Here is a 143,144-nt window from a genome sequence, read left to right on the forward strand (position 1 = left end):
AGCTGTCTGCCCTGGCCCTGGGTCGGGCTCTGGTGCCAGAAGTTTGGGCTAAGTCCTGCATTCACTATTCTCTTGAGTTGGACCAGATTTTGCATCTTGGTCTTCTGTACTTTAAAACAGGGTGACTAACCTCTCCAGGTCACTTGTCTGTGTGTCCTCTGCCTGTCCTTGGCCATCCCTTTGCTTTTCTTGCCAGGGACGGAGTCTGGGCTCCTTGGGGAGATACAGAGCCTTCCAAAGCCTGGTGGCCACAGCCCAACCCAGCAGCCCTCAGTCCAGGGATGCCAGTGCTTGTCCTGTCTGAGCCTTGCCCAGTCGGGCCTGCAGCTATGCCTTGTGTGTTGTGGTGGCTGCTGGCTATTGCGTGTCACTTTATACCTCAGGTTCTTCTTTCAGGAAGGCCCCCTGAGATCTGGGCTGGGTCACGTGTCCATTCCTCAGTGCAAAGGAAGCAGGATGTGGGGACATTCGGTTAGGCATGGTATTTATGTTGATTCTCAGTCTACAATAATTAAAGCTAATTTATTTTATTCAGTGTGTCTTGGAAATTAGCATGGTCTAGAAGTCTAATTCTGTGAAGGTTAAGCACTCCCTCTGCTGTAATCAACACGTGGAAATGTGGCCACAGTAATTCCCATTTCCATGATGCTTACAGAGCTTGTTCACCATGATGTGCCCGTATTAATTCCTCCACTCCTGACAACACCCTCTGCAGTGGACCTCTGGTCATTCCCACTTGGCAAAGGAGGAGACAAGGCACAGAGGACATCCACGTGTGGATTGAGTTCCGCAGCCACAAGATCACAAGCCTGGATGGAGTACTGTGAAAATTCTACAGGAAAGATACAATCTGTCAAGCCACATCAACCGGGACCTCAGACCAGGCCCCTGGCCTCCCACCTCAAGTACCTGGCATTTCACAGACATAGTCCTGTGAGGACTCAGGCCCCACATCTGCACTGGAGGAGTCTGGGTCACGGGCTGGACAGCTTAGTACATCTGGAGGAGAAGCCTCCAACCTGAGAACGAACAGGCCTGGGGATGAGCTATGCAGAGCCATCCAAGCACCATCAAGGAGCACGTGTTGGGGTCCCGACGTTGGAGTAGGGAACAGTATGGTCAGCAGAGAAGCCTGGCTTGAGGTCAGTGGCACCCATCTGAGTCCGGGGTGGCGATGCTCATTGTCCTCTCTGTGCCTTGGTCTCCTCACCTATCAACACACAAGCTTCCTTCAAGGAGTGGGTATTGAACATCTTCCCAGATCCATCTCACTAAGAGTTTGAACTCTTTGGAAACCCTTCAGAGATGACTTTTCGGTTATAAATGGGATAAAACTCACTTTGGTCGACTGCTGCCCCTATAGATGTCCCCAGATACGCTTCATTTGCCCAGGCCGATGTGGTTACACTCCCGGGATGTGTAAGCACATTTCCGACCCACATCTGAATGCAGCCACAGAACTTCCCAGATGAACAAACCCCATAAACTCTGACCCCCAGGCACTTGCTTAGGAAGAGATTCTGGGATGTCCAAGGCAATCCAAGGGGTTCTAGAAGCAGGGGGTCAATGTGTCAGATGCTTTGAGAGTGATGCCATCCCCGACAGTGCCCCCCAGTGTCCTTGGGGTGTCCTCTCAAGCTTTTTTCTGTTATGATGACATGCACCGAATCACATTTTATGTTTCTTAAAGAATTGTGAGACCGTCAGAGTGACTGGAAGAGAGGTCAGGTCAGCTTCCTAATCACCCACTCCCTTGAACATCAGAAGGGTTTGGGTCTGCTCCCTTGTCCCTTCATCCTATGTGGGACATCTGAGCCTGGGAAGCTTTGGGAGTATGGTGTGGAGCCTGGTGTGGACCCTGGTGTGGACCCAGGTGTGACTCCAGTGTGGACTGGGATGTGGAGCCAGTTGTGGACCCTGGTGTGGAGCTTGGTGTGACCCCAGTGTGGATGAAGTGTAGACACAGGTGTGGAGCCTGGTGTGGACCCTGGTGTGGTCCCATTGTGAACCCAAGTGTGGGCCCAGGTGAGGACCCAGATGTGTACCCTGGTGTGAACCCAAGTGTGGACCCTGGTGTGGAACCAGGTGTGGAGCCTGGTGAGGACCCAGGTGCAGAGCCAGATGTGTACCCTGGTGCGGACCCAGGTGTGGACCCTCATGTGGTGCCTGGTGTGATTCCAGTGTGTACTGAGGTGTGGACCCATTGTGAACCCAAGTATAGAGCCTAGTGTGGACTCAGGTATGGATCCCAGTGTAGACTGAGTTGTGGACCCATTGTGAGCCCAAATGTGGACCCAGGCGTGGAGCCTGGTGTGACCTCAGTGTGGACCCAGGTGCAGACCCTGGTGTGGACCCTAGTGTGGACCTTGGTGTGGACCCTAGTGTGGACCCTGTTCTGGAACCTGGTGTGTAACCCAATGTGAACCCAAACATGGAGCCAGGTTTGCATCCAGGTGTGGACTCCAGTGTGGACTGAGGTGTGGCCTCGATGTAGACTCTGGTGTGGACCCAGGTGTGGACCCAGGCTTGGAGCCCAGTGTGAACTCTAATGTGGATCTAGGTATAAAACCAGGTGTGGACTGAAGTGTGGAGCCAAGTGTGGACCCTGGCGTGAACCCTGGTGTGGACCCAGGTGTAGACCCCAATGTGGAGCCCAGTGTGGAGCCAGGTGTCTTGTCTCAGTGTTACCAACTCCTTGCCACACCCCTCTACCAGCTTGTGTTTCAAGTTCAGTTGATCCCCCACTTTAATGCCGAAGTTGATCATGGTCTCTACACCCAAACCCTCGCGGGATCTGATGTTCATTGTGGAGAACTCATTTTGGTGGAACTGTGTTAATGGACAAAAGCTTCACTTGTTAAAACCAAAGATGCAAACTGCTGTGAGCATCCTGTGGCCTTCCAGTGATGGCAACACTTGTGAGCTCATGAGTAACTCCCTGTGGCTGAGCTGACAACAGAGGAGGCTGAGGGAATCCTTGGTACTCAGCCTGAACACAGACATTCTGGCCCATGTCCACAGGGAGGCTCGGGCTTCAGGCGGTGCTTTGGTTGAAAGGATAAGAACAGTTGGCTTCCTGTCCCAATGGCGTCAAGCGCGCTCTGAGTGTCCGTGATTCGCTTGTGGCATTTGTGGTCACCTTTTAGAGAAGAAAGTAACTCACAGGGCACCTTTGGGTCTTGATCCTTTCATTTGAAACAAACTGATGAAGGTTTAATCTCCTAGCAGCTTTCATCAACCCAGGTCTGATCTTCCTAATGCTTTCTTTCACTGTTTAGTAAGACTGGTACTGGGTCTCAGGGTGGTTTAAAGCATTTTGGATGTCCCCTAAAATCTCTGGTAGTGCATGTAATCAGGCGGTCTTACCATTTGACATAAATAAAGACAAAGCTGTCAGACCACATCTGGTGAACCGACATATGCTAGCTGGTGAGGTGATGGTGCTGGATACTCCACTGTTGCCCTTCCCCGCCCGTATTGTTACGATGGTGCCCATGTTTTATGATTTTGAGGGGTATGGGGTGCTGTTATTTGAGAAACCCTGATTTTCTAAGTCCAAGGTGTAGTGCCCATCAACAGGCTCATTAGCAGTGAGGCAGCACCTTAGCTCCTGAGCAGTTTCGCTCATCTGACTGTCACCAACTCATTCTTTCCCCTTCCTGTAGTTTTTGCCCACAGGGGGTCTTTCTGGTGGGTCTACTGTTCCAGGTCCCCTAAGAGTAATGGGTTGCACCCTCCTCCAGCCTGCCAATCCTCTGATTTCTTCCTTGAGTGACTTAGATCCCTACACACCACCGATGTAGCCTGCTCTTTAGAAGACAGAGATTCCGATTCTGTGATGTGTCACTAAGACTCTTCCTGTACCCAGAAGTTTGTGGGAAGCTGTGACTGACTGTCCTTGGCAAGATCTCACTTTTACAAGGAAGCCACTGTAAGATCATACATGTGTTCTTGCTGGAATGGCCCAGGTTCCCAGACTGAATTGTCCTTTCTGGCACCCGCTGTGGCTCAGCGCCTGCTGTGGCTCAGCCCCCTGGCTTCTGAGGTCCTTCTTGAGGGGGTTGCTTGGAGGTGGGAAGAGAGTTTGCCTCAGCCTTCTCCTTGAAGTTTTCCTGGAGTGTGGCCCTCGATGTAGACTCATTGCTGTTCTGGGCAGGTGGTCCCGTCTTCCCCCCAGCAGGTCCAGCATGGTCAGGACCCTGTCTCTCTGGTGTTGAAGCTTCAGCCCTCTCATGGACTTCTGTCCAATGCTTTCCAAGGGTGGATTAGATGAAGGACACAGAGACACCTGCCTTGAGTGTTCTCAACTGTGTCACTGCAGGTCTTTCAGAGAAGCTCAGGGAGGAAGAGTGGACAGTGAATTTGGAGGACTTAGGGGAAAAGAACCTTGGGTGTAAGAGTCTCTCTTTTACTGGGGGACCTCCCTGTAGGAGACAGCTTCGTTTCAGGCACTGTCAGTGCATCCTGCTGACTCTTAGGTAAAGTTGTGATTCAGCAAGAGCCCAAGACAGATGCTCCCTTGGGAAAGTGTCAAGTGGACAACCAGATGGCAAGAAATGATGTTCCTATAGCTTCTAAGGTTCTAGTAACCTCCATGAAGGTTGAGTTGGCATCTGCTGACCCTCTTGTGTTCTAGCATATATGGGGTGTGTTCCCCAAGAAGGTGCAGGAAAAGGCAGTTCTGCAGAGTGGCCTGAGAGGTTACTAAAAGTCATCAACTTTCCTATTTTCAATGAATACATGTGGATACTTGGAGGAATTTGATATCAGAAGTGGAGGAATGGGGATGTGAGGAGAAATACATCCCCCGAAGCAAGGCATGCATGAGGCACTAAAATGAGAGGTTGGATGTGGAAGAAGGAAGATCCAGGTGCCACTGGCGATCCTGTGCTGATATGAGCTCGTCCTGAAGGTTGCCTCCTTTTTACACCTCTGGAGTCCTCTTGGAGACTCCGGGCAGTCCTGGCAGAGCCCAGGCCTGTTGCTCAGTGTCATCTTGAGGGGGTTGCTTGGAGGTGGGAAGAGGGTTTCCCGCAGACACCAGCTAAAACAGAGGTGGGGTGGGATCTGCATTAGATGACTCTACCAGTAGATTTTAAAATCTTCGTGCACTTTGCTGACAGCTTTGGGGTCCTCTGATGCTTTCATGACAGTAACTGATGATGACACTGTGCCTTTGCAATCTTTCAGGGCAGCTTGACCAGTGCAGATTCTGGGTGTATTGTGTCTATTGTGAGGGCACAGACAAGTTTTTCAAGAAGGAAAAATCATTTTGGGATCATCAGCAAGTGGTTGGTTCAGATATAATTCATTTCATAACTACCCAAGTAGGCTTTTCCTGTTGTTTTTCACCTATCTTCTGCAATTGAGGCTCAGAAAACAGAACGCCAGATATAACTATTGTGGTGTTTCCATCAAGCCACAAACAGGCAGCCCTGAAAGCATCGTGTACCTCTCAGCCTTTAGAAACATTTCTCACTGGACGCATTAAGTAGCACTGTTTTGAAGGGTTCTTGATTTCTCTCTAGATCACACTAGTTACTTTTATCCTACGATCGCAGAAACAAATCCCTCTGGAACAAGTAAAGAAAACCATTTGGGAGAATACATATACTGCCTATTCCAAGTGAGACAGGATGTACTGAAGAACCTCGAGCCAAGGTGCTCTGTGAACCACCTCTCCGACTGTTGCCTGGCCCCCAGGTGCCCGAGGCACCAGGCTGGGAAGGGCCTGAGACTCCACAGCGGCAGGTCAGCCCTGCCCCAGGAAGGGGCCTCCTTCCTCCTGGGAGAGTCCCAGAAACTGAGGTTACTGAGTTGTCCCCACTTAGCAAGAAAGGGAACCCACTGCTTTGCATTTCTTGCAGCTTCATGTAGCCTGTCACTTTTTGCCCAGGCATCAACATGTTATTTTTTATTTTCTGCAAAAGAATGAATTTCCCCATTTGTTTATATATGAGGGGGGACACAACACACAAAAAAACCAGAATTAGGAATAACCCACTCCAGGCCCCCTCTTGTTTTCTAGAAAGCTTTGTGCTTACTTAATAAACTCCTCCTTTCACTCATCCAAAAACCAAAACAAAACAAGATAGAATTACCTTTTAGAGGGTTGGCCTCTTGTACTGGCTTCCCCTGCTAGGTAAGTGTTCTAGGAACCTGTCGGCATCAGGTTACCAGTTAGTGTCGTGAGAGGCTGTGTTCAGCTTCAGTGAATTTTTTTTTTTTGAGAGGCTTTCAACACATTTACCCATTTCATGCTGGGTGATTTATGAGCACACCTGCCCACACTGCGCTGAGTGTTCAGCAGTTTTTGATCAAAAAGGGCATGACCCCTATGCCCCACCCCGCTATTTACCCATCTCACCCCAAGCAACTTTTTATTTGTTTCCCAGTATGAAAAAACTCCCCAAAGGGAAACATTTTGCTGATGTGGAAGAGGTGAAACAAAAAATGGCAGAAGCACTAAAAGGCACCAAAATTGACGAGTTAAAAAATTGTTTTGTGCAGTGAAAAAAGCATCTCTATAGGTGTATTACATCAGAGAGTACATTGAAGGGACTGAAGTGTAAACTTGTAATAAATACATAGCTTTTTATAAGTAAACTGCAGGTTTTTTGGGTCCCCCCTCGTATTCTTCACTATGTAAAAAATAGGCCTCGGTCCTGCAGCTGTTTTCGGTCATCTTTTTTTTGTTGTTAACTCTGGCAAGATGCTGTCCATCACACGGAAGCCCCAGGTGACAGGAGAGCAAACCTGAGGGCTTTTTGTTTTTCCACAAATTTCTGGGTTCCTCATAAAGAGATTTCCTCTAATAGCCAAGATTGAGATGTAACACAAGGACACAAAGTTCTGTTCTGAAGAGCCATTAGCTGAAGAAAAAACATTTGCAGGAATTGTTAAGACGTGTGAATCACTTGGGCTGTTCATGGCCGGGTGATCGTACTGCTCTGTGACCTTCCAAAACGGCATCTTCCTTGCCAGGAGAGTCTCCGTGCAAATGAAGCGTTCTCCGAAAGCCTGGCAAAAAGTCAGATGCCCAGGGTGCTCTGGGTGCAGTGAGGCGCTGCCCTGAGCCTGGCCCAGCTTCTCAACCCCATCCAGGGAGTTGCTTCGGTGGGTTGTGACTGGGGAGGGGTAAGCAACACGGGGGTGGCCTTCAGGAGGCAGGGCTGCATCTCAGGCCTGCAGGGCCAGTGGACAGGGAGGTCACTCCAAGCTGACCCCCTGCTCCTCTCAGTCCTAGTGAGCTTCCAGAAGGCTCCAGAAGAAAGCATATTTGTCATAGTAGTTGTGCAAACACGTTGTCTGGGCTTTCTGCATTGGTCCCAGAGGATGAAATCTCCAAAGCCCTAGCTCCATGCAGGGCGCACCTGCGACGTGTTTATTTCCATGGCAGCCAAGGCAGGGGTGTGAGAAGGACGTGGGCGAGGGAGAGGGGCCAAAGTCAGACTCATCCTAGACGCGCGGTTTCCCCCAGATGTTTCAGTTGGGCCAAGGAATGGGGAGCTGTGCAGTGGGACCGGAAACCCTCGCTGCTCCTCTAGCATTCCTTCTGGAAGAGGGAGCTCTACCCTGTCTGGCATCGGCTCTGAGGCCAGATATGGGTAGTGGTGTCCCTGGGGCCAGGGACTCTGGTGAGGGGATAGGCTCGGCGAGCTGCACCACACAGGTCCTGTCATGGATGGGATCTCCACGCTGGCTGCAGGTGTCAGGAGCTCTGCGGATGCTGAACTCAGTGGGAGTACAACAGATAACCAATCAGCATGGCCAAAGTGAGATGGAATCCCCCGCTTGCGACGAAGGGGAACGTACATGCACACAGAGCGGAAGAAACTCACATTTTTAGCTGAGCTGTCTTTCTGAGTTTGTGTAGTCTCTTTGCCTGTTGACCAAGGATTAGGTTCCTTTTGATATTCCTAGCATGGGTTATTCTTATTTGGATTTTTCTTAAATTCATTGCAGTATCTGTTATGAGAAAATATTTACTATATAGTAATAAAAATAGCAAAAAAAACTGCAAATCCATCCACATGTCTGAGGAAGCACCAAGGATCATGTTTGTTTTTAAAAATAATGGGTGTATTTCATGAGTAATTTCCCTGTAATAAAAGTAACTCCAGGAAGCGCTGAGGCTTGTACTCGGCACCGTTTCTTGGCTGAACTAGGACCCTCTTGCTGGATCCGTCTCAGCACTGGATGAAGTGAGAGGCCAGAAGCACAGTGCCCTGTAGTGTCTGCATTGTGGGGGACACATGAGAGCCCCACAGTGACCGCAGCAGGGAAGGGAGGTGTGAGGTAAGGACACAGCCAATCTCCCTGGAGTTCTGGAAGCATGTGGTCTAAACTGCTTGCAGGCCTTTCTGGTTAGTGATTTTCAAACGTTTGGAGCCAAGGACCCCTCCATTCAAAATGTGTAGATGCTGCTTAGGAAAAGCCTATAACCCTCCCCGACAGCCTTCTCCTCCCCCATGGGCATGGAGCACTGTTTAAAAATTATTATCAGCTGGGGTGGTGGCACGTGCCTGTAGTCCCAGAGCTTTGGAAGGCTGAGGTAGAAGGACTGCTTGAGGCCAGAAGTTTGAAGCTGCAGTGAGGTATGATTGTGCCAGTGCCCTCTAACCTGGTTGACAAAGCGAGACCCTCTTTCTAGAAAGAGAGAGAGAGAAAGAAAGGAAGGAAGGAAGGAAGGAAGGAAGGAAGGAAGGAAGGAAGGAAGGAAGGAAGGAAGGAAGGAAGGAAGGGGCAGGGAGGGAAGAAATTCACTGTTGATCTTGATAATGACATCTGTATCATGCAAAGCTCACCCTACCTCTCTCCATCGTGTCTCTAGTTTAACACATTAAGCAGCTCTGCTGACAATTCTCCTTTCTTTTGGTCTTGAGAGAATGACAGCAGCAGTGGAACCACAACCCTTAGGTCGTGCAAGCCAGTGCTTTTTGGGAGAGTGATGTTGGCCATGGAAGGCAGGATTGGCTGACCTCAGCTGATGGGTCTCCTGGCGTTTCTCTTGCTGTAACTTCCTCATGTTCCTGCTTCTCATGGATCAGACTGGAGGGGCCGGAGCGGCCAACACTGCCCTTCTGTTCGTAGTCTCAAAGGCGCTAACTGTCCCTGCCCTGGCTGGGATCTGGTTCTCTTCAGGTCCCTGGCTGGTAAAAGGAATCTTTATCCAACGATAAGAGCCCCCTTCCAGGGTCTCCCGAAGAAAGTACAGTCAGCGTGCCAGGGAGGAGGTGATCTCGGCGGAGTCCAGCCTCCCCGGGCTTGGGTTCTCTGGGCAGCTTCCCACTGAGCAGAGCTTTTGCCAGGGAGGAGGGCTTGGCAGAACTGACGTCAGGGGCAGGCTTTGCTAGGGGTCATTTTGTGTGTTTTATAAACAGATATGGGTTCACTAGTTTATATAAACATGGAGACTTGGCTAGTGGAATTTAGGGGATCCATAGAATTCAAGGGCCAGGGTTTGAATACAGAAGCGATTTTCTAAATCTTTTTGTTTGTAAACAGTGTCCTGAAATCAATAAACATAAGCGGTTCAAGTCATCATGCAAATTCAGGCCTGTGCTGAAAGCCAAATCCCAAGTCGTCGTGGTCAAAACTAGGAGAACATTTGTCCTGGAGAGCGTCTGGTCAGGGCAGATGACATTTGCAAAGATGAAAAGTGCTGGCCCCCAGGATGAGCCAAGACGCCTGACGTGCAGTCTCATTAGGAACGTGCACTTGTCTCTTTGAGAATATTGGGTGGAAATTTCCAGCTCATTCGGTGAGATTGTGCACATGTCTCCTCCCTTGTCTTTGGACTGGAGGACTAAATTAGAAACAATAATTTTCTCCAAGCTTGAGCTGCTCATACAAAATATATATGAAATTTAAAATGTATCCACTTTCCCCAAATTGGCCTTGGTAAGTGGCTGCATGATTTAGGGCAGAATTTCTCCTGGTGTGAGCCAAGGTTATGCTCCATCAGAATCCAGCACACTGTGTGTCCCTGCGTCAGAATCTGTAGGATGGAGCCATGTGTGTGTGTTCTGGAATGGGCCTTTCTGGGGACAATTCTGAGCCCCGAAGTTTCTGAGTCCTAGTGTCAACCCCAGTGTTTCCACAGTGAGTGCTTTCAGAATTGTCTCCTTTCTTTCCCTTATAAGGCGTCTTTACTTTTTCACGAAAATGACCTGTCAGCGAAGCTATTTTGGGATACGTGTATAATTTATTATATTTAAAAAAAACCAAATTTTAAACTGGATCTCTTGTGATATAACTTTGTTCTATGTTTGAGCAAGGATAACCACATTTTAAAAAAGGATTTCTATCCCAGGATTCCCTAACTTTTTTTCCTGATGTTTTCTTTCTTAATAAAGTCATTTTAGATACATCTAAAGCCACAATTGTCAAACACTGCAAGCCAGAGGCATGGATTCTGCCCACGGTCACCTGAAGCTGCCAGTATAATTTTTGCTCACACATGAAACAAATGAGAAATATCAAATGGAGATGTTGAGAGCTTATCAAATGTAAATTCTATTTTAGCTACCAAATGTTGCAACACTGTGATTTTCACATATACAAGTCACGTATTCAAGATTCTTATTCTTAAACTTGAGGTGAAATATGCATACAATGTGGCATTTTTACATTGTCAGCATGTGTAGGCATACAGTTTGTGAAGTATATCCACACTGTTGAGTAGCCGCACGTTCAGAGCGGGAGCTACATCCATTTCCCAGCCCCAACCCCAGGAGCCAGCCTTCCCCTCCTGCCCCTGGGAACTGGTGGCTCTCAGGTCCTTGTGGGAGAACCAAGCAAGATTGATCTTTTTGTGCCTGGCTTGTTTCTCTTGGCATAGGGTCTTCAAGGTCCATGCATTTGTAGCACGTGTCAGACGTCCCTGCCTTTTAAGGCTGAATACCATTCCGTCGCATGCATGCACCACGTTTTGCTTGTGTTCATCTGTCTGTGGACACTTGGGTGGTAGCCACTGTGAGTAATGCTGCTGTGCATATATGCAGCGCTTCAAAACACTGCTTTCAGTTCCCTTGGGCATGTGTCTGGAAGTTGAATTGCTGGATTATTTGGTTATTTGTAACGTTTAAAGGAACCACCATATTATTCCCCCATAGGGCCTATGCCATTTTACATTGCAACCAGAATGCACAAAGTTCCAGTGTCCTCACATCCTTGCCAGCACTTGTTATTTCTGTCTTTCTTTCCTTCTCTTTCTCCCTCCATTCATTTCTCCTTCCCTCCTTCTCTCCCTGCCTTTGTTTTTTCTTTTCTTTTGATAGTAACCATCCTAATGGGTTGGGTGTGAGATCCCATCTCAAGGTTTTGATTTGTATGCCCCCAGTAATTAATGATAGTGAACATCTGTTCATGTGCTTGCTGGACATTTGTGTATTATCTTTGGAGAAATGTCTATTAAACTCCTTTGCCCATTTTTTTTACTTGGGTTATTTTTATTCTTGTTGACTTACAGGAGTTATTTATATATTCTAGATAGTAACCCCTTTCCACATATACAATTTGCAAATATCTTTTCCCATTCTGTGGGCTGTTTTTCACTCTGCTGATTGTGTCATTTGATGCCCAGAAGTGTTACATTTTGCTGTAGTCCAATTTGCCTGTTTCTACTTTTGTTGCCTGTGCTTTTGTGTCACATCCAAGAGGTCATTGTCAAAGCCAATGTGGTGAAGTTTTTCATCCATGTTTTCTTCTTGGCATTTTATAGTATTGGACCTTATGTTTAGGTCATTGATCCATTTGAGTTAATTTTTGTATATGGTGTTAGGTAAGGGCCCAGCTTCATTTTTTGCATGTGGATATTCAGTTTTCCAAATATCAGTTGTTGAGAAGATTGCTCTTTCCCCCATTAAATAGTCTTGCATCCTTGTTGAAAATCATTTGGCCACAGATGTAAGCATTTATTTCTGGGGTCTCTGGTGTATTCCATTGGTCTATATGTCAGTTTTTATGCCTGTACTAGCATTAAAAAAATTGCATTCCTTTAAAAGAAGAAGAAAACGTTTTAAAGGATTGTTTTTAAAAGTATTGGAGACTGTGGAGATTGTGGGATGGGTAATAGACTCTCGTCTCTGAATTGCAGGTGTGGCGCTGACAGTAACACTGTCTCATGTTTATGCAGATAGCACTTTCCACGTTGCTGCAGTATTATACTGTTGTCTTTGAGCATCTCGATTTTTCAGGGAAAGTATCATCCTTCATGCAAATGAAAGGGAATATGGCATTTTTCCCTCTAAGACATCAAATGGGCTTCACTTCAGGAGAAGGTCTGTTTTTTTGGAATACAAATATTTTCTCCCTTTGCCTGTTTTGCTACTACATGGGGAAATGGGCCCATCCTTATTTCTTGTTCAGAGGTGCTAGACGGGCATGTCCTTGATGTGCCGAGTGGTCCCTCCTCGCCTCCCGCCCCGTGGTGCTCAGTCTCATCTTCCCCCGAGCTCTGCCTGCCAAGGGAAGTGCCCTGGTCTCCAGCACCTGGAAGGGTCTGACCACGCAAACCCTCTTCCGCTATCGACTGGCAGTCGCCCAGGATGGCACCATCTTTTGTCCTTGGGCTGAGAAGCTTTCTGGAGTGATAAGATGAAGAGAAGAATTGTGGGTCCAAAGCTCACCTGGGAATGTGACTTAACATTCCGACGCTGCCCAGGGCGGGATTCTGGTGGGGAGACCTTGCAGAGCTGGGGAAGCACATGGGAGGGGTGGCCAGGAAGTGAGCTCCCTGTGCGTGTGCACAGCATCGGTGAGTCCAAACGTCCAGGTCCTCCGAGTGCTTAGGATGATGTGTCTGGTGTCACATGCCAGAGCTGGCGGGTCCCTGCCTGCACCACACCCTTCCTGGCCACTCTGCTCACCTTCGGTGAGACTGGGGAACTTTCTCGCTCACTCCATCGCTCCCCCTTCAGGGTGGTGAAGAAAAGCTGCCCTCTGGCTGCTTCCTGAAGGGAAGGAGGCGCGGTCCTGGAATCTGTCTGACATGGCTCCAGGGGCCATATGAGCGGGACTGTGCAACGATCCTGGGGCTGCAGGTGACACAGGGTGGTGGAGCGGGGTGAAGAAGACTCTGCTGCCTAGTCGAAGACACCAGATGTGGAGACATGTGTGCAGAGTATCCCTGTGTTGTCACCTGTGTGATGAGTAGCTGGGGTTGAACTAGATTAAGGAGACAGGGAAGGCATGGCACATGCAGTGACAAGGCTGCTGTGGAGGGCATCTCAGGGCACGCATGGCTGAGATTGTGTGCTTGTGTGTGTGTGTGTGTGTGTGTGTGTGTGTGTGTGTGTGTGTGTGTGCGCCTGTAATGTAGTATGCATGTGAGGGAATGTGTGCATATGTGTGAGCATGTATGAGTGTATGTGAGTGTATGAGCATGTGAGTGTGCATGAGTGTGTGCATGTTAGCATGTGTGCACACATGTGAGCATGTGTGGGTGTACGTGTATTTGAGTGAGTGTGCATGTGTGCGCCTGAGTGTTCATATAAACATGTGTGTGCACGTGTGAGCATGTGTGAGTGTGCATGTGAGTGTGTGCATGTATGAGCATGTGCATGAGTGTGCACATGTGAGCATGTGTGTGCACATGTGAGCATGTGTGAGTGTACATGTGTGTGAGCATGTGGAGGGGGGCATGTGTGTGTGAGAGTGTATATGTGAGGAGGGCAGGCAGACGAGAGCCGTGCTGAGTTGGAAGTGATCAGGCCTTGGTTGGATGAGCCGTGTGAGAGCCTGCTCCTACCCACCCGCTCACAGGGGGCTCAGTGCCACGTCCAAGTTTGCTCCCTCTGTTCTGTCACAGGCCAGTTGATGGATTCCCTACCTCAAGAGTGAGCACTTGCCACATGTTACTGTGGGAGGAGCCCAGAGCCAGTGCTGGAGTGAAGGCCAGGTCTGGGGTGTGTTTCCTGGGTAGTACAGTGCTGAGTGTTGACTGTGCTTGTGTTTGTGATGGGCAGAGTGAGGGTGGCGGCTCCATTCAGCCCTGAATGGCAGCCGGGCTTCCTAGGGTCCCTTCACAACTTGGCTCCGTCCTTGTGGCGTGTCCTTCTGGGTCTTGCTGAGGCCCCAAGCTCGTGGGCTTTGTCCCAGAGCTGACTGCTCCTATCGGCCTCCTTTCCAGGCTCTGCCTCCTGCATCTGGACTCTCATTGCTAGTCTTGTCTGGCCCTTGGTTCTCAGGCTCTCTCTCAGTAATGCCACCGGGCCCTGTCTTTAAACACCATCTGCCTCCTGGTAATTTACAAATGTATTTGTCCAGTGAAACCTCCAGATGCATCTCCAGCTGCATCCTTGAGAGTGCCACAGCTGAGACCAGCAGGCACTTCTGCTCAGGCTATGCACTGCATGTGTCCGGGGTATCCATGTGAACAGTCACCTACCCAGGGGAATCGTCAGAAAAGGGTGACCTTTTCTACTGTTGTTCCCTTTGGAACACATGGAATACATGCCATCTTCTTCACTTTTGAGGCTCCCCTTCAGACTGTTGGATGTGTGGACACTAAGGTGCATGAGGAGGTTTAGGCTGTTGGACCACGGCCCCGTTGCTGTTGGGATGTACGACACACAATTCACTTCTGCTCTTAAATGATGCTTACTCTCTACCATTAATTACACAAACAAGGCCAGGCTCGGTGCCTCAGCCTGTACTCCCAGCACTTTGGGAGGCTGAGGCGAGTAGATTGCCTGAGCCTGTGGGTTCGAGACCCGCCTGGGCAATTTGGCGAGACCTCGTCTCTACAATAAATCAAAAAATAGCTGGGCGTGGTAGTGCATGCCTGTAGTTCCAGCTACTTGGAAGGCTGAGGTGGAAGGATCACCGGAGTCCAGCAGGTAGAGGCTACGGTGGCCAGGAGTATGCCACTGCACTCCAGTCTGGGCGACAGAGTGAGATGCCAACTCAAAAAACCAAAAATTACACAAACAACTAGCTTCTGGTCTAGAACTAAGGGTTCAGATACATTTTTAAAGAGAAAAAATAAAACATGTCAGATCGATTTGAAGGTACTTTCAGGTTAGGTTGTCCTGTAGTAAGTTGACACTCATGTTGTTAGTGTCTGCCAGATAGTTTCTCATCTCAGGGAACCACAGTCTGGTAGAGAGTCTGGAACTGGGAGGACTGAAGTTCAAACCCCAGCTTTGCCACCGGCGGATTTGGGGCCAGTTCCTTAAAGCTCTAGGTTTTCTCATCTGCGAGTGGAGAGGCAGGAAGGCTTTGGAGAACCCTGGCAGCGCCATGTGCCCAGGTGGCTGGATGGCTCCTGGGTGTGTGACACATCCCCTGAGAGCACCTTTCCTTCCTCTTCCTGTGAAATCCATCACGTTCACTCTTGCCTTCCTTGCTCTGGAACCATTTGGAAAGAGGCCTACCCTGTGCCAGGAACATGTAGTAATCTGTGGATGAACCAAGCACTGCTCAGCCCTCCCAAATCCCACTCTGCTCTGTGGTCCTTGAGGGGAGCAGGTCCCACGTGGGTGCCCATGGGTGCACGGATGGGAAGCCCCGGGAGAGGGGGCCATGCCAGCTGTGCTTTGGGAGGGAGATCACATGGGCACGCGGTCTTGAGGGAAGTGTGGGGACTTGACAGACTGATGGGAAGGTGAGTCAACATGGGGATGGAAGATGGGACCTGAGATCCATTGCCCACATTCCTGCAGCCTAGGAGAGGCCAGGTGTAGAGACTTGTCTGGGATGAAAAAACGTGCCAGTGTGAGAAGATGAGGAGGTGACAGGAGGTGTCAACGGGGCAGGCAGGAGAGGGAGAAGATAAGCATGGGAGCTGAGTGGACCACAGGGCTGGACGGTGGATGTGGGTGTGAAGAACGGAAATCGAGTCCATGCGACGTGCAGCTTTGCCAGCAGGAGGCTGTACCCTGAGCTGAGGTGGGCCGAGGCTGTGTTGCAGGGGCTGGACTTACTGCCTGGAGTAGAGTGGGTCAAGGTCAGGCCCCTCATGAACCTTTCTACAATGCCAGGGAAGGGATTGCTTATCCTCTTCCAGATACAGGATCCAGGCCAGAGAGATTTATTGAGTTGCTCAAGATCACACAGGCACGGGCACGTGGAGCTGGGGTTTTAATCTACTTATTTTTGTTTCAAATTCTGTTTCTGTGTGTTTGACACATGTTCAAGCCATCTTCAACTGTGTATAGGCAGCTGGACACACGTGAGTGTCCAGGCTGAGCCAGGAATCCAGGAGTACACGCAGACATCATGATGATGGGAATGACGGGAGTGTGGCCTTGACCTACAATTCGTACTAGACACGGTCTATTGCTCGTTAGATGGGAGAACAACATCAGAGAACTCATCTGAAGGGGGCGTAGGACACATGGTTTCTATTCCTCATTGGCTGTTTGTCTGGTGTATTTACTTTTTGCCATTGTTTTTAATGTTACTTTTCTTGCGTTACTACTGAAACATGTCCATTTGAGTAATGGGCATATAGTTTTATGCGTTCAGCTGATTTGAAGTATTTCATCAATTAAAAATAATAAAATAAGGTGAATGGAAAATGAATGATTTTTTAAAAGAAAATACTTGAGATTTATAAGAAAAATTTGGAAACTATAAGAGCACGAAGAGAAAGCACACATCTACTATGAGAGGAGTGAGAGATTAAACACTGCTGCCATCTTGCAGAGCAGAGCATTTAGTCTTCTAGCGAGTATGCGTACGTATCTATGGTCTATGCTTAGTGTATGTACAATTGCGGCCATGTTCTACATTTGCAGTTTGAAATATTTTTGCTTTAAAATATATAACAAAGACTTTCTGCAGTTTTGCATAATGTTAAATAAATTAATGCATTTCTGAGGTGTGAATTTGCAGTAATTCATTTGGCCAAACTCTTGTCATTGGAAATTTAATTTCCAATTTAATTTATGGATTTACTCTATAACTAAATATGGTATTGCAGAGAGCAACTTTGAACATAAATATTTATCTACACTTCTGATTCTTTTCACATATATTTTGGGTGTGAAATTGTGAGGTCAAATGGTACCAACATTTTAAAGGTTTTTATTAGATATTATAGAATGAGTTGTGGTTCCTGCCTGTAGGAAACATTTGAAACTACTTGGGACGTCACTTCTTAAAGTTCAGAGTCAGCAAATTTATTTTCCTTGGTTCTTGATCTAAGAATCTACATTCATTATAGACTTAGGTATGCGATAATACCAATGGCTCCAAACCTAAAACCAAAGTTGAACTAGATGAGAATGCTTTCGAGTCCCAATTAAGGTCGGTTAACTTTAAAAGCTGCAGTTTCATTTTCATGTAGGTCTGTACTTTTCAAACCTTGGTGTCAACTAGGAACAGATGACTGGGACACTGAGGGAATGGCCTTTCCTGTAGATACTGCGGCCCATGCCACAGACAAAATTGAGATTTGCTCAGATAGACATCCAAACCTCAAGCTTATGTGTGGACTGCACATTTGAGATCACTCACTGCAGCCTCATGCCAGCACTGATGGGCCTCGCCTTGGGTCTCTGAGATTCCATATCTTATTCCTCACCTTTTCAACTTGTGTAGCATGAGAAGGTATACTTTGGACTTTTAATATGGCACTTCCCTTTTAACTATAGACGAGTTGGTGCTTTTGCAGCTTCTGTTTTCTACTAAGGGATTGACAAGTATGGTGGAAAGCTCTGGACACATACAGAGCCCTTCCTGTCTTTTGTGAACATCTCAAGTCCTATGGACCCTGTTGACCAAGCAAGGAAGATGTGTGATGGAGAATAGGTGTGGCCCTTTGTCTGTGAGCCCCTGCTGCTTACTGTAGTGTGCAGCTTGGCAGAAGTGTATATATGTATGTGCACTTGTGATTGTGTGCATGTGTGTGAATGTGTGTGAGTGTGTCGGGAAAGAGTCAGGAGGGGAGGTGGGGAAAGTACTTTGCGTGTCTGCTCTAAAGAATGTGCCCGATATGCTTCACCTTTCAGGATCTACATGAGATGAAAGCCAAAAATATTTAGCAGAGTCATTTGCAGTTGTCCAGCACTGTGTGTCGTACAAAACGTTTTCACATTCCAAGACCCCCTTAATTCTTCTTACAGCCCTGTGAAAGTGGTGCTAGTGTCCCCAGCTTCTCTGGGAGACAACCACTCCTAAGTGTCTCCTACTTATCCCACTACACTTCTTTTCCCCTCGAGGATTGGCTGAGTGTCTGGGGTATTCACTAGTTTTTGTCGTAAGGATGAAAGGCTACCCGGCTCTGACAGTCCTCATGAAACAGAGTGGAGCCATGAAACAGAGGGGAGTGTCTGTCTTGACACCTTAGGTACCTACTGAATGCTCCCCCTCGAAAATTAGGGTGAGGGACAAGAGTTATGAGCCACGTCCAACTCCTGGCCTTGAATACCTCAGTCTAGTTGGGAAGCTAAAGCTTAAAGATATGAGATCAACAGAGTCTATTTCTCCTGACAAAGCTAAGAAGAGGATGGCAAATTAGGACACAGAAAGGATAATTGTAGTGGGGAGATGGTTGGTGATGTTTTAGAGGTAGGGTTATAGGTGAGTCTCTAAAGAACTGTAGGAGAAGGTCAACATGGGCAAGGATATTAGTAGGAGACAGGGCAGGAAAATGGTGTTAAGATAAATATTTATAAATAACTTGGAACAAAGGTCTCCTTGTGTTCAGACTTGAGGGGCTCCATTGAGGGAGAGAGGGAGAGAACGTTCAGCTCAGTGGTTTCCTCAGCAGCAGAATTTCCTTAGAGCCTCATGTGCTGTCATGGGAGAGAGCAATGGTGCTAGACATGCTTGATCTCTGCCTGCCTTGTCTTAGAGGAGGGAGTTAGAGGCATTGGGTGATATACAGTGCAGGATCTTGAGCAGCCCTGGTTCTGCTGTTGATGAGCAATTGAAGATATGATATTTGATTTATGTTTGTGATTGATGGCATGACTGTGCAAGTGATATTTTATAAACCTGCTGGGATGTATGTATATGCTACATGGATAAGGTGTCTCTGTTTCATAGCATAAAGAGAATCAAGGCATTAGAAATGCTGCAAGTTGGGAGGAAATGGTGGTGTAGGAAGCACCAGGAATCTCTCTTCCCACCCAGACATCAGGTGCACTGCAGAATCTTTTTCATAATTATTTTGCATCTCTGGAGTCTTTTGAAGTCTCATGACTTCCTGATAAAAGTTTGGAAGATAAAATGTGGTTAATTCTGGTCAATTTCTGCTCTTAGCACAGAAACACAGAAGCACCCGCCCTGCACCCAAACCATGGTGGCAGCTGTGCATGTGTTCCTAGAGCAGTTGCCTGCAGTTTGCAAGAGTCAGAGTGGGAAAAAGGCCTCATCCTCCACATACCAGGGACCTGTGCTGTGAATGTTGATGCAGTTTTTGGTCACAGAGGTGAAAGAGATGGTGGCCTTTATCCTTGCACCTCTCCCATTGTACAAACCCCTCCAGATGAAATGAATTCCAGGAGATTTGAAGGACACTTTTATTGCTTATCCTTCATTTTCTCTCTTTTTCACCTTCTAGGGGCCAAACACTAAAGACTAGGATATTCAAAAGCAACTTCATATATGAAGGAAATTAGAAAGTGACTACACTTACCCAGAGAAAGTTACAGGCTCAAAAAAGAACTTAAATTTACATTTCAGGCAGATCCTTAGCACAGAGACAACATACATAAAGAAAAAAAATTAACAATAAACAACGAGACCTGGGAATTAAAAAGACTCTGATTTCCAGAGTTATCACATTATTAGATTCAAATGTTCAGTTATCAAAAACAACAAAAAAACACAAGGTATATAAAGAAATAGGAAAATGTGACCCATTCACAGGAAAAAAATAAATCAACAGAAAACTGTCCTTGAAAAGAGCCTGATGGTGGATTTATTTGACAAAAATGTGAAAACAAATTTCTTAAAGATACTTAAAGAACTAAAGAAAGATGTAGAGAAAGAAAATCAAGAAAATGTTATATGAACAAAATGAACACATCAGTAAAGTATAGAAAACCTATAAAGAAAAAAGAAAATCTGAAGCTGAATAGTAAAATAACTGAAATGAAAAAAATCACTAGAGAGATTCAAAGGCATATTTCAGAAGACAGAAGAAAGAATCTGCAAACTTAAAGACAGGACAATGGAAATTATTATGTTTGAGGAAGAGAGTTTTTTTTTTTAAAGATTGAAGAAAAATAGCAGAGACTAAGAGATCTGAGAGACAGCATCAAACAGACCAACATATACATTGTGAGAGTCCCAGAAGGAGAAGAGAAAGATAAACTGAAGTTAGGTGATAGGTAAAGAAATGATGACTGAAGATTTCCAAAATTTGATGAAAAACATGACTACAAACATTCAAGAAGTTTGGTGATTCCAAGTTAAATGAACTTAAAGAGACCCACAAAGAGACATTACAATCAAACTGTCTAAAGAAAAAGAGAGAACATTATGAAAGCAACAAAAGTGAAGCAGGCCTCACAATTAAGATATTCTCAGATGAACAAAAGTTGAGGAAGTTTGTTTTTACTAGATCTGCCCTGCAAGAAATGCTTAAGGGAGTCATGCAAGATAAAATGTAAAGGACACTGGATAGTTACTCAAAACTGTATAAATAAATAATTATCTCACTGAAGATGAGTACACAGGAATTATAAAGATATTATTGTAACAGTGACTTATAACTGTACATTTCATTATCTACATAATTTAAGAGATTAATTCACTTATAACTAATACTATTTTATGTTTTGGTGTACACAGTGTGTAAAGATATGATTTTATATCATCAACCATTGAAAGTGATGGGAATGGAGCTGTTAAAAGAGCAGTTTTTGTATTTTATTGATGTTATACTGGTATAAATTGAAAATAGAATGTTCTAACTTTAGGATGTTAAATTTAATCCACAAGGTAACCAAAAAGAAAATTGCTATAGAATAGCAGAAGGAAATGAGAAATTTAATATTTCACTAAAAAAATTTGACAAAGAAGACAGGAAATGCAGGAAGTAAAGGTCACAAAAGTTATGACATATAAGGAACAAATAGCAAAATGACAGAAATAAGTCCTTTCCTATCAGAAATTACTTTAAATGTATATGGATTGATATCTCCAATCAAAAGACAAAGATTGGCAGAATGAATAAAAAAATTCAACTATATGCCATTTACAAGGCACTTACTTTGGATCTTAAGACACAAATAGATTAAAAGAAAAAGAAGGAAAAATATATTCCAGGCCAATAGTAACCAAAAGAGTGTAACAAAAATCTTATGGAACACAGTAAAAGCAATTCTAAGGGGAACATTTCTAACAATTAATGTTTACATTACAAATAAGAAAAACAAAATTTACAACCTAACTTTATAACTTGAGGAGCTAGAAAAAACAGAACAAACTAAACCCAAAGCTAGCAGAAGGAAGTAAATAATAAATATTATGGTACAGGCAAATGAAATAAAGAATGAAAAAGTAATAGGAAAAATCAGTGAAACTAAAAATTGGTTCTTTGAAAAGATAACAAAATTGATAAGCCTTTAGCTAGATGGTTTAAGAAAAAACAAAAGACAATACTCAAATTACTAAAATCAGAAAGTAGGTTTTCTTAGGGGAATAAGGAAGGGGGCCTTTACTACCAACTTTTCAGAAATAAAAAGGATTAAAATCTTGAAAAAGAACAAAATTAAAGGACTCAAATTTTCTGATTTCAAACTTTATTATAGCTACAATAATTAAAACAATGTGGTACGGGCAGAAAGACAGACATACAGACCTACAGAGCTGGATAGAAAGCCCAGAAGTAACCCCTCAAACATGTGGCCAAATGATTTTGACAAAAGTTCCAAGACGATTCAAAGGGAAAAAGGACTGTCTTTCTAAGAAATGGTACTGAGAAAATGGGATCTCCATATGCAAAAGAATAAAGTTAGGTCTTTATCAGACACAAAAATTAACTCAAAATGAATTGTTGACCCAAAGGTAAGATCTATAGTAATAAAACTCTTAGAACAAAATATAGGGCAAAAACTTCACACCATTGGATTTGGCAGTGATATCTTGTATAGGATGTCAAAAATAGACAAAAATTTGACTTCATGAATATTTAAAAAATTTGTATGCCAAAAGTCACTATCAAGAGAGTATCAAGGCACCCACAGAACAGTAGATATTTGCATATCATAAATCTGACAAGTGGATAAACATCCAGAATACTCAGAGAACTCACAAAATTCAACAGCAAATACATAACCTGATTTTAAAAATAGGCAAAGAACTTGAAAAGACATTTATCTAAAGAAGATATACACATGGCCAATAAAGACATGAAAAGATGCTCAGCATCACTAATCATTAGGAAGATGAAAATAAAAAATTCAGTGAGATGCCACCTCACACCCATTGGGATAGTTATTATAAAAAAAATAGGGAGAAATAAACAAATGTTGGTGAGGACATGGAGAACTTGGAAACTGTATACTCTGTGGGTTTCGGGGCAGAAGAGGCTCCCTTAGAGTTGGCTGCATGAAATGAGTGAGTACATGAATTGCCCAGATGCAATGTGTATCCCAAAATCATACAATGAAAATCTAATGGCAGAACAGGGAAATGCAATGCCAGCTGTCTAAGTTTTTCAAGTAGTCCTTCTCCACCAACTGGCATTTGGGACCCGATGCCCATGTCCCGCTCTTTCTGTGCACGCCCTGCGCCACCTGGGAGACGCGCCCCACCCAGCATGTGCAGGGGACCGGCACACTTCCTCTTGTGATAAGCTCAAGAAAGAAAAGTTAACAAGGAGCCTTATTTCCTTTCTTTGCTACTTCACAAAAGTTAGTAACAAGCCCACCATGGAGACGGAAGTTGGATTGGTGTGTGGAGACCTCTGGGAGCTGTTCTCCAGTGTCGGCTCTAAAGCCTCCCTTCCTGAAGTCAGTGTTGTGTTTGTGCACATCTAACCCCGTGATTCTCCCGTGCATCAGACCCAGTGTTCTGGAGGCTGATGATGTGAGGCCTAGCTGGCTCTCTTTCTAGTATGTTTATAGTCTATTGTGGCTATAGCGCCTTACAAAAAAAAATATTCCTTGTTCCAACTCTCTGCTATCAAAATTCATGGCTTGTAACTTTGCATTACTGAGTAAAAGTCCAGAGGTGAGACCTCAACCTCCATAGAGTTGTCTTTTCCTGGAAGAAAATTCTAAACAAAGGCATTAATTATCCTGCCCCAAGGGTGTGTGAGGGCATGTTCACAGACCTCTCCACCACAGGGCCCTTCACAGCCTTCTGGTGTAATGACTTCTAGCCTAGGGAGCCACAGATAACGGGAGTGGTTGTTGGTTTCATTTCTGGTTAACCCATTCTGTTTCACACATGAGTGGGTCAGAAGGTGGCTAGCTGCGCACGGTCTGAGGAGGTCAACGCCTCCGACACATGAGCCTGCCTGGCAATCCTTGCTCTCTGGTGACAATCCTAGACTACTGGACATTCTGGCGAGCAGAAGAGACCAGGGCCCAGGTCTCAAGCAAACCACCCAGGTCCCCTCCCATCACATGGCCTTTTGTGGTGACAGAAGCATATCAAGAGAAGGGTGAGGGGTAGTTTGTGGACAGTGTGAAAATGACCAAAAATTGCATTTCTGTTTAGGTAGCAGCCTCCTTTCAGAAAGGACTTGAGACACTTGACAGTCCCCTCTCTCTGGGTTTTATTATTTCTATAGTTAAGATTCTCAGTTTATAACAAAAATCACAATTAAGTAAACTTAAACAGCTTTCTGTAAATCATTCTTCCTTTGATGGTTGTGATGTCTTGTGTCAAGAAGTGTCACATAGAAGAAGCACACAGGCTTCAGAGGGGATAATCACCCCTCACTGGGGTCGCCTGTCACCCTCCATGTCCATGCACCCACCTTCCTTCAAGTTCATGATGGCAACTCAGAGAAATCACTTAGGAATCACTCTCTGCAAGCCCCTGCCTCCGCAGTGAAGAAATCTTCCTTGGACTGGGATAAGCATTGTCCCTTGGGCAACTCAGGGCCTGCCTGGAGAGTTTTGAGATAGCAGATCAGCACACCTGAGCAGCACCCTGGCTCGTCCAGGTGCACTGGAGGAGCCCTGGCATGCTGTGGGATGCCCTGTCTCCAATGCCCTTCATCTGACCACATAGTCCCCTTGGCTAAGCCCAATGGGATCTGGGATGGGACTGCCTTTGAGATTTATATATTTATTTATTTATTTATAAAGATGAGGTCTTCTTATGTTCCCTGGGCTGGTCGTGCATTTCTGGGCTCAAATGATCCTCCCACCTTGGCCTCCCAAAGTGCTGGGAATACCGGTATGAGCCACCATGCCCGGCCTGGCTTTGGGATTGAAATTCCCTTTCCATGGTGGCGGCCGCGTGTGGAGGCTAGCCTCCAGTTTCTGCTCTAGTGTTCACACAGGGCAGCTGGCAGGGACACACTTCCCACATGAAGCATGGCTCTGCAGGACTCTGGGTGGGTCACCACTGACAGCGGGAAATATTTCTGGATGATATTGTGTAACTCACAGCGGGTCAGGCCGATTAATGGCCCCTTTTCTCCCCTTGGGCCTTGGTGATCCCGAGTGATGTGGTGCTGTGATCTGGGCCCAGTGGAAACTGGATGAATTTGGATTATGAAGGGCTGAGAGACACACAATGTGGGACCGAAGCCAACTTTATTCTTATTAACGTCCAAGTCAACTTGTGCATGTGACATTCTGGATGCTGAGCTAGCAGGAAAATGCTCAACTCTGAGTCATTTGATTGGTGGGGTGAGAGTGGGGGGCAGGAGTTAGGAGGGGCTGTCTCCACCGTCGGGTGGCAGCTGGCCTGCAAAGGCTCCCACGGCTGGATGGCAGGGGCTAGTTTGGGTTTAGAGTCCCGCGACATCACCCACAGCGCATCTCTTAAAACAAGTATTTGGTTCACTTCAGCCCTAATTCCTCAAGGATAACTTCCACCCACATCAGAGCTTCATGTGTGTATCTAAAGATCAAAATTACTACTGCTGATAACAAAAAAGATTTAATGAAAAGTTAAGCCAAAACATTAAGGTGTTACTCCAGTGAAAATACCTGCACCTAGGAGCTATAGGAATGACTCCAATCCTGTTAGATATAGATACAGACAGACCGCTTGAGTTACTTAGTTGTGATTTAATTTTGTTATTTTCAAAGAGATTGCCCGTTGGCTATGTTATAAACTAAAGCTAAGTGGGAGCATTAAGTACGGAAATGATAAACCCTGTAGGGAGGGAACAGTACTGTTCAGTGTCTTAAGTCCTTTCTGGAAGAAACCTAGGTCGTGCTTGCTAAATTGAAATGCAATTGTTAGCCATTTTTGGGCCACCCACATGCTCCCCCTCATGCTTCTCTTTGATAAACCTTATTTTCTCACTTGCAAGGCAGTATCTGGAGACTGAATTCCTTTGAACACGTCTCAGTCTTGCTGGTCTGTGTCTGGCGTTACTAATGATTTACTTAAACAGAATAATGGCTCTCCCATTTTTTTAACTTGTGGATGGACAATTGCAATTTGTTTCTGAAGGTGGTATTTCTCATGGAAGCAGAAATATAGCCCTCCATGTCTAGGTGAGAAATTGTACTTGAAATGAGAGTTTCATGTGCCATTGGTAGGAGAACACGTGTGGCCGGGCCCTGCCCTCCCCTTGACACAAGGCACCCAGGCACACACATGCAAATGCCCATTCTAAATCTTCCAGACTCTCACCTACCTTTCCGTAGTTTCCAGTTCCCCTTGTATGTGAGGGGCAGGAACTGTCAAACAGACATGAGAGTGGTGGTCCTGCCCAAGGGGACAGGTTCTCACAGCAATGGGTTGATCAAGTCTGGTCAGTCTCAACCTGACAAAGTCGCTCTTACAGGCGGGCAGATGTCAACAACTCCGTCCCGTGCTAGAGGTGAAAACCTGTGGCAGGAAATACAACTTGAGCCACCATTACATACCCCATCGTTGTTATAACTGGAAGATTAAATGTATTCCCTATAATGTTAGAAAAAAAATTTATTTTGACTGAACAACAAAAAAAATGATTAAATGTAATGCAGGTTTATCTAAATCAACTTTTCTTTCCATCATGAGATGACGTGCCCTATGATGTCAGTGACATTTTGAGACAGCAGAAAACGTGGATGGTAACAGAGATATCTAGATGTCCTGACGGCCTCTCACCACCACAAAATCGTTCGTTGCTTTGAGCAAGACACTGCATTTCTCTGGCCTTGGCATCGCCTCCTGCAGGTCGAGGAAATGCTTTTTGGTTTCCTTGTGCCATAGGTTTGTTAGGATTAAATGAGATTATGTGGGAGAAAATTCTCTGTGCTTCTGCATCAGCCCATGATATAAAAAGGGTGACTGTCCTGAGTCCTTCGCAAATTGTGAAGGTAGCTTCAGAGGAAGTGTTCAAATTTGAACAAAGACTTCATTGTTGAAATGTTGAGATGTGCTTGAAAGTGATCCTCTGAGGGACAACTGACTTGAACACTGTTCTGTGTGGGATAGATTTGTTCCAAGCCCGGTCCATGTCACTACGTAACCTCAATCTTATGCAAGGTCCACTGTAGCTGTGCTCTGTGACAAGGCAGGTGTCTGTCGAATGCTGGATAGTCAGTGAAGTGACAAGTCTCCAGAACCAAAGGGAAACTGTTCGTGATCAGAAAGTCATGTTCAAGATTTTAAGACCAAGGTGCCTTTAGAATAAATGCCCATTGTGGTAAGAGCTGACCCTGTAATGGTATTCCCATTCAAAATATATTAGTTTGATATATTAAAATCAACATTTTAGGGATATTAAATTTTTGTTAGTTAAAGTTAGTTTTGGACAAACCAGTTGACAATGTGGACATAATTTTATTTTGTAAAAACAATGTATCAATCCCAGTTTTTCCTTTTCCAGTGAAATGACAGCAGAGAACAGCTATTTCATCAGCCTTGTGAGGCAGTTTTTAGCTGTCTTTATTGTTTTGCTGTTATAACTGGCTGTTGCCATCCAAGGAGTTGCTCCTCAAATAACACAGCTCAACTCTCTGCCTGGCTACTTCTCCGAAGTTCTGCCCTGTCAACGCTGTGCATGTGGTGACTTTAAAATATGATGAGTGTGGAACCATTCTGATGCCACTGGAGCTACCCTAAATCAAAGTGCTGTCTGCGTTTCCATTATGAACCTCATTGTTTTCTGGGTTTGACATGACTCCAGGCATACCAGTCTAAGTCTTGGCGAGTGTGTTACATGGCTATACCAGATGCTACTAAGAGTGGTTTCTCCTTTCAAGCATGCTGGGTGGATGTGTTCTTTCTGAACTGGCTGAGGCCCTGGTCTGGAATCGGTCGTGGATGATGGGACCCATGTGTGGTAATTCTGTCTCTTGGTGTTAGCAGACACAGCGATATAGAATACACTAATTCATCAGCAAGCTAGGTAAGAGTGGACAGGCCTTCTTGCCCTCCCCTCTCCTGTTCTTCGGAATTTAACCCCAGAAAGCATTTTTCTGGACTTTAGTTGAAGCACTTTCCTAGGGTTAAAGAGCCCATCAAAATCTTGAATAAATGAACACACACAGAAGATGTTTTCTACTATAAATGTCCAGTGCCAACAGATGGAGGGTGATCATAGGAATAGCTGGGAACTAGCTCCTGTGTTTCTGGAGCCAACACCTCCTTGACTTACTCTGCTTAGAATGTAACTGGTTTCTTGGGATGGGGAACACTCAAACTTGGAGCCAATATACATTGAGAAACGTAGTTGCCCTTATGTTGGTGTTAGCAATTCTTCCCCAAAGAGACAGGGATGGGCGCAGGCTGGAGGTGCTGATCCCAGCCCTGAGCAACAAGAGAGCAGGTTAGGAGAGGGCAGGGGGACACACCCACAGAAGGCTCCAGTTTCTCTGGGAGTGGACAGAAGCAGCACGCCACAGCCAGAGTTGTGACTGGGCCTCCTACCTCGACTCTGCTAATCAGCCGGGATGTCCTAGGGAATCAAAGGGGACCCTGCCCTCTCCCAGGTCTGCATCCTCCCCAGTCATGCCCAGGCGAAGCTACCTCATTGCTTTTTTGAAACTCTGAGAGTCTAAGGCAGGCGTGAAGCATAGTAGGCTGGGCCGGGCCTGGGTTCACACTGCTGTTCCAGGGAAAAGTTGCACTGGCGCCGAACGCAATCCTCCCTGCAGGCAGGGCTTCTGCTTCTCCAGATGGATCCTACGACAAGTGGCGCATGGTCAGCAGACAGGGCCTAGTCACGGACAAATGCTCCGCCCCTCTCTGATGAGGCCTGGGATGGAGGCGTGGGCAGCATGTGGCCTCTGGGAACTGCCAAGGTGGGTGAGATTTCCAGGGATCGTTCCTCTCTCTCTGCCCCCAACTGAGACAACCCCAAATGGCCATGTCCACTGACCCAGCACACACTCTTGGGGCTCATCTCCAAAGCACTGGCATCTTCCTCTGGAAGCTCTGTGTTTAATGTTTTTGCATCCCATTGTGACAGTGACTACTCTGTAAAATATAGATCCCAGGTGTGCTTGAGTACCAGTGAGAAATACCACAGGCATTTACTGTGTGGTGGGAGTTCTGGACACAGTGACCTGGGAACGTCCTATGAACCTGAAGTGTCAGGGGTGGGGATGACAACCCCAGGGTGGAGCACGATGTCCTCATGCCCGCTGTCAGCTTCATCTCATCACAGGCAGTTGCGTGACAAGCTGCCCAAGTCACAGGGGACAGCTTCCCTCTTCCGGGCTCACCTCTGCCCTGCCTTTCCCTGGGTTCATGTCCACTTTCCCCTCCACCGGGCTGGCCTCCACCCTGCCCGCCACCAGGCTCACGTCCACTCTTCCACTCTGGGCCTGCGTCTGTGTCTGCCCTGCCCTCCCTGGCATTGCCCGGCGGTGAGCAGCCCCCACCCCAGCAGGAGTGTGGCATTCTGTCTGTGGAAGCCTCTGTGGAAGCCTCTCGAAGCCCCCACGTGTCTCCTGTTCTCAAAATGCTCCTCTCCTCCTAACCATTAGCTTCGGAAACACCCAGAATTTCCCCAAAACCTCTCTGTTCACTCTGCAAAATTCTCCAGGTTTCTCTTTCTCCTATAGTTAGAGTATCTCCTTTTTATCTATAATTAAAAGTGGGGTTTTCAAAATTCTCTTGGATTCTCTGCTCAGCATTGGGATGAGGTTAAGAGTCATTTGACCATGGTTGGTTTTCTTCTGTCTTGCTGCAACGCTTTACTCCTTCAGATTTGATGGACAAGGTGGGGCAGAAAGAGAGACTGGAAGGTGACCACCTCCCCACCCTGCTTCTAGATCGCTATCCAGGAGATCTGGCTTCCCTGACAGAAGCGTTTACGGCCTGCGCCATTCCAGGCAGCAGTCACTCACACAGGGTCCACTGAGAGCTTAACATGGGGCACGTGAGTGGCAGAATTCCACAATTCACTTCATTTTAGTTAATTTAAATGTCTATGGCATCACACGGCTGGTTGTTTCTGGATTGGGCTGTGAACATCTGGAGGTAACCATGCGTCCGAAGTTTCCTGGTGAATGGTGGATGGGTAATCTGGGCCCTGACCTGACCTTCCAGCTGCGCCAGGTGGGCCCGTTCTGCTTTACCAGTCTTGGGAGGTGGGGCGCCCTGTGAGGGTGTCGGTGAAGGTGTGCAGAAGCCGCAGCCAGAGCTTCAGGGCCTCCAGGACCTTCCCTATCTCTGAGGTTATGTTCTGCCTTTCAGCAGGGCTGACTCTGAGCAGGGCTGTGACAGCCTGGCCTCCGCGGCTCTGTCCCAGAGCACTGTGGAGAGAGTTCTCCTGGAAGGATTCCACACCGCTATCTCTTAATGTAAACACAGGCTGTCAAAAATTCCAAGAATCTGTTTTTATACTTGACCCAAGGTGAGAGGGAAGGAGCCTTTCCCACGTCCCTGGCACCCAGCCTGAGCTCGTCCAGCCTTTCCTCTGATCCAGGAAAAGACAGAAGCCCAGAAGGACTCGGGGCAGAATCCAGGGGCCAGCAGCTGGCGGCCGAGGGTCTATGGTGAAGGCTTAGCCCCAAGGCTCCCTCTAAGAGCACTGTATGAGAGTGGGAAGTGCCTGAGGGTCCTAAGCCAGCATTTTGGGGACAGGAAACCCAATCCTGGCCCCTTTGGGGCAGGGGTAGTGGGTGAGCAGAGGGCAGGGACCCAGGGCTGAAGGCCTCGACCTGGCTCTCCTGGCCTCACAGACCAGCTCTGTGATCTCTGGGAGTCTCACTCCTCAATGGTCAAACGGGGCACTGGGTAGGCCATCCTCTGGGAAACTTGGAGACCCCGGGAGGGCGTCCTCTGTGAAACTTGAGGACCCCAGGCGACATCCTCTGGGAAATTCAGGGACCCTGAGTGGGTGTCCTCTTGGAAACTTGAGGACACTGTGTTCTCTGGGATACTTGGGGACCCTGGGCAGGCATTCTTTGGTAAACCGGGGGAGCCTGGATGGGCCTCCCCTGGAAACTACTGCTGTTCACAGACCCCAGGAGCTCCCCTCAGACAGGTGCCCAAGTCCCCAATCCCACAGCATTCCTCCCAAGGGACAGCCCTGCACCTGCCCCAGGGCACATGTCAAAGACATCTGGCTCTTTTCATCACAGAGAAAGGAATTTCAACTCCCTTCTCAGACTTCTTTCCCCTTGGTGAAGGTGGACCTGGTATGTGGAAGTGCATGTGAGTGGAGGAAGGGTCTTTCCCAGTGTCCCCCCACCCCCATAGGGACCTTCTCTGTCTGCCCTGTGAGTGAGTGTACAGAGCCCTTGGTGACCTGAATGTGGGTTCTCCTGAGTCCTGCTGGGTCCAGGACCTCTCCTGGCAGCGTCCTGCTGTTTGGCAGGCTCCTGGGGCAGATTCTTGTTCAGGGCCTGCAGTGCTGTCAGGAAATCTGCACAGATGCAGCCGAAACCAGCTGGGTCTTCAGGACATTCAGGCCACGACCCTACTAGCTGCTGAATGCTTTTAGCTGGGTCCACATTTTGCTCCCACAAGGCAGGATAAAGAACACAGAATAAAGAACTATGAGGATGGGAGTGATGCGGGGAGGGGATGACACTTAGGATCCTATGGGTCTCCTGGGTTTTGATGAACACACAGAACTGGACGCTGCCCGGCCTTTATCTAGATCAGAGACTTCAGACCTTACATGACACACTCATTCTGCAACACTTAATAAAAATGGGTGTCAACATATGTGTCACTTTGTGACCGCCACCCCTTCCTTTCACAGGGGGCAATTTCTTGTCTGCTGCTTGAGTGGGGCCAAGAGGATAGCCACAGAGCTATGTCTTGGACACTTTGCTCCTGACGAGGATGTGTCTTTGTGTTTCCTGTTTTAAATCCTTTAACTACACCTCTCAGTGGAAATGATTTCACCGCGTAACACAGTCTCCACTGAGGGTTGGCAAGGAAGCAAATTATCTGGCATCTCAGCTTCAGGCTCATCCCTGCCTTCTAGGCCAATCTCATGTCTCTACCACGCACTTGAGGGCCATTTTCTCTAAATGCTTTGCAATGAGAAGAAGCCTCAGGAGAGAAACTGGTCCAACGCCTCTGATAATGTCTTGCATCCACGAATGCACTTGCTATTCCTGGTGGAGTGAGGACCCAAGGGAAAACGGTGGGTCCCGGGTAGAGGAGCTGTTCCAGAAAGCACCAAGGCCACTGAGGAATTACATATGGTCATTAAAAAAACAGAACCGTTTTCAAACAGAAAAGCCGGGGTCATGGGGTTGTGTGGCCCCATCACTGGACGTGTAGACCAAGCAGCTGCCCTCGCCTGCTCCCCACTGGCTGTTACATGGTTGGCGACACCCTCTGTTAGAACCTTGGAGAACATGTTTCCTAGGATGGGCAGGGCCCCTTGGTTATACAAACCTTCCTGGGTTCGGTCTGTACCTAGGAACTGGAGTTCCTGGGGGTGGAGGTCAGGGAGCCGCTTTTCCAGCGGCTGTGCTACCCATGGATGGCCAGGACTGCTGTGGTGAGTCTAGCATGCCCACTACTTACTTCCACGGTTGCTTTACACTTTTCCTTTAGACACTTCACATACACCCTCTTTAATCACGTCGTTGGTGGTCACCGTCCAGGTGAAATATTTGTTTTTGTGGTCACTGGGGTCAGAATATATCTGGTCTGTGTGTTGCAGCCTGTGTGATGTATGAGCTGACACTGAGCATGGAGCCAGCCTCCAGGGTGGGGACAGGCATCAAACCTGCAGGCTGGAAGGTGGTTCTGGTTTCCCCGACACAGTCACAGCAGAGTTCCAGTGTGGCCACCTTCCAAGTTCAGGGTTCTCGTGTACATAATGGCATACTCATTTGTTTGTGTGCCTTTGTTATCCATATCTCTTCAAGTGAACAATACTCTAATCTATTTCAAGCCATCATAGCATCTTCCATTGGAAGCCCTCATGGAACCCTGCCATTCACCTTCTCAGGGCACATGGAGAGGAGCTGGGTGGGGGACTGGGTGAGGGGCTGAGTCTGGGGTCCACACTCACCAGCTCCATGATTGGAGACAAGCAGGGTCATTGATCACTCTGCTTCCACTGTCTCATCAGTAAGCAAGACCAGTGACAGCATAAACGCAGAAGGTGGTGGCTTGGGGAGGTTGTTCCTGCAGCCAGTGCCTGGCTGGTGTTTGCTGTCTCCAGTGTCTATTCTGTGGGCGAGAGACAGTCTAGAGAGATGGAGTCTGAGAGGGGATCCTGTGGAGGAGGCAGATGCAAGAAACTGGACATCAGAAGTGGGACTTCCCTCTCCCACTTGGCATTTGGCGTGTCTCCCATGGACCCAGGGAGAGTGGGCAGCATTCGCACCTGGGAACAGGGAGGTTTCACGAGGCTCTGGCCACCGTCTTCAGGACCTGAGCTGTGTACACCTGTGTTCCCATGTCCGTTCCCCGAGCACCATCTCGTGCGTGGTACTGCCCCTGGCCCTGTCGGTTGGGCAGTGACCCCCATGCGACTACATTCATGCGGCTCTTCAGGAAGCACGTATTGAGCACCAGGGTGGGCCTGGCACTATGGCTTCATCTGTCATCTGTGAGTCAACAGCTCTGCCTTGAAGGGTCCCCAGCCGGGCTCAGGAGCACTTGGCAGAGTGTCCTTGTGTTCCCCCACATCTCACACTTGCGCCATGCAATTGGAGCCTAGGAAACATGTTATGGATATTCCTCAATGGTCCCAAGATTCTTACGGGGTCCTGGATCAGACCTTGGGATGTAATTGTAGGTAACTTGTGGAGATGGTGCCTGCAGCCCCAGGAACCTCCTGCAAGCTCTTCTAAGTAATCAAAAGCACAAGACTCTCCGACAGTGCAAGTGGTGCTTTAAGCATGGAAGTTCAGTGTTTCGTAGGGCATTGTGTATCGTCTACCTTGTATAGACAAGGCTCCTCTACTCTGTAAAAGGAATGTCCAGTATTGAAGGAGGAAGTTTTTTGTTGACAGAGATATGTCTTGCACTGAGGTAGCACCATCCGCATGGCATGCTATCAGGAAGGATTCTAGATTAACAGAGTTCCTACTGAATCTCAAACACACATCTGGAGCAATTAGTAGCTGAAGAGGTTTCTTGAATTGTCTCTAAAAATTACCAACATGAAGCAAACATGCCCATTTTCATCATTGAAATGAACATGGGCATGGTGGCAGGGAAAGAAAAGCAACAGGAGGGAATGTTCTGGGAATGAAGAAGAGCCTGGCAGAGTGAGAAGGGCAATGACACTTGCACCCTTTGTCTGCCAGGACCTGAGACTTGCCATGGAGGACTTGGGTGGAGAAGGCAGCTGAGGAAACCTGGGGGAGCTAGCCAGGATCCCAGAGCCTGGGAGGAGCCCATGGAATTGCATAGAGGAAGCTTTATGCCATGGAAACAACTGAGGCAGCACGGTAGACAGGGAGCAAACAGCATTGGTTCATGCCTCTGCTGCATGGTGAGTCCCCCGAAACTCCACCGGGCTGCTAGACTCAGGTTTCTCTGGGTGGCACAAGCATCCTGAGAGGCGTCTTGGTTCCCAGCAAGTGGAAACCCTCCTGGCCTTGGGTCCTGAGGGCCCCAGTGCCCACCTCGCCCTGCCATATCTCTCCACAGCTGTCTCATCCTCCCTGCCAGCAGCAGGACCCTCCAACAACAGCCCCATGCAGGACCAAGTTGCACGCTCCCCCCTGAATCTTCCTTCATCTCCCCAGACACCCTGAGAAAAACCCATCTCTTCTCGCGTGTTGAGCAAGCTCCTTTTTGGTCTCACACTTTTCATTTTCTCCTTTGACTTGTCTTCAGCAGGAGGGTCGCAGGGTGCTCATGTGGCAGGAGTGAAATGATCATGGATATAGAGTAGTAAGCCCTCAGCATATGTACCGTTACCATGTACTACTCTGAACAGGCAGCAAGCAGGAATCTGCTTCCTGCAAATTGCATCTTTGTATCTCTTTTGGGCATTTTCTTGTGGATGATCACACTTTATTCCCAATCATCTTTAGGAAATAGACATCACTGCTGTCAGCTCCATTCCACAGATGGAGACACCAGGACCCATGCGGCGGTGTGACTGTCCTGGGTCACCCTTCACTCTACCATCTGTGCAGTCTACCCTTCCCTTCCACACTCCCTTCCACATGGCCCTGCTGGCCTCAAGGGCCCTCCACAGCCCTGTCTGCCCACAGCCATCTTCTGCCTGTTGACTGGGTTCACAGCTTTAATCTGGTCCTGCAGATGAAAACAAAAATGAGTCTCATTCAACCTCTTGGACTTTAAATGCCTATAGCTATTCAATGAGTAGAATGAAAGGCCGGAAGAGACTGAATGCTGATGGGATGCACTGTTGCCACTTCCCCTCTCTCTGTCCCATGTCTCTCGGGGTCTTAAACAGCCAGAGCTCCAGTGTCCCTGTGTCACAAGTCTCTCCTGTTAAGCAAGAAGGAAGGGCACGTGGATGAGAGCTCATGCCACTGTCTTCACGGTGGACAGCATTCCAGCTTCCCTGAGCAACTACCTCAGAGGGATGCACTGACCTCAAGAAGCAAAATCCTCCCCATGCAGGGGTCGCTGTCATCTTCCTTCATGTGTGCAGAACCTCACTATTTTATCTTATTCTCACAGCTGCCTCAAAGGTAGGTGGAGATAGTATATTACCCCCATTTTACAGATTAGCAAACAGAGATGGCAAGCATGGAAGAATGCAGAACCTACAGTGACTCAGCCTGCTGCTGTGGAAACCAGCGATGCCTCACGAGAGTGTGGATCAGGATGGTGGCTGGGTGCCCTGAGGATGTCACGTGGTATCAGTCTAGTTTATCTGAAGGATCTTGGTTTAGGGCCTGGACTGGTCCTTTCCATGGGGAGTTGGTCCACCAGCTCATCTGTGCCTGGTAACCCTGAACGCCCAGTTCCTTGGGTGAACGCCATTGGTGTGTGAACTACTTGCCACCAAGACCTGCTCACAGCCTTCCTTCCAATGCCTTCATGTCAACCATGACACAGTCACCTCTGTTCATGTGTCTCCTGGGTTTTCATCTCCTAGGGTTTCCCGTCCAGTGTTCTCTGATTTTCCTGGGTCATCTTTTACATCAGACCCCCTCTACCATCTCCCCCAGCTACCTGGCAAGCACGGTCTGCCTCATACCACATGGTCACTGTGGACTTACATCTCTGCCCTCTAGACTTTCAGCTCCGCCAGGGCAAGGCCCTCCTTGAACTCCTACCTCCCGGGGATCATGTCAATTGCCTTTTCCAGAGTCGTCACTTAACAGGTGAATAAGTTCCAGTCAAGCTGGATCTGACTTTGGAGCTCACTTAGAAAGATGAACTTTCCTTCTTAATTAAAGATTGGAATGAAGGAGGCTAGGACAGCACACATAATGAAGTTAGGTATTTTAAAAACACACAAAGAGGTGTAAATTACTTCCAGTAAATGAATGAGTGAATGAATAAAATGGCTGTCTGGGGGTGGGGTGAGGATACCCTGTGGCAAGTTGGGCTTCTCCTAACATGCAAGCTTCAAGCTACAGGCTCCAAAAGTCAAGTTCGCATCCATGACCTGGACTTAGGCTCCCTCTTACTGAGAGCAGGACCCTGTTTTCTGAAACCCAAGAAGGTCCAGGCTTTCTGTGGGAAAATGGATGCTTTAGAGCAGGCCTGACTCTGCACCCACTCTTCCACCTGCCTGTTGGCCTTGGCTCCTGGCTCAGGTCTGTGTGGCTCCTTCAGCTGTGCACCTGCCCCTGCTTGGAGCAAGAAGACCCTCTTGGGCACCATCTTCAGGGTTCATGGCCTGTCTTTGCGCAAGTGCCTGCTTTGGGGATTTAAGAGCTGCAGGATGACGCATTTCAGGGAGAAACTCCCCTCATGTTTTCTCCTACCGTGTGTTACTCCATATCACGAGCAGGAAGAAAGGACCTTTAATTCATAGCACCGAGTAAGATTCGAAGAGTGCAGTAAACTGCTTCTTAAATGGTTTGATTTTTTAAAAAATATTTTTTCTTCTGGCTTAAATCCATGCATTTATTAAGAAAAGACGTGGGCTCTGACTTTGATCCATTGTGTCTACCTGCCGACCTTCTGACGCAGGAGCTCCTTGATGTCCACAAAGACGCCTTCTGTGCACGGCCCCACCTCCCCCCGCCCTCTCCTTGCACCTGTGCAAATATCACTGCTTTGTGGAAATGAAAAGAAACGGGAAACTCCAGTAATTCTGAGAGTTTTTTAAAAAATAAAGTTGCTGAAGGTGCAATTGATTACATTTCAAATATGGCAAAAGGCCTTTTATCTTGAATTGGTTTAAATACCCTCCACCAACTTCTTTTAAAAAATAGCAAGTTCTTTAGAATAGGGATATTTATTTTTCTTTCATTGGCTTTGTTTGTGAATGGCCACAACTTAGCCGAAAGCTTATTTTCTTCCATGCATTGTCTCCCCTGGGTTTTAATTGCTATAAGAAATGAGGAGAGGACACGGGCATGCCGTGTGTGTTCTCCTATGTCTCAGAAAGAATGCTCCCTCTGTTGGCTCCACACCATCGAGTAACCAAGAATGATGCCCACACTCCAGTGCCCAGGTGCTGGGCTTTGCCATTTTCATTGAAAGCTGCAGGGGTTGCCTCTCCAGTTGGAGAAGATGGCTATCACCCTGCCTTGCCTAAGTCCTTGGCACCCTCACTGGGATGTCAGGAGGTGTGGGGAGATGCCCCTCATGCATGCAGATGAGTGGGATTTGGGCTACCCTGACTTTTCACCCAACATAGAAGACAGCTGCTCACAGGGTAGGCTTCTGCTCCACACTGAGAGACCCATGACTCGTCCTGAACAAAGTTGTTCTTCTGTGCCATTTTGCTCTCTGTGTCTCTGGGCCTGGTGTGTGCCAGGAGAACACAACTGTCCAGGTCCTCAGGTGCTTGTGAGGCGAGGGGTGATTCAGATGGACACATGTAATCCGACAGGAGCAACACGCTGGAGGGTGACTGGACTTTCTAAGGCATGACACCCTACGCCATCATCTCCTGGGAGCTGCTGGCTCTGAGCCTCCCCTCTGGTGCTGTATAATTAGAATGCATGGAGGAAACTTGCGTGTCCAGACTCCTTAGTGGCAGGCTCCAACGGAATGCAGCTATGACTTGTGCTGCCCACTTTAGATAAAAGCACATCTTTCCAAAGCCCTTCAAAGGCCATGATCTGCGACCACTTTCCTCTGAGTTCAAGTAAACAGAACTCACTTTAGCAGGTGAACTTATTCTGAGGAGAAATCCAAGCATGCCTTGTGAAACTGTACACATTTGAAAAAGAACTCCCTTCCAAAAGGAAAGCTCAGACCCCCCGGGTGCAGCTCATGCTCCCAGGCTTGAGCCTTCACCTGGAGAGCTGGAAAATGGCCACAGACAGGCAGCTTCAGAGCTCCAGAACGGACATTCACGTCTCATCAACCATGCCTGCTGCCACGCCAACCGCTGCCCCTCAGGTGGGGCAGGGCCCGCCTGGGCTCCTGAGGGCACCCTGGCCCATGTGATCTTTCGTTCCCTCTGCTGCTTTGGTTCTGGCTTTGACTTTTGGCTAATTGTTATTATTTATTTATTCAACTTTTTTCAGTGTAAAATTTTAAAAATTATTATGTCTAACATCAGGCAAAATTATTTAAAGTCAGTACATGTTTATCAAAGGAAAGTCACATATTGTGACTTCTGCTTATCGAGGTCACCTTTGTTTCTGTAAGGCTTGAGCCAAGATTTATCTTCAAGATTGACATTTTAATTTTATTTCATTATTTTATTTTAAAATTGTGGGGTTCAGTTAAGGGTTAGGTATACAAATATTCATAGTGCAGATACCCTTGTTGTTGAGGTGTGCCCTCCTTTCCCCAGACAGATACTTACTCCTGTTAATCCCACCTCCCTACCCCTTCCTGCCCCCCCATAGTTTCCCACCACTGTCAATCCTTTTCTTATAGTATTACAATAGATGTTCAAGGTCCACTTATGAGTGAGAACATGTGATACTCAGATCTTTGTTTCTGTGAGAGATCACTCAGTATTATAAACTCTAATTCCATCTAGTTTGCTACAAAATCCATGATTTTGCTCTTTTTTATGGTTGTGTAATATTCCATTGTGTATATATTCCACATTTTTAAAAATCCAGTCCTCTTTTGATGGACAACATGGTTGGTTCCAGGTTCTTGCTACAGTGAACAATGCTGCGATAAACATATGTGTGAAGGTATCTTTTTTATAGAGTGATTTGAGTTCTTCAAGGTATATTCCCAGTAGGGGGATTGTGGGGTCATATGGAAGGTCGACTTTTAGAGCTTTCAGGAATTGTCAAGATTTATCTTCAAGATTGACATTTTTAAGAGAGCCAACGCTTGACCCATAGTGGTCCTGTCTGCCCTGCATGATGCTGGTGTATAAGCAAGTTTCACCTCCAGAGCCCTCCTCTCCAAGTTAGTAACCTACCAGCCGCCTGGTTACCAGAAACTCAGGGAGTCACATGCAGATTAACCAGAGAAAACATCTCCCAATAGTGCCAAGCAGGACACACACACTCCTGGGGGAAAGTCCTGTGAGCTTTCAAGGAACAAAGCCTCCTAAGTCTGATATTCATTTGCTCTCTCTTCCTGCTAAGGGAACACACTGATGAGGGTCCCTGAGCTTTTGCTGATCCCAGTTCCAGTCCCCTCCTCAGGCAAGGAGAAGCGATGGTCATTTGTTCAGGGATCTCTTCACCTCCGTGTTACCAGGGAACAAGGCCAAACCGCCGCGCCCAGTGCGCCTAGTATCTCCACTGATACTCAAGAATAACCACAGCTCTGCGCTTGCTGGGTTTTTTTCCTCTTCTTTATTGGATTGCGAGTGTCCCGTAGATTAGAAGAAACACAATTGGGGGCAAGTGATATTCCTGTGACTGGAGGCTCTGGTAATCCCACTGGTCCAGTGGAGCTTCCTTCCCAGGAGTGCTTTAGAGATTCGCCTTCATGTTTGCGCTCCTGTCCAGCCTGCTGTGGGCCTGGACAGGACTGTTGTCTGGAGAGGCAGAGTGGGACTGGACAGTCAGTAAGTGAATGTCTACCCAATGTCCCAGGAGAGCAGTCACAGGGGGTGGTGTCCATATCTGGGTCTTTTCTGGGAGTGGTGGTGAAGTCTGAAGCATGTGTCAGGATGTCAAGAGTAGGCAAGACTTGGAACCGGGGCAGTTGGTGGAACCGTGGTATGCAGGTGGTCTGTGAAGCCATCTCCATGGCCTGGGTGAGATGGAGCCCTGCCTGCTGCGCTAATGCTGCAGACAAAGGCTGGGAATGCGAGGGCTGGACATTTTCTGAGGAATACGCAACTTCCTCTGGGGCAGGGTTCACTCATTTATTCAATAAGCATTTATTCGGTAAAGAAAAACCTAGTACAAATGAGTATTCACAGAAGGATTCCAAGAGTGTAGATGAAATTGCATGGCACCACTTAAACCAGGAAGGATTACCAGGCAGTCCTGAGCAGTGGATGTTCTGACACTCATTGCATCCAAAAAACCGGCACAGCAAAGTATATCACATGTAAACTGACAAGCTAGAAGACACACACGGGTGCTCAGATTAGCAAGGAAAGCAGAACAGGTGTACACCCCCCAGGGATGAGTGGCTTCACATGTCATTTTGTAGCAGCCATCCATTTTGTGGCAGCTCTGAGAATTCCTGAACTGTCAAGGTTTCTGAAACGGTCGATGGCTGAGGATTTCCGATGAGCTTCACGATGGCTGAGGATTTCCAACGAGCTTCATGTAATGTCTCTGGCGGTGGTGAACACTGAGCAGTGTTGGCCTGTGCGCTCTTGCGCCCTGCCCATTCTGTGGCCCTAGACAGCCCCTGCTTTCTACTGCTCTCCAGAACCTTTCCTTAACTGTGTCTGGCTTCTTTTTCCCTCCCCCAAGTTTTTGAGAGTCGATCAAGACAAAGACAAAGACTGTAGCCTGGACTGCGCCGGCTCTCCGCAGAAACCTCTCTGTGCATCCGACGGGAGGACCTTCCTTTCCCGCTGCGAGTTCCAGCGCGCCAAGTGCAAGGACCCCCAGCTGGAGATTGCCTATCGGGGAAACTGCAAAGGTAAGTGTGGGAGCCCCCAAGGCTGGGCAGCCAGCACCAAGATGCGTGCATGCAGGCTTATGTTAATTGATAAGGCATTATTATATTTAAAATCTCCAAAGCTTATGTTTGCAATGTTTATTCACAGCATATAAAGAAAAAAGTAAGTTCTACAAGTTTTGTTTTATTTTTTTTTTGAGTTGGAGTGTCGCTCCCTTGCCCATGCTGTGGTGCTGTGGTGCAGTGGCACGCTCATGGCCACCATCGACCTGCTGGGCTCAGGTGATCCTTCTGCCTCAGCCTTCCAAGGAGTCGGAACTACAGGCGCACGCTACCACACCTGGCTAATTTTTTGATTTATGGTTAAGACGAGGTCTCACCAAGTTGCCTGGGCTGGTCTTGAACCTGCAGGCTCAGGCAAACCACTGGCCTCGGCCTCCCAAAGTGCTGGGATTGCAGGTTGCGCCACCAAGCCCAGCCTGTTCTACAAGTTTTAAGAGCAGGGTCACTTTTTTTTTTTTTGAGTTGGAGTCTCACTCTGTCACCCAGACTGGAGGCAGTGGCCGCTCCCAGCCACCGCAGCCTCGACCTGCTGGGCTCCAGCGATCCTTCCACCTCAGCCTTCCGAGTAGCTGGAACTACAAGCATGCGCTACCACGCCCGGCTGATTTTTTGATTTATTGTAGAGATGAAGTCTCACTGCCCAGGTGGGTCTCGAACCCGCGGGCTCAGGCAATCCACTCACCTCAGCCTCCAAAAACTGCGGGATTATAGGCTGAGCCACTGAGCCCGGCTTGGGGTCACTTTTTAATATTCTCTTTTCTTAGAATGTCTATCACAAAACGAATTTATTCAAGTGTTTTACAGCTTGTTTCCAAAGTCTTCTCAAATTATTCTTGCCAAAGTTTATTATTGGTTCTCTCAATTCTTTTCTTATTTCTCTTTTTTAGCAAGTGGGCTGTGTACTGCAACACCTGTGTAGGTCTCAGTGGTTTGTGGTGGTGATTTTACACTAACAATTTTCCTGACTTGAGAATCAGATTCGGAGGTAACTAGTGTGCTTAGAGCCAAAGACTGGGAAGCCTCCCACGTTAAGAAGAGTTTGACTCAGCAAAACACGGCGAAGTTTCAAATACAAATAGAGTCGTTCTCAGAAAGAGATTTGCCTTCTTTTATTTAGATAATAAAAGACTGCACAGACTAAAATGCTCGTGAGATGATGTTCTGCACTATCTAGTGGCAGCTTCAATAGTTCCTGGAACAAATCAAAACGACAACCACTGAGGAGCAGGGGCTTAGCCCACCCTCGGGCAGGTGTGGGATAAGATTTCATAGTGCAGTGTGATACCAGGTGAACAGATGTGAGTTACTTTTCAGATGACAAGGATAGAATTTTGTTATGTCCTTTAGACCCAAGAATTCTCCTACTGGCGTGATAAAGAAATCCCTGCATACAGTCCCAGGGTGTTTGTACCCACAGTGGCCTTGCGGGCAAGAGTGACCCCACAGGTATGAGGGGGGATGTGCAGAAGTCTGATCTTGGCATTGAGATCAAGGGGCAGAGGGGATGCCTGAAGTTCAGTGATGGTGCTGGGACATTTGGTTTTCCACATGGAAAATATATATACATAAAAATATACATACCATCTAAGTTTGTCTAAGTACACTGTAACGTTTGCACAGTGGAGACATTTCTTAAGGACGTGTTTCTCAGAATGCATCCCCGTTGCTAAGCAGGGCGTGACTTTACTTGTTTCGTTCTCTGAGGATGGGGAGCAGCATGATTGTCTCTGTGAAGCCTGGCCTTTGCATGGTGACAGAACTGCTTGGCCTGCGATCTACATAGACACCTGGCTTAAAGCCTTCTCCGGCATGGACATGTGGCTTTACCCGTAACTGATGGTTACCTGTTGTCAAGGATTTTTCCTGATCATGGTTTGTTTAGAGTATTAAGGCATCATGGGGGGTTGTGGTGTGCAAGGGCTGCTTGGAGGGGTCGGCTCGCGGCACCCATGCTGGACCTCAAGGCCAGTCTTGGAGAGTGGGGCTCAGGATGCACACCTGCTGGAACTGGCTCTCAGGACCCTCGGGCCACTCTTCTGGCAGGGAGTGCCAGCTCCACGGGCAACAGCAGGGAGCTGGTGGTGGTGACATGGCTGACTCCCAGGACCCCCAAGCCTGAGCCTCATCCTGACTCAACCAGAAGGAGCTTCCTTCTCATTTTAACCCAAATAGAAAATAGCAGGGCCTAGGAAAATGTGTTCATGGAAAAAAAACTATCATATTTTTGGTAAAAAATGACTGTGACATCAAATTTAAGTTTACTCAAGTAGAAAAAAAAGCTTAAAGACACTAAAACACAGATATGAAATATCTTCCTATTACAAATTTCTGTAAAACATAACAGTGAACGCCATGCAAGTGAGCAGCATTTGAAATTGCTTCAATGAGTGAGGCCCCTTGTGTGTGTTCTCTGCAGCAAAAACCCACTGAGGCCTTGGACGTAGCAGCAGCAATTTGCTGGCTCGGGCTTTCTCTGTGGTGGTGGGGGAAGCAGAGCACACCGTTCAAGGTGAATGACTTTTTGGTAAATGGCTTATTTATTTTTTTCTCTCCTTAAACATCCATTGCCATCTTGGGAAAACATAATCGGTTTATTGAACCTCATCTACTGAAGTACCAGAGTTCTACATCATTACTTTGTCCTCATGAGTTGTTTTTTTTTCTCCTTAATTTCTATGCTATGTTAGCTATGTTATTTTAATTTTACTTTTCTTGGTGAAAATGTGTATGAAAAAAATCTCAGATTCAGTTAATGGAAAGCGTGTACAAATGCACGTGTGCACACACACGTGCATACACATGAACATACACACATGCACACACACACACATCCCAGTTTATTCAACAGAAAATGGGCTTTCCTTGAATTGCTTGGTTTTATGTGGTTCTAAAAACAGTGTGATTGACTTGCCTCTTACTGCTTGCTTTCAGTGGGCTCTGGTGCGTTACTTGGTATTAGCAAGGTTAGTAAATGACATTTTCCTCTTGTTGAGAGACTGCTGAGGAGTCATGAGACTGAGACTGAGTAGCTGCCACTCCCCACCAGTCCACTTTGGAAGCTTTCTCTCCACCTGACCCAGCTCTGCATGCCCAAGCAGTGTGGGTGCCCAGAACTCAGGGATTCCACAGACTCTCTATTTCACAACCGTGCCTTCTCAGTGGGAGCTCACTGGCCTTAGTGCTTCAGATGGTCTCTACTGGTGTTCCGGCAGGGACCTGGAAGCTTGCCCTTCCCAGCCTGTCCTCTCTACTGGTGTTCCGGCAGGGACCTGGAAGCTTGCCCTTCCCAGCCTGTCCTCAGACCTTTCTTTGAGGTCTATGGCTGGGGCAGGGTTCTGCACAAGGGCCAGGCATGGGACACAGGTGTGTGGGTGTGGCAAGTGGTGCTTCTCCTATGCCTGGTGGCACCTACATCAGGGACTGTGAACACAGGACCCAAAGCACTGACCCCACTGGCCTCCCAAGCCTGTCTCAACACTGGAAAAATGTTGACTTTGCATTTGACAAAGAATAAGTCAGCCCATCTCTTTGGAGATCTAATATTCATTTAAGAAGCACATTTCAAACCCAAGGACACACGCACACAGGAACGGGGACTTCAGTTCCTTGTTTTGCCTTTCTCAACCTCTGACCACTCTTGGAGTTCTCATACCCTTGACTAGATAGGACACCACTAACAGTGTCCTCACCAGGGAGACAGTGTGGCAAGCTGTGGAGAGTGGGTGTGCAGCCTGGTGCATGGGTAGAAGGAACCAATGTCCTTCTCTCCCCTAAGTCTGACTAGTGTGTATGAGAGTCACACATCGGAGAATAACTCAGATGCAATTTTATGCCTGGACTGTAGTTATAAAGCTTAGCTATTTGGGCTGAGAAAAAAAGAAACAATTTAATAACAAATTTAAGTTTCAGATGATGGGCTCTTCAGAGAAGCGTCTACAAGCAATTACCTCTGACATCTTAGCTTGTAAAATCAAGTGCTGTGGAAGTAGGGAGGTCACATCGTCTCATTAAACTTGAGTTTTCTGTTCGTGTTACATGCCATGTTTCCTTAGATAATCCCAGTCAGATATCCTGTTGAAAGGCTGTGAGGAGGCCTCTGTCATGGCCACAGCTCTTGAGGAAGAGTGTCCGAGGTATTTGCTGAACAGGGGACAGAGGACATCGGTCCATCTCTCTGAGTGAAACTGGATACCTAGGGTCCTGTACTGCAGCTTTCTGAAGTGGTCTCTCCCACTTGACCTCAGACCTCTGCTTGGCCATCTGTAGGGTCAGCGTCAGACTCCTACTGCAGGGCGAGGGCAAATGGGAACAAAACACAGATGATGTCCCTCTTGATAGTATCATTGTCAGTTTGTGTTTGCATCCAGCCTGATTTTTCTGGATGGTTCCCTCCATTGGAATTCTCATGGACTTCACTGAAGAAATTTTACACCATTCACTCACGACACCAAGAATATGTGATACCTGAGAAGTAGGCAAAAATGCAACCCACCTCACAAAAGTAAGTTTAACTGACAAGGATTCTATTAAAAAGAATGCGTACATACCTGCAGACTCCAAAATTAGGTGTATTTGGTGCTGTGTCTACCAAGGTGGCAAACATTAACCTGAGTCTAAAGAGACACATTTACTCTGCATGACAGTTTTTGAAGTCCCTGGGTGTCGAGCCTCTCTGATGCTTTTAAAATTTAATTTAATTTAATTTTACTTTATTTTTAAAGTAGGATTTATTAAGAAGACAGAAAAGTTCCCACAACAGGAGGGGACCCGAGGCGGTTGCCTGTCTCTGATGCTTTAGAGGAGGCCTGCCAGACCAAGCCCTATCCTACCTCCCACCCCTGAGCCTGTCCCCTTAATAAGGGGTTCCAGTCTGCAATGGGTGTTATGGATCCTGGCTCACAGTGGGGGGAGTTTTGTGCTACAGAGATGGGCTCCTTCCTGTAGGTAGGGTCACATTGTCAGTCACTTACCCACCTATCCACCAGTCCTAGTGTGTCCCATACAGCAGGGCCAGCACTTCGGGAGGGAGCAGGAGGAAGAAACACCAACCCCAGGACAGCGCAGACCCAAACATGGGTCTTGGCTACTCCTGAGCAAATCATGCTAGTATTTTTCTCTGTTCTCTAAGAGCATAAATATTGCAAATCACACAACAAAACCCAGGCTGAGAGCTTTCTTCTCTGAAAGCTAAAAGCGAGGATAGAGCTCTGACCCCTGAGAGTCGGCTGAGTCATGTAGATAGCCATCCAGAGTTTCTTTGCATTATTCCCAATGCTGATATTGGCTGGTGGAGCAAAGTGTCACCTTGGCACATGTGACTATGGGGCTGTCTTCAATATTTTGAGGGCATTTTCACATATTTGGTGGGTGACAGTTCTGTGGGCCTGTCTCTTTGGGATGCACTAGTTTGGAAACAACAATTAAAATATTTTAGTTCACATTTAATGAATTTGGATTAAAATACTTTATGCATTTCATATTCTGATCTAACCATTGACCTTGAGGAGAATTGCAGTGGTTTACACTGAGGAATTTTTCTCATATTTTCATAGAAGCTTGCGGAGTTTGTGTTTTCAGAACTCAGCAAACACATTAATAATTTTCTTTTGATCTGAGACCATTGGAGTTGTCTTTCTTTTCAACAAAATCTCTGGCATTGAGTAAAAAAGCCAAAAAAACGTCAAATGCCAAGAGGCCTTGGAACTATTTTGAGATTTCTGGGAATAAAATTATACCAGATATTTGAGGAAAGCAACTTCCCTGGACCTGCAAGCCCACACTCCTCAGCAAGGGCTGATGTGCATGAAAGGGACATCCCTGCGAGATGCTCCTAACATCTCCTGCTTCTTCTCTGCCAGCAGCCGCTCTCCCTGACAGAGTCAGGGCCACCAAGGCAGCAACCTGAGCTCTTGGCACCCGTGAACCACATGTACAGGGAGGTCCATGCTTACCCCAAGGCCACACTCACCCACAGCATGAATGAGTTAGTTGCAGTCTCTGTCACTGCCACTGTGGAGGTTGGAACCTTTGTCCTCTCCCTAGGCGGAGCCCCAGAGTGGCACCTACACAGGTGTCTACACTGACCAGACCATAGTCATCGTTGCAGAAACCTGAACGTGGACTCATGGGCCTTTCATCCTGGTTTGATGTACTGTGACAACGCGTTTGATCCTAAGGCCTCTTCAGGCAAGCCTGTGTCTTCAGGATCATTCCCAAGTTGGCAGCATGTTGAGGCCTCACACCTGATGCCCTGGCCATGGCTGCCTCCCAGGATGCTCTCTGTTGCTCTTCAGCACCGTGGTGGTCCCTATCCTGTGGCTGGCGGGACCCTGGACCTGCCCAGGCACCACTTCAAGTGGCCTCAGTGAGGAATGGCAATGGCTGAGGTGTCTCAGGGACAAAAACCAGGTGGTTCATGCCTGGACACTTGGAGAGGCGCCCTCCTTCCTCTTCTGATGCACGAGTGGCCACATGGGTGACCCGGGCTCCTTGGCATTCTTCAAGTCCAGGAGAAGGGAGCTCAAGCTCTGAGGCTCTGCACCCTTAGAAGGTAGGGGAAGGGGCTGGCACACCCAGAGTGACAGGGCTCATCCTACCACACCTGGGCAGTCCCAAGGAGGTGCCACCGGCTCAGAGGACCCGAAAGCCCTGGGCGGTGCAGCTGCCATCTCCGATGTGTGTGGACGTTTCGGTGGTTGCACTTAGCGCTTGATCAGATGCAGGGGATGCTCTTCAGTGCTGTCTGCCCTCTCCTCCCACCCAGGTCTGGGAGGGCTCAGCCGGACTGTGATCAGAACAGCACCCCAGAAGTGCCTACTGCTGGGGAGATGCCCCTCCCAGGCCCGGGCTGGGTTGGAGTGGTGGTAGTGGGCTCTCCCATGGCCCAGTGCCCACTTGAGTGGGTGCCAGAATCTCAGAACCAGAACGAAGACACTTGAGTGGGTGCCACGGCTGGTCTTTCCCACAGGTAGTCAAGGTGCCCTGTCTGCCCATCCCTAAAAGGATCAGCTAGACCCAGTAGACCTCAGGAATTCTTTCTGTCTGGAGGTTTTCTCATCCGAAAAGTGTGTTTCTAGCAGGTCTTCCTTACTCTCAGAGACCAGAAACAGGGCGGAAAGCTTCCCATCACCCTTGTCCATCTGTGTCCAGCAGCCTCAGAGGAAGACAGCAATTCGTGGTAGCCTCCTCAGGAGCTTTGGTAACCCACACATGAGTGCCTGGGCTAGAGTGTTGGGGGTCACCAGCAGCCGGGTGGACCTACTGCCACTCTACAGAGGAACAGGCTTTCTGTGCAAGAAGGCAAGGCAGGGTAAGAGTGTGTATGAATGTGTATGCATGTGTGAGTGTGTGTGTGTGTGTGCATGTAGGTGTATGCATGTGTATTAGTGTGTGCGTGTGTGAGTACATGTGTATGCAGGCGACTGTGTGCATGCGTGGCACTGTGTACATGAGTGTGAATGCATGTGCATGTGAGTGTGTGCATGTTTGAGAGTGCATGACCATGAGTGGATATATGTGTGAGAGTGCATGAGCATGTACATGTGTGTGATCATGTGCATGTGTGAGCATGAGCGTGTGGGCGTGTGTACATGAGTGTGAGTGCATGCTCATGAGTGTGTATATGTCTGCATGCATGAGCATGTGTGTGTGTGAGTGTGTGAGTGCGTGTGCATGTGAGTGTGTTTTTGTGATTCCTTCCCACCGAGCTCTCCCAGACCAGTTACTGACTCCTGCCCATGCCGTGTGGGGTCAGGTTTCTTTCTCCCACAGACACTCTGAAGCTCGCTGTTCAGTGTGTGTGCTGGTCTCTTGCAGAAACCCTACCTGCACGATGTTTATCTCACTTCTTTCATGGAGTTCTACAAGGTCTGGTGTTTAGAAACGTCCTTCCTCTCAGGCTGGAGTAGACACAGTAGGAGGGTAGGCCCTGCCCTCAGGTGCCAGCTGTGGCCAGGGACACAGTGGGGCCATCCTTCAGATGACATCCAGTGGCCCCCTCTCTGTTTGCTTCTGCAGCTTCTCTTGCCCAAGGCCCCTCAGCAGTGCAGGATGACCCCCACCCTCGCTCCACGCGCCTGGCCTCAGGGAGGTGACAGTCAACCTCAGTGCAAAGGGCTTGATGACCACTGGCATAATAACCTGCCTGATGCTTTGGCAGTCCCTGTTACTAACTGTCATAGAGACGGCTGTGATCAGGTGTCTTTGGCATAAATATGAGAAAGTCTGTTTGAGTGCTATGGCTTAATCTTGCAGTTTATCTTCATTTTTCCTTTACAATTCAGCACTCTCAGTTAGACATTTCTGGATTTCCTATGATAATTTTATCTCCGCCTTTATGCATTAAAATGAAAATATGTTTGTAAAATAAAATTGTCATCCCTGCTCTCCCCTTGCTCTGAAATGACATTTCTTTAGTTCTGGTCAAGGGAAATTTTGACAGACTTACCAGGCTGGTGTTATGGCCACTGACCGGGGCCTGCAGACCTTGGGGGTGTGAGGGCCTTGCCCAGAGCCCCCCTGGGGTCTTGTCAGCTGCTCTCTTGATTTGGATGCGAGTGTTTTATTCCTGCTGCCGAGCACTGTGGCACAGCACTCCGAGTTCTTCTCAGAGTCTGGCTTTTGAAATTGTGGGTGGGTAAAATAGAACAGCTTTTAAAACACAGTGTCCACCTTCATCCAGTGCCAATGAAAATAAAAGGCCCCAGTGATCGTCTCTGTTGGGCACTGCAAAGGGAGGGCACGCTTCCTTGCCTGACTGCCATAGCCCATCCAGCCCGTGGTATTCCTGAGCCAGTTCTGTCCATGCCAGCCCTGCACTGGGCCATGCGAAGACAGCAGTGGAAACTGACCTTGGCCTGGCAGGGTTTACATAGCCAGGGCCATAATCATGTCCACTCATGACCATGCTAGACCCAGGGTCAGTGCATGTGCTGACCAGAAGAGAACCCAGGCGAGCTGTTCAGCCTGTGGTATGTGAACATAACACTGAGATCCCTAGAGGTTCTGCCTGTTGCTATAGAGGTATGTTGAACAGTGTTGGGGGCTCCATGTGCGGTCTCAAGTGTGAACTAAACACCATGGTAGTCCACCAGGAAGAGGAAAAAGGTGTCTGGGTTCCCATTCTGATGAGGACAGAAGTCCCTGAAAGAGGAGTTCTCGGGGCTTGGGACTGTCCAGTGCAGGGTCACCCTGAACGTCACTGTTTCTTGACCTTGTATTGAGCAAGCTCTCACAAAGCTTCCTTTTAACGGTTGCTCTCCAGTACTATTCTGTGTAAAGCTGTTTCTTCTGATGATTGCTTAATCCTGTTCGGAGAGATTTTTAGCAAAGTAGGGAATTGTTTGCTTCCTGTTTAAAAGAAAACCATCCTTAGAAATAGCTGTTACAAAGCATCGCTGTTCAGTTCTGCTGTGTAGTTGATAAGTATCACATTTTGATAGTCTCCATGACCAACATATTTTGTTGTGTAAACAAGTGTGTGATCTCATTAGAACCTATTTTAACTTGCAGTTGAGAGAAAAAAATCAGTAACCAGGTAGAAGTAGATTGCTTACAAAAGTATTATTAACCAAAATTCATCAAAAACAATCTCTTGTAATCCTGTTATTAGTGATGCCTTGCTAAGTACAATGACGAATTCTTCACTTAGAAAGTTCTGACTCTTTCAGGTAAGCACAAAAGCTTCTAACATTACATGACCAAATTCACATCAAAGCGTTTTCCTTTGGTCTAGTAAAAAGGGGATTGAATTCTTCAATTAGAAAGAGATTAAATTAACAATTTTATTTCATTAAAGTATTAATATTATAACTTTCAGTCAAGATGGATTTTCATGTGAGATAGATATTGACCATAGTTAAAAAGTGCAATGAGCCAAAGTATTATGATACCACGCTATACCCACTATGAAGGCTATAGCAATTTAAAAATAGCCACAAAATAAATGTTGGCAAGAATGTAGAGAATTGGAACACTTGGCCTTGGTTGGCTGGAATGTAAAATGGTTCAGTCGCTGTGGCAAACAGTCTGGCACTTCCTCCAAAAGTTTATCACAAAATCATGGTGTGACCCATCAGTTCTATTCATAGGTGTGTATCCAGAAGATCTGTAAACAGGTGTCCAAACAAAAACTTGGATGTGAATATTCTTGGCAGCATTATTCACAATAGCCAAAAGATGGAATAACCTGAGTGTCCATCAATGGTTGAACAAAACTATGGTCTCTCCATACAGTGGAATATTTAGCCATTAAAAGGAATGAGCTCGCCGGGCTTGGTGGCTCAGCCTGTAATCCCGCGCCTTTGGGAGGCTGAGGTGAGTGGATTGCCTGAGCCTGCGGGTTCGAGACCCGCCTGGGCAGCAAGACCTCATCTCTACAATAAATCAAAAAATCAGCTGGGCATGGTAGCGCGCGCCTGTAATTCTGGCTACTTGGAAGGCTGAGGCAGAAGGATTGCCGGACCCCAGCAGGTCGAGGCTGCAGTGGCCGTGAGCATGTCACTGCACTCCAGTCTGGGTGACAGAGTGAGACTCCAACTCAAAAAAACAAACAAAAAAAAGGAATGAGCTCGACACACATTATAGTATAAAGGAACCTAGAAAACATCACACTAAGTGAAAGAAGTCAGACATAAAATGATACCGATGGTACAATGACATTTCTATGAAATGTCTGGAATAGACAAACCCAGAGAGAGAAAGCACATGAATAGTTCAGGGGGTTGGGTGAGGGAACATGGGCCCGGGGCTTCTTTGTGGCATGATGCAAATGTTCTGGAACAAGATAGAGGGGACCATTGCACAGCATTTTGGATGTACTAAATGCCACTGAATTGTACACTTTAAAATGGATAAAATGCTAAATTTTATGTTGTGAGTAGTTGTACCACAATAAAACAATGATATTGCTTGAGCTTTGAGGACTTAATATCCAAACAGTTGGAATTGAAGTGTCTGAAGTAACATCTCAACAAGGCCACTGAGCAATTAGGGGTGTACTTCATCTTTAACTTAACCACAAGAATCTCACAGAGTAAATGTATAGGGAAGAGTGTGTTACTGGGGAGGAAGTTTCAAGGGGAGAATGTTGAAACTTTCTCTGCCATCTTTCAAAAGTGATTGGAAAGTTGGGAATAATATCATTGAGGTATGTTTGATATTTTGAGTTTTATAAAGGGGACAATTAATTCAGTCCAATGTATCCCTTAAGCACATAATGGCTTGAAATGATATTAGGAACACAAGAGAGATCTTTTTTATTGCCAATTCCCTGGTGGTTCTGGGCCTCTCAGTAGAACTCAGCTGGTGTTTGCTATTCAATTCACTCTTCTCAGTAGGAGAGATCTTGCTCCTGATTTAACATAAAATATCTGGGACAAGGGAGAACACACAGGTGGAACAGGTCATGGGATGAGGGTCCCTGTCCAGAGCTTTTATGTGAAAAGATGACTACAGACTTATGTTGTGGATGATTGACACAGGCCTGTAATTTCCTGCTAAGTCTTAATTGTTTCCTATGACTAAATAGTCTGCAATATGCTAGACACACACTTGGAATTTAATACTCTATGAAACCCAAGAGCTGCAGGTTTGAGAACTATCTGACCAGTGGCAAATGTGAAGTCTTTAAACGAAGTCCAAGCCAGGAATGAAGCCCACAAGTTGTTTGGAAAATTTATGCTGTTTTGGCATGTTCCATGATAGCTCAAATATTAGCAATAATTTATAGCTCTGTCTGTGCCCCAGTGGAGACCTTCAAGCTGGAACACATCTTCCTTTTCCTTGTAGACTGTCAAAACCACGGGTTATGCTAAAAAAATTGAGGACAGAAGTCCAGCAAAGCGGCGATTTCTCCTGGGCTAAAACACAGACTGCATTAAAACCACATGTGGCTGAGCACTGCCTGGCTGGCCAAGCTTTAGGATAAGACCAAGGCGCCGCGTCGGGTGAAGGCGTGTCTTCAGATGCACAGGCCTATGAGTCGAGGCGGCATGCTCCTGGGGCTTCTCCAAGGACCGCGAGAAGTCTCGCAAAGGGCCTGAAAGATTGTTGGTGGCAGGGTCTCTATGCGGCATCCCTGACCATCAGAGCTATGGCAGAGTGACCAGTGCCTTCGGGCTGGGGCCCAGAGTGCCATGTGGTCCTGGGCAGCCATCTGCATATAACTTCCAGGGAGTCAGAAAGTCACAAGAAGGATCTCTTGGAGTCAAGAGGGCCTCTAAGCTCCCAAGGCACAGGCACTTGCAGTTTAAATCTGGAAGCACTTTATATTACTGGGAGGGCCAGGTTTATGAGGTTTTGAATTCAAATACGCCACGTTGCGTGATGGTCTGAGGAAGGAAAGCGTGTTCTCGGGGTGTGCGCCTGGGTGAACCACCCCGGGAAGCACACACTACAACTTTCCTTTCAACGGGGGTCCTCGGAATGTGCATCATCATCCTGGGGTCACGGAAATGGGCCTGTGTTCAGGCTGGGTGCACACCCTGAAGCCCAGGGCTGAAGTCTGAAAGCACCTTCAGGAAGTGATAGACTTGGTGTTTGCAGAGGCTTAGTCCAGCCTTGATTGTGTAGACAAGAGGCATGTGCGGATCTTAAGTGATGGATTTCTGCATCCCCGAATTTCCTAATTAGCTTCTTCCAGAATGAGGTTAGATATGTGCTCACATTTTCAGACTTTCTGCTTTTGCAGGTGTGTTAAGTCCTGGGGATCCCTCTCTAGGCAGCAGCAGCGCACAGTGCTTCATTTCAAGTCATGATGGTACAGGAACGTGGATGTGGGCACAGAGATGTTTGGGGCAGAGGAGGAGGCCTTCTGAGGACGGCTGACTCTGTTATCTCCCTTATGTCAGACTCTGCATGAAGCTTACAAGGCGGGGCCTTAGTGTCCATTTTTGATTCTGGGAACTAAGACACAGAGAAGAAATGTGTCATGCACTCCTCTTCAGGGAGGTCTCGTGCGGCGGGTCCTGGGTCCTAGTCAGGGAAGGTCCTTTCTCGATGGGTCCTGCAACCCTTCCCAGTGGTCCATTCCATTTGGTCTGGTTTGGGTGTGGCCTCTCTAGATGCTGCCTGCTTGGCATCTGGACTTGGTCCAGGTGGACATGCATGGCTGTCCCTGGCCTGGAGAGTGCACCACACCAGGCACATGGTTGGCATCTCTTCATGGTCAGCAGGTAAGTTCCCCCCATTGTCCCTGAGGAAGCTGAGCAAGCATCCCGGCCTCGATTTGGACAGTGTCTTGGTCGATGTGTCCAGTGACCTGGCTCTTTCTGTGGGGTGAAGCAGGATGGCACCATGCGGGCACCCACCTCCTATGGCATGGCCCTACCAGCCACACGGTCTTAACCCTGCATGCTCTCATGTCCGTCGTGAACCATTCCCCCTGTTCTGCCTCCACCCTGCTGCATAACCGTACCTCTGCTGGCTCTCTCCCACAGACGTGTCTAGGTGTGTGGCTGAGAGGAAGTACACGCAGGAGCAAGCGCGGAAGGAGTTCCAGCAGGTGTTCATCCCAGAGTGTGACGATGATGGCACCTACAGCCAGGTATGTATCCCTGGGGCTGTGTGGTGGTGGGGAGACACATACAGACAGATATCTACCCCCTGGGGCCTGCACTGGAGCTAGAGGTGGGGACACCTACAGCGATATACGTGCCCACTAGGGCCTGTGCTAGGGCCAGGGAGGGGGTACCTACAGCCAGGTATGTACCTGCTGAGGGCTGTGTGGTGGTGGTGGGACACTTACAGACAGATACACACCTCTGTAGGGCCTGCACCTGGGCCAGGGGTGGGGACACCTACAACCAGGTGCACACCTGCTGGAGACTGCATGTCTGGGAGGGGACACCTATAGCCCCCTAGGACCTGTGCTAGGGCCAGGGAAAGAGAAACCTATAGCCAGTTATGTGCCTGCTGGGGCTTGTGCAGCTGGGGGATCACCCTCAGGCAGGTACACACCTTGCTCGGGCCTATACTGGAGCAGTCGAGAAGGGGATACCAGGGTGAAGGGGACAGGAGAAGAGGTGGGGTTCTAGAGAGAAGCCATTCTCTGCATTTTTGAGGTCAAGCCCCAAGCAACTTCATTGGCATGAACAACCATGTGAGTGAATGTGCACGAGTTTCTTGGTGGGCACGGGCCTTGGCACCGCTTACTCTAGGCTCTGGTCGTTCATACCTGCATCACCGTAAGCTCAGTGTGGGTGACTTCCCCAGGAGGCTGACTCAACTGGCTCACCTTGCTGGCGGCTCAGGATATAATTCCAGCCTAGTTTTAATTACAGGCACACACACTGACAGTTGTCCGGAGTCTGTGCCAGTGGCGAGTCCTGACTGTTGGATCCAACTCCATGGGCCCACAGGTCTGGTTTAGGCTCACAGTCCCACCGAGGGCAGTGTAGGGAAGATAACTCCATCTCTGTGCAGGGATGTTGGTACTGTTATCCTTCTGAAGGAAAACAATTCCTAAAATCCAGAGCGCTCTCACACAGTGGCAGAAGGGCAACACAGGATCTGCGATGGCATAGGCCTGGACTTGCCGGATGGTCCTATGGGCTCTGTGTTTTCACAAGTCGTCTGACCTTTGAGAGAAGAGAGAGACACGGAGACCAATTGGAGCTAAAGGAAGTGCCTGATTCTGGCTGGTGGTGGCCTGGGGGCAGGGAGAATGCAGCAACAGGGGATGCTCAAGGAGACTGAGTCTCCTCTCCCAGTTCTGCTATGGGCTGACCAAGACGCTTCAGCACGTCTCCTGACAACTTCAGGCCCCAGTTTCTCCATTCATAAGATGAGGGCTTAGCCCAGTCTGGAAGGTAGTGAGGCTTAGATTCTTCACAGGCAAGGTGCCCAGTGCAGGCCAGCAGTCAACACAAGTGTAGAGGTCACTTTCACCTCCAAAGTCTTGGGGTTAGGGTCCTCGTGCTTTCTTCTGCTGAGATCCACATGCAGCAACTGAGGAATCCCTGGTGTCCTGAGACTTTTCTCAGTCTACAATACCATGGGCCGGATCCGGTCTCAGACACGCGACCCAACACAACACCCAGTCTCGGAGGCTCACCGTGTCCTGTCCTCTCTTATAGGTCCAGTGTCACAGCTACACCGGGTATTGCTGGTGTGTCACACCCAATGGGAGGCCCATCAGCGGCACTGCAGTGGCCCACAAGACGCCCCGGTGCCCGGGTAGGTCTGATGTGCCTTTCTGGCAGGATGTTCTGTGGGAATTCGTTTGCTCTTTCTCCAAACATCCTGCCTGTGTCTACTCACAAAATTAAAAAGGAAGTTGAGTCAAGGTAGCATGGTGGGCAGTTGTGGGAATGGATCTAGGGTGCTGGACAAAGCCTAACTATTAAACTCTTGTTTTTAAGAGGAGAAGAACTCAGGTATATGTGTGTTCAGATGGCCAGAGGACAGCTTACCCGGAGACACCCCCAGTGTAAATCACGGTTGTGGTGACTCAGGAATCTTAGATTTAAAAATAACCACAAGGTCTTGTCATCACCAAATGTTTTCATTGGCCAAAGAAGTGAAAATGTCTGGCTGTGTATGTATATGTTTTCAGAGAAGAAGTAGGTCATTCTTCATAGGTAAATTTCCAAATGGTTTATTTGTGTTATTTTCTTACTCATAAGAAAGCTTAATGTACTGAAAGTAATAAAATTAGCAGTATAAAAATCCAAAAAATATTTTCTTTTTCACTAATATTTTACTAAAAATGCTATACATAATTTAGATCATTTTTATTTTAAAATAATCTATAGCCCAAGTTTGATTAATTTGTTGGGAAGACTTATCAGACCATCTATGAAGAAATTTCATGCTCTATCCATCTTCCTGGATTGTACATATTAGCATAGGCAAAACATATCATTGTATAACCATAGTAAAGGGTGAAACATCTTTCCCAGTTGTTTCTTTTTTTTCTTTTTTGGACTTGTGGTCTCATACTCCTGCCCAGGTTGGAGTATAGTGACATGATAATAGCTCACCACAGCTTCGAAGTTTTAGGGTCAGGTGATCCTTCTGCCTCAGCTTCCTGAGTAGCTGGGACTGCAGGCACGTGCTGCCATGCCTAGATAATTTAAATATATATATATATTAGAGATGAGGTCTTGTTGTGTTGCCCAGGTTGATCCTCTCCCAATTGTTCATGTAAAATATTGAAACTTTTGCATTTAGAGTTTACTTTTAGATTTATTTTCTACTTAAGGACCAGGCTTCTTTCTTATAATTGGGAATTCTGTTGGTTATTCGGGCATTTATGACATATCCCAGAGCCAAGGTACAGGTTGGAATGCATGACACCTATGACTTTTGTAAGAATGATGGCATCCAAAATCAACAGTGACATAAGCCTGACATTTCAAGTGACTGGTCATCACTTAGAAGCTGTGGAGACTGCATGATGTAGAATTAAAATATATTTATTTTTAAAACCTGTTTTGTCATCCAGAGTCTAAAATGTGCCGAAAAAATAATTTTAGTAAGCTGACCTTTCTACCTTACAGTTCCTCCACAGACTTATGGAGGAAATCGAAAGAAAAAATCTCCATCACTAAGTCACTAAATCCGTGTGTCGCTCACTTTGAAAGACACTGTCACATGCCATTTTATTCTACCCATGGGGCAACATTTTGAGTTGAGTCTTATTTTATGAAGAAAGCAGAGGGATGTCCAATTCTGTGGTTTTAGTGATACCATCTGAAAAATTAAGTAGTATCTAAAAGAACTTTCTTGGAAAACCATGTGCAGAATTGGTGGAGTTTTGTAGAATTTCTAAAGAGTGACTTTTTCTTGAATCAAATAAATGCACCATTTACTCACCTTACTTTTTCCAAGTATCAGCGATATTTTACTGGATATAAATGCTCCTTTTTTTTCTGTCCATGTTGATTTTTTGGTCCAAAGAATGGACTGGGGACAAAGAATGCACTGTCATTTGGCTTAAAAGTCTAGTGTTCATTGCATGTACACCACAAGTGTAGTAGCCAAGTGTTTTAGAAGAAAAGTATCAATGTAGAGGGGCCGTTTCCCCTGGAAGACGACACTGTCTGGGAGCAGGCCCTGGCTTCTACACCGGGGTAACTGTTTCTGCGTAAAGGAGTGCTTTCCATGTAAAGGAGTGCTTTCCATGCTGGGTAGTGCTTTCCATGCTAGGGAGTGCTTTCCACATTGGCCATGGTTCTGGACTGTGCTTCAAATTGGCTTGGCACATGTCCTTTGACACCTGCTTCACCCAGCTGGTGTGACTACTGTATTCCATGAGTCTCACAGAGCTGTATAAAGTAGCCTTTTAATTCCCAGCCATGCCTGTGCTTTTGTTCTGCCATGTGGGCATGGAGAGTTGGTGCTTGTTTGGGAATCATGTTGGGAACTTTCTAGGGCTGTGGTGAGTAGGTGAGAGGACTTGGAACTATGGGCACTACTCTTGAACTGGCAGCATTTGATAAAGGAGGGAATTCTAGTGACCACTGCAGGTAGAAAAGGTGTTAGGGTCTTTAGTAGTAGGGAAATACAAACTAAAACCATGAGGTTCATGATGGGCAGAAATGAAAAGCTCGACTCCGACTCGCTGGCAAGTACAGAGCAGTGGAAGTTCCAGTGGCTGGGCAGCATCAGTGGCATCACCCTTGTGAAATCAGCTGGCCCCTTGCCTGTGGGTCTAGAGGCCTGGCTACTGCAGTCCAAGAGTGGGCCTGGAGAAAGGCGCTCACATGAGCAGCAGGGGACATGCGAGGCTGTTTCCAGCAGTATGCATTGCGGCAACCAGATCCTGGAAACAGATCTGTGTCCCTTGGTGTCAGACTGGATACAACATTGTATTTTGCTTGATTTGTACTGTAGAATACCACGTACCTGTGAAAATGAAAGCACTGTGCCCACTCAATCATGTGGTGGTACTCAGTCCTCATGAGTGAGAGGAGCCACAAGTAGCCAGAGCTAGCCCAGGGGTCCATCCATGGGACGCAGAGCCAGCCCAGGAGTCCATCCCCAGGAGGCAGAGCCAGCCCAGGAGTATGTCCACAGGATGCAGAGCAAGGCCACAGGTTCATCCACAGGAAGCGAGCCAACCCAGGGTTCCATGCACGGGAGGCAGAGTCAGCCCCCTGGTTTGTCTACAGGAGACAGAGCTAGCCCAAGGGTCTGTCCATGGGAGGTAGAGCCAGTCCATGGGTCCATCTACAACACAACAGATGAAACTTGGTGAGAAAAGCATCCCTGGGTGGTAAACCGCCAAGATGAACAAGGCAGTGATTCTTACACATGCTAGGTGGTGGTTATGTGTAGGAGAGGGGAGTTTTGTGCCTGGAAACAGGGCATGTCCTGTGGACCCCTTTTCTGGCCCTGAAAGCTGTTTTCATGGATCTTGGTTGATAATAATGTGTTATGTGTACGTTTATGTTTTGTGTACTTTTCTGTAAGTGTATAAATATTTTAGGAATTTAAAATGTCAGAACATGCAAATACCATTGAAGTGGGTAAGGCCCTGGCTTTGACTCTCTCCAGGGATGCATGTTTATCTGGGATGTGTTGACAGAAGGAGGGGCTGCCTGCCTGGGAGCTGGCAGAAGGGGAGAAAGGAAGACGCAGCCTGAGCTGAAGTGGAGGGTAGGAAGGAAAGATGTAGGGAGAATTGGGGGAACAGCAAGATCATCATGTACCATTGGGGGTGTTGTAGAGCAGAGGAGAGACAGACTCTCAGCGTCTATGTCGTGATCATCATGGCCATGGAGGAGCACCAGCCACACGCTGATGTTCACCAGGGCCAACGCTCATGGGAGCAGTGTGTGGATGCCTTACTAGCCCATCTGTAGGCATTGTGTCCTCAATTCCACAGATCAGAAAACTCCCCAAGACCTCTGTGCATATGAGTGGCAGAACTGGGTTCATTGCCCACCTTTCTCCCCTAAATCCCATAGTGTCTAAATTGCTGGGCCTTGAACTCCTTATTTATGAGAAATAATGAGATAGAATTATATCTTCTGACTTAACTTCCAGCTCTGAGGTTCTGTGACCATGTGATGGTTTTGTCCAGGCCCTGAATGTGTCTGGTCAATCCGGCAAACTGGCTCCCAGCAGTTGTCCTTAAGGGACAAGAAGGCAGGAGCTCTTTCCATCCACGTCCTGCCTCCTCAATGACTCTGAAACACACCCTTCAGTGAGCTCCTGGCAAGTCAACCTCCTCTGATGAACGCCGGCCTGGAGAGGAGGAGCAATCAGCACAGATGCCACAGCCAGGCAACACTCTGCCTCGTGTTCTTCCTAGCCAGTGCAATGTGCAATCTCAGAGTGGAGATTGAACCTAAGAGGCAGAGAGTTCAAGGCCAAGGGAAGTTTGGGGATATCAAATCCAGTTCCTCTACCTCTCCTGATACTAGTCTCCTACGGGTTTTAAACTATTCAGCAATGGTGGGATTCTGAGAAGGCTGCCTCCAGCTTTAATAAGTGATTGTGTTAGCCTCCTGGCATCTAGTGCTCCCACAGAGCCTCCACACTCGCCCTTCCCTCCAAGAGGTCCACTCATCGTTTATTGTTAATTGATTACGGTGCTCATCACCATCCACGGGGAATTTTCCTGGCAAGGAGCTCACAACCAGGATCGACACAGGCACTGGCAGACAGCTCAGGCCAGCTCCAGGCAAGTGTGGGGACAGGGTGTACTGACTCCATCCTACAGTGTCCACAGCAGCCTCCTGGAGGAAATGGTTCTCGAGACACAGTGACAAGCTGGCAAGGGCGGGAAAGGGCAGAGCTGTCTCATTTCCACCATTTATCTTTAAAGGTCATGCCGTGATCTGCCTTTTTTTTGACAGGGTCTCACTCTGTCACCCAGACTGAAGTGCAGTGGCACCATCACAGCTCACCGCAGCCTCAACCTCCTGGGCTCAGGCAGTCCTTCTACCTCAGCCTCCTGAGTAGCTGGGACTACAGGTGTGCACCACTGCACCCAGCTAATTTTTTTGACTGTGGTAGAGGCAAGGTCTTTCTATGTTACTTAGGCTGGTCTCAAACTCTTAGGCTCAAGAGGTCCCCTCGCCTTGGCCTCCCAAAGTGCTGGGTTTACAGGTGTGAGCCACCGGGCCAGGTCTTTGCCTTCTCGCTACATTTGCTCATAAGCCAGGTGTGGAGGAAGGTGACTGAGGACGATGAAAGGTTTTTGAGGAAGAGGGGTGAGGTCTGTGGCAAACAATATGGTGCCTTTAGTGGTAGGACCAAAAAATTTGCTTTTTGAGCTATCTCAAATACACTTGATGCCATGCCCTGCTCAGAGCAGCTGTTTCTTGTTTCTGGGGAGATGGGTATGCTTACCAGAGCCCTGTCAATTCAGACCCTGGGGCCTGTCGATGGCTTGATGCTCAGGAAGTCATCTGTCACACCAGACTTGTTCAAGGAAGGTATGGCACCAGTGGGTGGGCGCCACTTCTCAGCCCTCGTGTCCTTCTCTGTGGGCCAGGAAACCAGTCTCCACAGGGCTCCTCGGAGACATGGTTGACTCCCATTTATTCTGTAAGGATTTTCTTTTTGTTTCTTTTTTTCCCCCCAGAGCAGGAGTTGAGCTTAAAGACAAAGGCCCTTTTTCTAGGGGAGGGTTTTTGTAGCTAGCCTATTCTCTGTTATTTGGAAATAGCTTCAGGTTTTTAATCTCATCTCCTCTGTAACTGTGTGACCTGGCCAAGAGCTGACTCCTGGCTTGAGTGCCAAGTATCCTAAGACATTGTCAACTGAACCTACAAGGATTTCTAATATCCCCATAACTGAAGGTTCCTCACTGTCATGTAGTTGATGTACTTGAAGGGAGCAATGAATTTCAAGTCACAGAAGAGGAACAGAAATGGCAGGGCACAGTGGCTGTGCCCATCTTGAGACTCGCACCCCACCTCTGCCGCTCTCGCCAAGGACAAGGCCCTGTGACTGCAGTCAGAGGAGAGCCTCCCCCTAGAGCAGAGCTCTTCTCATTCAGCCTGTCGCAGCAGTCTCCGATATGTATGTGGTCCTTTCTGACAGTGCAGGAAAGTCATCTGTCTGTCCCTGGTTACTTCCCAGTAAGTTTCATAACATCGAAGTATGTGGTTTGGTTGGAGCTGCTGAAGTCTCAGCATCCTATGGCAGGAGCGAGTCAGTCAGTGGTCTTCTCTGGGAATCTGCTCACTGTGGTTGAACGTGGGCTCTGTTTACATGCCTTGTTGTTGGCACAGCCCAGAGATGTCTAAGTCTGGGCTTTGGGAAGGACATTGTAAGTGACAGAGAAGCAGGGTTTGATTGTAGAATCCTTCAATATACTATGTGCTTTCATTTTACTATGATTCCTGCATTTCCCTACAATGGCTGAAGTTTTGGCCCCCATCTGAAATGTGGAATTTCATGTTTGTAAGAGTATTCTAAATGGTTTCTGAAAAACCTCACTTCGTAAGAAGAAGCTAACTGGATTTTAAATTTTTCACTATGAATCTCCCTGGTACTAAGTCAAGAACCCTAAGCCACTTGAAAGAAAAATTCAGAATACCTAAACTTCCAAATATTGAAATCAGTAAGACTGCTGTGGTTGGTTTCTAACATCTCTGCAGTATTTCTTTATAACAATTATTAAAATGCAAATATGAAGTTACTTTGTTTGACCTGAAAGTTCATGGATCAGCAGAAACCTGGGACTTTTTTTGTTCCCCCCCCCATATGACTTTTTCTCTAGGCTTAAGTTCTTTTCCTCAAAGTTATAGTTATGAAAATAAAATATTTCAATGCATATTGGCAAGGAAGTGCCAACACAGATGGTTTTATAAGAAGTAGGGCAGGCCCTTGGGTCCGTGGCCCTTCCAGGCAGCTGTGGGCACAGGGGTGACGGCAGTGTCCACCCTCAGTGCAACCTGCTGGAAAAGTGTTAGCATTTTATCTATTTAAAACCTTGGTACTTCCTAGATAAGTTATATTATAAGTTACATTTTCCCTATAGCACATTTTAGCATTGAGAAGATTTGATATCCATGATAAGATGATATAGTGGCTAGAGGCAACCACACGGGATTTGTTGTCTTTCCAATAAAAGTTCCACAGGGTGGACATTTCTGAAGATGTTTAACTGATACTAAAATTTAAAAAATTAAGTAACATGATGAGGGAAAAGGCCACATGGTGTGGTTGTTAGTCTAAACGAGAGTCTTTACTGCCTGTCTGAGAGCTGGCCAAGGCTCCTGCCCAGACCAATGCCACCCACCAGTGTCAGGTCTCCCTCATCCCACTCAGGACACGTGAGGCCCTTCCCTGATGGAGGCTGTGGTGCCCTCTGGACAGAGGCTCCCCTCTAGGTGGAGGCTCCCCTCTGGGTGGAGGCCCTTGCCCCCCCGGGCAGAGGCTCCCCTCTAGGTAGAGGCCCGGTGTCCCCTGAGTGGAGGCTCCCCTCTGGGTGAAGGCTCTTATCTCCTCTGGTGGAGGCTTCCCTCTGGGTGGGGGCTCTGCTATCCCCCTGGGTGGAGACTCCCTCTAGATGTAGGCCCTGGTGCCTCCCTGGGCAGAGGGTCCCCTCTGGGTGGAGCCCTTGTGCTCCCATGGGTGCAGCCTGTCCTCTGCTTCACATTCCTTTTTAAATTTGGACTCATGTTTTGAATTGTTCAGCTTCTGATGAACAGTTATTTGGTGTTATAATTTTTCTGCTCAGGAAAAATACATATTAGTTTTATTACTTTTCCTTTCAGGAATAAAAGTGTTTTTTGGCATCTAATACTCACATTTTATTACAGTCTCCTCCTGTACTTCACTGTGTTGTACATTTAATTTGGTGGCTAATGTGCAATGAAACCTTCCGTTCGTTTAAAAGAGTGTCCTCTTCACCATTCCTAGTCTCAAATGGCTTTTCTCTCACATCATCTAACATTTAATACAACTTTCTGAATGAAATCAAGATGTCTCTCAGAAGCAAATAGTCCCAGTTTACATAGCTGCACTTGGAGAATAAAGGCTATGTCCAGCCAGGGATATTTTATGCATATAAAAACAAGTATAGGGCAATCCCCTTGGGCCCCCTCCCACTGTGGGAGCTTTTCTGTCCTCTCAATACATCTTGCTTTCAAACAAACAAACAAACAAACAACAATAACAACAACAAAAGTATATTACTTTTCCTTATTATTATTATTTTTTGGAAAAATACCAATTTTTTATAGGACCTTTTATTTCTTTTCTTTTCTTTTTTTTTTTTTTTTTTTTGAGTTGAAGTCTCACTCTGTCGCCCAGACTGGAGTGCAGTAGCCGCTTCCGGCCACCGCAGCCTCGACCTGCTGGGCTCCGGCGATCCTTTCTCCTCAGCCTTCCAAGTAGCCGGAATTACAGGCATGCGCTACCACGCCCGGCTGATTTTTTGATTGATTGTAGAGATGAGGTCTCACTGCCCAGGCGGGTCTCAAACCCGCGGGCTCAGGCAATCCACTCACCTCAGTCTCCCAAAGGCGCGGGATTACAGGCTGAGCCACCGAGCCCGGCTAGGACCTTTTATTTCTATCCGCAACTACAGTACCTGAGTATTGGAGAGATTTATGAAATGATTTCAGTGTAGTGTGGCCCTTGTGCAAGAGTGACACAGCGACTCCCATCTGTCATCTCCTGCTGTGGAGACATGTCAAGCCAGACATTAAAGGAAACATCATGGATGTCTATAAACAGAGGCCTGCTGTGGACACCCCGGAAGGAACATCCAGAAATGTTCCTCAGCCTTTGTAAGGAAACATCTGTGACTGGCGAGGTCACTTTTTTTGGTAGTAGAGGAGGAAGTTCTCCAGTTTGGCATCATCAGAGCCACACCTGAGAAACAAAGAAGTTCAGCATATTCTGACACACCCCCTGCCAGGACCCCCTGCTGTCCAAAGCCAGGATCCTAGAAAAGAATGCAACCAGCAAGAATAAAATCTGGTGCTGCAAGGACACCGCGGCTTCTGCCGAGTCCCTAAGCATCACCGAAGCCACCGAGTGGAAACTACTGACTTTGGTCTCTGTATCCACAGAAACACAGAAGTGGCAATGTTGGGTAGAGTTGGAGGTGAGGGCTCAGGAATGGGGAGCGCCCTGGCAGGCAAGGTGCAAAGCAGGCACAGAGCAGGCACAGACGGTGACCAGAAGGATCATGACACTGTTAAATATAACCAGACTGACCACCCTGACAAGAACTACACAGCATGAAGGCAGCCTCATAAGCAGAGACCTGGCCACCCGTCTTGTGTGGACGCTGGCTCTGGAGTCTCAGGTGTCAGACCCTTGGGAGGACTCAGGGTACCCAGGTCCTGCCCATCCCCAGAGCATCTGGCTTAGGGCTTAGATCGGAGGGAGGCCTGACGCTGGCTTTTGACAAGCTTCCAGCAGGAATGTTGCTCCATCTGGGACCACACTTGGCTGGGTGGAGGCAAGAGACCCCCATAGAAGCAGCCCAGGAGTGGCCCCACGCCCTTCCGATGTGTGACCTGATCCCGGGGTGGACTATGTGGCCAGTTAGAGGAGCTTGTGGCCACCAGCACCTCTTGGTGACCCTGAGGGACACATTGCCTGATAGAGCCTCCCCAGGAGCCAGGCATGGCCAGGCCAGCTGATGCTGCCACAGATGGATAAAGAGGGCTGCTCCAAGCCCCTGTGGGGTCTGCTGGGAGTTGGGTTGGCTCACAGAGCACAGAGGCCCTAAGGGCAGGAGTGAGCAGTGTTTAAATGTTGGCTTCTGATCTCAGCCTCTGATCAAACCTTAAGTCTGCAGTTTGTACTGTTTTGCCTTTAGATTACAAAAAATTATCTTAATTCAATCAAGACACTTTCTCATAAGGAGTATTCTAATTATTATTTAGCATATTTGCGTTTCACAAGTATGCTAATAAAATTAAAACCTACACAGTTATATTCAGAAATATTGCCAAAATATGATCATTTCCAGTCAAAAGTAGAAAATATTTTTTGACTCATTGCAGGAACACATGATAAATATAAGCTGATGACTAAGAAACTTAAGCTCTTTCCGAAATCTGGATTTGTAAAGAGACAGTTCAAAAGGGAGACAAGAGAAAGGAGTTTCTGAGGTCCTGACAGGAAGCCATGAGCTGACTGGGACTTCATCTGGGGTTCTTATCAGAACTCTGGGCCATACTGCCTGGAAACCCTGTCACATGGCAACACTCAGTCGCAGTTGCAGTCACAGCTGGGAGCTAGGGGAATGACTTTCGTAAGCTCCTAAACACAGTGCACACATAGGTGAACCAGAGAAATGTGGCTCCTCTTTATTCACTGGCAATGTGGCATTTACACAGGTGTGCTATTCAGTTATTTCATAGATGTGCAGCTCTGGTGGGGGGAGGGAGTTGTGAGTGGAAAGGCACCAAGAACGCCCCATGGGAGTCCTCACTCAGCTGTCATGAAGCAGCTGGCCTCTGCTGAAGGAGTGTTTCAGAATGACGGAATTCTACTTCTTGTACATCACCCTGCTACCTTGGAATGGCTGAGTGTTTGAGCACTACCACCTTAGGATGACTTCATTCGGTGGCTCTGGAGGATGACAGCATCTACGATTGTGTCCCAGACGTTATTGATGATGTCTGCCCCTGATGGCCTTTGCTACAATGAATTGCTTGTATGTTCCCTGCTACATTACTGTTACTTTTCCCAGAACAGGGTAAACATCCTCATCAACACTATAAACTGTGTATCATGAATGTAAATGTTAGCCTGTCTGTCGATGTCCTGTTCAAAATTGAAGGAAAAAAAACATATTTCAAGTTTCAAGGTGTTTTTTGCTAAGGAATGTTACCAGCATATGTGCAGCTATGGTAATAATAAATTAGTTCTGAACTGAATCAGCAAACTCCTGATTAGTTCTGAGCAGAACTTTCCTGTTTATTCATTTGAGTAAGGTGCATTAGTGATGAGGAAAAAAGGTGAAACCTCCAGCAGCTTCACTCTATTGGAAAAGAGAGAACAGTGGTTCACATTGTAACATAGTCTTCCAGCATCATATGAATGTTAGCAATTTTGTCACAAATTACTTGGTCACAAATTACTTAGTATATTTCCTGTACTTTTCTACAAAAAGATAGTTCCTCAGTTTTCTAGAATTCGGAATCAAGCTGAAAACAGAGTTTTTAATTATCTCGAGTGCATAACTTTTTTTTATTCTAAAATACTTTTCCTTTTTTACCCAGTTCACTCTAGTGCCTCACCATGGTGCTATGTGTTCAGAGGGCTGTGGTGACACTCTTCAGGTGAAAGGACAGTAACACATCGGGTTAAGGGGTCGAATGCTAGTGTTTAGCCCTTGATGTCAGAGGCAGCAACTAATCTTTTGTTTCTTAGTCTGGGGCCTGTGACTCTGGGTGACCTTGTTCCTTCCAGGCACTACAAAGTTACAGAACTTAACTAGAACTAGAATGTGCCAGAGCACTGCAAATTAATCAAAATAAAACTAAATGTTTGCATAACTTAATTTTTGATGACCATTTGATAGACCCAAATAATTTTCTTCCTCATTTTCCTCTTTTAGGTTCTGTAAATGAAAAGTTACCCCAGCGGGAAGGCACAGGAAAAACAGGTAACTATCTTGCAGTGAATTTCCATGATGCTAGCTTAGTCTATGCCTTAAAATAACTCATCATGTTATGATTTAAGCTTGTCCTCGTAATGACATGAGAGCTGAAATCGTTTGTTGCTTCCTTATTCACTCAACAAATGTGCATTCAAATCTTACTATTGCCCATGTGTGGCTAAGTGTGGGCAGATACTGTGTGGGGAGACCCAGTACCACTGATGTGGCTGTGCTGGGACCACCTGCAGCTGTGGTTTAGTGCCACAGGGCGGGTTGGGTGGGTGCCTGTGGAGAGGCGCAGGTTCCACGTTGTGGGTCTAACCCCAGCACTGATTGAGACCCCGATAAAGAGGGTTGACTCTTCCTTACAAGGAGGAGGGGCAGCCAGGCTCGGTGGCTCAGCCTGTAATCCCAGCACCTTGGGAGGCCAAGGCGCGTGGATTGCCTGAGCCCATGAGTTTGAGACCAACCTGGGCAACTTGGTGAGACCTTGTCTCTATAATAAATCAAGGAGAAGTGCCTTAGAGACAGCTAGCCCCAAGTGTTACCCCACCTGGCCCCTACACACACAAGGGGCCCTTGGTGGGCCCCAGCCCACCCAAGATCTCTTGTGAAGGATCTCTGTGTTATTAAGACATGCACGGGGGACAGGGACCAGGAATGTCATCCTGCCCAGAGTGGGGACACTCAGGAGGACTCAGGGAAGGGGAGGGTATCCTGAAAGGGAAAGATTGGACAGGTGTCCTGTGGACTGGAGGACACCTCCGAGCTGAGGGAAATAGCTCATTTCCAGCTGGAAAACATTGGAGGGCATCACTGGGACATGGCTTGGAGGAGGGCTTACATCTGAAAAGGAGGCCATGACGTTGCATGTGATAGTTGAGAGCATGGCTTGGGTCAGATCTTAAAGAGAATGGGGTGGACATGTGATTTTTACAGAAAGGAAGTGACAATCTTCATGCTTAGAAAATGCTGAATGTGGGGGAGCCAGGTGGCTTCCACTATCTCAGGAGGCATCTGGTCCTGTTCACTATGACACTTGTAGTATGCAAAAAAAAAATCCCTGGGAAGTGGGTACATGGGCACAAAAATGAACTTGAGGAAGGAACAAGCCCCTTGGTTTGCAGGCACGTGTAGATGGGGATGCCTGGGATTCAGCAGCCAAAGCTGGTTTGTAGATAAAAATGAGGCTTTCTACAAATCCTAGTAGAGGGAACACTGAAAACACACAGCTCTGCAGGCTCTGTGTTTGACTCCCTTAGGGCTGAGTTCAGCAGCTGCTATGGCTGTGTTAGGTTGGGACAGAGCCTTTCCAGGACGGGAGAATGGCTGGGGCTACCACGCTAAAGTGGGAGTGCACAAGGGCAGGAGGCAGACCCTTCTGGTGCTGGAGTCAAGGGTGAAGGGGGAAGAGAGGCCACAGGCATGCTCCTCTGGCCACAACCTTCCTCAGTGCGTGACTGGCCGGCTGCATTTTCAGACTGGCATGGTCCCAGGGATTCAGGGAATGGGCTAGTGGCCCCAGCATGGTGCCCTGTCCAGGCTTCAGTAGGAATACATGTCAGCAATCATGTATTTGATCATCATCATTCCAGAAACCTTCTAAGCATGTTCTTTAAAGACTTTTCCTTCTGTTATTTTAAGACCTTTAATATGTTAAACATTTTAAATATGTACCTCATTTCATTTATATTCTTGAAAGAAGATTGCAACATTGTCAAAAGCAAGATACTCCCAGTTTAAGGTTATTATCAAGGTTAGACTTGGAGATTTCAAATAAGCAATGTGACTTTTTTGTCAGTATTTTGGAAGCTTGTAAACTTTTTTCAAGAGGTGGCTCACTGTTCAAGGCTTTTAAAAAAATCTGTCTTGATAGTCCCCATACAAAACCTATGATAAATTTTATTTGTGTTCTTCAAACAACGGGGGAGTAATGAGCCCTGGTTCCCTGGACAGGCCCTGGGACAGGCCTGCATTTCTGCCACCTTCTCTTGTATTTAGACCCTGAAATTATTGTTTAACAAAATGACATGAGCAAGCAGGAGTGAAGAAAACATTAGGACAGTGCTTGGGAGCACCCACCAGGGCCTAGGAACTATGTCACAGTCCCAGGGGAAGACGCCTGGCTCTGGGCCTACCCTCAGCCACAACTCTCAGTTTTGTACACCTTATTCTGTCCAGAGAACCCAAAGGGGGCATTTCAATTAATTACAGAAAGATTATTCACTTGAAATCTATGTCTTCCACAAACTGGGTACTGAGATTCCTCATAAACAAGCCCAGACTGTCCTCCATCCTTGGATCTACAGCAGCCCCCATAGACCATTCCACTGTACCCTCCATAGGTACTCATAGAGATCATTCTGTTGTACCTCTCTCAGGTACTCATATACATTATTCTACTGTACCCCCCCACCTCAGGTGCTCATATGGATTATTCTACTGTACCCCCCTCAGATGCTCTTATAGATCATTCTACTGAATCTCCTCTCAAGTCCTTATATAGATATTTCTACTGTAGAGGTGTGATCAGTAGTACGGCAGCCTGTAAGACTGTACAGGGAAGTAACTTCATCCATGCTTCTTTGATCCCTTTTTCCTCTTTGAGAAAACATGAGCTGATCATGGTATAATGCTTTGCCCCCTCCCTAGCCCCATCTGTCTCTCTTCTGATAATATCCAGTGACCATAATTCATGGCTTTCCTGACTTAATGTTCTTTCCTAGTGCTAGACGTCCCTTGCTCATGTCATCCTGTGTCTTCCTCCTCCATCCTGTGGCCTGTCATTGGCCCCATAGTTTAGAAGCACATGGGACTGCGACGTCCCCTCAGGGAGCCATGTCTCATTAGAGCAACATCTAAAGAGGGTTTGCTTTGCAGGGCCACCCAATGTGTGGGTCTATTAAAGCTGTGGCCCCCTACTGACTCCTGTATCTGCTCTGGGCTTTTGTTTGGGTTAATCTGGGGCTGTTTGCGAATCCCAGCTTCCACCGGTATGCACACTCACTTCCCTTACTCTCATAATTGTAGTCTCCTTGCAAATCTTTTCCGTTCTGAATTCAGATGATGCCGCAGCCCCAGCGCTGGAGACTCAGCCACAAGGAGACGAGGAAGGTGAGCCTGGGGAAAGGGTCTCATGGGGGCTGGGCGAGACTGTGGTGTGGGCAGTAGAGTGAGTCTTCTTGGCTGAATCGAGTTCAAAATGGGTTGAAATAAGCCGACACAGGAAGAAAAATAACATGTGATCTCATGTATACATGGAATCTAATCAAAACAAAACTAAGCTGATATGCAGAAACAGATAGCAGACTGGGGGTTACAAGGGTGGGGGGTCACGGAAATGGGGGGATGAGGCACAAAGATGCCATTTTGTAGAGTGAATATGTCTACCGAGCTAAGGACCCTGAGGATTATAATGGATAATGATGTACTAGATATGAAACCCTTCTTAACACAGCCCAGGGGCTGTGTGAGATGGTGGGTATATTGCTTGGCTTGATCGTGGCTAACTTTGCTGTGTATATGCACATGGAAGCATCATGCTGTGCATCTTGAGCAGAGACATTAGAGCTAGCAAGCAGGAATGGGCTGGGTGGGGGCATCTCCACATGGCTGCTTCTCCTGATGTCTTTGGAGCTAGGGACCTCCACACATCGCCATGGTGCTCTCTAATGGCAGAATGCCGAGGCACTTTTTATTTATTTATTTTAATAAAAATATGAGTTGACATTTTATAACTTGGGTACTATAAACTGAATGGCTTAGGAGGGAGCAGTCACACACACCCTTTCCCATCTATGTTTCTCATCTCTGTAAGTAGTTGTGGCAAGGACAGGCTTCCTGTTTTCACCTTTAACGCACTCCTTAGGTACTCGCCAATGCCTAATAGATCCTCAGATCTAAGGGTGTCTGAGCTTTAAGGCAAAGCAGAAGCAGTACGCATTACAGAAGATGAGTCAAAGACTGAAATAGAGATTCACACTGTACTTGGGAAATACTGGAGATAGTAACTCATGGCTGCATGGTACCACGGGTTACCCCTGTGTGCTCTGCTTGTGTTAATTCACCCAGTGTCAGAAAACTGTGCCACAGATGAGAACGCTGAGGTCACTTACCAAAGTTCATGAGGATGGTGATAGATAGCTCATGGGGACTCACACCCATGTGGTCTGTGTCAGGGTCTGTGTTCTCAGGTACACAAATAAAACCACACCAGAAACAGTCAATCTTGCGTATTAGCAGTATTACTATAAAAGATATGTTCCTAAAAGTTTTAGGCAAAAGTTACATTTTACATATCACACTTTGTATCAATTATTTCACCTGAGTGAAAAACCTGTATGTCACACGAATATCCATCTTAACCACACAAGGGTATATTTTTGCACACTGGGCATTTTCTGAAGCTCCGTTCTTTTAAAGTAAAACCTGTCTCAATCCAAATAGCTTTTAATTACACTTTTGGATAAAGAAAAAATATCCTAAAGTAATATTTTTAAATGTATTATTATTTTCTTTGGTCTAATGCATATAATCACTTTAATGATTTCTTTTAAAATGTGCAATGTATTTATTTACTATATTGACTGTTTTGGATTTTAGGCTACCTGCTGAAATATTTAATTGAGGAATTTTGTGTTTCCATGATGAATTAAAAATAATTATTATTTTATTTGGTTGACTAGATATTGCATCACGTTATCCTACTCTGTGGACTGAACAAGTTAAAAGTCGGCAGAACAAAACCAATAAGAATTCAGGTAAGAGGGACCCCAATGTCACTTTGTAAGGACTGATTTAATAGATCTGGAACATGTTTTTATTTTCTTGGAGTGAAGTGTATTGTGCATTTGACCCTTGAATAAAATGGGGGTTACGTTCAACCACACAGCTGAAAATCCCCATATAACTTTCAGTGCCTCAAACATGTACCCACTAATAGCTGCCTGTTGGCTGGAAGCCTTTACGGAGAGCATAATCAGTCGATGAATGCCTATTTTGTAGGCTGTCGATAGTATATACTGTATTCTTACAATAGAGTAAGCTACTGAAGAGAAATGTTGAAAGAATCGTGGGGAAAAGAACATGCATTTACTCTTCATAAAGTGGGAGTGGATCATCATAAGGGTCTTCAAACTCATCATCTTCACATTGAGTGGGCTAAGGAGGAAGAGGAAGAGGAGGGGCTGGTCTTGCCGTCTCAGGGTGGCAGAGGTGGAAGAAAATCCTTCTTTGAGTGAACCTGAGATGTCCAAAACCCTGTTGTGCTGATTAAGGGTCAACTGTGTATCTTTTTCCTTGGCTACTGAGTCATGAAAATAATTCTTATGACTTGACCACCAAAATATATTTCAAACTTGGGAATTTTGATTATCTAAATTCTTCAAAAGATTTTTTTTGTATATGTTAAACAAACTGTAGCCTTGGGTATAAACATAGAAATTTTGCTAATCGATATTGGCTTTTGACCTGATTTCGGAATGTCAAAACACTTGGCTAATTTAGTTTAAAATTCTCCAAAATGTGTGGATTGCGTTGGGTTCCAAACAGTGTTTGACAGAACTTTTACCTTTTAAAATGGACTACTTTGACATCTTGCAGACAAGCAAAGGGCTGCTTCATCATTGGTTGGTGATTTGACTGTTTTCATGAAAACCGATTCTGTGATTTTTCACATGGGCTCTCAGTTGATTGCGTGTGTTTCCTATTGTTTTTTTCAATGGAAGATTTCATAAATTCTTATTGTAAGAAAGCAACCATCTAGGTTTAAAGTAGGCCAGTTGCTGAGGAAGCAGATAATTAGTAACAAAATGAAATGTCTATGATCATCTTTCAGTGAAAAAAATTGCACATTCACAGAGGCTGTCTTTGCAGTAAAGCTTTCTTCTCTGTGGTTGTGTGTCTTCCTCCAAAGGAAATTTTATATCCACTGACAGAAGACTCAAAATGTTCATTGAAGTTCAGGCTACTATGAGTGGTTTGATTCTTTTTTCACCCCCAAGCCCCTCAAGTATTCATCCTAAAAGGAATCCTTGAGGGGGGAATGCCTGAGTCTTGATACCTTCCAGCTCATGAGCCCAAGGCAGACTATTGTGAGGTGCAAATGTTCACTGATTTACAACTGTGAGAGGCAGCATGAGGAACACCTGTCTCAGTGCAGCAGAAGGTTGAATGGAGCTTGAGTCCCACCCTCTTAATCGCTGCCTCTGACCCCTGAATCTCAACTGTTGAGCTTCAGTCTGTTACTGCTGAGAACTTTCCCTGCATCCTCGGCAGAGCTGAGAAAGGGCAGACTCCACAGGTTTAACCATCAGACTCATGCGTGCAAATGGCAGAAATATTTAAAGTATATTCAGGGAATTAATTTTCTCATAGAAATGATTGCTATAGACACGTGTTCCTTGTTGTATAAGGATATTACCTCTGTGCCTTCTCGTGAACTTTAGAAACCAAGTTTTGTTCCGTTTTGTCACCTTATTTTCAAGTTATTTGTTTTGCTTCTGTGCCACACAAATTGGCACATGGGAAATTAATTAAAAAATTATCTGTTTCACATTTATCACCAGATCTTGAGAATTTATTATGCAGGAAGCACTATGGCAGTAACTGAATTTAATCTGAGAAACAAATATAAAATTATTATAAACCGTGTTGCTAGAAATCTGCATTTTTCAAAAAAGCCAATTGAAGCCAATTGAAGTGTCAGTAGAAAAGCAGTTCAGGCTTTGGCAGATTAAGTTCCATGTAAACTCATGGGAGAAGTACATTTCTGTGTTTCACCTTTCACTTGCTGTAACCAGATTTCCAAGCCTTTAAGTGACCTGCCAATTCTAATTAACCAGTAAAAACTGAGTGGGCTTTCAGGGTTTAGCGGGACAGAAAATAATGTTTTAGGAAATCCCAGTTTACAAAAGTTACCCTTCTCTATAATTTGATTTAAGTCAGCTAAAATGAGTGGAACACAAAAAGATGGCATTGAGTTAATTTACAGACACGGAACATGAGACTACTGGATTATATTTGTGTTCAATACCAGTTGTACAGCTACATGTTTATTCTGAGGGCCTAAAGAAAGACCTAGTTGGTATTTAAGACAATAGTCTATTTATTAAGTTTAAACAGTGAAATGGCAAACAGTTATAGGACTTACTACTGACCACTGTTATTGGAATTTTAAATATCAGAGGAATTTTATTTGTCTTTAATTTATATTTTTTAAGATATTCTTTTACTTATAATCTTTTGGCAGACACAGGCACATTTATTTAAGAAAACATAAGCAAATGTGACAATAATCATCTGGTCTTTTTAAAAAAATGTACCTGGCTTTCATGTTCTTTTATAGAAAAAGACCAGACTGAAAATACATTGTTTTATGTTTCTCTGGTGTTTCTTTATATCAACTGAAGACAGTATTTTTTTCCTATGAATTTTTGTATAAAATAATATATTACTTTGTTAACAAATAACTAGCATATGATGACCACAGTGCACCCTGTGAAGATGTGGTCAAGTGTGACTTGGAGCATATAGTGAAAGTAGTTTTTTAAAAAAGGAACCATTCTTGCCAATAGCAAGAAAGCCTATTCTGTGACAATTTGCACATAGTAGCTACATAATACGTACTCTTGTTAAATTAATAAAGAGTTGTATCAGTAAGTTCCATAGGCACTATGATGATATCATTGCTTTAAAAGAAAACACAGTACAGAAGAGAATGTGAAAAGAATGAGTAATAGTGCATAGTGCATGAGCTCAGTACACCCCACAGAAACAGTGGGCACTGGGAAGTCAGACGCCTTCTGCTGGGCTCCTGGGCACCGCACCCCCGAAGGAGGGAGAGGGGCGAGCAGGGAAGGGGCGGTCTCTCAGGCCTGCACAGGTCCATTCTAGGACCTGCAAGTCCTGGAGACCTCTTCTGACTATCAGGATACGGTGCCAGGCATAGGACCACACACATCCACCGAGCTGGCAGCCAGTATTCGTGACTGGCAGTGGGGAAGCAGTTCCGTTTCTGTGACCTGCTGGCAAGGTGGACTCAACTGATTCAGCATGGCTCTGTTGGCTTTCGACTTAACACTGTGTGTGTGCGCCTGGATCGTAATGGGATTGGTGCGCAAACTCGGCTGCCCTGTGCTTGGTGCCCCCCACTGTCGAGTCATGTTCTCTACCTCCACCCCAGGAATGCTGAAGTGCTCCTGAGGGTCCTGTGCTGTGCTGGGATGGAAGGGGATGGGACTCAGTCTGGGTCCCCACCCCTACTTGGGGTTAGAATGGAGTGTGTGTCACTGTGTCTGATTGGGCGTCATCTTTGCTAGCTCTGGAAGCTGAGCGGTAGACACGACTTTGCTCTATGACAGGCCAACATGATGGCATTTCCAACTGCTGCCTCCTTAAGCTGGAGCCTCGACCTTCTAGAGTGAGGGCCTACCTGACTTGCGCTGTGCTGCCTTCATTCTTCACCAAACGCCTAGCCCTGGAAGCCCGTACTGCCCCATGTTGGAGAAAGCTGCGGTTTATGGGAGCAGCCTTGTAACCAGTGGTTTTAAAAACCTTGATGGTCTGAGACACCTGGGGTTCTTCTCTGGCACCACTTCTCCATCCCCAAGGTCAGGGTGGCCTCAGCCACCCTGCCAGGAACTCACCCCCTGGCTGGCCTGTCTACCCAGGGCAGGAGTCCATCTGGTCCCCAGTGGCACTGCATGTGCCAAGCCCTTCCTAGTGTTTGTGGGGGCGTGGCTTTGCAGATCTGGCAAAACCAGATAAATATGTCTTATCTCGTATTTATTCTACATTGAAATTGGCCCTGGAGGCTGTTTGTCCCTCCTCCAAGGCTCCTCCAAGCCCAGGGTTCCTCTGGGCTGAGGGATGGGGCTTTGGAAACCCAGGAGTACATAGCCAGCTCTCCTCGCTAGAAGCCTTGCTCCATCCCGACCCAGTAACCCTCGGACTGTGCCAGCCTTTTCATTTGTATGGTTTTGATGTTTTCACATGAGTTGGAGAAACATGGAGCTTTGTCATCTGTGAAAACCCTCCTCCCACTTGGAGAAAAATTTCTCTTCCTCCCTAAACCATTAAAACCAGCTCTGTTTTATGTCCAGGAAGATGCCCTTGATGTTCAGGATGGCCTCAGTTTTATGAAACCCTCGGTGGAAATGTTTTTCTGTTTTATTCGGGGTTGATAATTTTTGTTTTATTGCACATGTTAAGATTAGTGCCAAAAGATAATTATCTTTTGATTCTGCTTTAAATCATGCTAAATTGCATTCCCTAGGGGAAATAAGACAAATTATATTTTGCGTTTTCTTTTCTAAGTTTTTTATTTTTATCATTTTTCAAATATGATGTTACAAAAACCTCAAGATACCAATTAGAGTCTTAAGTTATAAAGTTTTGGTCACTTGAAGAGATTAAAAACCATATTAAAATTAACCAAATACCTCTTAAGTGAAGACTGTAAATGTGTATTATTCAAAAACATTAACTAACCTCCTAACATATGCATAACTGAGTTTATCTGATTTTCCTAATTGCAAAAAAGGGTTATAATTTCAATCATATTTAATTCTCAGGTTTCAATATTCAGTCAAACTGTGGTTAAATAATTAGGATGCAGCATCTCCATGTAAGAACCAAAAATGGTGATGAAAGTAAAGGTATCCACCATCTGAAAACACAGCAGCCCACGCACAAGAGCAGAGAAGGATGTCTGACTGACTTGGTTTCCTAGAAATGAGATTCATTCAGCTTAAGAGGAATGTGTGAGGTCTGATGTTAAAGTCCCCTCTGTGCACCCGTAGCTAGTGTGTCTAGGGATTTCCATCCTCAGAACTTGCTGGGCATCAGGAGGCCTGTGTACTTCAATGTACAGGAGAACCTGACTCTTAATGTAACCACGTGACCTGGAGCTCCTTGTCTCATGGTCACTAAAAGTGGCCAAGCGGAGGTTAGCCCAGATCCATGGTTTCCAACCTCCTCACAGTGCCAGGAGATGGACGGGCAAGCTCAATTCTGAAGCCCGTGGCTTTCTCAGCCTCGAAGGCGTCTGCAGCTGGCAGCATGGATGGGCTCACAGCACACAGCTGTAGACACTGCATCCCATATGCTGTACCACCAGGTACAGATGTTACTCATCTAGTCAGTCCTGGATGTCAGGCAGGAGAGCTGGCTGCGGAGGTGACCTTATAGCAGACTGTACCCAGGGACAGGGCCTCCCATGGTGGAAGCAGTACAGCAACTGTGTCTGCTCCTGGGACCCTTGAGTAGAGCTGCCTCTTCACTGACTTTAGTCAACCCATGTCAGGCCAAGAGGAGGAGACAGGAGAGGGTGCATCAAGATACGGCACACTCCAGAACCATCATTTCCACACAGGGAATACAATGCTAGGATGGAGGCCACGTGATGTGGTGCTCCCCACCTGCTATCCATCCAGCCTCTCTCCCCCAAGGTGAGCTTGGTGCTGTGTGAGTCTCCTGGGTCCTGGGAACCACAGGGGTGGGGTGGGGTGGGGGAGCTGGGCTGGTTCTCGCCCCACCGCACCATCCTGAGCCAGGTCTGGGACCCCGCTGAGCTTCCGCATCTCACCTGTACATGGTAACTATAAGAGCCACCTCTTGGAAGATACCCTGCCCTCGGATGTCCCCCGTTGTCAGTCAGTGGGCAGGAAGGGTTAGCCTTTCCGCTGTGCACACTCGGGACCGACCCCAGCTCTGAGGAGGAGAAAGACACAGGGCATCCCCTGCCACACCTCTGTGTGTTCACTCACTGTCACGGTGACTAGACAGATCTGGTGCTGGAACTGGTAATGATGGGATCACTACCCAAAGATGCACCAGCTGCTGTGAAACTCATGGCTGGCCTGTGCACGGATTTGGCTTGAAGCAAGAACAGAGTAAAGTATCTTTTCTGCTTTCCACACTTAGGAATAGAAAACTGAGAGGACGGATTTTACTGTGATTCTGTGTTCATGGTCTTTTCATCAGTTAGCTGAAAGACCCAATGAAAAATGATGTGACCACCAGTAATGGGGGACTCAGCTGGGTGTAGTAGTATATGTCTGTAGTCCCAATTTCTTGGGAGGTGGAGGCAGGAGAATTGCTTGTGGCCAGCCTGGGCAACATAGTGAGGCCTCATCTCTAAAAAAAAAATAATATTAGTATAAAATACAATTTTAAAAAGTAATAGAGGGTCTTTCTGGGAATGACCCCCACAGACCTAAGATTAGAATTCCTGCCTGCATCCATGTCATAGGAGCACCCGCCACCGGCCAGCCCTTCTCACGGCATCTTGTCCTATAAGGAGCCACTCTTTCCCTAGCTGTGGGCAGTGAACACTGTCCATTGGGTGAGTAGCATAGAATTCAACCAGCCCATCCTCCTTCCCAAGGGGACGGAGTTCACATAGTTAATGAGATCATCGTTCTTTCCTGCTCACGCTTCTCCAGTGCTGACTGATGGGGGCTCCATGCCAGCATGAGGCATTTCTGCAGCTATGGTGAACCAGCCACTGTGCATGTTCAACAGACGCTCGTGCCTTTGCCAAGGAGTTCAGTGCATTTGCCAGAATGCTGTGGAGCCTGTGTGTATACATGTACATGCTAATATCCGAACATGGGTGAGGTAGTTTTCCCATCTGAAACGCTACTTTGTGTTTTTAACAGAAGCAGCCTCCTCCCCCCTCCATCGGTGTCTGTCTCAGATGCACATTGGGGCAGGTGTTTCTCTCTGCTTTTGTCTGAAAACAGCACTAGTGACGGGGCCAAAATACACCAGTGCTTCAGATAAGAAAGCAAACCGAGAAGTCATTTAAAAGGCATTCTAGAAAGTGTCATTCAGTTTCCTAAACTATCTGCACTGAAACACAGAGTCTTTGCGCACGCAATGTGCAGGTTCTGTGTTCTCACGGATAGACTTGGGGGCAGCACTGATGTTTTCTTAAACTCTTCAGGTGATCAAAGTGTACAGCTTGCCTCCTTCTGCACCTGCCTGGCCCTGGACAATGTGCCTTTCCAAGGGGGACGATAATGCTCAAGCGATGATCCTCACCTTAGGTGTGCTTAGTCCTCGTTTTCTTTTTGTACATCTGCAAAATGCAAACACTCACCTATACCACAGATGGAGATTCTGAGGTTTCTGTTTGCTTTGTGTGTTTATCACAAGGAAGGAGTTCTTTTCTAAATGGCACGAGGTTTCAGGTAGGATAGATCAAGCTGGTGAAACATGCACACCCACAGTTCAATGTCTCCCCTGATTAGAAGGGCACTGCTTTACCAGGTGTCCACTCTGACCCAGGACAGTGCTGGTCAGTGGCACTGCCTCTGTGTGGCCACGTGGGACCCCTGCCCCTTCTCCCTCAGCTCTAGATCCCATCAGCCTCATGTTCATGGAGGGGGAATGGCCTATGGAGGGGGATTGGCCTACGGAGAGGGCAGAAACTTTCTCCTAAAAGGTCCAACCTGGAATTGGACCTGCTGTGTTCCTTCACACCTGGAAAGAGCGTGGTCACATGGACACAGTCACAAAAAGGAGGCTGGAATTCTAGACAGGGCAGCTTCTGCAACCTGGCCAGCGCAGGAGGGGACAGCTCACAGGGACTGCAGGCATTGCTGCTGTGCCCGGCGCTGATTGAGCCTGTGATACAGTCTTCAGAAAAGAGCGAGTATTACTGTAATCTCTTGACATGGATTGGGTCCTGTGTTCTAGTCACACTGCTCGGTTCAATTTTCATTTTACAGCATTCATATGATTAAAAACATGCATGCGTTCATACACAATACATGAGTGTGCAGAAGTCATATTTATATATACACATATAGACTTTCTTTTTGCTAAAATTATTGTGTGCTTGCGGCCTGTCTCCTGGTTGTGATCTACATGCTTGGGTTCTGCAAAATTCATGTGCTCAAATACTCACCCCCACTGAGATGGTGTTAGGAGGTGGGGCCTTTGAGAGGTGCTGAGGTCATGAGGGTGGAACCTCATGAGTGGGGTTTGTGTCCTTATGAGAAGAAACTGAGAGACTCTCTCCCTTTCACCACGTGGGGTAAGTGAGAAGGCACCAGCCATGAACCAGAGGTGTATCCAGCAGATACCAGGTATGTAGTCACCTTGATCTGAGGTTCCAGCCTCCGGGATTGAGACAAATGTCTGTTGATTATAAGCTACCTGCTCACGGTGTCTTATTACAGCAGCACATTGCAGCTAAGCTACTTCCCAAGTGGATGTGCACTTCTTGTAAGGCCCATATCCAGTTGATCACATGTGTACTTCCCTGTACTCCTTGGAAGGCCTGTGTCATGCCAATCATGTGTGCACTTCTGTGTGTTCCTTTGGAAGACCAGCGTCCTGCCATCCACATGTGCATTTCCCTGTACTCTTTGGGAAGGCCAGCATTTGGCCATTCATGTGTGCAGTCCACATGCCACTTACAGGGCATGGGCAATGCTGCTGGAACACTGTGGACATCTGGGCACACACTGCAGTCCTGACTCACACAGCCCTTGTCCACCCTGAGTCGGGTGGTGTTTCTGCAGAGGCCTTTTAAGTAGATTCTTAGGAAATTGTTTTATCTTAACATTTGTGCACCCCACAGGCACATGTTACTTATTATAAATAAGATTTTGGGCATAGTTTAATTTTTTTCTCATAGCCATATGTATGTATAAAACAAAACTCTACATTTCTTGAGGGCATTTGAGTACTAGACTTTTCCGTGTGTTCTAGACACAAGTCCTTGCCAGACTGTGTTTCCACTTCCCAGTGTGTTCTTGGATACTGTGTTCTCAGTTTCCTCAAGTCCAGTGGTCTGCTTTCCTTGGGCTGCATGTGCTTTGGGTGCGGTGTCTGAGAACCACTGCCTCAGCCTTCCCGACTCAAAGGCAGCGGGTCTCACTGTTCTGCAGAAATGCCCTTTAAACATGCCACTCACCTAAGATTAGCCTGAACCTGGAGGCAGAATCTGAAGTTTACTCCCCAGGGTCATTTCTTCCTCCTGGCTTGAACTTTCGTCTTTTAAAGCTAGAGAAGTTGGTTAAACTAACATCAGCAGTAGCTCTGAATGGGGAAAGAATAAGAGGAAGTGTTATTTTAAAATATATAAATTTCGCAAAAAAATATATACTAAAAATTATTCCTTGTTTATCTGAAACTCAAATTTAATCTGGCATCTGCATTTTATCTCACCACCCTACCTGTAAGTACAATTTCCTGTTCACAAACTTCCTTCAACTAAGCGTCAGTTCAGTGAAGGGCAAGTTTCATGGGCCTTCCTCATAAAGCAAATCTTGATACAATGTATCAGTCAGCTAGGGCTGCTGTGACAAGCATCACAGACTATGTGGCCTCACAACAGAAGTGTGTTCTCCCACAGCTCTGGAGGCAGGAAATCCAAGGTCAAGGTGCTGGCAGAGCTGGTTCCTTCCAAGGTCTGTCTCTTTAATTTGTCCTCACTCAATCTCTCTATGCGCTCGCCTGCTGTCTCTTCTTTCTCTTGTAGGAGACTAGTCAAACTCTTTTTTTTTTTTTGAGTTGGTGTCTCACTCCATTGCCCAGACTGGAGTGCAGTGGCACGCTCCTGGCCACCGCAGCCTCAACCTGCTCCTTCTGCCTCAGCCTTCCAAGTAGTCAGAACTACAGGCATGTGCTATCACGCCCAGCTAATTTTTGATTTATTGTAGAGACAAGGTCTTGCCAATTGCCCAGGCGGGTCTCGAACTTGTGGGCTCAGGCAATCCACTCGCCTTGGCCTCCCAAAGCACTGGGATTACAGGCTGAGCCACCGAACCCGGCTGGGCCACACTCTTATTATGATGTCATTCATCCTTAATGAACTCTCTACAGGCCCTGTCTCTAAATACAGTCACCTGGGGTCTTAGGACTTCATTTGGAGTCTAGAACAGGCAGAATAGAATTATTTCTATCAATGTGGCTGGGATATGGATTTTTTTGCATTGAAACAAAGCTTGTCAGGTAGGGGTGTATCATGGAGGTGAGACTGTCCCCTGGTCAGTCCTCAGAGCTCTGACTTCAGCAACATCTGGACCCCTCCTTCTGCAGTCATCTTGGACCCGGGCATCTTCCTATTGAAAAGCCTCTTCACCATGGGAACAACTTTGTAGTCTAATAATGACAAGGGACCCTAGAAAGTCATTTGGAAATTTCTTACCAACCTTTTTTTTTTTGAGTTGGAGTTTTACTCTTTCACCCAGGCTAGAGTGCAGTAGCACACTCACACGGCACCAACCTTTGACATAAGTTCCACCTTGAACTGGAGTGACAGTTATTGCAGTGTGTCAACTGTTGACTGAGGACAAAAGTAAGAATTTCTCCCAAGTTTAGCTATTGTTTTCACAGCCACGGATATTTTGTATAAAACGATTATTTTTAATCAGTGATTCCTTTTCACCATTTTTAATGAGAATCAGCCAAGTGTAGTTCAAGAAACTAAGAAAAAACTCCATGAGTTTTATGAAGCCACAGCAATGTGTCACTGCCAGCAGGGAGGATTCTCTGGAAAGTTCTTTGTGCCACCTATGTGTGTTCTTGCATGTTTATACACAGCTGGACAATTCCTGATAAACCACGTGATTCTAGGAAGTTTCTACTAATACCTATGGTGTATAAAACATAACATTTAAGATTTTGTAGCAAATACTTGTAATAAATGATTCGTCTTTAGTTTATATGTTTGTGGATTTAATATGCTTTCATGACTGAAATTTTTCGCTAAGCTGAAAAGCCTCAAAGGAATTTTCAGCCTTTATTATGAATATCTTAACACTCCGAATGCAAAATTAGACTTTGCAGAACGTGGGCATGTGGCATGTTCAGTTGACTGGAAGGTGCAGGGCGGTCTTAGGCACGTTTTTGGGAAGACGTGCTACAAAAGGCTGGATAGTGTCTGGGAAATAAGAGAGTCCCAGTGTTGTTATTCATAATTAAATCCTTGACTGTGAGGCATTCTGTCTAACCTCATGTTTTTACGGCTCATAACTTTTTGAACTTGGGAGATAAATTTTCCAATATTGGTCTCTGCTAAAAGGCTTTTTTTTTCTCTTTTGTCTGGAAACTTGGAAATTAAGTTTGTTTTTTTGTTTTGGTGTGACTTTGCATTCAGAAACAGAAGAATGTTTGCTTCATTTTAGAATTCAATTTTTAAAACCAAAGAAATGAAAAACAATTTCCCTTAAAATGTTTGGTTGGGAGGGCATATTTTATTGGCTCAACTTTTATTTTTTAATTTTAAGCATTGTCAATCATGATGTTGTGACAGCTGATTGGGTTCTTGTGCCTACTGCCCAGAAAAACGGAGACTGGTGGCAGCAATTACAGCAGAAAAAGAGCTTAATGTCCCAGGGAGGATGGGAGATGGTCCTCAAACCCGCCTCCTTGAGAACTCAGAAGCTCAAGTTTTTAGAGGCAATTTGGTGGGCGGGGACTAGGGCATTGGGTTGGGATGGAAGCTGAGGTGTTGAGATCGTCTTGGTGTGCCAAGTTGGTTTCTGGGTTGGGTCCAGGGTTCACTGCCTCAGTTGGTGTCAGATGATCTCCCAGAATACAGACTGCTCTCTGGCCTATTAAACGTCTAAATGCCATCAAGGAGGTTGGCATGACCCATAGTCTGTTGTTCTTCAAGAGAAAAAACAAGTGTGTTAATCCTGCAGGTAGCCTCAGCGCTGAGATATTCAAGGAGGGAGAAAAGGTTAAGAGAAGAGAAAATAATGGCCAGGCAGGGTGGCTCACACTTGTAATCCCGGCACTTTTAGAGGCTGAGGCAGGAGGATTGGTTGAGCCCAGGAAATTGAGACCAGCCTGGGCAGCACAGCATCTCTACAAAATGATTTTAAAAGTTAGCCAGTCATAGTGGTGTGTGATTCTAGTCCAGCTACCTGGGAGGCTGAGGCAGAAGGATCGCCTAAGTCCAGGAGGTCAAGGCAGCAGTGAGCCATGACTGTACCACTGCACTGCAGCCTGGGTAACAGAATGAGATTCCCCACTCAGAAAAAAATTAAGTAAACAAATAAATAAGAAAATAAGTATAACAAATATCCTAATTTAGAGCTTAATAAAATTTGGGCCCCATTACAATTCTAACCTTGTGGCCATTTGAATTTGTTTTATGAAGGCAGTTTCAAAGTTTTCCCCTGAATACTAAAATATTTTGTCTAAAGCCATTGCTTCAGTCTTCTACCTAACAATGTGTTACAATCAAACTGCATATGGAGTGAAATTATGGGTGTACAAGAGAGTTTAGGCTGAACCAGATGTTAGGAATGAATTCCTTAAGGTATGTCTTTGTTTGATATCTTACCTGTGTGTTTAAAATGCCTGCCTTTTATTTCCTTTTTGTGTCCTTGCATAGTTTTTAAAAGCCATATGGCATATCTAGTAGATGCTTGATAAGGTGTCGAGTACCTCTGAGTTCCCTTGAGTATCTGGTAATATTTCTAGTCATTTGAGGAGTGACAAAGTGAAGGTCTAGAGTTTTAGGGAGAAGCTAGGATGAGGTAAGGATGTAGATCTTGTCTAGGTCAGAGATCTCTGGGCGGTGACAAGTAAGGAGCTGCCCTCAAGACTGAGTGGTGTGAGTCAGTGCCTGGTGTTAGAATATAGCACGCGATGCCTTCTCTCCAGGTGCGGAACAGGCTTTATTTCATATTTAGCATACTTTATTACTTAGTTTTAGGTCTATAGAAAAATTGTGCAGAAAGCATGGAGGGCTTCCCTAGAATTACCATCCTGCACTAAAATGTGTGGTACATGTGCCCATCGATGAAGCAGTGTTTATACACGATGACTGACTACCTTCCATGGTTTACAGTAGGGTTCATTCTTGGTACTGTACCACCCCTGAGTCTTGGCCAGTGTGTGATGATGTGTGTCCTTCACTGTGGTGTCCTACAGAGGGGCTTCTCTGCCCTGAGCTTCCACTGAGATCTGCCTGGTCACCCCTCCCTCCCCCCAGCTCCTGGAGACCACTGATCCTTATGCTGTTGCCTCTTCTGGCGTGTCATACAGTGCAATCCTGGAGCATGTCGCCTTTTCACACTGGCTTCTTCCCCTTAGCTATATGCACTTACCTCTCCTCCATGTCCTCTCATGACCTGACAGCCCATTTCTTTTTAGTGCTGAGTAGTATTCCGCAGTCTGGATGTGCTACGGTGTCTCTACCCTTTGAGAGACATCTTGGTAGCTTCCAATCTTTAGCAATTATGACCAAAGCTGCTATACACCTTCATGTGCAAGCTTTTGTGGATACGAGGCTTCAACACAGTTGTCTAAGTTCCTGGGAACGCGCCTGCAAGATGCTGTGGCTTCTTAAGAAATGCCGGACTCTCCCCACATGGCCCTGCCACATTACCTTCCATATCTGTGAGTGAGAGTTCCCACTGTTCGGCATCCTCACCAACAATTGGTGGTGTCCGTTTGGGGACTTTTAGCAATTTAGGCTTGCAGTGGTGCCTCATTATGGTTTTAACTGCAATCACCTAATGACATACAACACTGAGCATTTCTCATGTGCTTGTCTGGCATCTGTATGACTTCTTTGGTGAAGTGTCTATCAGGCCTTTGGTCTGATTTATTTTTTACTTTATTTTATTATAGAGATGTGCAGTACAAATCAGGATCGGGCACCTAAGTAATCTTGTTTTCCTGTTGTTGAGTTTTAAGTGTTCTTTGCAGATGTGTTCTGGATGTTTCTTTTATCAGATGTGTGTTTTGTAAGCAACTTTTCCCTGTCTGTGGCTTGTCTTCTTATGGTCCTGACAATATGTTCTGCTTAGCAAAAGTTTTCCATTTTAAGGAAGTCCAGCTTATCAGTTCTTTCTTTTATCGATCATGGCTTTGAGTTTGTATCTGAAAAGTTATCATCCAACCCAGGGTCACCTAGATTTTCCCCAGTGATACCTTTTAGGAGCTTTATAGTTTTGCATTTTACACTGAGGCTATGATAGGTTTTGAGCTCATGTCCATGAAGGGTGAACAGTCTACATCTGTCATTCTCTTTTCTTGCTTGTGGACATCCAGTGTGGCAGCACCACTTGTGCAGCCTGTCCTCACTGTGCTGATTTCTTCTCCCCTGTGAAAGATCAGCTGATTGTATGCGGTGGGGTTACTTTTCAGCTACTTTTCAGCTCTAGAATAGTTTAAGGCTGTAATGTGTTCAGAAATTGGCCACAGGGTGAGCGGCTAAAGGGGTGACTAGAATAAAGTCATGGAAGTTAACAATGAGAGGGCAGATGTTGTACTAGGAGATCTGAGAAAGATGCTTCTTCCGGGGTCAGATGGTTTCCGGGGGAGCTCTTCAAGACACCCGGGCATCTCAACAGGACCATCCATGCAGGTCTCAGGGCCCTTCCTGTCAGTTCTCAGCTGGAAGGGAGCAGATGCTTCAGGGGCTGGATGTGTGCAGGGTTCTGGACCAGTGCCTTTGAAATGGGTCCCTCGTTGAAAGCAAAAGTGTCTATTAATATCTTTTGCCCATATTTTAATAGGGCTGTTTTGGTTTTTTTCTTTTTGGCATGTTTGAGTTCCTTGTAGATCCTAGACGTTAGGCTTTTGTCAGATATATAGTTGCCAAATATTTTTTCCCATTCTGTAGGCTGTCTCGTGGCCACCAACAATAACTCAAAAACAACAGAAGCTGGAGAGGATGTGGGGAAAAGGAACACTTCTACATTGTTGGTGGGAGTGTAAACTAGTATAACCTTTGTGGAAAACAGTGTGGTGATTCCTAAAAGATCTAAAGTTCGACCTTCCATATGACCCAGCAATCCCCATTCTGGGAATATACTGAAGGAACTCAGATCACTCTATGAAAAAGATACCTGCACATGCATGTTTATTGCAGCATTACTCACAATAGCAAAAACATGGAACCAACTGTGCTGCCCATTGAAAGTGGACTGGATAAAAAAGTGTACATATACATGATAGGATATTATGTGGCCATAAAGGACAAAATTATGAACTTTGCAGCAACTTGGGTAGATTTAGAATCTGTCATATTCAGTGATCTATCACAGAAACAAAGAACTGAGTACCACATGTTCTCACTCATAAGTGGATGCTGAACAATTATCATAATACTGTAAGAAAGGGATTGTCAGTAGTGGGAAACTGCCAGTGGGGGGTGGCACACTGCATCACTAAGGATACCTGATCTCAAACCAGGTGAAGTGGGGTCCAAAGTGAGGCCCAAACTTTACCTGTATAATAATAATTTGTATACTAACTCTGAATTGTACCCCACATCTTTAAAATAAAAATAAAAAAGAAAGCAAAACAGAGACAGTAAAGAGATTTCTGTGAGATGATGGTTTGAAACACCTACCATGGACGTGTTTCCAACAAGACCAGGGCTTCTGGAACATTCACAGCCTGCGAGAAAGGCTCTGAACACTCTGAAAAAGAATTTGAAAAGAAAACTGGAGGGGAGAGTTGAAGTTAATGTAATTCCAGCCACTCAAGCGTATTTGAAGCCCCCACATGTGGGGAGGAGGGTCTTGCCCACCCTGGAAGACCAGGAAAGAATGCTGGGTAGGACATGCAGAGATGTCCCCTGCCATCTTCCTTCCCCTGAACCTGTGACATCAGGGAGTAAGTCGCACGCAGGGCCCAGCAGGTGGAGGGCAGGAGCTGGGAAGCAGTGCAGGGTGGGCACAGACCCCTGGGTGGTCATGGAGTGGTACTCAGTACTTTTCCCACAAATCCTCCTCCTCCTGCTGCTGGGCCTGAGCATTACATTGAGTCTAAAGCAATTTTTGGCTGAAGTGTTTAAATAGAACAGGGTCCAGATATTTGACCTTTTAGGGAGAAGACAGCACCAGGACGTACACACTGGGCCTCTGCAGGGTGTTGGTGGGCATCCTGGAATAGGGCTGCAGTGCAGGTTGGGGACGAAGCCCTGTCAGGAGGCAGTGCAGAGAGGTCCCCGAGACCTCAGCCATCCCTGGAGAGCTGGAACCCTCCGAACCTCACAGAGGTGGGAAAATTCCTATATAAGCAACATTGCTGGTGAGCATGCAAGGGTGCCTGGGAGAAGTAAGGATGGACACCCTCCGGGATGTCTGCAGAACTGGGAATGTTCTGGTACAAGCAACATCGTGGGTGAGTGTGCAAGAGTGTCCTGGAGAAGTGAAGCTGGATGCCCGCTGGGATATCTGCAGAGCTGGGAGCACTCCGGTATAAGCACCTTCGCCAGTGAGCATGCAAGGATGCCCTGGAGAAGCGAGTATGGCCGCCTCCCTGGCCATTTGCATACATTCTCTAATCGTTCTGCTTGAACTTCAAGGGAACTAGCCAGCACCCAGAGAGGGTGGTCACATAGGACTCCACGGGACAAATGCAGGTCAGTCAAAGCTGCTGTCCTCCCCAGGCCCTGAGGGTCTGCACAACCCACAGTGGCTCTGCTACAGATAGCCAGGAGGGCCCTCCTCATCCAACATCCAAACAAGCCCCGGAAGTGACCAGACCACAGACTTTGCCTTATTTGGTGTGCTCGTGCTAGGGCTGCTTCCTGTGGCCCTGTAGGGCTGCAGAGTTAAATATTTAGAATCTGCACTTTGGAATACTCCTGCTAGAATGTCTCTTTAGGTTTCCCCCTCATCAGGAAGGGCTTCAAACTAAACACAAGCCTCAGGTCTAACTGGGCATGGAGTGTGTCTGTGCAGATGCACTGAGCAGAGCTGCCAGGCTGTGGTGTGTGAGGGTCTCCCAACTCTCATCCGTGCAAATTCTGCAGGAACAGGACTTTCCGTAGAGCCGCTCATTTGTGCAGCTAATTGTTTACAGCTATTATTCTGGCCAGGCATGGTGGCTAATACCTGTGATCCTATCACTTTGAGAGGACAAGAAAAGAGGATTGCTTGAGGTCAGATGTTTGAAACCAGCCAGGCAACATAGCAAGATCCTGTCTCAACCAAAAAAAAATTGTTATTTTGTGACTTAAAATGACAGTAGGTGCCAGGTTATAAAAGGAACATTAAACCTGCATTTTTTCTCCTTAGTTTGCCCCTTCTTATATGGATCTGTCTCTTCATATATTAAATATTGCTGGGAAAATAGATGTATGGATGGCACTCAGGAGAGTGGGTGGGCAGCTCCTACAACCAGCAATGGGGACTCTATGGACAGCCAGAACAAGGATCAAGTAGACTGTACGGCCAGCCAGAACAAGGAGCAGTTTCCCCTTGGCTTCCTCACAAGGGAAGATGGGGAACCCCTCGTAAGGTCTAAAGTCTGTGCAGTCTGGAGGCAGAGGCAAGCCAAGGGTCTGTCTTTACTATGCAAGTAAAACAGGCAGAACTGTTGAAACCAGCTGCAAACATCTGAGGGATAAACCACGTTCAACCATGCGAAAACATCGCCGTGGCCAAGAAGATCGCCCAGACCTTAGGGAGCACTATCTCTGTTGGTTCCTGCTCCCAGCCATTCAGTCTCTCTCCATTGTCCTCCTTCACATTCTCTTCCTCTCCAGTGAGGATGCCCAGGCTCCTGGGTGAGTCATTAGTTCTCTCCTCAGGATCCTACTTGAGCATTTGGTTTTACTCACCTAATGTCCATCTAGGCAGCTGAGAGCTGATATGTCCGTGGCTGTTGGTCACACACCAGCAGAGGACAGTTGTCTATCAACCACTGAAGGAGGGTGGCCCTGGTTGGATGCAGGACCCTGGCACCTGGTGGCCTTGGTCTTTCACATGGGTGCTCCCTGCCCGCCCTGCATCTTGGTCAGGCTTGTTTCTTCCATTGTCAAATGGGAACAAGAACACCAAACTCACATGGCATGGTAAGGACTTAGTGCTTAGCAGATGTGGACAGCAAGCACTTCACAGATTAGCCATTGCAGTGAGAGGCTATGATATGCTAACTTAAACAAACATCTAACACAAAATCCATGCCCTTGAGTTATTTGAGTTCATGGTCTAACTTAATAGTTCTCCTACTTTTTGATGTAAGAATCCCTTTATACTCTTAGAACTTTTTGAGGACCCCAGAGCTCTTCCTGACATGGGTTATAGCTACTGATGTGTATGATCAGTGTCTATGTGAGGATTTTAGTACTCAAGGGCAGGTTCTGTTAGGCATCAGACAGCAGATGTCATCACAGGTCAGCCAAGCGCACACACTTGCAGGAATGAACAGGCAAGAGCACCTTCATCATTTATAAAAGTAGTTCTGGTCTCATGGATTTCTAAAAGAGGCCAAGGGACCATCAGTGAACCACTGGTCTAATGGTGGAGACACAGAATGGACACATCATGAGCAAACAATCGCGCTCTCACTCCACGGAGCTACCTGTGATGTTGGGAAGCAGACAAGTCCTGTTGAAATGAGACCCTGAGACAGTACGAATTCCTCGTGGGTGGGAAGGATGGAAAGTGCTTCCTGAGGAGGTAGGGCAAACACACTTGTGAAGGAAGGCTTTTTGGCATCATCACCGTCAACTTTGTGTTTACACATCACAAGCCAGGTATTCACCTTTGACCTACACATACGAGAGGGACCCCAAACCACATAATTTCTTTATTTAAAAAAGTGTATTTTTTCTTACATGTTTAAAATTCAGTCACCTTCAATTCTCTGTTTGATGCAATGCTCCTGTCCAGATGCTTTTTCCACTGCTCAAAACATTTTGAACTGTGATGCCTTTTATTGTTTCTGCCATTTTTTGCTTCACCTCTTTCACATGAGCAAAACATTTCCCTTTGAGGACTTTTTCATGGGGGAGAGGAAATCGCTTGGGGCAAGATCAGGTGAGTGAGAGGGTAGGGTACAGGGGTCATGCCTTTTTGGTCAAAAATTGCTGAACATTCAGTATGGTGTGGGCAGGTGCATTGTCGTGGTTGAAGAACCTGCTTTCCACAACTCTGTATGTTTCTTCCACAAATTGTGATGCAGCCTTCTCAAAACTTCCAGATAAAAACTTTGGCTGACTATTTGATCTGGAGGAACAAATTCCAAGCGTACTATAAAGGGCCTGCCCGCCAAAAGATAATTTCATTTTTCGGGGGGGATCCCCCCTCGCATATAACAATTTACATTCCCAATTAGAGTGCTCTGCTTTTCAGTCTCAGACCTTCAGCATTTTCTCCAACAGTCATTATGAGAATTCACATTCATTCAGGAGGCTTTCCTGGAAGAAAGATGGTCTGGAAGGTGAGTTGAAGCCACGTCTTGATCAGTACTTGCTGTTTTGAAAGGGCACTGCCCTGCTGAAACCTATTCACATTTCAAAAAATTATTCCAAGGCCCAAGTTCAACCAGGAAACCTATCATACTCCATAACTGTCTCTCTGTGTCTCATCTCTTCAGGTGTTTGCTGACTTTTAAACTTCATGACATTAAGTTCTTTCCTTCTTGTCTCAATCATAGATAATGGTTATGATTTTAATTATGATGGTTATTTTGGGTTCAGTGATCAGGCAGAGAGTAACGGGAAAACACCCAAATTCCTCAGTGTGCCCATTTTCATGGAAAACACTTTGTGATTTGTACCAGCCTTGCTAAGGTTATCGTAGGTGCTCCGTGAGAGGCACTGTGTGCCGGCCTGGCTGTCCAGTCCACAGCCATTCCCAGCCACAATTCAGTGACTCCTGTCCCATCGTCACAGGAATCACTCTCTTTCAGATCTAGTTTAGGGACCAGGACACCTAGCACATTGATGGCTGAGGCTGCAGAGGTGATTGATGGCAACACGTGTGATGGGGATGGTCACATGGAGGTTCTGAGCTGAGGCCAGGACTGAGGGTATGGATCAGGAGACCCCCACCTTGGTCTCAGCTGACCCTACCAAATCAGCCTTTCTCCAAGTTTTGGGCTCCTGAAAAACAGAAGAGGCATCACCTCTGGAATTGGAAAACCTGGGTTGCAGTCAGCTTTTGCCATAACTTGTGGTATAACCTTGGGAAAGTCTCTTTGCTTTCCAACATCAGGGTCCACAGAAATAGTTACGATCCCTACCTCACACTTATTAGGACTATGTGAGAAGAACCTCCCCACACTGTCAGCAGCCTGGCAGGGGCACCCACTTCTGGGGCAGCCACTCTCCAAGGGTGTGAGTGGGACACGTGGCTGGGTTATGCATCTCTGCATCTTGTTCTGTCTCAATGTCCTTGAGATGAGGCAATTTATAAGCCAAGTGTCCAACAGATCATTCACGGAAGTGATGGGTGCAGTGACTGGAGCACCCTGAGCCATCAGGCATCTAAGCTCACATCATCGAATGCCATCATGAACAGAGAAGTTCAGGTACAGGAAGTGCTGTGGAAATGGTGCTATGTTTGCTCTAATTCCTGGACTCAGAGATGGTGTGGAAGACCTCTGGCCCTTTCTGCTATAATTTTCTCTGAGTTTGTTCATCTCTGAATCATTTCCTTGCAAACTCAGCAAATCCCATCCTTTGTTCCCCTGTGTGTATAAGACCAGCCTTCTTTCAGGGCCGAGGGACCAGGGCTTCTCTCAGAAACAGCAATTTCACCCAAGGACAAAGATGGCATCACTGTGGTGTTTCCATGAAGAGAGAAGAATTTCTCCCCAGGGCTGAGTTAGCTTAGGAAACTTTACCCTAAAATATCTACTTTCTAACAACATGTCATAAAAGAGTTGAGCTCCTTCTCAGCAAAAGCACCTGTTACAACAGCTTAGACATGTTTGATGAAGTTTTAGGGTGTGTTTTCTTCCTCATGCAGGATTGCCTCTCAGATACACACCCTGCCTGAGCAGTGCTCAGGGTTGGCACATCCCTTATCCTGCACACCTGAGAAGTGGGTGGCAGGCTTTCACCTAGTTCTCACCATAGCGCAGCATGTGGGGCTTGTCCTCATCCTGCAGGTGGAGACACGAACTCTGAGGTTCACCCAAGAAGCATGATGAGTTAGAATTCAAACCCAGGTGTCCGCTATTCCCAAGTTAAGGCGTGTCCAGTTCCCTGGTCAGGCTGGGTGGCACTGGCCTCTCAAGCAGCTGCTAGTTGTGTCAAATGCTTTTTTGGTGTTTCCTTTTTCTCATTTCAATAATTAAAAAGAAACACTATCATTTTTCCTTTACCCACGTGCAAAGTGAACCATTTTGGAGAAATGTGGCCCCTCTGGCCGTGGACTGGTGCTGTCAACCACAGCATGTTTTAAAGTAAGCTTGTCAGTGCCAGTTTTACTTGTAATCAGATGTAATAGACAAAACTACTGGCCTTGAGGCAGGACTTTTTTGGAAAATGGAAAATACTCTATTTTTTTGTAAGACATCCAGATAGAAAATCAGACTGCCTTTCTCAACTTCCTTTGAATAGAGTCAGTGTCCTAATTCTATAGAATTTTAAAGGAAATAGAGTAATCTTTGGATAGCACATTTTCAGCACAATTGTGTGCCTACAACTCACTGACCCCTAATCTCCCACGTATAAACAGAAGACAGTCCTGAGGAGGGTGGCTGAGGGTGTCACACTCGCTATGCCTAGATGCACCTGGAAGTTCAGGGAGGAGCAGAGCTGCTGTTCTAGGGGCCAGGGTTGAGGTGGGTAGTGGCCAGGCAGCCCTGTGGTGGGCTCGCATGCTGGGGGCCCTGGGATCAGGGCTGGGGTTGGCAGGACTGGGAGTGGGCAGCCTTGGGAAGCACCTGGAGACTCAGAATTGGGCTCAAGGGCGATATTGGAACGGTTGTCCCTGACATGGGGGCGCCATCTCAAGTACTGGAGACACCAGGAAGACACAGATGGAGAGGCTAGGGGGTCAGATGGGCTGTGCGTGGGTGTGGGCAGCATCCCCTGATGCTGTCCTCCCTCCTCTGTCAGGGCCTAAGATTGGTGTTTCAGCTGGGAAATAGCTCATAGATCTACGACTGCTTTAAGCCTGGATCTGCTCCCATGGGAAATAAGTATGGACAGAAATTAATCAGAAATGGACACCCACGCTCATTGTTTTCTTTCAAAGAGCCTGGATCTGTGCACTCTGTCCAAACCCAACTTTGTAGAACACACGTTTGAGTGTGCACTTCCCTGGGCTCTAATTTGCCTTTTCATGAGAGTTCTTGGAGGTGGGCCAGTCGCAGCTTCCTGGCAGTGGGTGGGGTGAATGCTTAGTACCAGGCATGTCCATCCCTGGTGGGGGTGAGTCTCTCATGGCCTCTCCCGGCACTAGGATCCTGAGGGAGACGTCAGTGCTGGTCTGAGCTTCAGCATTCTCACCATTGAAGCACCCTCCTTACGTATGCCTCATTCTGTCATATGAGATTGAAGGGGAGTGTGCAGAATGCTTAGTCCCAGGCCTCCAAGGATGTCAACACTGTGGCAATCCTCTTGGACTGGAGAACTGATCTTCAGACCTTCCTTAGGAATTAAATTATACAGTTGGTAGCAAATCCGTGCCTCTTACAGGACGAGTCTCAGCACCAGGCGTCCCACTGGGTCTCTTATTAAAAGTGTACACGTGAAGGATTTTATTCCATTAAGACTCTAAGCTTCACGGTCTCTCCACCCATCCCACCCACGTGCTGGCTATTTCTAGCAAGTCAAATTCTGCAGGGGCATTTTATTTTATTTTTTGTTTGTTTGTTTTTGCCTTCTTTGATCATCTCATTTAAATGTTGTATAATTAAAAAGAAAACCACCAAAAATTCCATGACTGATGAAGACAACATGTCTAAAAATTAAGTAATCAGCTCTAAGAAGAAATGAAAAGCCCACATGGGGAAATCTGTGACAAAGGAAAACATGTACTGGGCTCCAGCCCTATCTGGGAACTTGCAAGAAACAAGAATGCCAGGGCCTCCCCCCAGCCATGCTGATCAGAGCCGGGGCTAGGACCCTGCAGCCTGGAGCTTCACGGCCCTCTGGGGGCTGAGGCTGAGATCTGAGACCAGCTGCCTGGGGCAGTTCCTGGCCATGCACATCTCCTGAGGCCACTGGGTTTTGGGCAGTGCAATTATGGCATAATGATCCACAGTGAATATCTGTGAATAGTTATCATTAGTTCTTGGGAGTCTGAAAGCTGCCTCCAATAAGAAAGGTCAGGGACTGATGTCAGAAACTGTGGAAGCTGGGCGGGCCTCACATCTAGGCAGGTGGGGTGCTGGGACTGCTGCAACTGTGAAGCCCCAGCCCTGGGACCATTGCCCCCTGCAGGCCCTCCCTGTCCCACTGACCATAGCCTCTGCCTGCAGTTGGCCCCAGCTGCATACTCAGAGGCCTTCACTTCCAGCTTCTGCTTTTCCTCTAGCCTCAGCACTGACATCTACTCTGTCCAGAGGTTCTCTGACCCCTCTCCAATGCATCCTGTGCCCTCCTTTCCCAATAACCAACATCACCTCGACGCCTTTCCCGATGGAATCCCCTTGAGATGGCTCTGCCTGCTGATTTATCTCTAACCTCATTTCCTGGTTTCTTCACTGGAACTCAGGCTCTGGGAGGTAGGAACTCCCTCCGTCTCCACATCACTGGCTCCAGGCACAGAGCAGGCTCCATCCTGAAGGCACCTTCTGGATCTTTCAGAGACAGTTTTCTTAAGTGAGGTTCATGGTCTCAGGAGAGCCTGCCAGCAGCAACTGTCACTGGAGAAGGCTGGAATTGTCATTGACTCTCCCTGCTTTGTGGTGAACGGGTGAGTGTGTGGATGAGCTTGGAGCCATCCAGAGGGTCTGAAGCAGAGTCCAAGGCCTGCAAGGCCCTGGGGTGGGCGCTGCTCAAGGGGAAGGCTTCAGGATGGCCAAGGAGGCTGAGGAAAGGACGGCATGAGCACGATGAAGGCTGGAGCTGGGACGGGACTGGGGAGGACGAGGACGTGAGAAATGAGTGCTGTGGGCCATGTTCACCTATGCCGGGCATGGCCTGAACCAGCTCTGCTGACGTGCATGCCAGAAACTTCATCCGAATGTTCTCCTTGAGGAGGTGTGACAGAACACTGGCCCTACTCAACCAGGCGAAGGTAATGCTTCACCACACGTCAGAAGAATGCACTCCGGGGGGTTTCCACCAACACAAAGAACCTATAACAAAGTGCCTGGATTGTAGAGTTTGATAGATGTTTAAAAGATGCTGAGTCAAAGGAACAGAAAAAGACCCAGGGAAGACACAGGGCAGAGAAACTTCCCGGCGGCAACTCACCCTGGGACTTTCGGTCTTGGTTGAACCCACTTTTCCCCCATGAAATCCTGACCCCCATGATCCCCCACCCCCCTTCTCCCTCTGCCTCCCTCAGAAGCGGTGCCAGCCTTGCCCAGCCTCCCCCTGCCTCTGCCTCCCTCGCAGGAGGCTTCCTGGCCAGGACTGGAGTCCAGGATTCGCTGCAGCTTCAAACCCAAGGAGCTTACTTCTTAAGACAACATTTATTAGTGGTCGACTTTTCTTATTTCAAAAGTAGTTCATGCTCATTGTAGAAAATTTGGAAAATTTGGGTGGAAAGAAGAAAGCTGGATAACCCCGAGTTCAGGTGCAGATGCTCTGGTAGAAGGACTACGAGAGAGTATAGATGTGGGAGCCGTGGCGACCCGGTTCAAATCTTGCCTCTGCCTTGTGAAAGGCCGTGGTAACCTCACCCACCAAATGTCCTCGGTGACCAAGCTCCACTTGAAGAGTAGGTCCTGCTGGTCAAACTGTTTATTGTTTCATTCCTGAAATATGTGTAAATATGAAATCCTTCTTTAGCCTTACTGACTTCACGACCTCGCTGACATGCATCAGGTAAACGTCTAGTATCCACCAGTGAAGACTACATATCCAGTATAGATATAAAAATAATTTACATCTTGTGAGCCCCAATAGCATGTACTTCTGTTTAGAATCTAGTGGTAAAAGATACAAGATTAATTACTCTGCATACTGGTGAGGTAAATGTGTGTTCACATCTGAGCACCTGGAGGTGACACGGGGGTCCCTGCCCACCCAGCAGTGGTGGCTTGCACTTTCAATTTGGCACTTAGTCACATACAACCTCACACTAAGTTGTCTACACAGCTCTATTTTGGGTCACTGATGTTTGTGTGGCTTGTCATTTCATATCAGATGTGTCTTGTAGCCTCAGATGGATAAGACCATCATTGTTTCTTGTGCAGACCAAAAACATGGCCTAAAGCTGGCCCTATGCTTACAAGGATGCCACCAGGGTTCAGGACTCAGCAGGCACAGCACTCCTGACCATCTCCAGGGGTTCACTGTTGCTTGTGGACATTGCTTCCCTGGATGTCCTCTCCAATGCAGTCTGTGCCCTCCTCAGATGGTCTAGCCCTGTGACTCATTGCTGGCCGTGGCCTTCCTTCCCAACTCTGCCGGCTTTCTCACCCCTCACCCAGGGTCACACACACGGTCTCTGCAGGATACAGGTCACCAGATGGCATGCACGTCAAAGGCTGGGACTCACAAAAGCACAGCACAAAGGAACTCACAAAAGCACAGCACAAAGTGCCTGGAGAAGCAAGTATCTGCTGGATCCATGAGGAGTAATTTTCAAGAGAATTCTGAAAACACCCTAAGTAGATTCAAAGAAAAATAGCAGATACTGGTCTTGTCCTCGAAAGCTTAGGGTGGAATGACTGCTGTGTGAGACAGTGATTCTTCCATCATGGCCCAGCATAGAGTGGCCATGGTTCAACGTGAGTGTCCACTTCTCATGTGCCACCTGACTAGTGGGTTCTGCAGGGGCTCTAGGCTACAGGGGTCTGAGTGGCCCCATTGTCTCCCAGCCTCCTTGCATGAGTGAGAAAACTGCAGGTGTTGTCACAACAACAGTGGAGACACAAGAAAGCAGGTCCAAACACAAGCAGGTGCTGGACCCCTGCTGGTCTCTTACCTGCCCCATCCCCAGCCATGTTCACGTGTTGGAGCCCAAGCCCCGAGTGGGAAAGTACAGCAGCCTTTGTGCGGACAAGCAGACCCTGGTAGCTGGAGAGATGGAGGAGTGGGCTGTGCCACTGTTGACTCATGGAGACGAGGCTGTCTTGTCCCCAGTGGGCACACCCTGTGGAAGCGGGGAGAGCGGAGGGCCCACCGCGCCCGGCCAGACAAGTGTGGGTGCAGGAAACGGTCCCTCTCCCAGCCTTCCCGCGGGTGGCCACACTGTAATTGGGACTTGGCAGAGGCCGTCGGGGGTAAACACACTCCAGTCTGTGCACGTCAGAGCCCCACAGCAGGCCCGTGGAAATTGGGGAGTCTGCCAGCCAGTAGTAACAGGATTATGGGTGGGCAGAGGAAATTCAAGCAGGCCTGGGACATTCACCAAGGAAGCCGACACAAGAGCAAGGAAGACAGATGACCCTTGCAGTTCTGTGGCCACAACAAGTCCGACGGGACCTGCAAACTGCCTCTGAGATAGATGCTCTTACCGGCAGATTCTCACAGAAATCAATCAAAGATTTTCAGGCATGGGAACTAAACAGATTTGACACATTTTGGGGGACTTCACGCTTTATAACAGAAACCTCCTCTCATTATAAAGTCAGCACTTTTCAACCCAGGTGTGTGGTTATAAAGAAGCTAAGCTTGCATACAGAAAGTCACACTTGGCAATGCTCACACCCTCTTCATTCCACATTCCATGGTAAGAATTCTTTGTTTAAGAGTGTGCATGCAGTGGAATACCAAGACTTCTCAGGGAAAAAAAGAAAATAAGCATTTATTTAGCACCCTTTCCTGCCTAGGAACTGGACTATGGATGTTCACAAGTATTATTGCATGCCATTGGCTCTGAAATGCCATCCATTGTGAGACTTTCTAAAATGGAAAAAAAAGTTACCAATTAAAATGTGATTGATACTGTCTCACCCCTTAGAATTTCTATTTTACACTTGCTCAGAGACTTACTTATGCACTGATTTTGTATACTGTGAGTAATCTCATACAGTGAACTTAACGGACAGTCATGCAGAGTGAGGAGAACTTTGCACAGCTTGTGCATTGGCAACTCTTGCTCCTGCTGAGGTGGGTAGCACATGTCCCCCTGGGAGCTCCTGTGACCCCTGCCCAGCTGATGTCACCTCTCGTGTGGGAGTGACACTACTTGGGTTCCAGTTACCAGACATTACTTGTATCTGTTCTAGAGTTTCATATTAATGGAATGATGGGCTCACTATGCCTTTGCTTCTAGCTTTTTTCAATCCATCTAAGAGTTTTGAGATTCATCCTTGTGGGCTATGTGTCTCACCTGTTTATCTCTGCAATTCATATGCATAATTTCATATTGTATGCATAGTCCACAATTTATTTCTGCATTTTCTAATGAATGAATATTGTGTGTGTGTGTGTGCACATGCGTGTGTGTGTACATTTTCCCCAGGCTGGGGCTATTATTTTTTTAAAATACCATGTATATTCTTATACTAGCCATTTTGTGAATGTACACTTCAGTTACTCTTGGGTAAATACCAGGGTAGATTTCCAGGGTGACCTTACATCTCACACTCATGGGAGGCATACCCAGCGACCCCACTGGTCCATAGCTCTGCCGATACATGGGGTTGGTATTTCTAATCTGGAGCATCCCAGCAGGAATGTGGTGACATCTCATGGTGGGGTTTACTGGCATTTTCATGATGATAGATGATGTTGAACAGGTTTTTAAAATACTTATTGGTCAACCATCATCTTTCATTGTGATGGGTCTGTCTCAATCTCTGCAAAATTCAGATTGGATTATTTGTCTTTTGTACTGGCTTAGAGGAGTGATTTATATAACCTGGAATCTTTGTCAGCTTTATGTGTTCAGAATATCTTCTTCCAGTCTGTGGCTTGCCTTTTCACTTTGTTGATTGTGTCTTTTGGGAAGTATACGTTCTAAATCTTGATGAAGTCCTATTTATCAACTCCTACTCTTCCCGTTTGTGCTTTCTGCATCTGCCCTGGAGAGCTTTGTCTCACTCAATGTCGCAAAGATATTCTCCCATATTTTCTTCTAGAGTCTTTATATTTTTAGCTTTTATTTTTATATTTCTCAATTATTTCATTAAATTTGTATATGTTGTGAGGTAGGCTTTCCCCCCTTAATTGGCATATAGTTGTCCCATTGTTCTAGAGTTATTTGCTGAGAAGACTTTTCCTTCTTATTGAATTGCTGTGGTGCCTTGTCAAATACCAATTAAGTAGTTAGCTTTGAGTCCATTTATAAACTTTTTTTCTTTTTTCATTCACCTATTTAGCTATCCTTTCTCACACTAACATGCTGTGAGTTAGTTTTTTGAAACTAATATTTCAAATAAGGTAATATTAATCCTCTAACTGTTCTTTTGGAGGAAAGCTTTGAACATTTTAGGTCCTTTGCAGTTCTTAGAACCAAAATTTCAGTTTCTACAGTACAGTGTCCTAGGTTTTTGATAAAAATTATCTTGGATCCATAAATCAATTTGGGGAAACTAATGTTATGTCATTGCAGAGTCTTCTCATCCATTAACATGGTATATCTCTTCATTTATTGGTGTTTTCTTTAAGTTTTTCAGCAATGTTTTTAGTTTTCAATGTCTTGCACATATTTTCATAAATGTGAGTTTTTTGATGTTATAGCAAATGCCATTTAATTTTTTAAATTTTCTAATTTTTCATTGGCACTATACAAAAAGAGGTGAGTTTTGAATATTGACCTCCTACCTTTGACCTTTGCCATATTGACTTATTAATTACAGCAAAATAAATAAAAATTAATTTTTCTTTGTAAATGCTTTAGAGTTTTGTTTTACATACATAGCCCTGTCATGTGTGATCTAAATTGTCTACATCTTTCTTTTCAATCTTTATGGGTTTCTTGTTCTTACCCTTATTGCCTTACTTAGGGCCTCCCATATAATTATACAAAGAAGTGTTGAGATCGTTCAAATCTTTAAGTGAAAGCACTCAGTCTTTTGTCATTAGATATGCTGTTAGCTGTAGACTTTTAAATATCATATAGTCTTTGTCAGGTCAATTTTTTATTCCTAGTTTTATGAAAGTTTTGTTGTTTAATTAATTATAGAGTTCACCTTCATAAAAATGAATAATGAGATTTTCTTGTCCAAAGACTGTTAGTTTTACTGTAACTGAAAATATTTGCATTTAGGGTATAATGTTACTGAAATAACTACAAGAATTATTGAATATTAATTGTAGTATTTTGAATAGTTTCTTCAATTATGCTTTATCCTTCTTTCTAAATACACTTGTATATTATTGCATTTGATCTCCCTGACTGTCTTGTGATACAGTTAGACAGGTTTGATACTGTCTTAGTCTGTTTGGGCTGCTATAACAAGATGCCTTAGACTAGGTAACTTACAAACAACAGTCATTTATTTCTCATGACTCTGGAGGCTGGAAGTCCAACATCACATTGCTGGCAGCTTTGGTGTCTGATGAAGTCCTGTTTACTGGTTCATAGATGATGTCTTCTTTCTATGTCCTCACATGGTGAAAGGAGCAAACTGCTTCCTTGACCCCCTTTCATAAGGGCAATAATCCCATTTATGAGGTTCCACCCTCATGACCATATCACCTCTCAAAGGTCCGCCTCCTCAGGACATCACCTTGGGGGTGGGGATCCCAATGTATGAATTTTGAGGAAACATGGACATCTGACCATGGCAGATGCTGGTTGACAAGTTGTTCCCAGCATCGACCTTATGGGAGCTAAGCCGTTTGACCAGGCTGGGGCTGTGCTGATACTGGCCTCCAGGTTTCTTCTCTTCTTTTTCATCTTCCTTTCACCATGTGCAGCATGCCCTACCTTGAGAAGGGCTGCCACAGACTTAAATAAAAACTCTTGGCTTTGAACATTAAATTTGTTTACCTCTTTGTCCTTAACACAGAAGTAAATAAGATGGAAGCAGATAGAAAATAGAATCACCAACATGAATTAGATACTAATTAATGTAACTATGATGGACATTACATTTAATATCCATTATTTAATAGTTAAGAGCTATTAGGCTAATGTATGGGCACTGTCAATAGTTGTGACAATTTCTGAAGAACTCTAAAGGTATTAGTGGCTACTGAAGAGCAATGTTATGCAATTCTTTAAAAACAAGGTATGTCTGGGAAATCGTAGTGTTCCCAGAGCAGACTGGATGTAGAGAAAGGGGACACTGAGTCCCTTAACAGTAACAGTAATGACATCCACCGGACCCACCCACAGCCAGCAGCACTTCCCAGCAACAAAGACAATGGCCAGCCTGTGTGATGAAACAGAGACCAGGGACCAGTCCTTGCAGTGTGCAGAGGACAGAGTGGAACACAGAAAAGCTGGGACCAAACAGAAGTGGCTCCGGGCCTGGATGAAGGCTCAAGGTCAGCGAATTCTGTTTCCGTGGAACTAACTGGGGGAGCATTTGACATGGGGGTGGCCAAATCAATAGTTTCAAGGATTTTTTCAAGGTGAACAACAGCTCTCTAAGTACTGATGCAAAACTCTTAAGGAGGTGAAATAGCCAAGAAACTTACATCTGCACACACAATTTCCTGAAATATGGCCAAACCTAGATATTTTATTATTTTTTTTAGAATGGATATGATTTGCTATTTCTTCCTATGAAAATGCCTCAGGAATCATCATACTGAATCAAGTAGCCTACATTTAATGAGATTATCTCATAAGAACTTTTTAAGTACATTTGTTATCAGCTCAGTTCCCTTTGGTTGTCAGATTATTTGAACAAACTGTCAGACACATTATAAATGTGATGCCAGTTTGGGAAACGAATTGACATTTTTAGTGAACATTCCACCAACTTTACTAAGGCAACTTTCTAAAAATAAAAAATAAAATGTTACATGGTAACAAAACTTAAAATTTGTAAATTGGAATTGAAATCATAGTTCTACAAAACAAAATTTATAAAATTAAATTGGAAGGGGAATCATGTTTCTATAAAACTTAAAATTTATAAACATAAATTGGAATTGAAATCATATTTCTAGCATAATGTTTTGTTAGAAAATGTGGAGAAGTCTGTCTCCAATGTACCGATTACTTTTCAGGAGTGTGTTCAAGATGGCGGCATGGCTCGGAAGCTAAGCACCTGAGCCGTAAACATCAACAAGCACTCAGAGTAGAGAAAGCACACAAAAATTACATGGAACTAGAAAAATATAAACCACCTGATAGAATTAGCTATGAAAGAGAGTGCAATGCAGTCATAAGAGATATCAGTTTAGTTGTTGCCAAAGAGAAACATTCCGATTGTTGTAAGGCCAAAGACTTGGGTAAGAATGAATTTAGCACATTGAATGGAAGACTATCCTTTAACAAAAAATGTTGAGGTTTGGTAACATGATAAATTATATTATATTTGTATTTGTGTGTGTGTGTGTGTGTGTGTAATGTTTGTTGATTGAAAAGTGAGTAGGTAGCTATATAACCAGATCAAAAAAATGCAGAACTTCTATCTCATCAGTCATCATTTCAATTCTCATCAGTCACTTGAAGCTTTGTTGCATGTCTGTCCTCAGTGGACCCAGCGGTTAGGACAATGCACTACAAGCATAGGTGTTTATGAATCCATAGATTATAGAAACATCTAGCATTGCCTCTTTCAGATGTTGCATATGTGGTTTTTAAAAATCTCATGTATGATATAGGGTATATATAAAGATTTCTTTGGGTTATAACTCTTGTTTTTCATTACGTAACTTTTTACTCTTTATGACTATCTCATGAGCATGCAAACCTTTGCTCATAATAATAATGCTTCTTTAAGTAAGTGTCTAGAGTCCCATGACTTTGTAGATAGTATTGCATCTAATCTACACCATCATTTGGTGAGGAAAGCAGGACAGGAAATGATGAGATATTGAATCTCTGAGGTTAGTTTTCTGCTAAATTTCATCAGACTAGTGATTCCAGCACTGAGAGAACAGCCCAGGGCTTCTGACTGTCAGTCCAGAAGTCAACATGTCTTCCCCTGTGACAAAGTCTTGGCTCAGAAAAACCAATCCCACTTTGATAACTGCACTACATGTTTCCTATTCACTTCCTAGTCATCCAGGAACAGGGATGTTATTTATTCCAAAGGCTTTGTTTGTTCTTTCACCTCTAAGTATACAAAGGCCTCTTTTATTAGCAAAAAATTCTTTAATCAATGCCATCATCAATTCTAAATAACGTCCCAAATTCTCCTTTTTGGTCCTGGCATGTTTCTCCAATGGATGATCCTCACTGGGAAGTTTTTCCTGGACAAATTTCCCAGCTTCTTCTGACACGTCTCATCACCCTTGGGCTACATGGATGTCCTCATATTAAAATTCCTTCTATTCATATTTTTACTTTCAAATTATTTTTTCTTTATACATTGACTCCTTAAGATTTATTTATTTATTTATTTTTGAGTTGGAGTTTCCCTCTGTCACCCAGACTGGAGTACAGTGGCCGCCCCCGGCCACCGCAGCCTCGACCTGCTGGGCTCCGGTGATCCTTCCGCCTCAACCTTCCAAGTAGCTGGAACTACAGGCGCACGCTACCACAACTGGCTAATTTTTGATTTATTGTAGAGATGAGGTCTCGCCAATTGGCCCAAGTGGGTCTCGAACCCATGGGCTCAGGCAATCCACTAACCTCAGCCTCCCAAAGGCGTGGGATTACAGGCTGAGCCACTGAGCCCGGGTAAGATTTATTATAAGAGAAAATTATATAGATAAAACTTTTGAATAGGAAAAAACCTGAATGTTTTAATTTAATATATTAAAATGGAATACTACAATATGAATTTTTTTTTTTTTTTACTTGGAATCTCACTCTGTCGCCCAGACTGGAGTGCAGTGGCCGCTCCTGGCCACCGCAGCCTCGACCTGCTGGGCTCCGGTGATCCTTCTGCCTCAGCCTTCCAAGTAGCTGGAACTACAGGTGCGCGCTATCACACCTGGCTAATTTTTTGATTTATTGTAGAGATGAGGTCTTGCCAAGTTGCCCAGGTGGGTCTCGAACCCGCGGGCTCAGGCAATCCACTCACCTCAGCCTCCTAAAGCGCAGGATTACAGGCTGAGCCACCAAGCCCGGCTATAATATGGATTTTATCAGCATTAATTTTTACTATTTTGTTGTGGTTGTTGAATTATTTCCAGAATTCCTGACAATTTTTCCCCAGTGAGGATCATTCTTTGGAAAGTTTAAACTACTCCATCTAGAATCAAATGTAACATAATAATATGGCTATTCTAAAATGCCACCTTTGATTCAAGATGGCAGCTTGGCCTGGAGGCCAAGCACCTGAGCCATAAACATCAGACCCAAGCGGTCCAGATGTTTCTGCCTCTGCATCCTGCATTCACTTGGCCCTCACCTGGTTACCTGTTGCCTTCCCCAGAGCCCTGACCAGTTCTCCCATCACCCTTCTGTCTCTCGGTCCTTGGTTTCACTAACTAGCTCCTTCATCTTGTGCCTGTCGGTGCTTTATGTGGACTCAGCACTGTTTTCTAAGCCCCTGTGAGCTCTATCTTCTCGGTTCCCTTCTTAAGTGGCATTCCTGTTGCCTCCCATAATGGAAACCTCAGGACTATGGTGAGTTGGGACTTGTTTCATGGGTCCAGGGTAGTTAAAGTTCTCTCTGGATAAGGGCTTGTCTCAGGTCAGAGAGAAGCAAGCGTGGTCAGCCCTTGTCGGTGCTGATCTGGACTGTGGCCCATGTGTGACTTGGAGCAGATCAGAGGGCCAGAGCCTGGGTGGGCCACGAGGGCAGGGGGACTTCACAGTTGTCAACTGTGTTTCACAGCCTGGTCATCTCAAGGGGCATCGCTTGCTTGTTCAGAGATCCTCTGCTTTCATTATGGTCCTCACTAGAGGAAAATGGGATTGCGTTTCTCCAGTATGCTGGGATTTCTTGCACAGAGCAGCGTTTCTCTGATATGACGGTGTGGGTGAACAGCCTTCAACCAGCCAAGATGTTCACACAAGCATGGGCTGTCTCTGACTCTGCTATAATGTCTTCGATATTTTATGACATGCTCAGCAAATTTTAAGATGCTATTTATTTAATCAGTCCTAGTTTGCTTATGATAAGCCTTCAAATATGACATGAAATTCTCAAGAGGGACATTTTAGTAGTTTTCCAGAACTATTTCTATAGATACAGTATGTCCTTGGATAGAGCACAAAAAGCATTTTGTGGCCAGATCATCACACCATAAATTCTGCGCACTCATAAAATTTCTGAAGCATGCCATGTGACCAGGGCAGTAAACGAGAAGTTCTCCGGGCTCTGGCAGGAAGGCAGGTCCCCCATCCTCACTGGGGCTCTCGGTGTGCAAGTCCTTTTAGAGATGGTCCAACTGCTTCAGCTACCTCTGCAAAGCAGCCACTGCCCAACACGTTTAGCTCAACCTCTGCCTCTTTTAGTCTCTTCACATGATCTAAAATAACTAATTGAGCAATTAAAAATAAATATGAAGCATTATTTTTCTTTTGTTCTGGTTTTCTAGTTATCGTTGGGGCAAACACTTCTTCAATCTAACCACACAGCATGGAAGTGGGCTTTCTCTTTACACATCTATGCATTTGCTGAGCAAAACCTAGAGCATGCAAAAACCGTGCAGAACTTCTAAGACCCCATCAATATGAAATGCCAATCAATGACATTTCTGCCTTCTCTCTTGTTCCTTAAACCCATGCTGAGCACCTTCTGTGAGATTCGGATGACCCATATCCTCTGAGATCATCCTCCAGAATCTGATGTGAATGGATGGATGATTAGTCTTAATCTTATCGTTCACTTTCTCCAGTGGCTGAGGACAGCCTGGGGGTCCCCCATGGAAGAGAAACAGGAATATCAGGGGAAATCCCAAAGGGAGCATCTGTTCTTACATTCTTCCAGTGAACACACTAGAATTACTGCTTTAGGAAAAGCGAATGCAATCAGTGATGGATTAATCATGAAGTCCCATCTGTGGTCACCCCCTATTGCAATTAGAATTGCCAGAGAAGGTAGCATCTAGGTGACTTTCCAACATTAATGCCATGATGATGTGTGATCTCAAAAGAAGTTTATCGAGTGCCTCCCCAACCCGGGTGTCCTGTTGCCATTGGAGAAACAGCGAGAGTAACAGCTGGCATCTGTGGAACACTGTTCTACATTCATACTCTTCTAATCTCAGGACGGTCCCTGTGCTGGTGCTGTGGTCCCCACATGGGTCCCCTGGCAGTGTTGAAGCAGAGGCACCCTTGTCAGTTTCCTGACGGTCCCACCTTCTGATGGCACCTTGAGGGATCAGCTGAAGTCTGTCTGCCTCAGAGCAGGCTTAACACACACTTGGTGGAAAGTCCCACTTCTTATTTGGAAGTTCCACTGCGTGTGTGTGTCCTTCAGCTGGATTAGAGGCTGTCCCTGGCCACTGCCTGGGCAGTCCTGCTATAGTCACATGGGGCTCAGGGTGGCCTCTATTTCCTGGGTGCCTGTGACTTTATTCCCCCTGGGGAGTGGAGCTTGTCTGTCAACACACACACACACACACACACACACACACACACACACACACACACACAGGTATTCCTGGTTTAACTATTTGGGAAGGAGAAACTGAATGTATTAAAGTGAAAAGAGATAAGCCTCTGTACATTGCAATACAAGGTACTGGAATTGTTATAGTCATTGTTTTATTTGCATTTAATCAGCACTATGGAGCCAACAGCTGGCAGGCACTCAGTGCGGATACTTACTGTTAGTAAGTGTAGTACTATTATTCTTTACTAAGTTCCAGTAGCAAAGCCAGCTCTAGAAATACTGCCGTGGAAATTTCCACTCAGGGCTGATAAGCTTTTGGACACCAAGTACCTGCTCTGCGTGGATATCCTAAGTCAGACCTTGGGGAGAGGGAGGTGGGAAAGGGGATGTTTCCCCTCCTGGGGGTGGACAATGCTGAGTAGCATGTTGAGAAGGGGGCAGAGGAGCTGCCCAGGGACCATCCAAGACCTGCCCTGGGTACACCGAGGCTCTCCCCAAGCCTCATGCCCTCGGCTCACGGGCAGAGGAGACTTTCAGCCTCAGGCTTGGCTCTGACTTGTGGCATCAGGGAGTTCTGTGGGTGTCCAGTTCTCCTGAGGATCACCTCCAGGTCACTGCCCATGCAGGACTGTGAACCATGCCATATGTTAAGGAAAGAGTGTCCACCATCCTGCAGAGAACTGTGAGAACTGAGTGGTCACATGGACATGCTGGACCCACCAAGAGGTGCAGCGCTGCCCAACTCCACTCCCCCTGTCCCTCCCGTGTTCCTCCCTGGGGACCAGCACCTTTCCTGTGTCCAGCTCCCTGTGCCTTTCCATGGTACCATCCATGAGCTCTGCATGTGAAATGGCATCCCTGACCCCGCTGACCTACCACTTGCTCCCTGTCCCCCCCAGTGTCATCCTGTGACCAGGAGCACCAGTCCGCCCTAGAGGAGGCCAAGCAACCCAAGAACGACAATGTGGTGATCCCCGAGTGCGCTCACGGCGGCCTCTACAAGCCAGTGCAGTGCCACCCTTCCACAGGGTACTGCTGGTGTGTCCTGGTGGACACAGGGCGACCCATTCCTGGCACTTCGACGAGGTAATGTGCCACCACCTCGGGAGGTGTGGGAGGTTGTGGAGCAGGGATGCAGGAGAGAGATGCCCCCACACAGAGCCTCCAACAGCCACAGGACAGGGCTACCTAGACCTGGGCGGGCTGGGCCTCTGGTTGGCAGTTGTCCCAGTGTCACCACATTCTCAGGTCCCCTGCGTGGGCTCTGAGGGTCACCCCACCTCCAAGCAGGAGAGCAGTAGGACTGGCCTTTCTGGGTGGCCTTCACTCCTGGTCATCTCTTGTACAGGATGGGACTCTGAAGGTGGCACTGGGCCCCGTGCCAGGGTGGGCCCTTGCCAGAGGGAAGGCCATGCCAGAGGGGGGCCATGTCAAAGGGGGACCCATGATGAAGGGGAGACCATGCTGGCAGGGTAGCCCATGCCAGAGAGGAACCCATGAAAGAGGGAGCCCATGCCAGAAGGGGGCTATCCCGGGGAGAGCCAATGCCAGAGGGGAACCACGCTGGAGGGGAGCCCATGCCTGGGGGAGTCCATACTGGGGAACCCATGCCAGAGGGAGCCCATGCCAGAGGGGGCCATGCCAATGGGGGGGCCATGCCAAAGGGGGACCATACCGAGGGTGGCCATGCCAGAGGGGGAACCGTGTTGGAGGGGCATGCCAGAGGGGGCTCATACTAGAGTGGAGCCACGCCCAAGGTGGAGGCCTGTCTTGGAGGGGTTCCTGTGCCAGGATGGGCCTCATACCATGTGGGCACTTGGAGGGCACCAAGCTCCAATGGCAGCATCTTGTTGCTGGTTTTGACAAAGGGAGGGAAACATCCACCAAGCTGAAAGCACCCATCACCTGAGGCTGGCTATCATGTACAAACACGTGTGCTCTGAAACTGTCATTAGCGACAGTGAGACCTTGCCTGAGTCAAGGACAGCAGGAGCCCCCTAAAGGTTGGAATGCAGAACCACCTTGTTCACCTGTGTTCTGTGTGCACACGAGCAACACTGACCATCCCACGACCGTGCACAGAGACCAGAGCTGTGTGCTCATGGAAGCAGCATGAATGTGACTGGGTATCTCACAGCTCTTTCTTACCTGAACTTACCTGTGGTTTTTCCTAGATTTAGATAAAAGTAGTTGACAGGTATATAAAAATATCACCTCTCAAGTGTTATCAAGTTTAGCCCCTGATTCCATCTCCGTGTCTAGGCATGAGCATTTGACACCCCCTCACCGGTGACGTCCTCAATTCTTTCTAGTGTAAGTTCTGTGTGTCCACATCGGTGTCAATTCAAGGTATTGACCTGAGGAGCCATTGACACCAAGGTCAGGTCCCCCCATGCACTTTCCAGCCTGTGGGAAGCAGGAATGACACGGTGATGGTCATGCCCCTCTGACCACACTCTCCACCCAGTCGCCCAGCAGAGGATGCAACCCAGGAAGACTCCACCCGGGTCACAAGGCTGGCAGCTGAGAGCGGGCTTCCTGGGGCGGATGTGAGGGTCAGTTCAAACACATGCACTCTGCCCAACTTGAGGGGAACATAAACCTTGCCAGGATTGTAGTAGGAAAGTTTTTACCTTTCGGGTTTCTTTGCATATGTGTGTAGGGAGCACTGCTGTCCAGGAACTCTTTCTTAGAAGCAATTTTTCTGTACATCCTGGGGCTCTGGCTCTTTGCCGGGTATTTAAGGTAGGGCATTTGCTCCCCAACTTGAGCTTGTACCAGCAGCAGCCCCAACTTGGACTTGCATCCCTCAGCAGAGGTGAAGGTCATTGGCAGACACTGGCCCCCCCACCAGCCAAGGAAACTCTTCAGACTGTGAAGACCAGAGTCCCTAAGATGGGCTCTGAGTGGTGAGACCAGCATGGACAAGTTGACCCCACAAGGTCCTGCACGTGTTTTCCTGATGAAAACAACCCTCTCTTCCCTCCCGTTGATCCTGTCTTCCTCTGCCAGGACTTCACCTGCTTTAATGCCAGAAAGAAAAGCCTCGAGTTCCGGTTTCCCTCTTGTGCCTGCAGGAGGGAGCAGTTCCCTCCTGGGTGTCTCAAGGATGGTATGGAATTAAAGCCAACAGACTCCTGTGTGTCTGCATCTCTGTCATTGTTTCACTCACTCATCCAGCACCAATATTGACTGTCAGCAGCCTCCAAGCACTGTTCCCAGGATGAGGAGACTCGGTGACCAAGGTGGTTGTGGTCTGGTCTCCCGCATCTCCAGGCTGCTTGGAGCACAAGTGATGTACCCTGTGAATGGCTGTCTGTGTCTCCAGCAGAGGACAGAATGCCCAGACTCACCCTTCTCCTACTGAATCACCTACTCGACTCCGAGGTGACAGGGGTGCAGATGGTCATCATTGCAATGTGCCAGTTTTTTTCTGTCTGCTCTACTGTCCTCCACTGATGACTTGTGTTGTACTTGGTGATGTCATGGCCTCTATGTAGCCATGACAACATATTCTGGAGGAAGAAAGGCTATTTCTCTTTTTGATGCAGGGAAACACCCAGCTCCCACAGTGTTTGCATCTCATCAGATGGCTGAGATGTGTCATCGTGCCCAGACCCAGGCCTGCCTCAGGCTGGTGAGGAGGGGTACAGGCCAAGACAAGGCCTTTTATTTAGTACCTGAGGCTGAGTGAGGTCACGCCCTCAGCACCCATGGCCACACAGAGCAGGGTCTATGCCTACCATGTTCTTGGTTTTGTTAGAAAAGAGGAAAAGGAGTGGCCAGTCACTCATGCAATTGGTTCAGCAGATGGCAGACATGGGGTTAGAGACAGCAGCAAGATGCTGGGGTCAGGCCAGGTGGTAGTTTGGGTACTGCAAACTCCTCTCTGAGGTCTAGATACTGGAGCCAGCAGTGGCCGTGTGGAGTGGGGGAAAGCTTAATCCAGGCAGGACAGGGCATGTGGATCCTTGGGGGGGACAAGCTTGTTGTGTCACGGGGGGTGGGGGTGCAGCCAGAGAACAGAACCCCTTGTCAGGACAGGGAGTTGCTGGAGGGGTAGCAGAGAAGTGATTTGATCTCTGACAATTCTGAAAACACCTGCTTCGTATCAATCCATCCATCCATTCATTAACTTTTTATGCAACACACATGTGAATGCCCTCAGTGTTCCAGGCACAGTCTTGGTGACTGGGGACACACTCATGCATCCACAGAGCTTCTGTCCTAGGGAAAAACACAGGTCATAAGCAAAATGCATCTGTGGACTAGCTGGATGTGAGTCAATATGTTGTGTCCTGACAAAATCTCTGGGGGAAACCCACCATGAATCAGAGCCAGGGACTGTGGGTGGGGCACAACTTGGATGGGACAGCCAGGGGTAACTTCTTGAAAGCTGACATTGGAGTCAAGACTCAAGGTGTCAGGAGTAAGAGGAAGGAAATGGCAGGGGGAGGCGCAACCAGGTAGGGAATGTGTCCAGCTCAAGGGTGGGCCCAACCTGGAGCCCAGTGTGGCTTTGGGGGAGAGGTGAGTAAACCAGTTAGGAAGGCCTGCGTTTCAAGTTGTGAGGCCAGAAGGCTGTTGAGCAGATGTAAACACACAGAGGCTCACTGTAAGATTGCATTGGCGAGCAAATTCTGCATCGAGTGACCCCATCGCTGGATCATGTGGCCAAGGACACAGTGTCTCCCAGATCTGATCTGACATCCTCCTGCTGTCACAGCCCTCAGGCACAAGGTGACTGTTCTTCATCACAAGATGACTGCAACAGATCTGGACATCTCATCCGGACACCACAGGCCTCAGAAGACACGGGAATCCATCATTTTCTTCCTCAGGAGCAAAAAAAAAAAAAAAAAAACCGTCCTAGAAATACCCTAGCAGATTTAATTCAAGGATCATTGGCCAGAATTAGATCCTATACTCATGCTAAACCCATCAATAGCAAGAAAAGTGGAATTGGTTTAAACTCATTTACATGGATCTTCTAGGAGCATTTTTGGTTTCTGGGAAATCAGTCACAATAACCCCTGTGAAGCCATGCCTGGCAGGATACAAGTCAGCCCCTTGGCCTTCTCCTGGTTCTGCTGTGTTGAGTTACAGCCTCCAGGGAAGGCCTACACGACTATTTAAACACCCTCGGTTGCATGAACATGACTTTCCTGTTAGCATTCTGGAATAAGTAGCTCCAGGCAGATACTGACAGCTTTGACTTACACTTGGGTTGGCCTCGGCAGAGTTGCTTTCCTCCACTGTCCTCTACATTTCCTGGTAGTGAAGAAAACTTAAAAAATCCAACAGCGGTAAGAAGCTGTGAGTACAGAGTGCCCGGTCCTATCTCAGCTAGCTCTCTGCCTCTCTGTCACCATGCAAGAGGACTGAGATGCGTGAGTTCTGTCATGGACTGGCACTGAGGACCAGACTCACAGTTGTGACCCCTGGGGCAGGGCAGTCCCCCAGGGCAGGCTTCTGGCTGGAATGACCTCCCCCTTCTCCTGCCTTTTTGTGTCAAATCAATGTCTCAGCTGTGGTCTGCACGTCCCTGAAGGACCTAATCCAGGTGCATGTCATGAGCACGCTCGTGCGTGGCTGGGTGCCCCATGGAAGCACAGAGTTTCAACTTGGCCACTAACGAGGGCGAGTGGAGGTGTGCTGTCAGGTGGGGCGGGGTCAGGCTGGCCGCCAGCACCACGTAGTGCCCAGAACACAAAGCGGGGTGTGCACACCTGGTGTCCACCTGTGGGCATGTCTGCCTCAAGTCAGGACAGCCTGTTTCTGAGCTCATGGGCATCTCTCTCTCCATGACGTGTACATGTGGCCACGTGGGTCATGGGGTCATACCCCTTTCTGTAGGGAGCCTGGGGTCAGATGGACAACCCCATGGGGAAGATGTTCATTTTTTCTTGTATAAACAAGTTAAAATACACACTATTGAAAAGAATGACAGTGGATACCAAGGCCATGTTCATGCATTTTTAAAAATTTGAGACGTCAAAGGCCGGGACTCTGTGTCTTGAGACTGCATGTCTGTGAGTTGCTGGCATTGCACACCACTCTTTGAAAGAATCCATTGTGGTCACTTCAATATGCACTTTTATATTTGCATCAGCGACAAGATTCTTAATACAGCTCCTGCCATGTTTGCAGCAAAACCAGGATGCCCTTTTGGCGAGGCTGGTGTCTGGGTGGCTTCAAAGTCAGCAATTCAGAGTGCGGAAAGAAATGGCATAATCTCTCGCCACCCATGTGCTGGGTCCCATCTCTCGCCACCCATTGGTGCTGGATCCTGGAGCGTTACAGAGACACAACCCCAGGTGCATGTGAACAGTCTCGACTGCCCAGAGGTAGCTCTGATATTCTAGAAACAAGATGCCCTGGTGGCACCCGTCATTTGGTCCACCTGATCAGCTAAGAGCAGGACAGTGCTTGTCTTTCTGCAGCTCACATACCCTAACCCCTGGGGGTGACTGTGTCCGTTCTAACACAAGTATTGATTCAGACTCACGGACACTGACCTATAGCCTGATACGAAGACCCTGCAACCCAGAGAGCATCCGAGCTCTCCCAAGTTAGCTAGCCCACAGAAGTAAAAATAAGAGTAGTAATCCTTTGGAAAGCTGGCTTCAGTTACGGTGTACCTCGGAGGAATGCTGACTCACCACCTGCCCGCCGCAGCCAGAGGAGTCTCAGGACCTGTGGAGCTAGCACCTGCTGGGTGACGGGTCCCTGCACCGTGTGTTCATGTTCCTGTGACCACCTGGGACTGGGTCCACCCCCATTTCCAAAACATGTGCATTAGTGACTTTGGGCTAGAGCTGTCGGCTCAGCTGTGAGCCGGTGTGTGTCAGAGACTCTAATTTCAAAACCAACATTTCTGAAAGACATGAAGTGTGTGTGGCTGGACGTTAGGTTTTCTGGTGTCAAAGAGGCTATTCAGGGCTGAGGGGCGTGGGGGCTGTGGTTCCTGCTCCTTCACAGCTGGGCCGGCCCGACTCTGGAACCGCTGGCCTCTTGGGGCTCCAGCAGGGACTCAAGGAGTGTTTCTTGGAAGCAGCTTTCACTTTCTCTTATTTTCTATGGTTGGAAAACAAGGACTAATGACAATGGGAATGTAGAGTCCTCTGCATGAGGGCGAGTGTGATCTCGCACCCTTTCCTGGAGAATGAGGATGGGGACAGAGATGTGCGGATGAGGAGCAGAACTCAGTCTCTTCCTGGAACCCTCAGACCTGGGCCAGGAAGTTTCCTTGCACTTCCCCTTGCCCCACCCCCAGCGGTCACTGTCACTTTCCGGGAAGTCTTTCCACAACCCCACATGAGCTTGTCCAGAGTGTCATATGTGCTCTGTGGCTGGCACCATGCTTCTCCCACCCTCACCTCCCACGTGCAAAGGTCCCTGGGGCCCCTAGAAGATGCCATCCAAAGGTGTTAACATTTCCAACACTCATGGGAAGGACACTCCTGTGTGGATAATTTGGGTGTGAGAGGCCAGGAAGGTGAGAGGAGGTCCTCTGAGGAGGAGGCAGTGACATGTGTCCCACTGCAGTCATTGCGGTTCTGCAGAGAGGACTGTGGAAACGCCATCCCAGGACCCGACACCTCCATGAGTGGCCCTGTCTGGCATGAACATGTGAGAAGCTTGACTTTGCAGTAGGAGCCACAGCAGCCAGGGCGTGGGAGGGACCCTTGTTGGGTTGGGGGTCCAGGAGGACACCTGTTGGAGCTGTCTCTGCCTCCGTGGGTTGTCACCTCTGCACCTACCCCCAGTTCAGTCCCAGAGCAAGGGAGGCCTCACTTGAGAGCGACCATAGGAACACACGGCTAGCTGTGTCCACAACTGCTCATGGGATGTGGTCTGATGCCCAGGGAGAGAGTCACCCTGTTCCTGCTGTCTCCCATGCAGCCCTGGGCCACAGGCCCCCGGGCAGGGTTTGGATGTCAGCCCCACCCCAGTCAGGACTTTTCTGCAGTGTTCTGACAATGCTAGGAGGGACGGGAAAGTGAGGATGTTTTAACACTGAGGCAGACACGAGCAGCTTCAGGTCTTAGATTGAGGTGGGTTAGTGTTCAGATGACAGGTCAACCTGAGATCCTGAGGTTCTTCCCAAAACTGGGGTCCTCTCCTCGGTGTGGCGATTTGCCAATTCTGCCCTCATTTCTATGCACATTTCTGACTCTCTTCCCACCCCTGCTCTGACTGTATCAAGGATGCGATGGAAGGAATGCTTGCGTTTCATAAACTTGTTTGCTGAGTGGGGTACAGGTCATATGAGACTCCTTCAGGGCTGGACTGAGAGACAGCCCTGCCCGTACTGGAAAGTGCTGAGTGCTTCTGCCTGCTGACAGGGAAATAGGCTTACAATGTAGATGTTCACAAAGGTACCAAAGCAGTGTTGGGTCATGGTGCTGTTACTTTGGAACTGCGTGCTATGGTGTGTGCTGGGGTCAGGGACGTGTGGAGTTTATAAGACACTCGAGAAGTGGAAAAAAATGTCCACCTTGGGGTCTCAAACCAGCTGTTTTCTCTTTCCTCCCCCATGCACTTCTCACAGGTATGAACAGCCCAAGTGTGACAGCACGGCCAGGGCCCACCCGACCAAGGCGCGGGACCTCTACAAGGGTCGCCAGTTGCATGGTGAGTAGCCAGAGGACAGGACCCTCCTGCCACCACTTGCATAGCCACAATGGAATAGAAAAGCATCCAATTATGTGTCCCGGGGCTTGGCTGGCCCTTGAGCCTCCTAATTCCCCCAAGGAACCTGGAGTCAAAGCAGACTCACAGGAGCCCACAGGGAAAGCACAGAATGTTCCCAGGCTGCCGTCACTCTGGGCTGCAAAGTCGGAAGAGCCACTGAGTGTGAGCTCAAATGTGCAGTGTCACACTAAAACCAGAATGCGACCACTGCAGAGCCTCCAGATGTTTCTGAACTGCATGACCAAGAGGTACCGCTCCTACCCAGAAGAAAGCCATGATTCACATGCCATTTTCTGACACTCATTCTGCATTGCATCAACAGCTCAAGAAACCGAAGCTTAGGTTTTACTAAAACAAGAGTTCAATCTATGTATCAGGTAAATTTAATTGCAAAGAAATATTGAAAATTAAGCAGGTGGTAAGCTTACATTTATAATGAATAAGAGCATTCACAGAAAGATGTTCCATGAACGTTCTCTTTCATCAGAAACACCTAAGTGTTTGTGACACGCCAAAAATCGTTGCTTCAACAGGTAAACCTGAGCCTGTCCTGGGGCCACTGTCCCTGTGGGAATTTATGTGAGGTTGAAAACGGCCTCCTAGCCCAGGAGCACCCACAGATCTGGCTGTGGGGCTCACCTGCCCAACTCAGAGCCAGGATTCCAACTCTGAGGGCTGGATGTGATGTCGACAATGAGCTCAAAGCTACTCGTTGTTTCATTTCATTCTGTTCCTATTTTTCTCTTTAAAGTTCTCCAGATGTGTAAGTCAAACCAAAGTCTCAGAGATCATGAAAATCGTTCTTGAGCGTCCTTTGTTTGACATGCAAATTTGAGCTTGGTCTTATACCAAGTCTAGATACATCCCTTTTTGGAGAACTTTTGCAATTCCTGCATTATCTGTACTATCACTGATGAAGAGGGTTTTAAAATGTGAAAGTAAAGATGTGTTTCTGCTTGTAAACAAAGATAGAGAGGACCAGGATATCTGTGACACATGCATTCTTCATTCCTGCACTTCTGTATCTGTTCAACAACATTTGGAATGAAAACTACTTGGTGCAGAGAAGCAGAGAGGGTGCATGAGATCCCAGGGGAGCAAGCATGTCCTCCCCACACACACACAGCGCCACAGAGTTAGCCTGTGAGTGGCTCTAGCAGGTCTCTAGCCATTTCTCAGCCTTGTGTCCCCCCAGGGTCTCTTCCTTGGGAGGCGAGTGTGAGGGCTCTGCTGGTGATGCTATTTTTATCATGCCATGTTCCTCTGTGTGAGCAACCAGCTTACTCTCTGTTTAATGAATCAGCCTCCTTCAGCATCCCAGAGGTGAGTGTGGGAGAGATCTTGGTGGTGCAGATGTCAGCACCCACACAGATTCTTGGTGGGGGAAGCCTTCTGTCTACCTGACTCCTTGTCCTTGTGAGGGGCTCAGTTGGTGGCTAAATTGCCCCCTGCAGGTTGGCCCCATAAGAAAGGAATTCTCTTCCCCCCAGTATCTGGCATAATCTCTTGCCTCTGAAGTCAGATTTTAATATTGGTAGGTAGTGTGTGTCTTGAGAAGACATAGCAAACTTAGCATGTGCTTGTTGCATGGAAAGCCCTCAGCAGGTGTCTGCTGATTTGAGCTGGCCTTAATCGTGTCACATAAACTCTAGACACTCTATCCTTTGCCCTAACCCACTTCTTAAAGGGTCTAAGATGCTTGCTTTTTATTTTGATAACACAAAGCTGCATGATTTATGAGCCAAGCAGCTCTGTGGTCCTCGCACGTATGACAGGAATATAGTTTACTAACGTCCTGCCAAGCTTTGGTCTTCTTTGGTAAAAGGGACCATGACAAAGGGGGACATCCATGACTTCTCACGAGTGCATTGGGCAGAGAGATCTTCTCATGGTGGAGGCCAAGACATTGGACACTGGACTGAGATGCTTGATTTAAAGACTGAAATGATCATTTCTCTGGAGGGACCGACTAACATCATTGATGTTAAGAAATGTGACACAATGTCACTGTTGTCTTTGAATGACAGACTTGCCAATGAGGGAGAGAATGAGCCCAGCGTTGTGAGGAGAGGCTGTGGGAGCTTTGTTAGCGGCGCTCCATTCTGCTATGAAGAAAGGGGCTGTTAGGCTGTTGCAACAATGACAATAGTGCCCTAGCTCATACCTCAAACAAAAACCAGATTCCCAGGCATTGAAGCCATTGTATGCAAACTGTGTAAAGATCAGCTGACTCTGTGACTGTAGATGTTTGGGAGTTCACTGTCCATGATTAATTTTGATTATTTGGAGATAACTAGCCTTATTAGGGGGAAAAAACCTGCATAGGTTTTAAAATAACCCTGGGATAGAGGCTGATCTTGGTAGAGAAGAAATCTATCTCTCAAGAGGCAGCAACAGCAGGGTAGGCAGATACCTCAAGCCACACACACGCCGATGCACTTTTTCCTTAGCAGGTGTAGTTTTTATTTTAAGTTGCTTTACCTTGTTTTGGTCAATTAGGTTCCTTTATTTTCCACGCCAAGCTGATCATATTCTCACACACAATTCCCTCATTTGAGGGGGTGGTTGTTGGCTGTGGATACTCATGCATACCGGTGTAGGACAATTGGCAGCTGACCCAGCTCACACCAACTGACAGCAAACGATGGTTTAGTCCTTGAAGGCCAACTTTTCACCATGGGGAACAAGAGAGCAAGGTCCCACCCAAAGGGTTCCATTTGGAGAACTGGGCTACTGCCTTGGCTCTTTGAGACCCATCTTTCATTCTGTAGGTTCCTTGTGGAGTGTCATCGTGTCTTAAGAGAAACCCAAACCTAGTGCAGCAGAAACTGAATGAAGGCACTAGACCATACCTCTTCCTCGTTCAAATCCCCTTCACTTTGTTTCTTCTTGGCATCTCTGACCACACTCACATTGGTGTTCTAAGATAATGGATCCTCTGTCTCTCTGTCTGCCCAGCCCATGATGTCCTCCCATGTCCTCTCGTGTGGTTGCAGAGCCACATGCAGTGGTGCATGGTCCCATTTTGGGTTCTTGGAGGGTGCCCTACTCTGAGCACATCTCCCTCAGTGTCCTGGGCTTTTGTACATCTGCCAGGACTTGTGTCTGCGCGATGCCCCCACTGCTGGTCATCGGTGACACCCTTCTGGGATGTTCCCATGGCAGCCAGGGTGCGCACTATTTGTGCAGGTGTGGACTTCTTTGTTCTGCCCTGGGCTTCCTCTGTGGCCCCAGGGAGACAGAGATGGAGCCTTAGTGGGTTCCTGCCAGCTACGTGTGTGTGAATGAGGATGCCAGGCAGCTCATCTTTTCCTCCCATAACACCCTTTTGGCTATTCTGTGTTCAGTGGTATGGTGGGCTTTGCCTGACCAATCACAGGATTTGCTTATGTCAAGGACTCATGTCATCCACATGGGAGGGTGACTCAGCCTCTGACATGTGCACTGAGCTCGTGGTCTGTAGCATCCTTCTTGCAAGGTAAAGAGGATGGTCAGCAGTCTTCTCCTCCCTAACTGGAGGCACTGGTTGCCCTTGTCACTGAGACATGTGGACCACAAAGTGGGCCCAAGAGGCCAGCAGGGGGCCGTCAGCACAGCTTCCACAGAAAGGAGATGCAGGCAGGTTCAGAGGCCATTGGAGATGTGCCCATACCAGGACAGAGGGCAACCTGAGTTCTGAGCTCACCTGTCAGGGCAGGAACATTGGCCCGGGAATTGGTGCCAAAACTCATGGGCGTGAAGCCCAGGAAAGTTATTTGTGTGGGTTAGAGTTTGTGACTTACTTTGACTGTGACTTCCTTTGACTTGTGCTGATCAGGTGGTTGTATCTTTCATGCTTGAATTCAACCAATTGGCTTGTTCTCAGGAGGGGAGTGAATTGGAGGAGCAGGCTGGCCTTGCTGGCCTGGGCTTCTGCTGCTTGTGTGAATTCCTGGCTGTTAAATTGGAGCAGGCCAGTTACGAAGGTCTGCGGGAGCCCTACAGCAAGTTGAGTCCCACTCCTGCCCTTCCCTTCCTCTGGCGGTTTGGGTCAAAGCTTTGCTGTGCTTCTGGGGACATCACACTCATGAGGGGTGGAGGAGGGAGTGATGAAGAAGCAGCACAGGCATCCTGGTGACCCGTCTGAGACCGAGCCAGAGTCAGCCCTGGGCCCCAGCCTTCCCTGTTCCTCACCCTATGGGGGGGTGGGTGTGACCTCCCTTTGAGTCAGTCCCTGTCCTGGAATCCCCAGCAGCTCTGCAGCCCCAACAGCCTCACCAACAAGCAAGGCATGTTCCTATGGATCTGTTAGTTCACCCACAGTGCGGAGCCTCCGTGTCCACGGTGATGGCATCTCTTTCTCAGGGCTCTGGGCAAGTACAGGTACAGTTATTATCTGTGCCACACATAGATACCCTCAAGGCACCCTGCAGTTTTCAAACACAATGTTAGCATTGTTCTATTTTTTTTTCAAAATTTACTGTGAGTTTCTGAGGCATAGAGGACACTTCCTTGTGCTAAGCACAGCTCCAGGCATTTTCCGAAGGGTGATGAGGCCCGAGTTGCATGTTCCTGCCGGGACAGTGGGAGCCCTGGAGACTGGGTGCCCGCCTTTCCTCCAGAGCCACCCTGCTGTGGCCCAGGAGCATGCTGTGGCCCGTGAGACCTTTCAAAGACAATGGGAGATGTCTGCACTCTACCTGCTAAATATGTCAACTTCTTGAACTTCTGCTGTCAGATCAAATGCTGAATTTACAGGCATGGTCTGCTACATTTTAACTGCACCAGGAACAAAGTGTTACCCTTTGGACGTGAAATCCTTGGATCCTAGGACCGCTGGTGGCTTGGGAGCCCCATCCCTTGCTCTGCGCCCACCATGGACTCACTTCAGGGTGGCTGTAACATTCACAGGCTCAGATGCTCTGTGGTCTTCCTCCTCCAGGCTGGGCAGGAGCATGGAGCTGGGAGGCTGGGGTGGAGGCACGCATGAGGGAGGTGCTTTCGAAAGTTGTCAGATGACTTTGCACCTGAGGATCACAGCCTCGGGGCTGGAAGTCTGCCTTTGAGTTTCCAGAAGTAGCAAGGGTGCTGCTCATGGCCATACTTGGAAGCAGGACCTGCATCGACACTATTTTATTTTTGACTACCAAGCTTGGCGATTGGATATAAAATTAATTTGTAGATGAATATAATTACTAACCTTTTAGATGAAAATTGTGTTTTTTAGAAAGTCTAACAAAGAAATGGTCCATTAAATCACTTTCTTGAGGAAAGCCCACATGAATAAAATGTCAGTTTCAAGAGTCACATGTGATTTCTGTCCCAAAGTCTTCAGAAGACAAGAGTATCAGGGAACAGGGACCTAGGCCTGGAGTGCCATGCCCAGGAGCATGTGTGTTCAAGAGAGTGTCTGTGGAATCTCCTGGATGCTGGTGTGTCGGGGTGACTCAAAGAAACTGGGGCACCTGAGTAGACAAAAATATGAAACGAGCCTTTATTTAGTCCTTACTTTTCTTAAAGAAAAAATTGGATAGGATGCAGGTGTGTTGCAGAAGGCATAATTAAAAGACAGAAATGAAAAGGTCATAACTACTGTGTGCGGCTGGATTCTTAGTGAGATTTTTTTTACAATATTTAGTCCAGTTGATATTTTGTCTCCTTTCTTAAGAGTGAGGCGAAATTGGAGAAGGCTCAGAGTAAAATTGTGGGAATTAGTCATTCACAATAAATAAGAACAAATGAAGGCATGATGGGGAAGCACAGGCCTTTTATTTCCTCAACATGCAGAGGAGGGAATGATGAACACTGGCTGGAAGCTTCTGGTTACTCCCAGGAAGGTGCTGGCACGTTTCTATGTATTTAAACCTTCATAGCTGAATGGCAGTGAGTGCATGGTGGCTGCTTCCTGTGAGCTTTGCCTGAGTGTGTAGGGCAATTTCTTGCCTTGGGATGTGCCCTCCCGGGGCCTGGAAGATCTGAATTTACACACACCTCAGCATGAGATGAGCTCCAGTTGGAAGAGAGACAATGGGAGCAGGAGCAAGATCTACACCTCTCAGACTGGAAGTGTGTCACCTTGTCCTGTTCCTACATCCATGGGAACAGGCCTCTATGTCAGCCTCGACCCTCCCAAGTCTTGCTGGTGGCTCTGCACTTCCTCCAGTCAGGTCTCCAGATGACTAAGCAGATTCTGATCCCTCATCCACACTGCCAACTGCAGCCTCTTGGAAAACCCAAACCAGGCCTGCGCTGCTCCCCACTGTCAAGTTGCTCCCAGCCCAGGTTGCTTGTCACAGCCCAGGACACCTGGTGCAGCCAACCCAGGCATGTCCTCCTCTCCATGCCCGAGACTGCACCTGGTCTCCCGGGCTGACCTGCTCCAGAGGGGGAGGTGTGAGCCAACAAGGCTATGAATGCTGTGTTGAGGCTGCTCCCTCCAGCACACAGGACACAGAATACCCTCCTGAAATGCCCTCTTATGGCCCGCCCAGCTTATGGTATCCGCTCAGGATAAAATAACCTGAGATTTGGGTACAACTGGTTTACCCACATGTCTCTCACCTGAGAATGAACAGGTGTTCGATCGTCCCCAATGTATGTGTTCTTTAAAGGTGTGTCACTCCCGCTTCCTTGGGGCCGTCACATGGGCCCAGTGTTCCGAAGAGACCCTTTCTTAGTTCAGTACTCTGTTGTCACCGCCCTGAACTTCTTAATGTTTGCATGCATGCATGCATGCTCTGTCTTGACTGAGCCCTGCAAGTCCATGGGTCCCCTTTGGAGAAACACGTCTTGCAGTTCCCAGAGTCCCATCGAAGAGAAGCCGTGTGATAGCGTTAAGAGGAGGCTTGAGGACGGACTGACGGGGACACGGAGCCAGGAGTTGGGTGGAAAGGCCGGGGGAGCCCACGGGTGAGGACAGAAGCAGAGGCAGAGATCTAGGCCTGCTGAAGCCAAGTGCACCAGCCCTTGGAGCAGGACTGCGGCCTTTCCTTTTGGGAACGCAGGACTTAACCTCGCAAGCACGGGTGGAGCTTGGGTCAGTGAGAATGCTGGAACGGCCTCCAGCCCCATAGACACCCAGAAACTAGGAGCAGTGAAGTGAAATCATGCTGTGGATGGTTAAAAAAACACTTCGCTTTTCAGAAAAGCTGAAACATTTCAGATCCGTACAGGCTCCAATTTGATTTTGTTTTCTGGCATAATATTACAATAAATATCCCAATCTCAAAATACCCAGAAATTTGCCAGAATAGCAGAAAACCAAGTTTTGGGTGGCCTATGACCTGACACAAAATGACCTTGAGCCGAAATCAGAGAGTTTGGGTTCCTGGGGACACAGGGGACACCAGGATCACATCACCAAGGCATTTTAGAAGAAATGTGACTTGTTTTGTTTTACTGTTTTCTTTAAAGCCAGACTTTCCAATCTAAGAAAATTTCCCATTAAAAATAATCTCTAAGATAGCAGGGAACAGTCAATTGCATTAGGACAGTAAAATCTGGTCAGTTTGGCCTCTGTTACTTTGAAAGTTATGATTATACAGAAGAGAGATGAATATAGTTTAGATTTGTATTAATCATAAAAAAGCATCCGCCAGACAAATTAGTGGTGTAAGCACTATCTCAGAGACAGTTTAAATAACTTAAAAGAACACACTGTTCTCAAATACCATCAAATATATTAAATTAATCGCTAAACAATTATTACTCTATTACAAATAATTCCTATCTCTTTATTAAATCAGTTTATCTAAAATGATTAACCACTTTAAAAACCTTCCAAGTTTGGTATCTACTTGAAAATAACAAGCTTGCTTTTAATTGGCCTGCAACATCACTAATTTAGATGTTCCTCATACCTAATCTGAATTCATTGAGATTCAATCATAACCAAATGGAAACCATCTGATAAGTAAAGGCTCAATTAATTTCTGTAGTGGACACAGGCAGTGATATCCCGGCAGGCGCGCCTCCCAAGCCCATCGCTCCCAGGGCCAGCACTTCAGGTGAGACCACAATCAGGCCAGTCCAGACCGTCAGGATTTCGCCTGAGTTGGACGGTCCCCTGGCACTTGCTCCTCGTGTTCCCAGCATCTGCTGTGCCGAGACAGCCTGCCATTTCCATTTCACATTTTCTCCATGCTTTTGCTGTGAACCCAGCCATAAGCCCGGTGCCCCACAGGCTTTCAGAAGCTCACTCCAGGACTTCCACCGCTGGGCTGGTTTCTCAGGAGAGTCCAAGCTCCCAAGGTTGGTAGTCACTCAGGGCCTCGAGTCACCACCCCCACTGGTCAGGCATGAAATAGTGTTACCTGCTCATAGCATTTGCTCTAGTCTCTCCTCTTCACCAAAGGAAGCAATCCAGAGACCTGTGCTTTTCCTCAGTTGTCTGTATTTCAACCCTTCACCGAATCATTTTTATTGTTTTTATTTGGATGATCTTATCTTCCTGATTCTCCTGAGTTTTAAAATGCAAAGCTGATCGGCACGCTAAGACTGCACTGTTCGTCTCTGCTTTGTCTTTTCTTTCTAATTATGAGAACCTTTCTTTTTACATTTTGTGAGAAAGTTTGAGTCACACACCTACTGTGTAGGTGGCCAGCACTGGTGCTCAGGGAGACGCAGACTACAGAAGACCCCATTCCTATGGGGCTTCCATCTGGCAGAGAAGGGGACAGTTTGGTCACCCCATGAAGGAGGTTCCTAGACAAGAAAGCAACATTATAAGCAAATAGGAATACTGGGAGTATGGAGCCTAGTGTATACAGCAGTGCTCTCCTAATATCTAACAATGTTATGGTCGTATTCTTACACGTGATTTTCCAGATCGTGTGCTAATGTCAAGGCTACTTCACCCTGACCACAGAGAGTGCCACTGGAGTCTGGCTTGCTGGGCAGTGCATGGCCGCACTGGCCCTGGGCAGAGTCAGGGAGTGAATATGAAAAATCACTTCTCCGGGCTTGGTGGCTCAACCTATAATCCCACGCCTTTGGGAGGCTGAGGTGAGTGGATTGCCTGAGCCCATGGGTTCGAGACCTGCTTGGGCAACTTGGCGAGACCTCATCTCTATAATAAATCAAAAAATTAACTGGGTGTGGTAGCGTGCGCCTGTAGTTCCAGCTACTTGGAAGGCTGAGGCAGAAGGATCACCAGAGCCCAGCAGGTCGAGGCTGCGGTGGCTGGGAGCGGCCACTGCACTCCAGTCTGGGCGACAGAGTGAGACTCCAACTCAAAAAAAAAAAAAAGAAAAATCACTTCTGCAAGGGAAATTCATTCCACAGGGGTTGAGACAGGGAAAATCCAATTATCCAGATTGGATAATGGCCAGAACCCTGGAGTTATAACTCCTAAGACAGCAACAAGCTTAATGAAAGTGGCACAACTGATGGTAGAAACTGAGTTTTAGTCTTCCTGATCATTAATTCTTTAAGAATTTCGTTGAGCAGACCAAGACCACAGTGCCCCGATGCACAAGCCCTGCCAGGCTACACTATCACTCCAGTATGAACTATAATGGTAGAAAACTTCTCAAAACCCAGCATACAATGAATAGTAGCAGGCCTTAGAAGCTTCCAGAATGTTTTCCCTGCCAGCATGATTCAAACTCTTTTCTTAATTCTCTTCTAACTTGTTAAATAAAGGACAGTCTTTCAGAAAAATCAGTGGTTTTCCTCTCAGAGAAGGATAAATTGACTTCCTCCTAGTTCTTAATTAATTTTCAGAAACTGCTGAGATTAATCATTCAAGAGTGATTTCCAGCAGACTGATGTTAATGTTTTTGGTCTTGGTCCTTTCATTATCCTTCTATCTGTGTGTCTCCTTTTTAATAAACTTTCTTTACATGCACAACTCCTGTATGTCCAGGGAGACTCTGAGGCATCTCCGTCCCACGCAGACATCTCAGAATCAACTGGTCCAAGTGACATGACACTGGCATTGAGGTTCTTTGAAGCCAATGAATATTTCATTTCTAGCTTTTTAAACTCTCCTAAGACACATGTATTGTCTGGCATGAAATACACCTTTGGGACTCTCTAAAGTGCTCTAAAAACACGGTTTAAGTCAACTTGTATTTAACATTTTATACAGCCAAATAGTAGCCTACTCATTACCCCACATGGAAAAAATAGTGTTTACTCAAATGCAGCAGCATATCACTTTTGTACTTTCTGTAAAGAATAAATCATTTTGGAGCAAAGAGTGGAACAAAATAGGCACCTGAAAGTCAAAGTTATGCCTGTGCATCTCCCGAGGCCTGCAACCCTCCCCTTTTTTGTTGTCATTTGTTGATATCACTCTTTATTGCTGATTCTTCTGGCACATACTATTTTCCCAGAATGCACCAGTCCTTGAGTTCTCTCCTGCATGGTTTCTTGGTGGACATTTAACTCTTACCTCAATAGAGGTGAGAACAATGCCACCCTGTGTCAAGAGCATGTCAAGGAGCAAGGCTGGCTCCCTCATTCTCCTGCTGCTTGCCCAATGCCCTCTCCTCGCTGCAATGTTGCCTCTCTGATGGATACTTCCATGGAGGTGCCCCCCTCTGGGGAGAGGGAGAGACTGAGATGGAGTCCCCCTCCCAGGGGGAGAGACTGAGGTGGAGTTGCCCTCCCATGGGAGAGGTTGGAGTGCAGAGCACTCTACCATGGAAGGTTGCTACCCACTGTACCTGGCTTCTGGAGTCCTCTGATGGGACACAGTTGCAGGAGTACAAAACGCTCTGTCCCTGAGGCCAGGATGATGTTTCTCTGTGGCAAGGATATGCCGTGGAAGGCAGGTATGCATGAGGCTGAGCCTCCCGGCAGTCAGCACAGGATATGCTGGGAAGGCATCCTGGTCTGTCTGTCTGGAAGCCCCCAGGTAAAAGAGGTTCTGACTCCCACAGCCCAGCTGTCTGGGAGTGACTGGACTCTTCTGTTCCATGGTGGACACAGGTGGAATGACCTCTGCGCTCTGCTGCCAGCGTGTTTCTATAGAAATTCCCTACATACACGAAGCCCAAGATGTTAACAGAGACCCAGGAAGCCAACTGGGATCACCGAGTAGTCCTCCAAGAAGACTCAAGTCATATCCTGCTAAGGAATGTGTACTGTAGCTTGTAGGAGTTATGGCTGAGAAGTGGAGAATTAATCTTTCATTTAAAAAAAGTCAGATGACGTCATGGATGATGATACAGGGATTCATGACCTGGGACAGCCAGAGTGAGGGACGTGTGAGGCCTGAGCTGCATGACCAGTGGCCATGGGGACACTGGAGGGAAGGGGAGATGGGTGGAGTCCTCTCATGAGGCCACAGGCTCCAGTATGCCTGGATGGGTGACAGGCTCAGACCTCCTGCTGGTTCTTTGCCATGACCCAGTGGAGACAGATGAGCAACCACCACCCACAAGGTCCACAGGACAGGACAGTGCCAAAGATATGAAAGATGTCTGCAGGAGCCTAGCACACATCGGCACCTCCAGTAGGCACTGCAGCCGAGGAAGGGCTGTTCCATTGTTTGCAGAGGAATTATTGACCCTAAATGCCCAGATCCACGTGACTCAGGTTTCATTGCAACGCTGTGGCCTATCTCACCATGTTGTATGGAGCTCACTAGAGTTGTACGTGGACACACGCACACTCGGATAGACCTTACTGGAAAACTGTTCCCTGTACGTGGACATGTACAGGGATAGACCTTGCTAGAAAAATATTACCTGTGGTGTGGATGCATGCACACTCAGATGGCCCTTGGTGGAAAAACCTTCCCTGTGCATGAACACGTACACACTCGGATAGACCTTGCTGGAAAATCATTCCCTGTGGTGTGAGCATGCACACACACGAATGTATCTTGCTAGAAAAATATTCCCTGTGGTATGGACACGTGCACACTCGGATGGACCTTGCTGGAAAAATGTTCCCTGTGCGTGGACACATACACACTTAGATGAATCTTTCTGGAAAGACGTTCCCTGTGGTGTGGACACGTGCATACTTGGAATGACCTTGCTAGAAATATGTTCCCTGCGGTGTAACATTCACAGCAAGGCTGGCTTGTGTTGAACATCTTCTGCCATTTATTATTGAAGGAACCAGAAGGGAATTGTTACAAAGATGTTGTCACATGTTATGGACCACACAGACACACACTAACACAGTAACAGGTCATGGACCTTCTGGACCCAGGAGCAAAGGAAAGCAGTTGTGCTTGTCCATACACCAACCTGCTTCTCCCTCCTGAGAGCAGGCTGCCCAGTCCCATGCTACGTCCTGCCCACAGTCACATGCAGACAGACTCTGGATTCTCGCCTGGAGGCAGTGACCTTTGAGGAGGATGCGGAAGGCTGTGTTTACATGTTTAACAACCCGCTATGACCTTGCATTCCCACCCTGCAGAGAGGGAGGACGTTGTTGAGAAAAGAGCTGCTTCACTAAGAAAACAAAACCTATCTCTGCTTCTCCAGGAATTGGAGGTGATAGGCCAAACAAACAAGGCAGCCAATGACACAGACAGCCTTGTCACACCCAGCAGGCGAGCTCTTCACCTGGGCAGAAGAAACGCCTATTTCCGGAGGGATTTGGGTTTTCACCTTTAGGTGACAGTAGCCTTGAGGATTCAGTGCAGGCACGTCCTACCTCTCATGGACTTGTGTCCGACCACCATGTCTTCTCCACATGTGAGAGCCATGCCCACGCTCCTGAGACATGGCATTCCAAAAAGAAGCCAGGAAACCCAGAATCTGCTCGCCGTCCTACTCAGGAATCATGGCCATGTGTGTGAGATTTCTGCTGGGCAGCTCAGGTTTCCTGAGGCAAAACAGAGGGGTGAACACAGCCGTTCTTTTACGTACGTCCTAGTGAAGAAACAGGGTAGACACAGTCAGTGGGAGACCCGGCAATGCATGTCCTCATGCAGGCCCAGTCACTCAGTCTCTGTATTAATTATACACACAAGCCCAGCTGCTCAGTTTCAACCATGTTCATTCCCACATGCAGGCCCGGCCGCTCAGTCCTATCTGTGTTTGTGTCCTCACGCAGGTCCAGCCACTTGGTCTCTGTATTCATTTCACACACAAGCCTGGCTGCTTGGTCTCGCCCATGTTCATTCCCACATGCAGATCTGGCTGCTCGGTCTCATCCATGTTCATGTCCACAGGTAGGCCCGGCCACTTGGTCTTGTCCATGTTCATTCTACATGCAAGCCTGGCTGCTCTGTGTTGTCTGTCTTGGTGGTAGTGTTCTACCTCATTCTGCATTTCCTCTACCTCATTTTGGGTCATAAACAGTGGTCCCCTACTCTCCAGTTATCACCCAGAAAGATGGGTTGTAGATCAGTGATTCTGAAGGTAAATGATGTTGTTCACTGGCGTGTCATTAGCAAACTGACACTTCCCTCTCAAATGTGTGTGTTGCAGCCTGCGTGTCTTGCGGGGGTGCATCTGGAAGTGGCATGGCTCCGCCTCCATGGGTCTTTACCAGGGTTTGAGGTAATGGCTGAAGGGCTGTTTGACCACACCTGCTTACAAATGCTGAGGCTGAAACCTAGGTGTAGAAACACAGGTCCTTGATTTCTGAGCTCGCTGTGGCTCCCAGGGGCCAGGGAGCTGGGCCTGCCTTTCCACCCTTCCTTACCCTCCCTGCCCACTGGCAAGGAGGGCAACTCCCTCTGGTGTGCTTGGTTGGGCATCTCAGTGGCTGGGTTCTTCAGGCAAGTGGCTCCCATCTCATCAGCTTCAGAAGAAAGACACGATCCAGGCCCCTATACCCTGGGAGGAGCCACTTTAGCTATTTACCAAAATCTGGCCCAGGAAAACTGTTTATGGAAAATTTGCATCAAAGATACGTCCCAGTTCCTGATCTGCCATCTGGGGCCTTGGGTTAGCTACAGGCTGAATGTGCACGACTAGACCGCCTGCTTTTCCTCTGGAGAGCATGGCTCTGTCAACCGGCAGCTCATGCATATTGCACTTTGCAGACTGCTGTGTTTGTCTTGATGCAGGCAAGTGCCCAGTGAGTCCCACCAATCACTTTCAGTAGAGTCACAGGAAAGATCTGTCTCATGTCAGCACCAAGAGTGGCCTTCCAGCTCCATGCTGTTTAGTTCACGCTTTAACTATTTCTGCTGGCTTCCCTTTTCCTGCTGAAGGCAGGTGTGTGTCTCCATCAATACCCAATGTGCACTTTGTGTTAATCTAATTCTTCCTACTCTCAGTTATTTCTCTCTGTTGATGTACTTCCCATTTATTCTACATTTAATTTAACTATGAAATGGTGCATGTATTTGACAAAGTATTTAACATCTTCATGGGATTAAGTAAACCCATACGTGTCCCCATGAATACTTTGAACCACAAACCCACCTCCCCTGGGCACCATCCTGTGGAACACTGTGCCCTGACTGCTACATGCTGGAAGAGTGAAGGTGTGACGGTGTAGACTGCACTGCAGTGAGGTCATAGACTGCTCATGCAGAGACAGCTGGTTGGTCTGTGGTTAGTGCCATGTGTGGGCAGAACACTGACAAGGAAAAATGCATACTTCAGTGAGAAGACTATCGCAGAGCATACAGCCCCATGGTTCTCAGCAGTGTGCCATGGAATCCAGTCCAGGCAAGGAATTTGACTGAACACTGTGCCCCCTCCATGGCTGGTTGATTGCTTTGTCACCAGTAGGTTCAAAATGACCTGAGTCTCCTGTCCAGGGGAGGGGCAGCAACACTGGGGTATACAGTAGGTGCCACTGTGCCCTGAGGTGTGGTTTAGTCAGCAGCCACTGGCATGTACTGCACGACTAGGAGGTGTACACACATGGGCCTGTTTGCACCATTCTACCATTTTGTGGCAGAAATGAAAAGTTGTCAGAATCAAAATAAAGTCAGTTATGCCAAACCCCAACAAGGCAGTCGGGGCCACACAGAAGGGCTCTTGCCACCCGCCTGTTCTCCAGACTGCTGCAAGGACTCGAAGAACCATGGTGTTGCTCAGGGATCACTGGCCCTCACACAAAGAAGCCCTCTAAAAGGACATCGGCCCAGCGACTGCCCATCAGCCCGGCCCTACACCACCCTTGTTGTGGTCCCCACAACCCAGCATGAGTGTTCACAACCACAGCCTTGCTTATTGTGCTCCCCAGATCCGCCTGTGGCCTCCTCAGCCACCACAGCTGGCATCCCCTGTTCATTCCTGATTGAACTGGTGTTTTTGGAGAGCCTCCCTCTGTTGTTATTTTAGGTTGACAAAACAAAGGGCTTCATCATGACGTCAAAGTTCTTGAGAGCAAAACACACCATCAACGCCTTATCCTCTGGGAAGGAGAGCCAGCCATCCTGTGGCTGCCCCCAATACAAATCCAGGGTTGCAGAAAACATTTCTGCCATAAATGAATATAACCTGAAAAAAATACATATAAACAGTGAAGCATTAAGTGGAAGCATTTCCTTCCAAAATGGAGCTGGACTTCTGTTTCCCGAGCCAGTAATGGGCTGTGACCGTCTATTTAAGAACCTGCGTGCAGGTCTGTGAAAAATCTGTAGTGTGTAATAAACACAGTTTCAGTTTAAGAAACAAGCAGAGTGTTCATGTAGAGAACTCATCTGACTTTGGAAATGCATAGCCAGAAGTGTGAACCCAGTATCAATCAGACCTGTATTTGAATTCTCTTTCTTCTCAAAAATCGCCACTTCCTCACTCTTGGCTCTTATTTAACTGGGACTCCAGCAGGCTCGCTGCATGGGACTGAGCTTCAAGTGGACATAGTTGGAATTAGTCTGATGGCATCACCTGCACACCTTTAGCACCACTCTGGGATTCTTCCTTCAGCTCATGAACGTTGCTTCTGAGCATGGCAGCCAGCTGAAGAAGGACGAGTGTCCTGGACATTCCCTTCTGGGGTAGACAATGTCCCGATCTTGTCCCAGTCAGGGTGTTGTGTGGGGGACAGCTCCACCCCCGTGGGGGACATCCACCCCTGTAGGGCAGACCCTGTGCAGGCAGGCAAGCAGGGCTCATGACTTCCTTTTGGTTCTTTCTTTCAGGGTGAGTGCACTCTTGTCAGCCCTGATTGCGGCCTTATGCTTTGAAAGGAATATCCTTGGTTGCTAGAAGTGCCTTCTTGCTGTGCTGTTTCTGGTGTTTTGTCCACACTGATGTACAAGCCTCCTCTTAGCTGGGCTGAGTTGCACAAGCCTTGACTTCTGACTCTAGATGTGTCCTCAGTTGCCCTAAAATGTCCCCAATGCTCTCTTTTGATTCTTCCCCAATGGGAAGGAGCCCAGATGGGAGAATACGTGGAGACATCATCTGTCTCCTTCTTCTCCTGGTCCCGAGATCTCCTGGAGTCTTTGCCTGTCAAATGGTTTTGGGATTCCAGGTGTGGTATCAGTGGGGACCGAGGATGATTTAGTGAAGGGCTGCCTAAGCCCCAAATGCCAAGGATTTAATTACGTTGGTCAGTTGTCATGAGAGGACTTTAATCCAGCTGAGATGTTTACCTGCAGGTATTGGTCCAAAGTTTCCATGAGAAAGAATCCCATCACCTTTCATGTTAAACATTTCTCTCCCTGAGCACAGCCTGGGGACTGTTCTGACCTTTCATCAAGAGGTGCCCCACTAAGTGGGCAGTGGAGTCTGTGAACAGGTGAACGGACGAGGGTGGGGCAGGTCTGGAGCTAGATTCCAACGTGGTGCCCTCAGCCTCCCCCCACACTGAGAGATGGTACGTCTTAGGGCTGTGCAGAAGGCTGAACCTTTCCAATGTCTATGAAACTGCCTTTGCTAATCCTCTGGACAGCTCATCTGCCCTCTCCAAGTACCTGTGTTTGCTTGACACCCCAGGGTTGTGGGAGGCTGCCACCCAGGAAATGAGATTGTGCCCTGAGTGCCCTGCTCTTGTTCTGCGGAGGAGCCTCATCTCTTGGGATTCCACGGCTGCATGGCCCTCGGATGGGGTGTCTAGGCAGCTCTCTTGGTGCTGCAGTATCTCATCCCTTTCCAGCATGTGTGCTGCCAGGGTGGTCTCCCTCTGTGGCCACTCCTCAATAGGGATTTGTGAAGTGGAGAGAAGCTAGACACACATGGCTTAGTCTGTCTTCCTAACCTCAACTAAAACCTGTCCCAGCAAGTCACACCTTGGAGCGCTGGAGATGACCTCAAGCATCTTCAAGACGACTAAAGAGAATCCTTGCAGACGCAGGGTCTAGACGGGTAGGTCTCCCGCTGACCCAGGAGCTCGAGCTTCTGCAGAGTACAGCTGGCCTTCCCAGGGTTGGGCTGCAGACTCCAAACTAGCAGCCCTCTGAGTCCCGTCAGCATTGGGAGAACATTGGAGACGGGCTGGAAGCATGTGTAATGCACTGGGTTCAAAGTAGGTCACACTTGTGGGTGCTGGGAATTTGAAATCGGGTCTGCTTGACTAGGCACTGAGGGTCCTAAGAAAAGGTGCTTTGAATTGATTTATTAAGGACAAGGAAGATGTGAGCAGGCAGAGGATAAACCACGTTCCCAGGCGGAGTCGGCATCTTGGGTTGCACAGAATAAGAACTTACAAAACTGCCATTGATGAAACTAAGGGCATGTGTCTGGAAAAATCATCTATTTAAGGAATGCCGAAGTTGGTGTGGTTCATTTGTCCTGTTCAGTTTTGTTTTCCCTAAGGAGGGAGGAGTTTCCCACTTCAACCCCACGGTGACTCTGAGGGAGAAGGTGACCACAGTCTTTGCCTCAGGGATTCTGTGTGAGACGTCACATGAAGAGTTCATTCAGCAACTCTTGCACTGGAAGTCATCTCCTGAGCCGGGTAACCGTTGGCCAGTTGAATGGAGAGGAGAAAGACGGAGCTGCTGTGGCTTACTAATGACTGAAAGAGGCCCTGGAGCCCAGGAGCAGTTTTGAAAGGTCCTTGTCTGTTGTAGAATCACAGGTGGACGCCCCTCCCTGCCCTGGACCTGCCCGGACATGAGGTGCTGTAAATATGAAATGGTATAAGGATCTTCAGATCTTTAAACATCTGCATTTTTTTAATGACGGGAGACTTTTTGCCACCTGGCTGCTTAATGATTGATTGAGTGGGTTGATAATTACTGGCCTAACTCAGGAACATCATAAGTGGCATCTATACTGACCTTCCATCCCAGCGACCAGTGCTTTCTTCATTAGATGAATTTCCAAAACCTTTTGGCATACATAGACATAGAGCAATATTTTCAGGATACACTTGTGCCAAGAATAAATGTCTTTGCTATCCTTGACATTTTTTTGAGTGAGATAATTGCTTTTAAAAGTACAAAACCAGAAACCATGTATGAAAACAATCACTCTTCTCTTACTGAGGAAAATGCTTCCATTCTGGAAAGCTGATGGGATTGTCTAAGTGTCTATCTTTTACTTTTCGAATCAGTGATCATCTGATCATTTGAAACACTGCACATCCCGGACTTGCATATTCGAGGTGCAGAACTTTGGCTTGCCTTGTTATATTTCATGTTGCAGGTGTTCACACAATGTCCCAGCTGGCAAAATTTTGAGTCATACTTTTAACAAATGTTGCTATCTGGAATGTTATATACTATCCTCATGCTGATACTACTTTGGAGCTTGATATGCAACAATCAATGTCTGTCTTCATCTGTGTAAGTGTATTTTCAAAAGGAGCAAGCTAAAGACACAATTCTGTCTTCCTCGCAAAGCCCCTGTGTGGGTATCACCTGCCCATTCATCTTCTGCCTCTTGCTAAAGCTGCTAAACCAGATACAAATCCATGGATCTCTGTTGCCTGAGAAGGTGGCCGTGGTGAAGCCGAGGGTCCTGTCCATTCCTCCTGGGTCTGCAGGCGCAAGGCAGTTTCCCCCTCTCTCCCCCCGCCCCGGGCCGTCGAAGTTCATCCTTTTCCTCTAAAGTGTTGGTGAGAAGCCGGATAGCCCAGGCCCCGTTTCTCTCTGAGCGCCTAAGGTTGCAGTGATTTCCTTTTTCTTCTTCGGATGGTCAGCCTTTGTGCTTCTCTTCTCCTGCCGGGAATAAGCCTGGGTATAGACAACCTGGATAATAAACTTTGGAAAATTTGCTATATTCAGGTAATTATTTGAACCTTGAGAAATGTATATGCATGAAATCTGAAGCCGTCAGAGACTCTTTCAGACGTGCCCACCACCACAGGGCTTGATATGCTTTTCTCCATTTCTTAGTTTCTGGGAGACAAATCCTCCTAGCCTTGTAGATACCCCAGGAGTGAGCAAAAGGGGTAGGCCAGGTACAGTCCTGGGTAAGAGGTCTGTGCACAGGACTTGCGTCACATCTGCTGTGTGATGGGAGCCCTGGAGCTGTGAGAACACAGACCCTTGCATACCCTCATGCACAAGGATTTGAGGAAAGCAGAAAACCAAATGTGACAAACTCAATCATAATTCAGGAATTGCCCCAGACAAAAATCAGCACAGAAGCTGTCACAGTGCACTGTTTGGCCACTTGCCATGGAAGCAGAGCAGGAAAGGAGTCCTCCACGTGGGAAGCCTAGGGGGTCAGAGGACATGAGAAACATACAAAGGTCAAGTATGTTCTTGGAGCGGCCACGCCACCATTGTTGGCTTAGGTTGACTTTTTGTACCAAGACAGTGTGTGGTGGTGGCCTGGGCTTTGCATTCTGGCTAGGGGAATTCTGGAGCTGGTGGTATGTCACTGAGCTGCTACTGTACCTTCCAAGCCTCAGTTTACTCATTAGTGAAAAGAAACTAATACAGACTTCCTAGCTCCCTGGTCTATTATGAGATTTGGACAAGATGTGTCTGTAGATTTGTGTGGCACAGGGCTTTGTGCAGGTAAAATTGTGCATCAAGTGTTGGCTATAACTACAACTCACATTTCAAGGGGTGCTCTCCTTGGGAGGTCAGCGGATTCAAGAGTGGGTAGTCGGTGTCAGAACCTGCCACTTCCTGCTACTTCAAGTCTCTAATGGATGCCACAGACAGCTCTCGCTGAAGAGAATCCTGTTTCAGAACCACTGCAGACACATGGTCTAGATGGGTGGGCCTTTCTCTGATACTGTGTTAGAGCTTCTGCTAGTTCTGCTGGTTTTCCCAGGATTGGGTGGCAAACTCCAGATGGCAGCCCTCTGAGTTCAGTCAGGGTTCCAGATACTTTCCTCCAGGGGAGGTTGTACTGTTTAGATGCTGTGCTGCACCTCGGGAGAGGTCGTCTGAGACACAATGGTCCCTGGTCTGCTGGAATCCGGACACAGCAGACACCGGGCACTGTCAGCCTGAGTCCTGTGCTCCTTTGACACTTTAAGAGATGTGTGTGGCTTTTAGTCAGTCTCCAAGCATTATTTCAACCCGACTTTATTGTGGTTTTTGAAATAGACTATATTGTATTTGGCTCGAGGGATTCATTCTTCTCGGATGCCAATTCTGAGATGCTCATGTCAACAGTGACTTGGCAACCCCGACCTCCCCTTCAAGGATGCTTAAGAGGCTCCTGATGCCAGGGGAAGGGGGGCAGGGGCCAGCCCAGTGACAGATTCAGTAAACAGGTCCCTAGAAAGATCCTTTTGATGCCTCTGTGAGAACTTCATGCATTCTCTTTTATTTCAGACGTTAGAGCTGGTTTTTCTCCAGCCTGGGGTGGGGATGGTCAAAAATCCATCAAAAATTGCATTGCACTCTGACTGCAGCCTGCACTGTAGGTGCTGCATGACTTGATATCCAACTGTTCATCCTCAGGCTGGGTGGCATTCGCCTGTGCTGAGTACAGTGTGCATGCAAAATCCTATGCCAAACAAAGTGAGTATCGACCATCAAAATAAGCAGAGAATAGCCTGCGCCCTCTCCATCCTGTTGGGGGTACTGCCTTAAGAGGTACCTTGGCTCTCCCCACCTGCATTTTCATTTTATGCCTTTGTTTTATTCGGTGTTTTATGTTTAAAAACACACTTTATTTTTGGAGGACGCGACCCTGTTCATTCATCTGTCTGAAGCCAGTTTTGACGAACATCAGTCTTGCTTAGTGGAATGTTTACTGGGTTAACCAATAGTTTCAATGCTGAGACTTCTGTAGGGCTGTCGTGCCAAGTCACTCTGGGAAGTGTAGGAAAATAAACAAGCATTTTGCTCATGAATTAACTTACATCCTTCTGATGTGAAAGGAGTTTTACATGCAATTGAAGATTGGCAATGAGACAGAAGGAAAGACAAGTCTGCTCTGGGTGGCCGGGAAGATGGCACGCTTGGCCTGCAAAGGTGACATCAGCACTCCAGGCCTGTGTATTTCATAAATGATCCTGCCATGAAAGTGTCAACAAGACATGTGACTCAGAGGTCCCAGAGCAGCCACACCACACTTCTGGGAGTCCTTCATCAGTGACATTCAGTCCAGGTGGCTAACACCAGTTCATCATGAAATGCAGCGGCTCTAAGAGTGGTGTAGATGGGTTCTTACCTACCAACTTGTGGCGTGGGAGTGAGGCTTCTCGTCACTTCCCACCCTGTACTGCGCTCACAGGCTTGGGGAGCCCCTTTCTGGGTTCCTGACTTCTTTTTCCAGATGCGTTGGCTGCAGATGTTATGATGGCAGTCAGTCACGTGATGAGCTGGTCCCAAGTTTAATAATAATGTTTGGAGCAGGTTTCTATGTCTATGATATGTTCCAGGCTAGTTCTAGAACTAGAAAGCATTGCAGTTATTTCAGGCAGAAAGGGATTCAGTATGGAGGTGTCCACACTCACAACATCATTGGAAGGATGGAGAACAGAGGCCAAGGCTGCTGCTGATCCATTGAGATCCAGGACATGTGTCTATCACTACAACTCTAAGACTGGGGGACAGCTAAGCCACTGCAGCTGTTGCCTGAGAGCCCAGCTTATACCCAGGAAGCTGTGAGGGCTGACAGGGTCTGTGCTGGGGTTGCCCTGGGAACACTTGCTCTGGCCCTGACTGGCCTGGGGACACACACCCTGGCCCTGGCTGCCCTGGGGACATGTGCCCTGGCCCTAGCTGTCCTGGGGATATGCACTCTGGCAGGCCGGCAGCAGGTGCCTATCTCCTCATGCCTTCTGAGTCCTCCCTGCATCCACTTGAATCAACTTAATCTGGACCTAGATGCAAGGATACTGAGAAATGCAGGGTTTTTTAAATTGCTTTTTTGATTTTTCCAACTGAGGCTGTAGGAATGGGGGATCACACCCTCAGTCATTGCAAAGCTGATGTGTGGGGGATGGAGACAGGAGCGTGTTAACTGTGTTTGAAAGAGCGGAGGAAGCATGAGTGAAAATGTCCCATGTGCATCGGGTGTGGTCCATGATGGTTCCGATGACCCTCATGTGGCAGGTGTCATGGCCCTCCTGGGAGCTGGGTTGTGTGTCTGTGGGAAGGACCACCCAGTCCTGTGGAGTCCTGGGCTGGAAGGGTCTGTGCCATCGACATGACACTCAGAAAGCTGCTTCTCCCCACCTGCTGTGATGCCGTCTGCGGGGCGCACACACTTGGTAGGCTCACGCATGCTGCCCAGTGCCTTCCCTCTCAAAGCTCATGATGCTCTTAAGAAGTAAGCACTGAGGGCAACCCCCTTGGGTCCCTCCCACTGTGGAAGCTTTTCAGTCCTCTCAATAAATCCTGCTTTTAAAAAAAGGAGTGAGCGCTACATATCTTGCAGCAATCACACATGGGAGGCTCCATGACAGGGTGCTTGACTGACATCTTCCTCTGGGAAGCATCAGCTGCATGAGGCCCTTCCTAGAGGCCATGAGTTCAGTCCAGCCCTGGCGTCCAGCACAGTTTGGGAGAGAGCCCTGCAGTGGCTTAAGAACTGCTTCTTCCAGACCCACCTGTGTGAAGCTAGCCTCTGAGAGTTCAAAAGCAGTCTGTCCTCCCCTTCTATGGCGAGGACCCTGTGGACCCTGCAGAGGCTACTCATGGGACCATTTCCACAGGGCCTGCCTCGCAGGGCACAGCGTGGGAGCCTTGTCATCCTGCTCTTCTGTGACCATCTCCACAGGGCCTGCCTCTCAGGGCATGGAGTGAGAGCTCAGTTGTCCTGCCCTGCTGGGCAGGGCATCCCCTCTTGTGTTTTTGTGCATGTTCTGACCTGACAGGTGGTGGGAACTCTTCAGCTGACTGGGCCACAGGCTTTAGTCCCAAGATAAATACTGCTGCCTTTGAATGTCTTTATTAAACATTTTTTGACAAAAATGATAAGCACACACACAGATCTTCCTTGACTTTGGTGTTCACAGCTGAGAACCGACTTCACAACACAAGAGACTCAGCGAACTCCATTTTTTGTTGGGGCCATAAGTCTAAAAAGTGAGTGTCATGGATGTGACACAAAGCTTGCTCTCCCTGGTGTTTCTTGTGACAGGTGTCAGAGTAACCCAATTTTACTGCTCTGCTTTTGGAGGATGGAGGCTTGGGAGAGGGCTGGAGCCGTAGCCTAGAGTAGTCTGATGCAGAGCTAGAGGGAGGCTTTTTGGAGAGGATGGGCAGAGCACCAGGCTCACTAGGCAGACGAGCTGGACTGGGAAAGAAGGTGGGAGCTTCTGGGTGGGGGGAGTGCATGCTGAGTCTGGCTCCCAGCCCTTTTTGAGGGATGTAGCTGTGGTGGGGCTGGGATTCGCCACCGATATGTGGGATTCGCACTGGTCTGGAAATATGCTTTAGTCCCTAACACAAGGACAGCTTTGGAATTGGAAGTATTGCGTTCATACTGATCGTTTCACTGTGACTCCAACAAAGAAAAGAATTCAGAGTTTAGACAAAGGGCAGAGAGGATGTAAAGAAGAAGCAAAAAATTTTTTTAAGCAGAAAATGGTTCCTATATGCTTTTATTCTTATGTATTTACTTTGTGTAGATCTGGCTTCATTTATAAATCCAGATGGGAGAAAAAGAAACCAAATTTTAATAAAATATACGATAGGATTCTAAGAGCTTGGTTCATTGCCCTAGAAATATTTCAGAGGATGACATTTCAATAAAGGGTATTCTTTGTTTTGAGTCAGCTGTAGTTTCCTGTCTCATTAATCAGATTGTCATCGGAGTCCCCTGTTTGGGGCTCTGGGTGGCATGTATAGATGTAAAGAAAAAAATCAAGACATGCTGCTTAACATGTGGCTTCCAAAATGTAGCCAGACTTCCTGCTTCTGTGAGACCCAGCCTTCCATGACTTGTCCAGACCCTGTCAAGGGTGTTACTGCAAACTAGATTTCATTCCATGAGGAAGAAAGAGAAAAATCAGTAAGACAAATACTTGTTGTTAAAGTATCTTATTGATATGTAAGTTACACATATTTTGAGGTACACATGGTATTTTAACACCCATGTACAATATGTAATCAGATAACTGGGCTGTCCATCACCTCAGACATTGGTCCTTGTGTGGGAAACATTACAATTCTTCCCTTCCAGCTATTTTGAACTATACAATAAGTTATTGTTAACTATAATTTCCCTACTTAAGTTACATATTCAATTATATAATTTTCTTGCTGAAGTTAACCTTTCATTGAAAATTAATTAAAATTGGAATTTTTTTTTAAAATGCAGAAATTCTGGCAAATATTTGGAATGTGTTTGATTCCATCACTGGCTGACCAGTGTCCAGCAGGCCATTCACTGACACATCAGCCCAGGAGAGTGTTCTCTTAGAGTCCTTTCTGCTCTCATTCTTCCTTTCTGTTTCAACATTAAAAAAAAAAAGTCACTAGACTACAGAGATCAATTCTATTCTCTTTGGACTATGGTGTGAGCCTTAGACACCGGAATGAGGATCCCCCACAGCCCAAGCAGATGGCAACTCAGCATCATGGAACTTGCCCCTGGGGAGCAGTGCCACGAGGGTTTGATTTCTCAGCCATCCTCTTCACTCTTTCTTCTTTGGGAGCCATCCCTTTGTTTTTGCGTTTGGGCGTGTGTTCCGTGCATTTGGGTAATTAACACCCCTAGATTGCTCACTGATTTATTGTGGTAGGTCACTGGTCATCAAGTTAGCACAGTCTTGCTGCTGTTGTGGTGGTAGTGGTAGTGGTAGCAGTGGTGGTAGTAGTGATGGTAGTGGTGGTGGTGGTGCTGGTGGTGCTGATGGTGCTGATGGTGGTGGTGCTGATGGTGCTGGTGTTGTTGGTGGTAGTACTGATCGTGCTGATGGTAATGGTGTTGACGGTGGTGATGGTGATGGTGGTGGTGGTAGTAGTGGTGCTGATGGTGGTGGTGGTCTAAGGTGGTGGTGGTGGCGGCATGTGATCTCCAGCTTTCTGGAAGATCAGCCACTCCATTTCCATGATGGAGTTTGCTGGTGATGGGCAAATCCTGCCATATTAGTTTGGCAACAAAGGAAGGAGGAGCTTGGAGAGGTGTGGGGAGTCACTGGGTGTCCAGGCTCTTCTGTTGACATGGAGCCAGCAGCAGACCACTAGCTCCAGGGTTCATCAAGACAGGATCAGTGGCAAGTGGTTCCACCTGCAGCAACCCCTCTGAGGGCACTTCAGAGGGCAATGAAGTCACTCCTGACTGGCATCACACTGTCCTCAGGAAACACTTACCTGCTCCTGATCTTTCAAGAGTTTAGTAAATGTAACCTCCCTTCAAATCAAATTGAGCTATTGAAGCAACCAAGTGTGACTCACTAGTACATCATATCGTAGAGCTTCTGTTTACAACAGTAAGTAAACTTTAGAGGGTAGTGCTTTTAAGATAACAGAGAGACTGTCTTGCTGTTGCCACTTACATTCTTTCTTAAATTCCTCTTAAAGATACAAAAGAGGCAAGAGGCAATACTACAGAGAAAACTATTGAAAGGAAAAATCAGTGAACTAGGAGTTTGGAATGAAAAGCTTCTCTATTTGACTTGAAAGCATTCCTTAAACTATATATGTCAGGGGGAAAGAAATGAGAAAACTAGTCTGTGCCTGAACACCTAGACATGGTTCAATTATTTCTGGGCTGTTTGTTTTGTGCATAACTGGGACTATCGCCGGGCCCCAAGGAGGCTGCTGTGTCCCTTCTCCCTGCCCAGACAAGACAGATGCAGCTGTCAGACATGGAGGGAGGGTGTCGCTCTGCCTCTGAACCTCATGGGCCTTGAGGTTTCCATTACAGCTCACCCTTACCTTGCCAGGTGTCTGTCTAGGTGATGTGGCCAAGAAGCATTTGGTGTTTACTCACCTGGCCTCCTGTGGAGGGTGTCAGATGAGGCCCAGATGTCAGACCCATCACCTCAGTGGGGCACCAGCTACACCAATGCTCAGAACCACAGGTTACCTTGCAATGATTGTATGATGAGTAATACTGCCATTCCATGGTTTGTGTAGACCCCAGCAGGCTCTTAAGTAGCAATTATATGTGGAGTGGCCATCATTGGCCTCATGCCTACAGGGAAGCTGTGATACCCCAGAAAGCATCAGAAATACTCTCAGAAATGTATAACTGCACTACTCATCTGTTAGTTGGAGGGGTTGGCCGTGATTAAATGAAGGCTGTTTTCCCATTTGAACCCAGGAACTGGCACATGTGGGCTGCACATGGTGTCATCAACCTGAGCATCAGTGGATCTGCACAAATCAGGGTTCTCTACACACAGAGGCTTGAGCACATGCGTGCGGCCAGCTCTGCTTTGCTGGACACTGATGCTGTGTTAGTTTTTGTCTCTCTCCTCATGGCCATGTCCTTGAGCAAGGGTGTGCTCCTGCCACTCCCTCTGTGATTCAGTCACACTGTCTAATGACCTGGCTTTGGGGGAGGCACTTGTCCAGCTTCAGGTGACATCATGTGCTGGAGTGAGAACTGCTGCTCCATCCTGCACTATCAATATCCAGATGTCACCAGGGGGAAATGTCCTTTCCAATAGTCTTTTTTTTTATTAATCAATATTTTTTATTATGATTTTGTGGGGTAAAGTTAATGGTTAGGTGTAGAATTACGTTTCATTCAGGCACCCTGTTGATAAGAGGTGTTTCCCCATCCCCAGACAGATA

At 47.1% G+C, this 143,144-nt stretch overlaps 1 protein-coding gene across 1 annotated transcript; it reads left to right on the plus strand.

Annotated features, from left to right (window-relative positions):
- Nucleotides 1–39,664: 39,664 nt before the first annotated feature.
- On the plus strand, nt 39,665–120,353 carry SMOC2 (SPARC related modular calcium binding 2). The gene is made up of 11 exons (XM_021708622.1): nt 39,665–39,751; nt 40,353–40,596; nt 54,075–54,181; nt 55,713–55,812; nt 67,127–67,174; nt 70,199–70,282; nt 71,854–71,928; nt 108,439–108,625; nt 116,094–116,176; nt 119,333–119,406; nt 120,054–120,353. The coding sequence occupies exons 1-11, from the start codon at nt 39,665–39,667 to the stop codon at nt 120,351–120,353; spliced, it is 1,389 nt and encodes a 462-aa protein (XP_021564297.1).
- The last annotated feature ends 22,791 nt before the right edge of the window (nt 120,354–143,144 follow it).

This window comes from Carlito syrichta, unplaced genomic scaffold (assembly GCF_000164805.1).
Source record: "Carlito syrichta isolate Samal-C Ts95f unplaced genomic scaffold, Tarsius_syrichta-2.0.1 Scaffold143131, whole genome shotgun sequence".
Taxonomy (NCBI): domain Eukaryota; kingdom Metazoa; phylum Chordata; class Mammalia; order Primates; family Tarsiidae; genus Carlito; species Carlito syrichta.

Bases quoted from the DNA above. Each gene is read 5' to 3' on its own strand.
- SMOC2 (XM_021708622.1), top strand. From the start codon at position 39,665: ATGTCAAGAGTAGGCAAGACTTGGAACCGGGGCAGTTGGTGGAACCGT. The intron at 108,626-116,093 runs GTAATGTGCCAC...CACTTCTCACAG, and splicing joins ATTCCTGGCACTTCGACGAG to GTATGAACAGCCCAAGTGTG. The intron at 119,407-120,053 runs GTGCGCACTATT...TGTGCTGATCAG, and splicing joins ATGTTCCCATGGCAGCCAGG to GTGGTTGTATCTTTCATGCT.